At 48.5% G+C, this 144,179-nt stretch overlaps 1 long non-coding RNA gene across 1 annotated transcript; it reads right to left on the bottom strand.

Moving 5' to 3' along the window:
- Positions 1-24,393: 24,393 nt before the first annotated feature.
- Positions 24,394-143,368, bottom strand: LOC113875516. The gene is made up of 6 exons (XR_003506265.1): positions 143,284-143,368; positions 142,256-142,334; positions 140,139-140,262; positions 128,742-128,856; positions 66,362-66,473; positions 24,394-27,839 (listed from the first exon to the last, which is right to left on the bottom strand). It is a non-coding gene; the product is annotated as an uncharacterized LOC113875516 (long non-coding RNA).
- Between the last annotated feature and the right edge of the window lie 811 nt (positions 143,369-144,179).

The following is a 144,179-nucleotide window of genomic DNA, read 5'->3' as shown; positions in this document are numbered from 1 at the left end:
AATCCTTTTAACAGTCTTTAGTGAGCAGGGCAAGTAAATCACAAATCACTGTTAGCAGATTCATGGAAGAAAATTAATCGAATCAGACGAGATAATCTGATAAGGGTAAAATTGCTGAGGAAACAGTCTTGCCTCATATTGGAGAATGTAAGACAACAGTCTGATTACTAGGAGTCGTTATGAATAGGTGAATTATGTGCTAAATAATCATCAGAGTAAATCAGCATTTATTAATTCTTTTCTCTTTAAGCAATTCACAGTTGTAAGTTAAAGCCGCTCTCTCTTTGAAGACACATCTTTTATAATTTTTATTAGAGGTAATTTATTATTTGCATTACCTGTATTTACTTCATAATTGAACATTTTGCATTCAAATTTATGTAATGCATTATGCTTGAGAATATATTTCTGCCTGATTAGCATAAATAGTCACTTACCTCATGAATTACTAACAAAGTTTATCTTAAAATATAGGTTTTTTTTATTAAGTGGAACACAAACATATGTATAATAAATTCTGATTTTCCAGTGCAGTTAGAGAATGGCTCACATTTGGTTTCAGGGAAGCCAGGCTTTAAGGGGAGGGGAGTAATCATGAGGAGAGAGCAAAAAATAGACAAATCAGATTTGGAGGTTTCTCTGGGGGGGTACCATGTTGATGGGGGGTTGTGCCTGGTTGGGGGCAGAGGGGAAAGGGCAGAAGAAGGGTCTGGGGTCTTCATACACTGTTCAGATTGCTTACTGGAAAGTGGATTCTGAAAACAAAACCCCTGCAACTCGTCATCTGTGCCTTTGTGAAAGACCATGGTTGCAAGTGTATCTCATTGCCAGCGTTTGGGGTTTGTTTATGTTGTTTGTTTTGTTTATTTGTATCAGGCTCCCAAAGGGCTCTACCTTAGAACACAGTACACATCATTTAGGCAGGTTCTTGTTTGTTTTGCACCAGAGATGTGGGAGAGCCAGATGTTTTCTCTAGTGAGAATTCCTAGGACGGCCTCCCCAGATTTACTCCAGCTCCTGTCCTTTCCTCACCCAACCAAGACACCCAGTGAGGCCTGGTGGACGGGAGGGGATTACTAAACAGCTCTGTGCATACACCAGCATCTGATCGGGATTAATCAACAGCTCTGTACATACACCAGCATTTGAGCGAAAGGACTGCTTTGGCGTTTAGGCACCACAGAGAGATTCAAAATTAGAGGCCTCTTCCTATTCTCGCCATTCCAAATCAACAGATTCCCATGCTTGTCTCTTTATCTCTTTTCTTTTTTCCTTCTTTCCTTTTTTTCCAGAACATAGATACCTCCCTTAGCTTTTTTTTTTCCCTTTATCTAGGAACCACTTGCAATTCAACATTCCATCGTTATACCCTTTTTGATCCTATTCACAGAGCTACACCACGGAGGGAATTTGTCCCGAAAGCATTCAGCCCTTCGAAGATTTATCATGCTGAAGTCAGAACTGATTTTTTACAAAAAGCAGGAATATAGAAACGGACATGATACTGGGACAGTGTTGGTTCAGGCTATGTCTTCCGTGCAGGAGACGTCAGGGGACAGACTCCGTAGAGTTTCGGTCACTTTCCTTCCTCCCCCTGGGTCTGGGGTGATTCTTAGGTCCCGGTCCAGTGGCATTTAGCAGCCATGTGCCCTGGGAGCTGGAACCTTGAGTCCTAGAAAACACAAAACCAGGCTTAAATGCGTCCATGTTGACCGGAGGACTCTGCTGAGGCAGAGGGTTTCTGAATCTCTGTTTGTGAGTTTGTTTGGCTGGACGGGAGAGGAGAGATCCCTCGTGGCCGGTGTAATATCTCTGTTGTTGGTTACATCGAGGCTTTTGCTGAGCTTTCGCACATGTTGTTCTGTGCACTGAAAACACCAAACCTGCCCAGGAACACCCTCACGGCCTCATCCGTTGTGAAGGTGTTCCTGGGCCGAACAGGCGTTCTCTGTTCTGGAGAACAGAGAATTGGGCGGGACAACCCCTCCCACCCCTAATAAAAATGAAAGTCACATTTATAGATCCTTTTGCCAGTATTCTTATTTAGTTGTTTTATAAACTATTATCCATGTTATTGGTTAAATAGAAACGTTTGAACCAGACCGAAAGGAGAGGACATCAAACAAAGGAACCACTATTCCTCATCTCCACCCTGGCCCCCTAATTATGGTCTCAGGCGTTACCATCTGTGATAATTGGGGTCCGGGTGTATACTCTCTGCAGAGTGGAACTGTAGCAGGCACACCGTTCTTCACCCTAACAATCTCAGAAAGCAGCTTGGGGCATACCCCCGTTCTTTGGGGAGAACCTCAGACAAGGGAGCATGTAGAAGTCTGACCTTAACACTCTCCCTCCAATGTACAATCAATGGGACTCTGCTTTGCGGCACCGGCCTGCAAATGGTCAGCACGCAGGGCTTGTTTCGGCACAGCAGCCCATGAGACCATCAGGGGCCCAGGAGGACATCTGCATTTCTTCTAAAGTCAGAGTTAAAGAAATGAAAATCATCAAGCATGGATTACATCTGTCATTGTACCGACACAGCTATACAATGTAATCAAGTTTCCTTACGGAAGGAGTCCGTGGCAACCGAAGTGAGTAGCACCCACACAAGTCTGCGTGGGGCCCTGATAGCATGTACTTGATTACCTCCAGTGACCGGGTGCTCACTGCTCCCTGTTTCACCTTCCACCCAGTCCGTCTGTCTTCCCACAGTCCTGAGACTTGTCAGGAAAAGCTTTTTGTCTGTCGAGTATAGAGTCATACCCCTTTCTTCTGTACATGAGTCTAGATTTTATACACTTGAAAGGATGTAATGAGCCCTTACACCCCTCGGGGTGTCCCAGGAGTAGAAGACAGCCACTCTGACACTTTTTCCCTGCCATTCATTCCTTTTCACTTCTGGACATGGCCTTTAGCACTTTCACAAATGCCTGAATTTCAAGTGCCCCTGCCTCACGGCTGCCGCCCTGCTCTTAGGGTTCAGATTCCAGAGCTGAACCCAGATCCCCAGGTGTGAGCATCTTACCACACCAGGCACCGCCCTCCACCTCCGGGAGCCGCAGTCTGTCTGCTCTCGTGCACCGAGTAACTTCCCGGGTCTCCCCAGCAGACACAGGACGCCGGTGACTCGCCAAGGCTGGCCCCAGGCCCCTTCTCATTGTGCTCCCCGTCCTCTGTTTTGCGGGCTTGTGTTTTTGAACCTGAGCATGGAAACATAAAATGATTTCCAGTAGGATCCACCTGTCTCCTGTCGAGCCGGGTCCCTGCCTGTCTAAATCTCTCTTTGGATCTAGAATGTGCCATCAACTAGGTTTAGTCTGCTTTCCACCTCTGTGGCAGCTGCCAATGAAACGAGCATGCTTTTTCTGTGACTTCACCTCTCGGAAACAGGACCCTCCCCTGCAAAATGGGTGCTGGTCAGGGTCAGAGATTGTGCCTGTGAAGTGTCTGCTACCGCGGGAGGACACAGGGCAGCTCCCTAAGTGGCTGGAGCCCTTCCGCGCTTCCAGCTCTCCCTGAGTTGTTGATGACAGTATCACAGGGGACCAAGCCTCGACAGTCCCACTCAGCCCCTCATCATTACACAAAATGACTCACTGGGTTATTCGAGTCCCCTAGTGGACATTCTAAATCAAATGGGCCTAAAACATCACCAAATCAGCAGGGAAATGCAAGTCAAAACTGTGAGGTATTACCCCCCACACCTGTTAGGATAGCTATATCAAAAAGACAAAAGATAACAAGAGCTGGCAAGGATGTGGCAAAAAAGGGAACCCTTGTGCACTGTTGGCAGGAAGTCAATTGGTGCAGCCACTGTGGAAAACAGTATGGAGGTGGCTCAGAAAATTAAAAACAGAACTACCATATGGTCCAGCAACTCCCCTTATGGGTATGTATCCAAGGGAAATGAAGTCAGTATCTCCAAGAGCTATCTGGAGTCCCATGTTTATCACAGCATTACTTATAATAGCCAGGATATGGAAACAGCCTAAGCAACCATCCGTAGGTGAAGGGATAAAGAGAATCTGATGCATGATGTACAAGGGAATATTATGCAGCCTTAAAAAAGAAAGCGATCCTGCCATTTGTGACCATGTGGATGAACCTGGAGGACGCTGTACTAAGTGAAATAAGCCAGACACAGAAAGACAAATACCACATGATCGCATTTATATGTGGAATCTGAAAAGGTCACACTTACAGAATCGAGATTAGAACGGTGGTGATGGGGGAGTCAAGGGTGGAGGAAAATGGGGAGAAGCTGAGCCAAGGGTAGAAAGTGTCGTTACGCAGGATGTGTTCATTTTACAGCATACTGGACATGTCTGATGAATCGCACCTATTGAGCAGCACGCTGGAGGGCGGCTTTACAGCATGTTGGCTGTAGTGACCAGTACTGCGTTGCACACTGTGTGCTGTAATTTGCCAAGAGAGTAGATCTTAAGTGCTCTTAACACACACACACACACACACACACACACGGAAGACAGCAACTGTGATATAATGGATGTATTAAGTAGCAGGGTTGTGGTGGTTATTTCACAATGTATGTGCATACCAAAACATGACATCGTATACCTGAAACATGCACAATTTATATTTGTCAATTTTGACCCAATAAAGTGGAAACAATGGAACTGGCCTATTTGGTAATTGGGGATGTCGTACACCTACCCTTCTAATCAATTCTAAAAGAACTTTATTTTTATTGTCTAGACACAGCTCTCTGTCGAGGATGGCAGGTAACTGAGATAACTGTTTAAAGTTTCACCTGCTCTGACCTCTGTAAACCTCTGCCCTGTCAAAGTACACAGTAGTTGTCCAAAGCTGGGACCTCAGAGACTGATAAAAATAGATGTAACCTAGAAAACCTAAGCAGAAGAGCTCTGTGTGTGTATAAAAGACTCTTTGCGGTCTGTTCCTTCCCCCTGGCTGCTTCTCTCGTTTCCACCACCACCTTCCCTGCCATTTCCCAATGCCAGTTTTGAGGCCGCGAAGCTCTGAGGCACTTTCTTGAAGAGTTCAGAGTTGCCAGGGTCCACCTTTCAGCCGCCACTGGGTCCCCCTGGTCTCTATCGAAAGGAGCTCAACGTGCAGACTTTTGCAGACTCTGCCCTTTGTGGCTCCCTTTGCTTCTCCTTGCAGAGAAAGCTGAGCGTGAAGGCAGGAGGGAGCTGGTGAGCATTTATGACCGGCTGTCCAGGGTCTGTGTCCTGCTTCAGAGCCTGGGGCCAGCTGTCACAGCGGACCAGGCCGGGGTCATCATCGGGGCCTGGAAGAAGGATGGGGACTCTTGGGTGAGTGTCGCCGTGGGCTCCAGGCTCCACAAAGAGCTGCTGATCTGGGCTGATCATGTAGGTGCTGGCAGGTCGGGGAAGCACGGGTCGGCGTGGAGACAGGGTGCTGATTCACCCTCTGACCTCAGCAAAGCTTTGCTGTCTTCGCCAGCCCATTTCTCTAGCTGAAAATGGTCTGGACTGCATGAAGAGGTTAAAAAAAAACAAACAAAAAAAAACCTGCATTGCACAGAGGTAACATTCTCAGCCCTTTGATGCTGAATACAGGGTAGGTAAGCTCAGACCAGACAACATATAGACAGGGCTGATGTGCTGGGGTGTTGCAAAGCACTGGTGGGTCGTGATGACAAAGTCAGAATATCTTTGGGGTCAAAACGACAGAGCCAGTGCAGTGGGGGCAGAATGGGGGGGCCAAAGCCTCCCGCGTCTCCAGGCCAGAGCACGCTGGGGTTGAAGGTCAGCGCTATTCACAGCCTTTGCGGGGCAGAGAAGCAAGGGTGAACCGCAGATTTCTGGGGGGCTGAGCCAGGGGGTGCTGCTGTTTGGTGCCAGGCCACCACGAGGCCTGAATCCTGCTCCGTCCCAGGTGTGAGGCCTGGGCAAGTCAGTGGACCCAGTCTCTGGGCCAGAGTCTCCTCCCGGGTCAAAGGTGGGAGGGTTTTCGTCACCAAAGTGAGCATGTGTACCCAGGGCCTGCACACGTCAGCCGGCTGCTGCTAAGTGTTCAAAAGAACGGACCTGTTAGTACGAGCCGAGGGCTGTGCCGACGTCCTGCGTGCGCCGTTTCCATCCACAGCGCCTCATGCACACGAGGCTCTCGGGAAGTGTCCCCCCTTCTGTCTTCTCTGCTTCTGCTTTCAGGTTGTAGTCACCTCGGGACCTGGCAGAGTTCCTCTCTTTCCCTTTCTCCTGAATCTCAAAAGTCAGCACGCTTTTGCCCACCGGAGCGCCTCCTTCCCCGCGTGCCCTCCGTCCTGTCTCCTGGCTCATCCTGATTCCTTTCCAGGTCTGGGGTGGGCTCGCTGTCCCACCCCTGTGCCCACTGCCTCTGAGTCCTCCTGGTGCCACCTCAGTTCCTCACCTGCCCTGGCAGCACAGTGAAGCCGGGAGCACACCTCTCACCTCTCTATCGTCTCTACCTGTTGCAACGCTCGGCACACAGTAGGTGTTCAAAGAATGTTTATCAAACGAAAGTGGCATCCTAGGTGGTGCTAGTGGTGAAGAAGCCGCCTGCCAATGCCGGAGACACAAGAGATGGGGCTTCGGACCCTGGGTCGGGAAGATCCCCTGGAGGAGGGCATGGCAACCCACTCCAGTATTCTTGCCTGGAGAATGCCATGGACAGAGGAGCCTGGTGGGCTACAGTCCATGGGGTTGCACAGAGTCAGACATGACTGAGCACGATCATATATAAATATATATATACACACGGGCACTCTGGCTCCTTGCGTCATTTTCTGAAGTGCTAAGGCACCCAGAATGTCCTGCCAAGTGTCCCAGAAAACGTGCCTGTGAGGGGGTGGCTGGCTGCTGTGTTGCAAGGAGGCAGCTCCTACACTCCCCTCTCACGCATCTCACGGGCCCCTCCTCAGTTACCAGAAAGCTTATCTCATGCACTGATGCGCCCGTGTCCTCCTGAGCCAGACCGGGCTGGAGACACGCGGGCCCCGGAAGCGAGGCGGATGCCGGCAGAGCCTGCCGGGACGGGACTCTGGACGAGCACTGAAACGCCCGGGTGCACTGAGGTGTGTCGTCTGGATTCCAGTGCTGGCCGCCGCCATGGGCCTCCTTCCAGCCTTGAGTCACGGCTGCCTCCCCCGGGGCCTCAAGGCACACGGACACTCTTTTGTAATCTTCAAGTGTAAGAAAGCCAGCCTGTCCCGGTTTCCACATGCCCACACGCCGCACTCCTTCCCCCAGCACGGCTCCTGTGCGAGACTGTGCCAAGCTCCGGGGATGGGGGCTGACGTCGGACAGGCATTTAATAAAGCTTAGGCGTCAGTGCAATCGCTGCTGCTCCCAGAAGCCCTCCCTACTCTGCCTTTTACTCACCCTATTTATACACGCACGGGTGTATCCTGACCTCTCTTTCAAGGCCTCTGGGGCTTTGGGAGCACACGGTGTGGTGGCTGCTGCTACTTCTTCCCTGTGTCATCTCTGAGTCCTTGACGTGCTCTCTGAGTCTTGGTCTTTGGCGTTCGATGGGGCCTCAACTGCTGGCCCTGTCTGAGTTCTAGTGGAGAAAGTTTGACCGGAACTGACATAAGCAAAAAGCAAACTTATGGGCCCATGGGCCCAAACGGTGCAGGGACAGGGCTGGCTGCAGGCTGGGGCAGGAGCCCCACAATGCCCCTGAGTCCTGCTTCCTCCCACCTGTCCTTCCTGGATTCCCGGCCAGGTCTCCAGGGGGCTCCAGCTCCCATAGGTCCCATGGGGGTCGGTCTGAAGTCCCAGTTGGGCAAATCAAAGCCATGGCTGGGGTCAAATCATTTGACTAGTTATCCACTCACCCTGCTCCAATCTTTATAGCTGCTGCTGCTGCTAAGTTGCTTCAGTCGTGTCCGACTCTGTGCAACCCCATAGACGGCAGCCCACCAGGCTCCCCTGTCCCTGGGATTCTCCAGGCAAGAACACTGGAGTGGGTTGCCATTTCCTTCTCCAATGCATGAAAGTGAAAAGTGAAAGTGATGTCACTCAGTCGTGTCCGACTCTTAGCGACCTCATGGACTGCAGCCTACCAGGCTCCTCCATCCATGGGATTCTCCAGGCAAAAGCACTGGAGTGGGGTGCCATTGCCCTCTCCATCTTTATAGCAAAGAGATGAAATATGTTGATTGACCCTTCTCTGGCGGCTCACACAGTAAAGAACCTGCCTCCAATGTGGGAGATCTGGCTTCGATCCCTGGGTCGGGAAGATCCCCTGGAGGAGAGAACGGCAACCCACTCCAGTATTCTTGCCTGGAGAATCCCATGGACCGAGGAGAGGAGCGTGCTACATGCAGAGAGTTGAACACAACTGAGCAACTAACACTTTCATGTTAGGCTCAGAAAGAGGTGGGCAGGGACACGGGGAATTGCTGAGTGTGAGGGAGGTGCCGTGCTCCATGGCACGGGGCCCGCCACCAAAGGACAATGCGACTGACCGCCAGAATGTGGGAGTTACTCACCCAGGGCTTGCCCTTGGCTTTAACGCCCTGGCTTTTCACAGTAGCCCACGGAGACACATGCTGCTCTTTCTGTTTAGCTCAGAAGGAAGCTAAGGCGTGGAAACATTACGGAGAGTCTCCAAGGTCTCTCAGCTGGTGAGTGGTTCAAGGCGTGGCGGCAAAGTTCACGCTCCGACTGTCTTATTACCTAGTGTGAGGGGGAGACACACAAGAAACAGAGTGGCAAGTAATACATCCTATAATATACTCTGTAACGTAACATGGCATAGCATAATTTAATACAGCATTATATCATACCTCATTGTATATAAAATCACATCATGCATCATGTCATGGAAGGCATTGGGAAGTGGTCCTTTTTTTTTTTGCCATTGCCTCGTGGCTTGTGAGATCTTAATTCCCCTGACCAGGGATCAAACCTGGGCCCTTGGCAATGAAAGCTTGGAGCCCTAATCACTGGACCACCAGGGATTTCCCAAGGAAGTCGTCCATCCTGAGAACACCTGCCCCCAGCATGGAGCATCAGGGGTCCTGGGTAAGTGCTGACCAGCTGACAGAGTGAGTCACTCTGTGTGAACCGTGACCATCCTTTAGTTGAAGAACCCTGTTTCTGCCATGGCAACAGCATTATTATTATTACATTCATATGTTCGCTTCTGTCATCCGAGATATACAAAGAATCAAAAGAAGAAATTTTGAGGAAAGATCAAATGAACTGAAATTTCTACAGCCCTCTGGCTTCCACTGCTGGTGGGTGTTTATAGATGTCAGGCTGACCCTGTGTCCCTAAGACTGTCTTACTGGACCCTTCCAGTGGATAAGACCCCAGGAGATCTGTTTACTGGCAGGTAGAAAAGGAGTTAAGGGTCAACAGTAAATGATACCGAGCTTTTGTGTTCAACACTTAATCTTTCTCTCTTCTTTAAAAAAAAAAAATCCTCTCTCACTTTTTAAATTTCTGTTGCTATCCCTGAATTGGGTGTTTGCCAAGCTACCCACTCTAATATTTTTGCCTGGAGAATTCCATGGAGAGGAGCCTGGTAGGATATAGTCCATGGGGCTGCAAACAGTTGGACATGACTGAGCAGCTAACACACACACGTACACGCACGCACACACACACACACACACACACGATATGCTGTGGTCTGTTCGTGGGTTGTTTTGGAGTGCTCAGGTGCACAGGCTGAGCTGAAGAGTGAAGATTTTGTTTTAAGGATGAAGTATATCCCTTTTCCTGGCCTTCTCAGAGCATAGGCTTTTCAGGCAAATAGCTTAGCTTGGGCTTCCTCACTTCACCCCTGCCTCTCATCTGGTAGCCTAGTAAACAGTATGTGAGGCATTTCATCCAAGCATCAGAGCAATTATGAAAATACTCCTGAGATTAAGCTCACATCTGCAGCCTAAACTGCAAACATCTCACCTCCCTCCACCGTCCCGGTGTCATCTGATCTCAGTTCCCTCAAGGTGACTAAGAGTCTAGTCATTAATATAACACCCACCCGCTTTATTGGGGCTTACCGTCAGAAAGGTCTGTTTCCAGAAACTGCCTGCTCTGAGGGCAGCTGCAGGGCTGGCCCTGCTTGGCCATTGCACAAGTCCGTGCATTGTCTTTGTACCAGAATCACTTTCCCAACCTGAGTGCCAACGGCAGATTGCGGTCCTTGTTCTACGTGGCAGGGAGGAAAGGCTTGGTTTTAAGTTACATGATGGGGGAATTAGACTTCGAGAAGCTAGCACTCGATCGTCCACACTCCCACCTTTCCAACAATGCTGGGACCATGGGGTAGAAACGTGATGACGGTGAGCCTGACAATGGTGCCACACTACTGCTATCATGAAACACAGAGGAGAGAGAAATGAGCCCCACGGAGAAGCATTCATTCACACCCGGAATATGGGTAATTCCGTAGGACGAGTGCTCCAGTTTCTTCAACAGCCAAATGACCTGTGAGAGGTGGGGAGAAAGGGAGGCTGTTACAGACATTCTTTTAGGGCTAAAAGAGGTGGCTCAAACCCAGAGAGGCAGCAATGACAGGTGGGGGAGTCGGCCAGGGGTCAGGGGTCAGGGGTCACTGTCTACACTGACTGCCTTTCCCAGGTCCTGCATTTACCTGTGCTGAGGTCCCCTTCCGTGGGAGACCTTCTTTGGCTGCTTCTCCCTAATCCAAGTGAGATGGTGTATTTCCACTCAGTGCTCCGATACTGGCATGAGGTCTGTAACTGCGTGTGGAAATTATCCATATCTGTTTGACTTTTTAAAAAATTCAAGGCAACCGCAGATCCACATGCAACTGGAAGAAATCAAATGCAATGTTATTACACGCATAGGTTTATGGGTTTCAGGATGCAGACCATTTTTGTCACCAGGATCCTGTCCCTCCTCGAGTCTTTTGTAATTGCCCTGTGACTCTCTGTTTTCCCTCGTGATTCTGACAGCATCTTGACCCAGGGGGTCTTATGTTTCACCTCTGTTTCCTGGTTCAAGCAAACTCCTCCAACCAGCACCTGACTTCCAGTGCTCCTGCGGGAAAGCTTGTGGAATAGACTCAAATTGGACCACAGTGAGAGAGTAGCAAAGGCAGCATACTTTTCAGAAAGGCTTTGGCCAAGAGGGACAGAACTGTCTCCAGGTACACAGAGCTAGTGACACAGTCTGTGGGCTCTTTTCCTCTAGAGGACGGCGGCGATCTCAGTGGCAACCCCGGCAATCGCCTTGCCTTAAACTATCGTCTTCTCGGTTGATTCAAACAGAAACCTGCACTAAGGGAAGGACAGATCTCTCTGCAAAATGAACACGTGCACACCTGACTTGTTTTTTAGTTCTAATCCTGTCTCTTTTGTGTCATCTTTCCACGAATATGGGGGCTCTGAGGTTAATGCGCTTGAAAATGAGGGACTTGTGGTGATTCTGGCCACGGGGACACCTCCCCTGCTGGGGACAGCTGAGCCAGGAATGGGGAGGTCGTCAGCAAGAGTGCTGGGGTTTTTCTTTAGACTTCCTTGTGAGCCTTGGAAGAAGGCCTGCTTTCCTTCACTGGCCTCCAGCCCACTCTAGGTTTTCATCCTACCAATGGCAGGATTTTCAGAAACCATCTTGAGGAGCGGGGACCCTGAAATTACCCCCAAGGACTTGCTCATATGCCTCAGTGTGGCATGAAGACACAGATGACGCATCTGAGTCCCTGGGTCTTGATGAAGGAAGGAATACCCCAGTATGTAAGGGGACCCTGAGTTTCCCCAAGTCTTGAAAGGGAGTGACCAGTTGACCCTGACTGAAATCATTAAGTGTCAGATCTTTACTCACTGAAAGCTTGTCCCGTGTCAGGCTTTGTGTTACCTGGGTAGTGTGCTCAGTTGCTCAGTCACGTCCGACCCTTTGGGACCCCATGGACTGTGGCCCGCTACGTTTCATTCCATCTGCCTGTTCATTCATCCATCTGTCTGTCCATCCTCCCATTTTTATGCACAAGCTGCAACTCTCTTTCAGTAGCTCCAGGGGACACACGAAAGGCCACTGAAGCAGTAGCTTTTTGAGCTTCTTTGCAGTATCTTCCAGGCACAAGCACACCGTTGCCTCTTAGATACAATAAGAACGTAAGCCCCTCTGAATATACGTAAAACAGCTTATTGGTGACCAAAAGAACTCCTGTTACTTTCCTCCTGTTCTAAGAAAACACCCTGAAGAATCCGACAGAAAAGTAACGCTCTTACTTGGATACGCGCCTCGCAGCTGCCAGCCCTGAGTGTACTTTGTGTTTTGGTTTTCCAGAATTGCAAATCTCACCGAGTATTATTTATTCATTTTCCCCCTCACTGGTATCTATTCACCTCTCTGGGGGAATCTACTTCCTGTGGAGTTCCCTGTGATTACCCCACTCCACTTGAGGAAGAAGAGAATTTCTCCCAAACAGCCTCACCCAGCCTTCCTGAAGCTCCGTCATGATGGGCACGCCTCACAGACAGAAGTGTACCTCGACTGGCTCATTGTCACTGATGTCCCGCCGTTCCGTGAGAACCGACGGTTTGGGATGGAATGGGATGTTTTCCTGAAGGTTTATAGCTGTGTCTTCTGAGCCCAGTTTAGGGTTCTCTGGCACCACCGGATGAACGCACCCATCGTTCTGCACCTTGCGGATTTTTTCCAGCCATTAGAACTGAAATCCAACTCTCTGGTCACCTAATTTCTCCAAATACAGTGACACAGTCTCATTGCAAGCACCCTTATTGCCAAATCCTTGTCTATAGAGGTCTGGCACCAATTCTGATGTTATGCAACAGGAATTGGGAAGAGAATACACACACTAAACCAATGGAAGGAGAAAAGACACAGGGGAAAAAATAATAAAGCCGGGGCTTGACACTGTGCTCACGTTGTCGTGCGGGCACAGAGAATGGAGACATTCGGTGGGAGTGAGAAAGAACGGCAGGGCCGGGTCAGCCCTGGGCTGTTCTGAAGTTAAAGCCACGGACCCTTATAGAACTTACAGGGTTGGGGGGTCACTACAGAGGACATCCTCGGGGCGGGGCTTTTCCATTGTTCTAAGGGAGTAGGTACTGACACTTTGTCTTAACTCATCTTTCTGCATGAGATGTTCAGGGATCGTTCCTCTCTGTAAAATGTCAGAGCTATATCAGAGGATCACAGGCCTGCATCTTAGAAGTCTATAACCCTGTATGTGGAGCCCATCAAAGCTGCTTCTGTTTCAGAGCAGGTGGGAGGACCCCCACACGGCGCTTGACGCGTGGCTGCTGAAAATTGGTTCCCTTCTTATTTCCAACTTGGGAGGCACTGGGAGGAGTCAGTGTATCTGCTGGAGGTACCACTCCCATTGTAGAAACACTTTATTTCAATCGGTCATCCACCAACCTGGGACCTATCATGACAGCTAAGAACCCTCTGGCCCAGAGCTTTCAGTTTCCCATTCACAGAGCAAGCCCTGCCTGAGCCACAGCGGGGCGGTGGGGCTGGGAGAAGACCATGACCTTCCTGAGCCCTGGTCTATACTCTTTGCAAGAGATGAATGACCCCCTCCTCTTCCTTGTCCCCACTGAGATGGTGACTTAGCTGAGACGGGAGCTCCCCTCTTCCCCGGGAGGCTCCCTTCCAGGTGAGATCTGTGATGAGTCTGACGCTCGTGTTTAGTGTTATTACTGATCATTGGCTTTCTGAGCGAATTCATAGAAATGTGTGACTCGGCTTGTTTTCGCTTCTGAGAACGGAAGGTTGAGTGCCTGTTCCTTGGAGGAAGTTCTGTGGCTGAGAGAGAAAGAAAATCATGTACCAGAGAGACCTCCTCCCCAGCTGCTGTTTGGTTGCACGGCGCTAATGAGCCAGGTTCCAGTTGGCCTGGAGTCTGGGAGTTAACAGGAAAAGTCACTCTGTGGAGGTGAGATGGTCCACGGGTTTCCCTGGTCAGCCTCCTGGGGACTTCTGCACCACGTGGGCTCAGCCTGCTGGTAACAAGGTGATGGTTACCAGCCTGTTGGTTTTCTCAGAGGCGATTGCTGGGCAGCTCCATCTGGGCGCCTGAGCTGGTAACCAGGAAGTTGGAGGGGCAGACCACAGCCCCGCTTCTGCCCCTGCCTGTGCCCAGGAGGAAGAAACAGGTCACGGCCCCACTGTCGGTCAACCACAGTGGGCCACCTGCCAGGGTGGGGTGGGCGATGGGGCCTGGGAACAGAGGGCATGCGTGAGGCCACAGCCTGGGCACTGCAGCCTCCCCGGGCGCCGGGTCACCCAGCGGGGCACGGGGCAGCCTCTCGGGGCCGTGCTAGCATCCTGCTCAGACCAGCGTGAGGTGCGCAGCCTCCCACATGGGCAGCTGGCATGACTGTGGGCGAGGGCAGGCACGCAGGGCACCAGGAAGAGGTGGAGGCTGGGGAAACAACAGCCGCCTCCTCTCTGCCTCCCCTGATGGGAAGTCAGGGCGGGGCGGAGGAGGAGGGGGGATCTGGTTGAGGGCAGGGAGCCACCAAACCACTTGGCCTTTGAAAGATGGGACTTGAGGGCTAACCGAAGCCTTGAGAAATCCCAGGAGAGCACCCAGGTCCCTGGGCTCCAGTGCAGACTTCAGATGAGGTTTGAATGGAAGAAAAGAAAATAATGATCCAAGGCCCTTATTTCCCTTCCCCATACCCCCAGCACATGGTTTATAGGGGCCCCCATTAAAGGCCTGCCTGGTGGCTCAGTAGGAAAGAATCCATCGACCATGCAGGAGACTCGGGTTTGATCCCTGGGTCTGGAAGATCCCCTGGAGGAGAGCATGGCAACCCACTCCAGTATTCTTGCCTCAAGAACCCCATGGACAGAGGAACCTGGTGGGCTATGGTCCATGGGGTTGCAAGGAGTCAGACATGACTGAGCGACTAAACAGCAGCAATAACGATAAAGGCCAGCAGCATCTTAATCACGCGCTCACCCGGGTCACTCACGTGCAGCACGAACCCACCCAAGCATCAACGGACGCTTCTCGAATCACCCTCTGAATACATCTGTTATGGTTCATCACTGACTATTTATCTCCATACACCTGTCAGCTCTTGGAGGGCAGGGAGGAGGGAATCTCATCTTTATCCCCTTTAGCTCCAAAGGAACATGGCTTATCACATGAATGAAAAGTCGGTCACTCTGGAAATGAGCAATCGCTGTGGATGTTAAGCCAGTCTTACTGGGGTGCTCTCTGGGGCCAGAGGGCATCTCCTTGTCTCAGGGTCCAATGAGGAAAGCCATGTTCTGCCCCAGTCTCGAACAGCCCTGGAAGGACAAAAGTGCATTCATTATCTGTCAGCATAATTCAAACCAGATTAAAACGCACCCTTCCTCCCCAAATGACATAACTTGATGCCTAATGTTAATGAATTATGTGTTCCTGGGTGTTGTTTTTTTTTTATTCTATCTTCATTTCTCATCAGCACAAAAGAATGTTCTTTCTCTTTCTGACTTTACCAGAAATGACACTTAACTTGAGCACGAAAAGCTAAGATAAGTTTCTAAGTAAAGGAAGAACCATCATTTTCTCGCTGTACGTTGACGGCGAACTGGGGAAAGCCATCTGCAATCAGAATGTACCACATCCTTCCCATGAAAAACCCGCGGCATTTGTGATGCTCTGTTGTCCCAAGCCTGTTCCCCCAGCATCCCTGGGGTCAAAGGTCAAGTTCTTCCAGCAACCAAGAATGAAGAGGTCACCAAGAAGACGGTTTCCTGATTCATCTAAAAACAGCAAAGGCCCTTCCTCAAAGTGTCCCCCCACCCCAGCTCACACTCCAGTAAGAAGAAAGAGGGAGATGTGGGGGAGAACCGTCAGGAAGGTCCTGGCTATGAACACATGTGAGGAAGAGGCCAGAGCAGCAGCATCAAGTGGGAGACCAGGCGACAGCCTCTGTTGCTGGCTTTCCTGCCCCACACATGTCATCAGGAGCCAAAGTCTGTGGATCCCACCCTGGGTCCACCCCCACCCATCATTGTGCACTGACCACATTAAAAAAAAAAAAAGCAGCTCTATTGAGATAAAATTCAGATACCATACATTTAAAGTGTAGTGCACAATTCAGGTTTTTTTTTTTTTCTTTAAATATATATGCACAAAGTTGCACAACCCTTCATCCCTATCTAATTCCAGAGCATTTTCATCACCTCCCCCTAAACCAGTCATCCATCACTTTCCAATTCTCCTTCTTCCCAGTGATCACCAATCCACTTTCTGCCTCTATAGATTTGCCAGTTCTGGACATTTCATATAAACAGAGTCATACAAAAGGGAGTTCTCTGCATCTGACTTCTTTTACTCAGCTTAATGCTTTCAAATTTCATCTGAGTTGTAGCACGCGTGTGTGTCCTTCATTCCTTTTCATGGCCAAGTAATAGTCCATCAGACACCATGCTCTGCTGAGCCATCCACTAGTTGATGAGCGTCTGGGTTGTTTCCACCCTTGGTCATTGTGAATAAAATTGCTGTGAACAGGTGCTGTGTACCAGGTGTTGGGTGGACACATGTTTTCATTTCTCTCTGGTCAGTACCTGGGAGTGGGATTACCGGGTCATATGAGGACATAATGTCTGAGGAACGGCCCCACTGTTCTCTGTCCTCTGCATCTTCTTTTTCTGGGACCACACTGTGGCCTCATGAGTGGTCTCTTTGGTCCCAGTGTCGTCCCCTCCCTCTGGTCAGGTCTCCTGACCCCAGCAGTCGGGAGCAGAGTCTCTCGCCCGACAGACACCTTTAGAGCCTGTACAGGAATCCAGAGGGATGGAGTCCTGTCCATCAGCTGACGTTGAAGCATCAGCTGGGGCATGGCTCTCACTGCTGCAGCAGCTCATTACACTCGGGAAGAAGCAGAGCTTTGGTCCCGAAGGTTCAGAGGTGTCTTCCCTGATCTTCCTCCCCGCCCCCATTGATTATTCTCCAGTCACTGTGGCCTTCCTTGGTCACCAGCTCTTTCCTGCCTTGAGCCTCTGCAGACACCATTTATTTATTTTTTAAAATTTATTTTTAGTTAGGGGATAATTGCTTTAAAATATTGTGCTGGCTTCTGCCATACCACGTGAATCAGCTGTAAGTATACATACATCCCCTCCTCTTTGAACCTCCCTCCCAGTGACCCCATCCCTGCCCTCTAGGTTGTCACAGAGTGCCGAGATGAGCTCCCTGTGCATAGAGCAACTTCCCACAGCTATTTTACATATGGTAATATGCTACTCTCTCAATTCGTCCCACCCTCCCCTTCCCCCCGCTATGTCCAAAAATCTGTTCTGTGTCTGCGTCTCTATTCCTGCCCTGCAAATATGTTCATCAGTACCTTTTCTAGATTCTGTATTTATGTGTTAATAGATGATACTTGTTTTTCTCTTTCTGACTTACTTCACTCTCACACCATTTATTTTGCTTTCTCTGCTTAGATTAGAACATGCCATTCTTCACAAAGCCAGCCAGACGAATGAGTAAATAAATTGAATTCAGTATATTTAATATATTAACTTGCTCAAGGCCACACAGCTGGTTGATGGCAGACTCCCCACCGGATTCTTGTATCAAAGGCTTTCTCTTGTTTGTTTGTTTTAAACCTCTCCTCCTTCTAGGTGATCACCTAATATATCAACCTGTATTACAGACCTTTCTATTAACCTCTGGATCAAGCCTTCTTGACCTCCGCACTGTGGATATTTGGGGTTGGATAATTCTTGGTGGAGGAGTTTCTGGATTCCTAGCTTCCATGCGCTAGATGCCAGTGGCAACCCCTGCCCCCCCAAACCTCCCAGCTGTAACAACCCAAAATACCTCTGGCCATTGCCGAAGCGCTGCAGGGTACAAAGCCGTCCAGTAGAGAACCACTGCCCTATAGCTGTTGTCTTCTTCAGTGAATGTTGGAGCTGAGACTAGTCAAGGGCCTTTTCCAACCCCTACTTACCAGATAGAATTCTACCCAATTCCCCTCCTTTTTTAAAAAAACAATTACATACTTATTTGGGGATTTTTAACTGCAGCATGTGAACTCTTAGCTGCGGCATATGGGATCTAGCTCCCTGATCAGGGATCAGACTCGGGCCTCCTGCATCGGGAGCGTGGAATCTCAGCCACCGGACCACTAGGGGAGTCCCAATCCCCTTTAATAAGGCAAGAAATGAGCCCTTCTATGAATTTTAGAAGAAATGTGAACAAGGCTGAAAATCGAGAGAGTCTGCAATTGAGCCACAGTAAATGAGAATCTGATATGCCAGATTCCTCATTCTTCCAGAATTTTGGTCCATTAACACCAGCTTGGTGGGCTCCTAACCCTCCTGGATCAGGCAGGCAGGGTGATCTTGGCCCTTGAGCCATTTCCTCACTGTACTTTTCTGGGCAGTCTGGATCATCCTTTTCAGAGATCAGAACTTCAGAGTCACAGGAAGGGACTGAAGAGATGAACAGAAGGAGACGCCGTGACAAAGGGGTCCATTTCAAGAGCTCATGTTCATGTTCAACAGCCTGTGCCTCCCTGCATCCTCAGTCTGAGGACTGAGTCTGAGAAGCTGAAATGAACACGACTGCTCCAAGCTGGTGACTTTGCAAACCAGGATGCTCCCCGCTCCTGCACTGCTATTCAAACTTGGATGGAACTAGGGGCTCCATTAGTAACCACCGGGAAAATAGGAGTCTTCCTAGCTGGCGATGACCAAATAACAAGAGTCATCTTTTTCCCCCTGGTAGAATCAATAAATTTGCATGATGCATATTAAATGTTTAATTAAAAACCCAATGCAAAAGCATTTTCAGGAAGTTATAAAAGGCCTTTGGAGGAGGTCGGAAGCCAGGGGTTCTTGGAAGGTTATCAAGCGTGCCGCTTCCCATCAGACACCAGGTTTCATCTTTGTTTTGTTTCTCTCTGGAAACAAAGAGAGATGTTGTTTTGCTGAGGACTGCTAACACGACAAAGGGCTGAGACTTCAAGGGTCGAACCACCAAACTCCCTCCAGCCAGAGTCCATCTCCTTGCCTCGCCTGCAGGGGGAAAGGAGTTGGGCACTGAGAGCGCAGAGCTCGTGTTGGAGAAACATCAAGATCCCAAGAGCAATTTGAAGCTGAAGGGGAAAGTGCTTAGAGCCAGAATTCTGCTCCTTTGGCTGTAATTGCCAGCAAGATTTCCTGGGGCCTCGGAGCCGAGCAGAGAAGCCGGGCTCAGATGACGCACCCCAGGTACTCTGACACTGCAGGATGAAGCCTTATTTAGTAGCTGTATTAATTGAATCCTCACTTCGCATGGATGGATGGAATTCATATCAGGATGGCCCCTCACTGCTGGAGATGTCCCTTGCTGCTTGTCTCTGCCCTCCAAAATAGGAACTCACTTCATCGCTGATTTTTTTCACCATTTACTCATTCACTCCTGCATTTGTTCACGTGCTCACTTCTTCCATTAAAGCCAATTTGGAACCTTCTGTATGTGTCCTAAAGTCAACCCTGATCTCCTAAACACTAGGCACTGTTCTAAGCGATTTACATGCACCATCATCTCTAACCTCCAGGAGTCTTTTGAAAGCAGAGGGTTTTCTCCAGCCGGAAGCAGGAGGTGAAGTTGGAAAGATGCAGTGCCCAAGAAGGATTTGACCTGCTGTCATTGACCTGAAGATATCAGTGGGGCAGGGGAGGGGCGTGTGAGAAGGAAGGTGGGTGCTCCCCAGCCGCATCGTGGTTCCTCCCTGACAGTCAGGCCTCATTCCCACCGCTACAGAGAAATTCATTCTGCCAACAAGCTGAGCGAGCTTGAAAGCAGATTCTTCCCCAGGGCCTCCAGTGAAGCACTTGGCACCCTGACTCTGGGCTTGGACGAGCCCCTGCACGGCTGAGCCCACTCGGACTCCAGACCAGCGGAACCGTGGGGTCACTGCTGGGCGCCGTCTCCAGCTGCGAAGCCTGCCGTCTTCACTGTGCAGCATTCATGGTTACCGTGGCTGATGGACTCGTTTCAGTCTCACAATGGGCCGCCAAGCTGAATATCGTTGTCTCTTGCTTATAGGTGAAGACACTGGTGTTCAGAGGACTTAAGCCCACACAGATTGTGGTCAGGGCGGGAGGGAGAGATTCAAACCGCATGGTCTGCCGACTACATTTCCGAGGTTTCTCAACCCGTCCATTCAACGGGCCTCACAGAGGTCCATGGTGGGTGGACGAGTGGCCATCCTCTCTGTGTGACCCTCTGGCATTGGCAGTGAGAGACCCCAGGGGTTGGAAGGATGCAGGATGGATGTCCCATATAGCCCCTGGGTGTGAGCAGAAGCAGCCTGGTGGGCTGGAGCCGGATGGCACAGAGGTGGGGGCCTCAGGGAAGAGGGGAGCAGGTGGCAACAGAGGTTCCAGCAAAGGAGAGAAAATGGAGACTGCAGTGAGGCCGGGGTGCAGCAGCCTCTCCCATGGTCAAGAGCATGCACTCCAAAGGCCCAGAGTGGCAGCAGGCTCTGTGACGGGGCACACCCCAGTCCTGGGGAGGGGAACCAGCCCCCCACGCCGACCTCTGACGGCTGTCATTCAAGGCTGTCGCGGTTCCTGCCGGCCACATTCAAGGCTGTCGCGGTCCCTGCCGGCCACAGCCGCTTGGCTGGCTTCCACACTGCTCTATCCTGGGGGTCAGAGGTCACACATCAAAGTGCTTTGTCCTGGCCCGCGTGCTCCGTGGCTCACCTGATGCTTACCTTCCGGGAGCGGGCCAGCTGTGTTCTGGAGAAAGATGAAGCCGAAGCACAAGGAGCAGGGTTCTAAGGCTTGACCTCTTGAGCAACTTTAGAAATCATAGTCATCCTTTCCTTTCCTGATTATGACAGTGTTTTCTGCTCCTTACAGAAACGTTGGAAAGTACAAAAAAGGAGAAAGAATAAAGGGAAGAGAACCACTTATAAGCAGTGATTGCTAATAGGGTTTTCCTCCAAATTATTTTTTTGAGTAATGAACATACAAAATGTATACACAAGTAAGCAGGGGTAAGATGAAAGGGTAGGATTGGCCTGGGCACTGAGTACACTTTGAGAGTATATCTCAATCGGCCACCTAACACTTAATCATGTGATCATGAAAGAATTTATTTCCTTTATCGAGGGTCTTTAAAATACTTTCTAATTTTTTCTGTAATATACACAGAGCTTTGATTTCCACCCTTGTCCATAATTTCTGAATATCTGATCATCTCCATAAGATAGAGAGAGAGAAAACGGGTTACCAGGCTGTGATGGTTAATTTCGTATGTCAGCTTGAGTGACCCTAGCTTACCCAGAGGAAACATTATTTCGGGGGGTGTGAGAATGTTTCTGGAGGAGCTTATTAGCATTTGAATGTGTGGACCCAGTAAAGTAGATGCCCTTCCCAGTGTGGGTGGGCATGGGGGGGATCTGTTGAGGGGCTGAGTAGAACAAAAGGCAGAGGAAGGTGGAATTCACCGCCCCGCACACCCAACCTGCTCCTCTTCTGAGCTGGTTTATCTCTCCTCACCTCTCCCTTCGGACTGGGATCTACACAGTCGGTTCCCGGGGTGCTCAGACTGAATGATACCTCTCGTTTTCCCGGGTCTCCAGCTTGCAGATTTTTGGAGAGACAGATAGGTATCCAATAAGATATACATACCTACTCTATGGGGTCTCTTTCTCTGAAGAACCCTGACTAATATCTAGGCTAACAGGTATACATATTTTGAGGTGTTGATATGACAAAGTATTTTCTACAAAACGTGTATCTGTCTTCCCATGCAGAAATGTAATGTGTCGCTAACATAATGTGTGTCGTCATTTTTAAATATCAACATCCATTTGAATGACAGCATTTCCTGGTTCAAGAGGGAGGGGGCATATGTATACCTATGGCTGATTCATGTTGATGTTTGACCGAAAATAAAATTCTGCAAAGCAATTATCCTTTAATTAAAAAATAAAGTAATTAAAAAATAATAAATGCACGCCAAAAGCCTGCCCTGAATCATTTCCTTTGATGACTCCTCCACATACTTGCTGCACACCAACCTACACCAACCCTGTAGCCCAACCAGGAACAGCCCTCAAGTGTCTCCAAATTTAAAAAAATAAATAAACAAAAGGATTAACTGGGCAACTCTCTCTTTATGTATCTACATTGTTTACAAAGATATCTATGTTCACCTAATTACAGAGGACATAATTCAAATGAAGATCAAACGCCAAATAAACATTACTTCAAAATACAGGGCATTTTTTGAGAGCTATGCTTAAATCTCTGTCCGTACACTTTTCCAGTTAACTTTTTGTCCATAAGCTCCTACTCCTGGTTCACAGCTCAAGAACAGCAGGATCACTTAGCTGAATCTCTTTGGCGAACAGAAGGAGAGAACGAAGTTGACTGATTGTATACCTTGCATGCAATACTCTGCACCAGGCTCCACTGTGGATGTGCTTTTTTTTTTTCCTTAGGTCAAATGAGGTACTCTTTTCTACATTTCTGCACACAGGGAAATCAAGGTCAAAGTTCAGATGTTTGCCAAGGCCAGAGACCAGGATTGCCCTGAGGAGAGAAAAGACCTGAACAGAAGCCTGTCTGCTCCCAGGCACTCTGTCCCTTGGCCAACTACCCTAGAGACAGGTCCTGAAGCGGGTCACCGCCCACAGAAGCATCCGCAGCACTCAGGTAAGGTCCTCCCTCCCCTCCGGTTCAGAGCCCCCTCCCCTCCTGCCTTTTCAGGTCGGCTCCCAGATGGACCTCCTGAACCCAGGCACCCACTGCGGCCTTGGCTGTTGGTGAGGGGGAATGGGGGATGTCTCCAAACAGAGACGTCTACCCAGAGGACCTGAGCCCTGGAATAAGCCGGGGGAACAGGGCATCTCTCGGGTGCTGCTCCTCCTTTCCTGCTCCACTCTTTGCGTCCCCAGAGGGGACTGACTGCGTGAGCCCTGCCGTGCAAAAACTCTCCGGGGAGCGACACCTGCCCCAGAGGTCTCGCCTCCCTTCCAGCTGGGCCTACGCACGACCACGAGTGAGTCACAAGTGAAAGATGGAAGCGTCTCCCCCGGCTGCGGGCCCTGGGTCCCCAAACCACATCTCTGTTTTCATATATGTGTTGGGATGATTCAGCGGAAACTTCTGGTCAAACGGATCACCATAGCAACTTTCAGTAGACATCCAGCATGCAAATGAGACGGTGGAAAAGGCCGCTTTCTCCAAAGCCCCAGACCGTCCTCCTCGGAACCTGCCGGGGATTGAATTCTAGACCCTTTGAAGGTTTCACTCAGAGTCTGTGTCAAGGCTGGTCGGCACCTGGCTAGGTCTGCTGATGTCTTCAGATGCTGAGGTGAGAAAAACAAAGTCCCCGCGGTGGTTTCCACGCTCTGAACTGTTCGTCTCACAGGGAAGACGTCTATGGGGGAGCTAGGGGTTCACATTTTCTCTGTGTCATTTATAAGCTTCAGGATCCAGGCCAAACTATGCAAACTCTTTGAGCGTCAGGATTTTCATCTGTAAAATGGGGCTACAGATACTTTATGATGTGTCTGAAATGGGGACTGGAAAACGTTTGCATGTATTAGTCCCTCAATAAGTGGTAGTTACTGTACCGCCCTCTCTGGACCTTATGAAGCTTATTTTCTTTCTTCAGGGCCCATCTTTAATCCAATGCCAGTTACATGAAAACTGTGGTGTTGATCCCTAGGGATGTAAATGTCACGTGGCATCTGCTCTCAAGGGGCTCAAGAGCTGCTAAGAAGAGGGTGAAAGGGGGTCACGGGCATTTGGCAGGGTGGTGGGTCAAACAGGCTTGAATTAATCCTGAACGAACCCTCTCACTTAGAAAACTGCCCTATGCAGATTTCAACGTGAAAAGCCAATGAGGTGTTGGAGAAAGAGAAGTAATTTTATTTTATCAACACATTTTTGACTGTACCAGATAGGGCTATCTTTGGCTACAAGAAACAGAATAATTAATTAATGGGGATTTAGTCTTCTCCTCCATCCATGGGATTTTCCAGGCAAGAGTACTGGAAAATCCCACGGACGGAGAAGCCTGGTGGGCTGCAGTCCATGGGGTCGCTAAGAGTCGGGCACAACTGAGCGATTTCACTTTCACTTTTCACTTTCCTGCACTGGAGAAGGAAATGGCAACCCACTCCAGTGTTCTTGCCTGGAGAATCCCAGGGATGGGGGAGCCTGGTGGGCTGCCGTCTATGGGGTCACACAGAGTCGGACATGACTGAAGCGACTTAGCAGCAGCAGCAGCAGCAAGCTTCCCTGATGGCCCATCAGTAAAGAATTTGCCTGCCAATGCAGGAGACTCAAGTTTGATCCCTGGGTCAGGAAGATCCCCTGGAGAAGGAAACAGCAACCCACTCCAGTATTCTGGGAGATCCCGTGGACAGGGGAGCCTGGGGGGCTACAGTCCATGGGATCACAAAAGAGTTGGTCACGACTGAGCTGCTAAACAACAATAAAGAAAGGTTAATGTTCTGTCTCACACACACACACACACACACACACACACAAATGCACAAACAATTCTGGAGGTAGTTGATTGATCTCAGTAGTTCAGTGGCTTACAAGTAGTTCTCTCTCTCTCTCTCACACACACACACACACACAAATGCACAAACAATTCTGGAGGTAGCTGATTGATCTCAGTAGTTCAGTGGCTTACAAGTATCAAGGTCAACACCTCACTGTCTCTGCAATTCTCATCTTTCCCTCCTTGCTATCGCCTCCTCTTCCCAAGGTTTGTGCTGAAGTTCCAGCCATCATGTTTGCATTCCAAGATGGTAAAAACAAAAGGGAAATTGACGGTACCATTGGAATGTTTATTTTACTTTTGAGAAATGAGTCACAAAGCCATTCCTAGCCCTAAGAATACTGAATGAGCAAAGTGACTTTTTTTTTTTTTTTTTTTTTGCATAATCAGCTTCTATAGCGGAAACAGATAAAATTGAAGGAGCGGAGACAGTCAACCTATACTACCTGATGTATTCCCTTCAGAGTCATTTATGTTAGGACTATCCATTTAAATATGATTTGTACAGAATTTGTGATATAATTCTAGAATTAGGCAAAGTAATGGCCTCTACTTTTAAGAGTTTAGACATGGGTAGGTACTCTTTGCCTTCCTCTAGGAAGTCCCAGAAGACTGTCTTGCCTTCCTTCAAAAATCACAAGCTGAATAGTCGCTGTGGAGCAGGCATCATTTCCCAAGCTCTTGGGTGCACGTATGGCACGAGGGCAGACCCTGCAGAGGGGCAGCAAACTACACAAAAGCCACCTTCCTGACCCAAGACCTCCCCGCCTAGTTGGGAGGCTGCCGCTACACCAGCCAGATGGGCGCACGTCCACTGGGTTACTGCATGACGACTTTCAAGGTGCTTTCATACAGCCTCCTCAGCCTTCGAGAGCCTGATGAGAGCTAACACTGGGTAGCCGCCTCATCACTTAACCTGATGAAATGTTGCGTCATCCGCCTTGACTGGGGACCCCAGGAGGAAGCATGTTGTAACCCACAGGGTCTGCACTCTGCCCCTTCACGTAGCTCAGCTCTCATTCGGGGGTCCGGAGTTTGTGGGGTGGCTGGGGAAGGCAGTGAGGTCCTGGTGAGGTATGGCAAAGGAGGCCCTGCTCCGGGGGTGGGGGACCTCCGGGCACCTGGGAGAAGCACAGCCATGTGACTCTATCTGACCCACAACTCTGTGTCTCTTGGGTCCTGGCAAGAAGGAGTGGACCTGGGGAACCAAGAGGAGTTTTGAGAAAGGGAATGCTGACAAGGCACAGGAACACAGGGTACAGAGGAGCCTGAAGGCCAAGTGTAGCTTCCTGGGGCTTCCACCCCCAGGGAGCCAGGACCACTTCCTGCTGCCGGGAAATGCAAGGGAAGGGCATGTGATTCCAAGACTCAGAGAAGAAGGGGGAGGAGAGGGAGAAAGAGATGGGGACAGACAAGGAGATACAGGCAGAGAGGAGAAGGGAGGAGTGGGGGGAAGGGAGAAGGCTGATTGACAGGGCAGCCTGACTCTGACTCTAGCCCTAACCTTCAGTCAAGAACACAAGTGATCCCGAGGGGAGGGAGACAGGCGCACACACACACCCCACCCCCCACCCAGTGTTACTCAGAGGCCTGACCCACATGGAACCCAGCGGGCTTGGGGAGCTCGCCCACATGCTCATCTCTGCCTCCTGGAGCCTAGACGCAAGAAGAGAGAAGCAGAGCATGGACCTGGCGGGGATAGAGCAGGGGTGGGAGAGGAGGTGGAGCTCAACAGGGACACAAAACTGAATCGGGAAAGAAGCTGCTGACACCCCTCCCCTGGCCCCTTGTGTGCCCACAGTGATCTCCACCAGCGAATGTTCCAGAAGCTTCTGCGGACCCCTTGAGGATGGGGCTCCTGTGTAGAATACGGCCCCTTGGCTGCGGTGAGCTCTGCCTTCATACTCGGCGCCTGACTGCCCACCCATCCTCACCATCCGGCCCAGGCATTGAATGTCCTGACGGAAGATGAGAAATAGTCTCAGTCGTGCCTCCTCTTAAACCCCTCCCCGCAGAGTTACCCTCTGCAGACGAACACGCAGAGCCAGTTTTCTCACTGTGCCTTTTTCATTAATAAAGTATATGATCCAGGGACTTGCCTGGTGGCCCAGTGCCTAAGACTCTGCGCTCCCAACGCAGGGGGCCCCGGGTTCGGTTCCTGCTCGGGGAGCCAGATCCCGCGTGCCGAGACTAAGAGGTCACACACCGCAACTAAAGATTCCAAGTGCCACAACCACAGCCCTGCGCAGCCAAATAAATCCAAATAAATAAATATTAGAAAAGACAATGCATGGAAAAGTAACTTACATGATCTAAACCATAGGAATATACGTCTCCTTAAAGGGATTCGGGTGGAACGAACGGTGTGTCAGAGGGAGATGTTTATATGTGTTTCTTTAAATCACTCCATGTCTCAATAATAGTGCATGGAGGAGTGGCATGGTCGGCAGGCGGTCAGTGATATTTAAAACAAAGGGTGAGTGGCAAAAGACAGGGAAAAGCATGCAAACACATCAATTATAAGTGAATATGTTACGTGCATATTCATTTAACGATGTGTTTGCACTGGGGGCCAATTGATTCAGTCTCAGTAGAGGCTACACCCAGTAGCCACATCTGCAGGTTAATGTGTTTGTTTCAAGATAACAGAATGAAAGTGATTCTGGAAGATTCTGGGCCATTCTCCCAAGCTGCTCCTACCCCGAAGACGAGGTGCAGCTTCCTGGCACTTGGGAAAAGAGCTTCTGGGAGTGGCCAGGTGTGTTCTGGTGCCTGAACTGGAGGCCCGGCCTCTTGGAGGATCACCAACAATCCCAACATCAAGTTTCAGGTTTGGCAAGAGGCACATAAAAATGTTCCCAAGGTGCAGAGTTCAAGAAAAAACCGCCTCAGCCACACAGGCGTCAAGGGAGATGGGCTCTGCCTCTCTCAGAAGGGTGGGACGCGGGCTGGGATTCTTTGGGAGCGGGTGTTGCCTCTGGCATGAGATGTGGGCCACCAGATAGCATCTCCCGGGATATTAACATGGCAGCAGAGAGCTCATGGGGTGTTCACTGGGGCCCGACGGAAAGATGGAAACAGATCAAATAATTTTGACGGAGCAGGTTTCAATCCTCCACCTCTCCCTCCTTGTTAGCACCATTCCGAGAGAAACAGAGAGACAGACAGAGACAGACAGAAAAAGACAAAGGCAGAGATGGAGAGAGTGGGAGACAGACAGAGAGAGGGGGATGGAGAGAGACCCCAGCGTGCGAGAACAGTCGTTTGTAGGCTGGGACACGCCGGCGGGTGGAGAGGACCTCGGAAGCGAGCACGTTTGCTCATCCCGTGGACGTGTCTTGAGCATCTTCATCTCAGCACCGAGCCCTGTCCTCCCAGAGATTTCCAGGCTGTGGACAGACAGACAAGCAAGTCTGAGCTTAGGACAGGAATAACACGTGTCCTGTGACATGTAAGCTGGAACGCCCCAGGCCCGGCGCCAAGCCGAATCTCAGTCAGGGCACGGGCCCTGGGTGTCAGCAAAGCAGGTCGCCCACCCACCCCCCGACCCCAGCGTTATTTTGCATTGACGGCAAATCAGTTGTTATCATGGGAACAGCTGAACTTTGCTCATTCACTTCCAGTCTGACAGTGCTGCCATTCCTAATCACTTGCAGGGGTCATCTTTCATCTCCTAGTTCTCAGAGTCTCTAAAAGGTTGCATGTGGTCATGTATGGAAACACAGATCCCCCAAACCTGGGGGTTTGGGGGGATATTTCGAAGAGAGGGTGATGCCTGAAAGGAGCTACTTATGCTTTACAACAAAACAGAGACTGAGTGGAAGAAATAGCACACCGAGCAGCCTGGAGGCTGGCATCCTGGCTTCATCCTCCCAGGGTTTCCAAGCCATCTCTTCCCATCCTCCATCCAAGTTTTTGTTGGGATGGGAGGGGACAGCTGGTGGTGGCCCAGAGGGTGTCAACGTTAGACAGCCCTGGACTGCACACGGCACAGAGTCTGGCCTTGACCGAGGGCTCCAGAAATGTTAGGCCTGTCGCTGCCCCTGCAGTTCATTTATTATTAGAGACACTTGTCTCTTGGAGACGCAGACTGTTGATATTCCTGCTGCACAGTCTAGGAGGAGGCCACGTGGGGCAGCCAGGATTCACAGAGCCACACCCATTCATGTACCCGGCAGTCACCAAACACCTGCTTTGTGGAAGGTGCGGAGCCCCAGAGGAGAGGCTGCAGTGGGCCTCATCTGACCTTGAGCCTCCTGCCTGCAGAGTTACCCCCGAGGCAGAACAGGCTGGGGTTACTTCTGACATGGACGGGAAAGCCCTCGGAGAACGAACGTGCACAGGGGCATGGTATTGGAGACCCAGAGCTCACGCAGAGAATGACCCTCGAAGCCATTCAGCTCCCCCAAAACAGAAGCTCCTTCTGCGAAACTCTCCCAAATGAATCTCACGCTGAAGCCAGAGCATCACTTTTTTGCTCTTTGCAAACATCTCCATCAGGAGCCTTCAGGCTGTTGCCAATGGTATGTTAGGAAATAGTGAGCTGCCAGAATAGAAAAGAGCCAGGCACTGAGTGTCTACTAGGTGCCAAGTCCTGGCATTTCAGAGGCATGACCTGCTCTTGTCTTCTTAATTCTGGGTAGTTGGTGGAATTACCTCCCCAAATTATGGATGCAAAAATGGATGCCAACAGAGGTTAATTTTCTTCCTGGACATCCCAGAGCAGATGAGGGCTTTGTGAGAACTTCGCTCTGCGTGGCTTTATCCAGACGTTTCCTTCTCCTCCTGCTTACTGCAAAATTGGGCCAGGACAGTTACCCTGGACTTCAGCCAAAGGACCGCTACAAAACCACAGAAGGGAATGGCACCCAAGCTGTCTGCACACACTGACTCCTTTCCGTGGCCTTTCAGCGGAACCTGTGCTGTCCTGGGGAGAATCCCAAGCAGACTCGTGCCCAGAGAGGTCTCAACCTTGGCCCTTGCAGGTCTGGAGTTTGCAGAAAGAACAGGCTGCTTGGGATGAGGGAAGGTGATTACAACAGCGAGGTGGAGGAGGCCAGAAAGCAGCGGAGCCAAGGAAATGTTTGCTAGGGCAAAAGGTGTCTGAGGACTCCTTAGAAGGTTCCAGTGGTCTCAGAGCTGTGGGATACATGCCCATTACATCATTACCCTATTTCTGGACACCACAGACCCAGCTCGATAGCCTGAGAAGGAAACCAGCCTGTGTTCAGAGTAAATAGTTAACACTTCTGGGCTGGAAGAGATGATTATTCAAAAGTTGGTCCCCACATACAAATGCAAATGACATCCAAAGACACATGAATGCTAATTTCTCCAACGAAGTCTGTAGACAAATGCTAGTCATTAGAAACATTTCCGCGCATTTATATTAGGCCGTCCTCTAAAAGACTTTTCAGACAAATATGTCATCAAGATATTCAAAACCATGTAATCTTATCCAAAGTTTCATCTATCAACAGTACAGTTTTCATCTCTTGCAGCTGTGTGTCAGAACGCTGGGGGAGATTACTCAGCTGATACGGCCGAGCCGGGAGGGGCCAAAGAGAAGTCTTGGGGGTCCGCAGAGCGCCCCGACAGGAAGAACTGGGTTTTCAGAGTGCGTTAGGTCTCTTGGCGACAGGTGAGAGATCCAAGGCAGATGAGGAATGACCTCTAACAGGTCAGAGAGGAAGCACTCAGGGGTGTCTCTCTCCACCTTCCTGCCTTCTTCACACACGAGCATTACCGAGATGACAGATTAACTTAGAAGCAGAGTGACTGGGAGCTCAAGATCCTGTCTGCACCACCTTCTTCTGCAAGAGAAAACCTCAGGCCTGAACACTGTTCCTGGGGAAGCACGCGTGAGGGCAGAGGCTTAGGGTGAAGCAACAGGATGGCTCGGCGTTGAGCCGTTTCTCTGAGCCTGTGGGCACGTGTGCACTCCTACCATCGCTCCTCTCCTTCCTCTCTCATCCCCACTTCCCTGCCCTCTTCTTTTTGGGAAGGGTATTTGGTAAAAAGAGTGCCCACAGGGAGGCTTCATGCCATCCCTAGGCCTACAAAAGTTGCTGTCAGTTGATTGTTTCCTGGGGGACCATTTGTGGTTGGGTGACTGTATTTATTGTGTGGCTGCTGGTGGTTTTTGGCAGTGATGGAAGGACATTTCTTTGTAATTACACATGTATTAAATGAATCCGTTAAATAACTTATTTATCTGTCAATCCACTTATTCATCAGCAGGAATATCCATCCATCCATCCATCCATTTGCTACTCATCGATAACAAAGTCTGAAGAACCCCCCATAGGGTACTACCATTAATCCCAGTTCTGTGGTCAGGGAAACAAGGAGGAGAGAGGTTACAAAATCAGACCAAGATCCCCAAGCTAATAGAGGAAATGCTGAGACAGATTCATGTACTGCCTGGTTCATTCCATTCAATCCACGGCCAACCATTCTTGACTGCCTGCCTTGTCCCAGATACCAAGTCCAGGTACAACAGGAAGGTAAAGATGTTTCTAATTGGCCCCTGCCCTCAAGGAGCTCACATTCTTAGATGAACACCAGACGCTATGAGCCTGGCATGAGCCGTGTGCCCTGAAATAGTAAGCGGTAAGCTGGTGCAAAAATCCATCAGCTGCAGTGCCAGGGACACTGCTGGGGGGTGACTGAGGTCATGGGTCTCAACCATCCAGCTTCCATGGGGGTCCTGTCTGAAGGATACCTTGGCGCTGTAAATCCCATGCTAACAGCTGCTGCTTTGAAGGAGGCTCAGGAAAGGACAGGCAGGGGAAGGCCCAGCCGCTCTGTGGATGGCTTGTGATGGCTGCACTGGTCCTCCAGACAACACTTCGTACAGCTGGGGGGTAATCTGCGATGGGTGCTGCCTGCTAACTGAGGGCATGGAGGTTCCTATAAAGAATCACTAAACTGTGCAGAGTATTCTCAGGGGGAGAAACAGTGTGAGCAAGGACACCCAGGCATGAATGGCGAGGGGCTGGTAGAGCAGGGTGGCTACACTGCTGAAGAACAGGTGCCATGCCATGGGGTGACTCTGGAGGAACTGGGGAGATATATGAACAGTCAGCACAAGAGCTCATGGTGGGGGATCCCCTGGAGGCCCAGGGGTTAAGACTTTGCCTTCCAGTGTAGGGAGTCGGGGTTTGGGCCCTGGATGGGGAGCTGAGATCTCACATGACTCACGGCCAAAAAAAAAAAAAACAAAACATAAAAAAAAGAAAAAAACAGAAGCAATACAGCAGCAAGTTAACTTTGAAAATGATTCACATTAAAAAAAAAATGAACTCATGGAGACTGGTCTCATATGCCAGCTGAAGAGTCTGGACCTTAGGGGAGTCACAAAGTGGACAAGGAAGATGCATATCCAGGTTTGCAGTTCAGGAAAGAATACTTGGCAGTGAGTTGGCAGGCCTGGAGGCAGGAGCACTGGTTAGTTGGTTCTTGCAGTTGTTTAAAAGGAGACCTATCTTAGACTCAGGGAGTGGGACATGAGAGCTCACAGCCAACTCTTAAAGTATCTGAAAAGTAGAATGGAAAAGACGTATGATCAGTTAGCGTATTCAATGAAGGAGAGAGAAGAGCTAAGCTCAGCTCTCAGGCTTCAAACTTGAAATCTGTGTAAACAGTTATTTTTCAGCCTCACTAGCTTCACTCATGAGAGAAGAAGCCAGCTTTGGGAAGTCTGAGAGGCCAATGGGATACCCCAGTGGAGACAAGGTATCTCAGTGGCAGTTGAAAATCTGGACTTGGAGCTCAGAAGATAAAGTACTGGTTGGCAATGGAAACTGAAAGGCACATAGACAGGATGGGAAACAGGTAGCATATGTGCCACCAACAGCCACTTCTGCACCCAGAGCAGGCATCACCAATCGAGCAGTATTTTTCCCCATTGAGCCTGGCTGCTCGAAGCACTGTGATTCAGGCAGACATGAGCAACAGATTGAAGCTGGGATGGAAATTGAAACATTCTTGATGACTGTCACAGACATGATGACTGAAGCCACGGAGGGGGTGGGAGTGCCCTCGGGTAGAAAGTGAACAGCTAGTGAGACACACTGGTATTAAGCAGTGCTGACTGTGATGGATGATTCAAGTCCCCTTGTCACCACTTACTGGTGGGTGAATGTTGAAGATCTGCCTTAACTCCCTAGGTCATAATTATTGATCCGTACAACATGGTTAACAACAGCACCTCATTGCATTCTGGGTAACATTACCGTCACATAAAGTATTTAGAACAAACAGATACATACATGACGCTCAAACAATTATTAGTGATTATAAGTGTTATTTGGGGGTAATAGGAAGAACAGAGGAACCTATAGAAATCAAGAGGAGTTCCCCAGAGCCTACGCAGCCCAGCGGACATCTTACCACCTCGAGTCACAGGAGATCCGCTGACGTTTGGGAAGAATTCTAAACTTCGCTCATTTCTCAGATTTGCCCTCTGTATTCCGTAAGCACCCTGGTTCCTCCTTCAACTCAAATACACTTTGGGGTTGGAATTGCTGCATCAATAATACTGCCTCCAAATTTTTAACAGTTCCTCTATGTAGATTTTGGAAAAAGAGGTGGATGCTTTGATTTAGCCTAGTGGCCACCAGGTCTAAACTTCCTCTGAATGGACAGACGTTCAGTCACAGCCCAGGAGGAGAGGAAGCAGAGTCCCATTCTCTCCCAGCAAGAGGTCCCTTTCTAGTTTAGGTTGCCACGTGTGTGTTACCTGAGAGAGGCCTTGCGGCCTGTCTAGCAGAGCATGTTAAAAATAAGTACATACATAAAATTTATTTGCCTGCTTTGCTCTGTCCCAATCACTGTCCTCAATCGGAAAGGCAGTTGCGGCCTTTTGGGTATAGTATAGCATATAAAGTGTTTAGCAGAGTGCCCTCAAGTTTATGTAGCAAGCATCATATTCACCTGGGTAAATAAAAGATTACGTTTTCTGAACTGCCTCTCTGCCTGCCCCTGCCAGCCTCTCCTAGTTTTTGCCAAGAGACGAGAACTGCTTTCTATGGGCTTCAGAACCACAGAGTTGGTGTGGGTGTGTCATTTATGCAGTTACTTTGGTGGGGGGCAGAGGAGGTGGTTTTCTCACATTCTTTTTCTCTATAAATGTGGCGGTAAAGGGTAGTACCCCAATGCAAAGGGTCACACGGTTTCTCGGCGGAACACAGAACTTGCGGCACCCTCCGACCGTGAGAGAGCGATGCTCACCGAGGCACTCAGAGGCCAGCTGGTTTCTGGTATGATCTGCAAGCCCGCGACCTGCTGTTGGGCTCGGGATGGCTGATGTTCTCAGAACACGGAGTCAGGGACGTGTTTTGGTCTCTGCTTCTGATTCCCTGCTGGCGCGTTGCGGTGGGGATGTGTGTCTGTCTGTGGGAGGGGGTCTGTATCTGCTTCTGACCTTGAGCATGCATGCGTATGTTTTGGTTCCGAAGGGGAGAGAGCAAAAGCCAGGAGATGAACGGAGAGAAGTAAGAGAGGGTCAGGGTAAGAGGACCAGAAGTCGCAGTGGTCTCACAGGCGGAAGATGATCCGGATGATTCATCCTGCCATTTGCCCTCTGGCGTCTGTGTCTGGCGTGGTTTGAGGTTCTGGCATCTTATTGTCACTGGCCGGACAGAGAGCCTGGTCTCACAGATGTTACTGCTTAATGGGGGGACACTGATAATAAACCAGTGATGAAATCAGGTAATTTCGGAGAAACTGCCTGATCCAATTGCTGATGGAAATACTGCTGTCCTACTCAGTAGGGCAGACTGTCTCGCTTCTCTCATCTCTGAAGATTCCTCCCCGAGGTCATCTCTGGAACACCTATGTTTCTCTCTGGGCAGACAGACAGGCTTCTACTTTGACTCAGATCACTCCATCTCGCTTTCAGGTTGTTTCCGTAAATTCCAAGTCAGTGGTTGTCAGCATGGGATGACCTCCCCTGCCCCCCACCCCGCCCCCAGCGCTGGGTACAGCCAGCAATGTCTGGAGCATTTCAGGCTGTGAAATGTCGGGGATGCTACTAGAATCTACAGACGGCCAAGGAAGCTGTTAAGCACCGTACAAAGCACGGAGCAGCCCCTAAAACAAAGCGCCATCAAGTCCCAAAGGCCAGTAGTGCTCTGACTCTGATTTACAAGTTTATTCTCCATCCCCTCCGCAGTGACAAGGTATATTTTGTTCTTTACCGTATCCGAATACTGACATCTTGTAGGTGTTCGATGAGTACTTGCTGGCTGGCAGTGCCCATGCACAATAGGTGGTATCAAGGGGTTGCTACGTGAATATCTGATACACTCTATCGCTTAGCAGACACCTGACTTTGAGAAGCCACCTGACTTTTCTAAATGTCAATAGTTCCCCTGACAAAGAATGATCTGACCTAAAAGCCAACAGGGTTAAGGCTGAGAAACACTGACTCTCATGAAGCTGGGGTCTGAGCTGACACCCACAGGGCCGGGGCTTGTGAGCCTGTGCTTAGGCGGGCATGGTGGCAGGATCTGCCTCGAAGCCTGGCATGGCCCCTTGGGGAGGAGACCTCCCCACAACCCCGTGGCTCTTCCCCAGTAAATTTGCCCCCAGCCTAGACAGTGAGCTGGAAACCAGCAGAGCCTTCGCTGGGGGCTGCCAGGATGGGCTTTCTGCAGAATGGCTCGTGAGAATCCAGGGGCTGGGGCCAACATCCTTACCATCCTTACCATGTTGGGCCTCATCCTGGGGAGATGTGTCCCCAGAAAACCTTAGCCGCCCAGCCACTCCCTGCTCAAGAGCATTTGTTAAACAACAGATCTCCTAACCACGCACAGAAGCAGCCTGAAATGTACTCTGCCTGTCAGTTCTGCCCTGAAACCACTTTGCAATAAAGGGAATCCACTTGTGACCCCCCAGCAGAACTGCACGAGGCTCGAACCTGAATGGGCCGATTTCAGTGCTGTCTGAAGCAAGGGTCTGGGGGAAGGAAAAGAGAAATAAAATATCTGGAAAATCGGAGACATTGTTTTAAGACAACGGTTTTTTTAGGGTGTCTGATTTACTATTCAACTGTGCGCAGCTGCTGTTCGGAAAACGGGACGCGCGCCAAGACGAGGGCTGGTGGGGAGGGTCGAGTGGGAGCCGGGACAAAGGGATCGATCCGCAGCGGTGTTTGCACACTTCATGTGTTGACTCGACCTCAAAAACAACACGCCCGAGCCGCTGACCCCTCCTGAGAAGCCGATGGCTGGCGTTCCTCGAGTTGCCATCTATCTGCTGAACGGTGGCTTCCCCCCTACGTAGCTCTTGCCTTCTTTGTCTTCATTAAAGAGATCGAGGAGACCGCCTTGCCCTCACAGTGCACATTTTTTAAATCAGCGCTTCAGCATCTGTTGCCTCCTTTTTCTTCTGTCTTCATGCTGGCGTCGAGAGGCCAAAAGGTTGGTGCGAAAGACTTTTTTTTAATTCAGGTAAAACTGCTATAACCTAAACATAACCACTTTTCAGTGTACAAGTCTGTGGCATTCTGAGCACTCACGACGCTGTGCGGCCATTACCTCTTTCTAGACCCAGAACATTTTCAACCCCCCAAAGAAACCCCGTATCCTCATTTCACTCTCTCCCAAGGCCCCTGGAAACCACAGGCACATTTTCTGACATTATGGATTCACTCATTCTAAATATTTCCTATAAATGGAATCACACAAGATGTGACCTTCTGTGTCTGGCCACGCTGCTGCCCGCGCCCACACTCTTCCTTTTCAGGGCTGAATACTATTCCATTTTACGCATATACCACATGTCACACTTTGTCTATCCATCCATCCGTCCATGGACATTGGGCTCCTTCCACCTTTTGGCTGGAGTAAATGGTGCTCCAGCAATAGTCACGTGTAAGTCTTCATTAGACCTGTTTTCCATTCTTTGTGGGTAATACATCTAGAAATAGAATTTCTGGTCCATATAATGTTTAACTTTTCGAGGAATTGGAAAGATTTTTTAAGGCCCTCATTTCCCAACCATCCTTGGTATCTGATCAGCTAGTAAGTCCTCCACCCAGGAGGAGTCCAGGGCTAAGCCTAACGCACCGCCTGAGACGAACTGGCTCTGCCCGGGAAGGAGAAGGCTGAAGAGGCAGAGGCCCCGGGGGCGCCCCTCTTTTCTAGGTCACCACAATAGTTAACTACCCACTCGACATGACACTGGGTGCTCAGTCCCATGAGAACCCCATGGAGGAGGCATGACCTTATCAGTCTTCTAAAATGAAGAAACAGGGATTCAGAGAGATGAAACCAGTCACCCAAGGATACACAGCCAAGACATAAAGAGCCTTCTTAGGTCTAAAGGCATAAACAAAGCCTAAAGGCCTATTTAGACCATTTCACCAGGCTCAAAAGGCTGCCTAAAGCAAGGCCCTTCCGGAAGAACTGCCCTCAGTTCAAGAGGAAACCCCTTCCCTTTTGTGGGGAGTCTGATCCAAACACTGAACCCAGGCAAAGGGAGGTTTCCTTCAGCCCAGGTGACAAAGGAAATTAGGGACTGGCTTTTTCTGAACGACCATTCGGTGACCTCTGTTACAGGCAATGAACTCTTCTCCAACAGCCACACATTCCTTGCCCCAATCCAGTTTTACCCTAAGGGGGAAACAGCTACTTTTATCTTGCCTTCTCATGGGCTATTCATTTTAGAGAGGAATAAAAAGGAGCAGAAAGCACCATGTCTTTCTAAGTACTCACCTTTCCTAGCATGGGCTAAGTTCTTATGATCCACTAACATGAGTCTTCCAATGGCTCTGTGAGTTTGGTGGGGGTGTTGCTTTTCTTGGGATGAGAAGTTGGCATTCAGAAAGGTTGAGACACCTGCACAGAATCTCCAGGCAACAGGTGGAGGAGACAAGATTAAAAGTGAGACTCTTCAGAATCTAAATTCCACGGAAGGCAGGCACTCTGCGAGGTCCACTCCTGATCAATCACCTCCTATTACTGGGTGTCCCAGGCCACTGGGCTGAGGGCTTTCACACACAGCCTTGTTGAAACCGCACAAACTTCTAGATTAAGGCTTGCCCACGGTCTCACAGCCAATGTCAGCCAAAGACACTTTCATGGCGCTACTTGATGCCAAAGCCCGGTGGAGTCTCCCTTACTGTTCCATGTCCTTGGCCAACACGGCGCTGAGCTCATCCCAGGATCAGGGTCCAGGAGGGACAGCCGCCAAGGACTCCTGCTCGGCTGCAGCATAAACTTCTGACAGCCCCTTCGCACTCTGACTCCAGTCAACCGTTTGCTGTGGAGCGAGTGGCTGGTCCCCACGTCAGGATGGAGCTCTCAGAGAGAGATGGTTTTTGGAACTGCTTGTGGTTAGTGATTTTCCTATGATGAATTAGAAGGGAAACTGTTTTGAAGCGGGGTTTGCCTTGGCAGGAGCAGAGGTGTCTTGTCTCTGGGTTAGGACATGTGGGCCAGCAGGTGTGAAGACGGACGTGCATGTCCTTGCTCAGGCACATGTGTGCAGCCGAGTGGGCACAAGTCACATGGACGTGATCGTCTTATTTGCGAGGGTGGCGGGTCTGTCAGCGTGAACTGCTCTGAGTGCGTAAGTGTACTTCTAGTACACATGTAGCGGGTGGGCTATAAGGAGAAGATGGAGTGGAAGACTCCAGATGGAGGGTCCCCGCTAGGACTGATTCCTGAGGACCTCGGGCTAGAAGAGTCATCTCAGGTTCTCTTCGGGGTGGGGGGTGGTGAGGTGAGTCTCCGTGCATCCACAGGGATCTTCTGGCTGTAGGAAGACAACCCTCTCCCGGTTGGCAACCTGGCTCCCCGGGAAGGGTTTCCATCTGGCCTCAGTCACTCCCTGCCTTGTTTGTCTCTTGTGACCTCCAGCCCCTCGTTGTGTGGAGTTCTAGTCTTCCCCCATAGCCCCAGAGTGAAGATCTCCAAGTTCAGGCTGGTAGGGCTTCCCCTCTGGCAGGCAGAGTCCCTGCCTCCACTTCTGGATTCTGACTCAGAAGGTTTGGGTTGGGGTTCAAAAATCTGCCCGTTAACCAGCTCCCAAGTTGGTTCTGATGAGATGTCACGGATGGTGCTGGGGGACTCTATGGCTTGGAGAACACTCAGGGGTTGACCGTTCGACACGTCTAGCTCCAAGAAGATGTTTCCACCAGGCTCTGTGATTTCACTGGGGGAGCATGCTGCCTTGAACCCACAGCATCCTGTCCCGAGACTGATCTGCATTCAACTCGGAATTCAGATTCTGCTTCTGTTTTCCCCTGAGCAACTCCAGACACAGTCTCAAATGATCATTTTGTGAACTCGCACCATTCGATGAGGAGATAAGCAAATGGTCTACCTGCATGCTTCTTCTCTGAAACCAGTTACACAACAAAGAACAAGAAATCATGTGCTTCAGACCAGACTCGGCAAACCCCTCTTTCCTGGAGTCCACAGAGTCTCCTGAATCTAAATACATTTTCAAAGTTAAAGTTCCATCTTGCTAAATGCACAGAGTAGTCTTTCGGAGTGAGGATTTATAATAACAGTGATGGTCTTCTTCCCCACTGGAAGTGACTTTCTCAACTTTCCACATAGAACTGTAATGTCAATTGGAAGGCTCTTCTTCTTCTTTTTTTTTTTTACTTTTTATCCTTTTAACCTCTCTAAATAGATGAAGGTAGGCTGGCTTGCAAAAACTATTTGGCAATCCATTTCTTCATCCTCATCAACCAAATTCTGATTTCATATGACATTGGAATGCAGCCTACAGACCCTAAAAAAGGTGTGTGTAGGAGGGGGAGGGGAGACTTATTTGACAGTGTTACAAGGAGACAAGCTGGAAGCAAACATTTGACACTCCAGCCCTGGAATGCTGTAAAAATTTAATTAGGTGGATCCATTAGTCATGCCCACATGGAGGTTTCATACGGGACTTACAAAAATGCAGGCTACTGAAGGGAACGTTCAGCCCTTCCTGTAAGTTCCATTTCCCTCATTATTGGGAAATGTGGTCTTGGTGGGACCACCGAACCAGGTTTTATATTTACAAAATATGGTTAGGACAAGATTAACAGTGTGGACTGAGGGGGTTTTCAAACCCAGGTAAGGAATCACTTTTTAGAAAAGAGTTTGGGGCTGAGAAACAATGCTGGAGCCCACGGCCTCTCATGATCCCCTGACATGGATTTTTATGTTTAAAGGTACTTGGAATGACGTGACGTGGTTGACTTTGATGGGACAAGTGTGCATCTATTTTTAAGTTGAAAATACATAGGCAATCTTTCTAGTTCTAAAGGAATAGTTCGTGGCTGAATTCAGAAATCAAACTTTGGGGTTTTAAGTCCTGGGCTACTGACACCTGGATTTGCAAGCAGATGTTTTCAGTTTACAAACGGTATTATTTTGAACTTAAGTCTCTGCTTGGTCACTGTGGTTGAAAACAGTAGATGAAGAAGATACTTTATGCAGTTAATCATATGGTGATATTTTAAAAGACGCTGAAACGTAACTGAATAACGTAACGTTATTCAGTCTGAATCACATGAGATTGCCCACATGACCATGGGCGCTGTTTTTTCAGAACCATGTGATTGAGTCTAAGAGGGTCTAAAGACTCAACTGAAAAGGAAAGGGTTTGGTGTGGTATAATATTATGGTTCTGGGGCCACGGTCCCCTAGAGATTGACTGTGGATTGACTTGTCTTTCTTCATCTGTACACATCCACTTCTTTACTCACGTTATTATGTCAGTCAGTCAGTCAGTTCAGTTGCTCAGTCGTGTCCGACTCTTTGTGACCCCATGAACCGCAGCACACCAGGCCTCCCTATTATGTCAACAAATATGTATATCTATATATTCTGGATTGAGACATAAAGTGTAATAAGACACAGTCCTTGCCCTAGAGGAGGCCACTGTCTAATGGGAAAGACTGACTTATAAACAAGTAACTACAGTACAGTAATAATAATTCCATTACTCTTCACTGAGTGCCTAGGACCAAAACATTTACATACATTAGTTCATGCATCTTTAAAAGTAACTCAGCAAGACAAGATTTTCATTAAAAAAAAAATAGACAAAGAAACTGAGACCCAGACAAATCTAAGAGCTTTCTAGACACACGGTTGAGATTGGAATCTGGGACAGTCTAAGTCCCTTAAGCCATATTGCCTCAAGAGCCTCTGGTCAGTGTGATGAATGACTCAGGTCAAGGGTTAGAATGAAACAGTGCGCGGAGAACTCTTTAGAGAATTTCGGGGACACACAAATCAGGAAGGACAAGTTTTGGTATTGGGGAGGGGAGGTTCTTACCGCATTGTTACTATTATTTTCTGGCCATTGCTACTTTTAAATAAACCTTAGTTTGAAAAAAGAAACTACTCTGTCTCTAAAAGCCCTTTGGTCTGATAACATTTTTGTAGTCTTCTGTTTTTTCCTAAACTTGCACATATAAAGATTTCAGGCATCAGCCATGGACCTACCTAATTGCTGGCTGGATTTGGGGTCCACTTAGGTATATGTGAGCAGACAAAGTACATGACTTTAGGGAGACTGAACGCCAGTGACGGGAAGTCAGTGGGTACATGAGGTGAGTAAGTGGCACCAAGAAAGAATGCCTGTGAGTGAAGGATGCAGGCATTCAGATGAAATGCACAACCTGTTTGTGTTTTGGACGTTCAGGGATCTGAACAAAATAGACTTTGAGTCTTTCAAGATTTTTTACATCTTTGACCCCAGAGATCAATCACCATCTTGGCTGAAGAGTCACTGGGAGGGGGAAAGAGAACAGACTATATAACCTCGTTGACGCAGTTTTCACGCTTCTCAATCTCCTGGGAATGTGTATGTTTAGATTTATTCTGTAATCTTCCTCACTCTGATCTCAGTCTGTCACTTAAATTCAGCCGCACGTGGCAAGACTTTTCAAAAAATATTTACTTATGTACTTGGCTGAGTCGGGTCTTAGTTGGGGCATTCGAGATGAACTTCTTTGCAGCACATGGGCTGAGTTGCCCCCTGGATTGTGGGATGTTAGTTTCCCCGCCAGGGATCCCCCCCACCCCACGTGTCCTGCATTGGAAGGCATAGACTCGTAAGCCCTGGACCAGCTGGGAAGTTCTAGGGCAAGACTTCTTAAAGCAGACAGGTCAAAAGGAAAGCCAGATTCCCACTGTGACCCAAACACAGAATTCATGTCTTAAATTGAGCTCCTCATCTATGAAATTCTAAGCAGTGTCTAATAGTAAAGAGACAGTGGACCTTTTCCAAAGACAGTTTTCACCATACAGGACAAAGTGATCCCCTGGCCTCTATGGTGAACGCCCACCTCAGGGGGATATCGGGTATTTGTGCTTGTCAAACCCTTCCCCTTCCTCTGGGGATCCCATCCCTCAAGCCTGTTCTTATGGTTCACACAGGGCTGGTTCCCTTGGGTCCTGCTTCTGGAGATGGCAGCCTTGACCAGATCCACAATACTGGTATTCTGGAACAAGTGATCCACCACCAGTCCAAGTGCAGAAGCCTCAGATCTAGGACCTTTTAGAGCTATTTGAAAAAAGAAGCTGATTCTACACGAGGCACTTCCCAGCTGGCTCAGTAGGTAAAGAATCCGCCTGCAATGCAGGAGTCTCGGATTCGATCCCTGGGTCGGGGAGATCCCCTGGAGGAAGGAATGGCAACCCGCTCCAGTATTCTTTTGGGGAAAATTCCACAGACAGAGGAGCCTGGCAGGCTACAGTCCACAGGATTGCAATGAGCCCAACAAGACTGAGGGACTGCACACACACACACACACACACACACACACACACACACACCACCTACAGGGAATGCTCGCTGTAAGGATGACTGAAGTCTGGAGTTTCTGAGGCCATATTTCTACCTAAGGGGACCCAGGCAAAGAATGAAGGCAGCACAGAAACAAGTTCCCAGGGACACGACTGATACATCTGGATCCCGCCACGCCAGAAGCCAGTGTCACCACTGGCCTTCTCAAAACAGGAGCTAAGCCATGATTCTGGCATGTTCTTAAGTTGGGTTGAATTGAGTCTCCTGTCACTTAGGAGCAAGACTCCTGATGCCGTCTCTATTTAGGGTGCCCCAGCAGCAGCAGCAGGCTGCTTCCAGATAACTGAAAACATTAGGACATTCTCAAAAATATATATAAAAACTTATAATAATGAGTTCATTAGAACGTAAACTAGGAATGTATGAGTGGGATATGAATGTCATTAAAGCCAAAGACATGGTAATAGGGCAGAGCAGTTGATTAGAATTAGGAGTCATTGACGCCACAGTGATAGACACGATTCACTAGAGCTTGACTGTCCAGGACGGGAGCCCTGAGCCACACACGCCAGCAGCGCGCCTGAGATTGGCTGTTCCGGGGGAAACACGCTGTTCAAGTGTACAGCAAAGATTCTAGACTCAGAAGCCTCAACGCAAACCAAAGTATGCAAAGTCTCTCATTAACTGCTTTTATACTGATGACATGTCAAAGCTGAAAATATCTGGGAAACAGGAGGTTAAAAAGTACTATTAAAATTAATCTCACCTGTTTCTTCTTTACTTTTCACTTGTTATACTCTGGCTGCTGGGCGATTTAAAAGGACATCTATGGCTTACATTCTACTGCTAAGGGACCTTGTTGCGTGACAGTTGTAAGTGCTGCAAGGTCCTGCTTCATGGTGAACGAAAACCCCAGTCCCTGAGCCTCTCACCCTGGTTTTCCTTATCTTTAATGTGCTTGATACTGGGGGATTAAAAAAAAAAGAATCAAAACCATTATTTGCAGTCCAGCCCCTCAGCTATTTGAAGCAGCTCCAAGATTTTTCCCACAGCTTCTCTCTTCTGGACCGAACGCCCACATCCTTCAACCACTTTTCATATAACCTAACTTCTGCACTTTCCTATGGAACCTTCTAGTTCCCCTTAAAATAAGGTGTTCGGGGTTCTTCCTGGCTCACCTGCTGTCATCCAAGCACGGACACTCTCTTCTCCTTGTAGGAGACACCAGCTTTCTATTAATCTGGGCCTGGTGTCATTTACATCTTTGGAAACGGAGGCATTTACTCAATGATTCTCAAAGGCTAATCCTCAGGCCAGCAGCGTCAGCACCGCTTGAGAAACTACCCTGAAATGAGAACTCTCTGGCTTCACCCAAGACCTCCTGAGTCGCAGACTCTGGGGCTGGGACCCAACAAGTGGTGCTTTAGGAGGCCTTCCCGAGATTCTCAGGTGCAAATGAGTGTGAGAAGGGCTCCTCCCCAAGGCCTTCTCACACCCCTTTCAGCCAGGTTTCTCCGAATGGTCGGAGGGCTCACCCATCATGCAGCAGTGCACCTTGGACTTCTCGTGACCCTGATTGTGGCGCCTTCTGCAACACAGAAGCTGTCACTTCTCACTGCCTTGTGTCAACTGCACACGTAACACTTCTGCTTTCCTCTTAATCCAGAGCTCTGATCTGAACGTTGACTGACACAGACTCCAAATCAGGACCACACTTCCCTGCATGCCTTGGGTCTTGCTGTTGCCTGGACCTCTGAGATGCTCTCAAAGCCCATCTCCCTCGCTCTGCGACTGCTTTTCCTGGCTACTCCACCAGGGCCTGCACCTCCACTGACGTGTCATCTCTACCCAGAAAACCAGGTTTAGGGCTTGTCGCCTGAACCCCCATGCTGACAGCTGTCAGTGTTTGATTGATGATTCCCTTCCTCTGTGAAACACTGGTGCCTGAGTGGGGTGGTTCTGCTCCAGGAGAACATTTGGCGATGTCTAGACACATCTCTGGGGGGCTTCCCAAGTGGTGCTAGTGGTAAGAACCTGCCTGCCAATGCAGGAGATAAAAGAGACATGGGTTTGATCCCTGGGTTGGGAAGATCCCCTGGAGGAGGGCATAGCAACCCACTCCAGAACCCCATGGACAGAGAAGCCTGGCAGGCTACAGTCCACAGGGTCCCAAAGGGTTGGATATGACTGACCAACGTGGCACAGCACAGCAGAGCATGCCATCTAGTAGGTCAAAGTCAAGGATGCTGTTAAACATTTCAGAGGCACAGGGCAGACTCCCCCAACAAAGAATGATTTGGCTCCAAATGTCAACAGCACTGAGGTTGACAAACCTGCCCCAGATTGCAAATCCACGTCCCGTTGGTCACTGGCTTTGTTTCTAGCCCTAACAGAAAGCATAGCCTAAAGGAGATGCTGAGTAAATGTTCGTTGAAAGAATAAGGGACATCTCCCTTACTAGGAGGAAACAGAAAAACCAATCAAGATCACCTGTAGGTTTATACTTCCTGTTTTAGGAAAGAACTTGCCTGGGGAATAATATGGTGGAGGACACGGAAACTGTGTTTAATGAATAAACTAGCTTTATAATTAGCATACCCATGGCTAATTAATACATGAGCTTCTAAGATAGCTACAAAGTACTAAGAATTTGGGGGTTTCTAAGGTGGCCAAGCACCCTTTTACATCTTATTGCCCCACTTATTTGGTGAGTAACATGATGTTTATTAGGGGCTTCCTTGGTGGCTCAGATGGTAAAGTGTCTGCCTGCAACGCCAGAGACCCGGGTTCGATCCCTGGGTTGGGAAGATCCCCTGGAGAAGGAAATGGCAACCCACTCCAGTATTCTTGCCTGGGAAATCCCATGGATGGAGGAACCTGGTGAGCTACAGTCCATGGATAGGGTTGTAAACAGTCGGAGACGACTGAGTGACTTCACTTTCACTTTTCATGATGTTTATTAACTGAGTGAACTCAGGCAACTGAATCTCTCCGGGCATCAGTTTCCTCAAAGCGGGTATACAGATGTTCCCCAAAGCAGGTGTCCAGATGCCGGCACTTGGAGCCCTGTGATGGATGGCGGGGGTGAAGTCAGACGGTGTCTGTAAGGGACTCGGTGCAGTGCACCACTTGGCCTAGAGTAATTACCCTGCCTCGGGAGTTACTATTTCCTCTTTCAGTTCTTATAGCTATCACGCAGGGCCAGTAGTAAGTCTTCGTGTAATAGATGACAGCTTCGGCTGAATCTCCATCAGGCCAGCTGGCTGAAATTGTATCCATTTTTCGTCCATGAAGAGATCTTACTACTGACCATGATGGATCCAAAGAGATTTCTCTCATCAACAAAGAAGCCTTTCTGGAAAGCTCCTAAAATACTGAAAAGGGTGTTTTTCAAACAGTCCGGCATGAGGACCCACACTGGCGCACAAAAGCGCAGACGTCCTTCTCAGAGGTTTCCCGTGGAGGGGCTCCTGGAGGAGCACGGGCACCCGCTTGAAGCGATGGTGTCTGAGCTCTTGCAGGAAGCCAGCACACGCGGACAGAAGAGTCCCACCCTGGGGCAAGGCCCGGGGGCTCAGTGGGGCGCCCTCCCAGGGCGGTATTTCCACCCACGCTCGCCTGGTTGAGCCCACGTGGGCCGCGGGCCTGGTCTGCGGGAAGAAGGGCCCTGGCTGAGCGTCTCCCAGAGCGCGGTCAGGCCTGGGAGCCAGTGAGTCATTCGGCCTTGGCACAGAGTCCCCGGGGCTCCCGGGGGAACAAACAGACTTTGTTGAAAGGAAGCCCTCCGGTGTCGGAGTGGCTCCCAGTCTCCTCTTGCAGGAGGCTGGTAACCGCCCCGGGCCCTCTCCTCCTCTTGGCCTGAAGAAACTATAGTGACCCGGGGGCGGGGTGGCTGTCTGGAGTTCAGGCCTTTCTTGTCAGCCTGGAACAAAGACCCTGACTCCGGCTGGAAATTTCCTGGGGCCTCATCAGGGGTGCCGGCTTCTGACTCAAATTTTAGCCGACTCGCCGCTGCCTGGGGAAACAAGGGTCAGACTGGACGCCCAGATTCCAGTCATCTCACTTTCTCCACCTTGGGGGTTGTCAGGCTTCTCCCTAATATCAGAAGCTCTCTCACTTTGGGGGCTCACTTTGGTGGCGTTTGTTCTTCTTTGTTGGAGGAATTTCTCTTATGAACACACAGCTTCATGACGCAGTGTTACCAGGAGTGTTATCTTTTCTTGGCAGCTGTTGTGAGAATGTCTTATGGGCAGACACCCGCTCTCAGGAGAGAAGAATATTCGAAAAGGTGGGCTAGGAGATGGTAGGAACTGATTTTTCTGGGCCTGAATGTGAGCAGGCAGATGAAGACAGGGAGGGACTTGTGTGTTACTCCAGAGAGGGCTGGAAGAGGAAGTGAGCATGGGACTAAAGCTGGTGGGGCCACCGGCCATCTGCTGCCATGATGCCCCCATTTCCTGTGACCACTGCCCTCAGAAGGCTTCTGATGAGGGGATTTATTGGGGAAATCCCTTTTAAACATGGGCCTCTTGTTCAAGCTGATGAGGGAGGTATTGGAAGCCACGTGCGGGTGCTTGTGAGCTCAGGTGTGCTTGCTTAGTTGCTCAATCATGTCCAACTCTTTGGGACCCCGTGGACTGTAGACTGCCAGGCTCCTCTGTCCATGGGATTTTCCAGGAAAGAGTACTGGAGTGGGTTGCTGTTCCCTCCTCCAGGGGATCTTCCCAACCCAGGGATCGAACCCAGATCTCCCGCTTTGCAGGGAGATTCTTTACTGTGTGAGCCACCAGGGAAGCCGGGAGAAATATAAAGACATGGTTGTTGGGGGAATTCACAGCAAAGGTGAGGGCAACCCTGGATTCTCAGCTATCTGTCGGTTCGGGTTTAGGACTGATTCACACTAACTTCCTAGATGCGAGGGCTGTGGATAATATCTGAGTTCCATCCTTGAGGTCCCTCTGCGAGCCTGTACGAATGTGGCCACTGCTTTGGGCTTGGGCACTGTGTGCTGATGCTCACTCTGATTGAGGGTACTGGGTGGTCCCCAAGGAGGAGGCCTTGCACTCAGTGCGAGGCATGATCTGGTTCATCAGCTCTCGGAGTGGGGCAAGTGAACTGGGATGGGGGTGGCAGGCCCGGGTGAGTCTTCCACTTGTTAACCCACAAAGAGGACGCAGCCCCGTGTTGGCTGCCACCAGGAAACTACAACTTGTCAGAACTTCAGGCGAAGGCACAAGGTTCCAGCTCACTGGGACCCAATTTGCGGAGCAGCACGGGAGTTGGGGGGAGCTGTGTTTGGCCCCGGAGAGACCTGGCAGATGCTGAGCAGGACTCCTCTCTGCAGAGCTCAAGAGCTGGCTGGCTCATCACCCAAACAGGGCCCCGGGGAGTGCAGCTGATGAGGGCGCCCACGGTGCTGGGAGGTGCTGCGCTCTGCCCCCCACCCCCCGGGGGCCTGGCCCCCTGCCAGCTCCGTGTGGAGGGGAGGGCCGGGTGGGGAGTCACACGTGGGGAACTCTTGCAAAAGACCCAGCAGTGCTTTTGGAAGACGTCCCGCTGTCACAAGCTGCAGAGGCTTCAGGGGGCTGGGGTGGCAGCAAGATGGGATCTGGGGTTCGCCCCAGTGTTTTTTTTCTGCTGCGCCCTCACTCCCGGCAGTGGGGGAGAGAGGTGCGTGTAAACCGTGTAATCCGAAACAGGTCTCGGAGCTGCTCTGCCTGCCGGGGCTGGGAGGGTATTCAGAGCCTCCCTCAGGCCAAGCAAGGGCTGCCTGCCTTGGAACCCAGACACATTCCAGAAAGAAATGAAGGGTCTGCGTGTGCGCAGTCAAAATGTGTCTGTGTGTTTAAACAGTGCGTGTCTACGTTCAGTATGTGTGTGTATTTGTTTTGAGCGCGTGCTTGTGTGCTCAGTCACTTCAGTCGTGTCTGATTCTTTGCAACCCCATGGACTGTAGCCCACCAGGCTCCTCTGTCCATGGAATTCTCCAGGCAAGAATACTGGAATGGGTTGCCATTTCCTTCTCCAGGGGATCTTCCCAACCCAAGGACCGAACCTGCATTTCCTGCAGGTCCTGAATTGGCAGGCAGATTCCTCACCACTGAGCCACCTGGGAAGCCTGTTTTGAGCACAGACCTATTTAATAAGTGTGTGGGAGGCCGTGCAAGGCCAGCGTCCTAGGTGAACACACGGTTAGGGAGTGTGCCTTCTTCATGTGCCCGTGTGTGTGGCCAGTGTGTGCATGTGGCCATGCAGGCTGCCACGTGTGTCCTCTGAGTGCATGTGCATTGGGCCGCATGATCTGTGGTGCATTTTGGGGGCCTGTGTCCTGTATGTGCATGGACTGAGAGTGTGCTGGTCCACAAGCCGTGGGCCCCGAATGCATCCACCCTCCCAGTATGTGTGTCGTTTGTGCATCCAGTGAGTGTGTGAAGCGGGTGTGCCTGCATCCTTTGTGTGACCACTGTGTGCGTTTCTAATATGCGTGTCCCTGTGGGTGAGTGGATGAGAGAGAAAGCACGGGATTGTAGCGGTGAGTGTATGAGTGCCAATCCCAGCCTAGCCACGGCCAGCTCAAGACGTCAGAACATAGCACGGCACGCAGGGCCTGCCGGCTCACAAGTCCCCCAACCCCACCCCTGTGTCAGCCCCCTCGCCAGCCTGGTACCCCCCTTCCCTCCCCCACCACTCATCACCCGCAGCTCCCTGCACAGGCCAGGAGCTCCGGCCTCTGACCTTGGCCCATGCTGGTCCCTCTCCTGGAACGCCTCTCCCCGCTCCCACCTTTCTGACGTCTCCCCATTGGATCAGATTCCGCCCAAGTGTTCACATATCTGTGAAACCTCCTGGAGGTGGCCCTTAGAACCGACCATTTCCTACTCTGTCTCCTGGGAGTGGTGAGAGTCTAGTCAAGGCTATGGTTTTTCCAGTAATCATGTATAGATGTGAGAGTTGGACTATAAAGAAAGCTGAGTGCTGAAGAATTGATGCTTTTGAGCTGTGGTGTTGGAGAAGACTCTTGAGAGTCCCTTGGACTGCAAGGAGATCCATCCAGTCCATTCTAAAGGAGATCAGTCCTGAATATTCATTGAAAGGACTGATGCTGAAGCTAAAACTCCAATACTCTGGCCACCTGATGTAAGAATTGACTCACTGGAAAAGACCCTGATGCTGGGAAAGATTGAAGGCAGGAGGAGAAGGGGACAACAGAAGATGAGATGGTTGGATGGCATCACTGACTCAATGGGCATGAGTTTGAGTGAATTCTGGGAGCTGGTGATGGACAGGGAGGCCTGGCGTGCTGCAGTTCATGGGGTCGCAAAGAGTCAGACTCGACTGAGCGACTGAACTGCACTGAACTGAACTCTGTATCCCAAACAGGAGTGCAAACACATCCCCCTACCTCTCCTCTAATATTTGAGGTGCTTACTCGCCTCCATGACTGTTTTCCGAGATGGTGACGGCTAGGGTAATGAAGACAGCATTGGCCTCAGCTCTTTCAGCATTTTTACGGCCCAGGCCATTGACTAAACACGGTCTCATCCTCACAGCAGCCCGGTTAGAATGGGGTCTGTATCCTCACTTTAGAGATGGAGGTCTCCAGAGACTCTTAAGTATCAAAGCAAGAAATGAACCCTGGATCTGACTTCAGGGCCCAGGCATTACGTCGTTACGCCATTCCTGGGGTAGGACTCACTCTTCTGATTGATTTTTTTCCAAGAATCATTTGAGTGCTTCCAATACACCAAGTGCTCTAAGCACTCAGAAATACTGCCCCAAATTGTCCTCACAGAGCTTGGATTCTAGTTCTGGTCCATCCCAGAAGGCTGGGGTGGATGGTGTGTGTATGCGTGTACATGGGTGTTTGAGTGTGTTTGAGCTATGAGCAGGAAAGTTCCAGAATCCAAGATGATCACACAAGGATGCTACCTGTGAGGTGAGTTGCATAAGCACCAAGCGGAGGGGGTGAGACACAGACCATCAGAACAAGAACAATAGTAGGCAGACAATGGCCCCCAAAGAAGTCCTGCTCCCCAGAATCTGTGCTTGTTAGATTACACAGCAAAGGCCAATTAAAGTTGCGTGTGGAATTAAGGTTGCTAATTAGCTGATGTTAAGATAGGGAGAGTACCCTGGATAATAAGGGTGGGTCCCCCGTAATCACCTGTGTTCTTAAAAGTGCAAGGGAAGGCAAAAGAGGGATGAGGTGAGGTGATGGAAGAAGGACTCGGCACGCCACTCCTGGCTGGCACGTGGGGAGCTTCGAGCAGCTGGAAAAGCCAAGACCCAGCTTCTCTCCTAGCGCTTCCAGGAGGAACGCAGCCCTGCCAACACCTTGTCAGTAGCCTAGCAAGACTCTTGACGCAAATTCTGGCCTCCAGAGCTGTTACAGACAAGATGTGAGCTGCTTTGAGCCCCTACGTTCAGGGCGAACTGTTAGGGCAGTCACAGGAAATGGACAGTGGAGCCAAGTTCTCAGGTGGGGAGAAACTGGTTCTTGTGCTTAAATGGGATCTGCATGGCAGCTTAAGGGGCTAAAGGCATGATAAAGGGTAGAGGAGGTTGGCCAAGAGGCACCAATGTGCCAGTTCCAACTGGATACCCTCAAGGTGATGGTCACCACCCAGTGTCTGGCTGATGGTGACAATGGTCAGCGACAGGAGCATTTCACCAAGCCATGCACCCTGTTTAAGGGACGTGCATGGGCTATTACTCCTGCTGCTAACCAGAGTAAAAGGGAGACCTACCGGGGACCAATGCTGCCACCTCCCATGCAACGTGAACTTGACCCCAAACCAAGGCTTCCAGAAGTGCTGTAGGCAGGACTCTGGTGATGGTGAAGCTCAGATCCTGTCCCAAGAGAAGCTCATCCTGACTCCAGATAGACCCACTCTACTTGGACAGCGTCCTCGCTGTCCAAGAGCCATGGCTACTCGGCGTCGGCTGCATCAATAGCGATAAAATGAATAATTACACGTTTCCCATTTATGCTCATTGTTGGGGCCAAGAGGAAGATCCGCAAATAGGGCTGCTACCGAGGAAGCGTGTGAGGGAAAAGTGGACCCAAGCGCAGTGACGACTCTGGGTGGGCTCCGTGACTGCAATTAGCGCCCTGCGTAAACAGCACTCAAGGGCTCTATCCGGGAGCTTGTGGTCCTCCATCTGAAATAGACAACTATTTTACGCAGAGAGGCATGCGCCACACTATTTCCAAGTCAATTTAATAGTCTAGTCTGCAAACAATCCTCTCCCTCCGTGTCCCAGGCGCTCCCCTTCTCTCCCCTTCTTGGCTCTGAGCCGGGTCCCCTCTCCGCAGCTGTGCTCACTTGAATGGTAAATCAAGCACCCTAAAAACCTGGCGGGTGGAAGGCTTTTCAGCACCGCCCGGGCCCTGTTTATCCCAGGGTGGCAGAGTTCGGCTCGTTTCTTCTTTCTCCTGTAGAGACGCCCGGAGTATTATTTGTCCTTTCCTCTGAAGGGCTGATGCTGAAGCTGAAGCTCCAAGACTTTGGCCACCTGATACAAAGAGTCGACTCATTGGAAAAAGACCCTGATACTGGGAAAGACTGAGGGCAGGAGGAAGAGGGGGTGGCAGAGGATGAGATAGTTGGAAGGCATCACCGACTCAGTGGACCCAAGTTTGAACAAATTCTGGGAGACAGCACAGGACAGGGAGGCCTGGCATACTGCAGTCCATGCAGGTCACCAAGAGTCGGATACAAGTTAGTGACCGAACAACCACCGCCACTTTCTTGTGTTGCATATACAAGGGGTTAAGAGAGTCTTGTACTCTGCAGAGTGAAGGTGTTTTTGCCAGGAGTTAAGAGGCTCCAGGATATCCCTACTCAGACCTTCCTGATTTTTCTCACCCTTGCAAGGGGTCTGCCAGGTATGTTTCTCTCTCTCTCTCGCCAGAGTCCTGGCGGACTCTACCATTTTGTCATCCGACTGGACTCTGGGTAAAGCCATTCTGCTCAGGGCTGAAGAAATTCCAATTACTAGGCTTTAGAAACTGAAATACTTTATACTTTTTTAAGCAACCTATTCTTGCCCCCCTCCTGCTCCCCGTTTTGGCTCTTGGGAAGGAAATGGCCAAAAATGGTCCTGAAGACACGTTAACTAGATTTTAAAAAAAGAACGTTGACTGTAGGAATATGGCAAGGACGTGGTTTCCCTGTTCTGTCCCCCACTTCTCTCTGTACTTTGGGGTTATCCACATTTTCTTTATAAAGATTATGAAACTTTGAAAACAAAATCCTGAATTTTGACTGATTGTTAGCAACCCAAAGGATTTTTCTGTAGTGTCATGCCACATAGAGGCTGGTAAAGATGGTACTTGTGACAATTAAACATGTCCCGGAACAGTGTCGAATGTCTCTAGCGTGGGGGATAGGCAGCACATTGTTCTCTTCAACAAGTGCGTTTTTACAGCAATTCTACGTGTTTGAGGTTTCAGCTCAGAGAGGCAAAATGTCTTGTCTGAGACCAAGCATGCCTCCAGGGTCTGGGTTCCGCCTCAGGTCTCAGGCCCCTTCCACAGCTCTGCGGCCACCCCACAGATTGTTTCAGAAAATTCCAGGCGGCCTGAGCGGGGACAGGCCATTCTGGGTTGTGTGTGCTGGGCACTGCAGAGGAGAGCCTCTTTCTCAGAGGGTTTCTGGATCTGGCTGCAAAAAAAGAACAACACAGTCTCTGGTTTGAAGAAACACGCAGCTTTCAAAAAAAAAAAAAAGTCAGGACACATCTGATTCATCAGGATGACTCATACCTGGGCTCACTTCGCCTCCACTCGGGGCCTGTCCCGGCTTGTGAAGGGCTATGGGACTGCGAGAGAGAAAACTCCCCTCTCCAAGGCCGGGGACGGATCCGCCCGTTTGGGTGCAGAGAAGGCTCGGCGTGGCCATCGAGATAACTTTATTAGGAATGTGGAATCAGGTTGCAGAAAATCCAGGCGTGCGGCCTTTGGAAGGTCCTTAGAAGTTTCCAAACCGGTCCTGGCCAGCTCCCTGAGCCATCCGAGAATAGCTCAGGAACCTGGGAGCAGTGGCCAGCCCCCCGTGGGAGCAGAGGAAGGCATTCAATAGTTGCTGAGCAGGGCCAGGGCTGGAGGGGAGACGTGTCTTCAGGAGGGAACACCTCAAGCTGCCTCTACAGACAATCCCGTCACCACCTTGGTTGCACCAGGCCTCTGGGAAGCCCCAGCACGGCCCTCTAGTATCTGTTGATAGATGACTTTGTAATCGCACTCACGTGGTTTTCCTGAGGACAAGAGGGGGCGGTCTTCTTGCTTCGAGGGGCTCATGTTTCTCAGTGCACAGTGAATCCCCCACCCGGCTCGCTGAGGGATGGGGTTGGCAGAGGAGCGGGTGAATTTCCACCAGCCCCATTAGGGGTCTTTGTGCCCCTTGAGCAGACAGTTGCCCAAATTTCACCCATTAGAGAAAAGAATGGGCTAATTAAGCCTGCCAGCCTAATTCTGCGCTTTCTAATTTTGCCCTTTAAATGCATCATAATTATCAGATGCAAAATACATTTTCAAATGCAGAGCCACTGATGGGTGTATTTTTAAATGTGCAGGGCTAAGACGGGAGTGTGCACAGAGGCAGGCTATATTTTTAACTTGCATGGGGCAGGAGAAGGCCACTGCCTCGCTGGTTCCTGCCGCTGTATTTGGAATGGAAACAGCACTTACTCATGTATCACTGTAATGGGGGCTACTGTATTCCTGTTCCTGGTGATGCTGCTGGCTGACATGCCCCCCGGGACATACTGGGACAAGGGAGAGATGTGGTCACACCCCTGGCACTCCTGGCTTCACACTCATGACGGGGGTACAAGCCTCCTTGGAGTCAGGGCTGGTCTTAGAGTCAGGGTTGGTAGACCCAAATGGGACCTCGAGATGCAGTCCCCTCCTTATCGTGTGGAAGGTTTTCAATAGATTTTCTTTGTTATTGACAAGAGCAGGTATCCATGGCTTTTGGTTATGGGAGCTTTGGGGTGGAACTGTTTTTCTTTCCTCCAACTGATCCTCAAAAGCATGATTCTATTCAGAGAGTATGTTGAAAACATTCCGTTATAAATAATTACATACCATATTACATTTAAAAGGTAACTGTATTCTGTTCAGCGGATGCAATCCATCTAACCTGCACACCATAAATCAGTACAGCATGGTGTATTTCAGGGGGTCCAGTGGAAAAACATAACCACAACAGCACATTAGCTTGGAGTTGCTCCGTCTTCTTGTATCGGCATCCCCATTTGTGAAGAGCTTCCTCTAAAGATGGGGAAACTGAGGCCCAGGAGGGGAAGGCATGGCATGTGGGGGAGACACATGGTAGAGACAACTGCTCGGGGATCTCCTCCCGCCCCCGTCAGGACAGGGAACACTGCAGGCCCTCCAGGGGGCCTGCTGACCCTTGACGCTGATGGTTCGTTTCTGGGGGGTCTCAGCATCTCACTGGAGAGCCATGGCTGTGAGAACAGCAACTTCCCTGCAGGGTTCTGCAAACAGGGTTCTGGAAGCTACTGGGTCCTGTCTGGCTGTCCTTTCTAATTTAGGCACGAGGAAACAGAGGACATGAATGTCCATGGAAGGGTCCTTCATAATCGTCTAAAGGTGGACGCAACCCATACGCCTATATAATGTCCACAAGAAGGAATATTATTCAGCCATGAAGAAAAGAATGAAGTCCTGATGCAAGCTATGATGTGGATGAGTCGTGAAAACATCATGTTGAATGAAGGATGTCACATTTGCAACGACTGCATTTATATCCTGTAAAATGTCCAGAATCAGCAAATTCATGGTGCGGTGGTTTAGTCGCTAAGTCTTTTCTGACTCTTGGGGCCCCATGGACTATAGGCCACCAGGCTCCTCTGTCCACGGGATTTCCCAGGTAAGAATCCTGCTGTGGGTTACCATTTCCTTCTCCAGGGCAAATTCGCAGAGAGAGAGAAAACAGGCTAGTGGTTCTGGGGCTGGGGTGGGGGGAAGGGGAAGTGACTGCTTCCAGGTACGGAACTTCTTCTGAGGGATGATGAAGACTTCCTAAACCAGTCAGTGGTGACAGTTGTACAGCCTTGAGAATATACTAGAAGCCACTGCGTGGCACATTTTAAAAGATTTGCGCATTTTATGAATTGTATCTCTATAAAGAGTATTGGGTCACATTATAAAATTAAAATAAAAGACTGATTATCTCTGTATTTTCCCTCAGAAACAGAAACCGAGTCTGTTTCGATTTAGCGGTTTAGCAGTTTCTGAGGTCCTTTCTGAGCACTGTCCGTGGGCCCGCCGCTGCGATGTCCACTTGAGCTGAGAGCACCCAAGAGCGGAGACGATGGTCTGTCCCGAGAAAGGCAAGGGCCTCGCCGGGATCACTGATGCCAGTGCGAGAAAATCAATCGGAGCAGAAATGTGTTAACCCCTGGAGCAGATGGCCTGGGTTCAAATCCTGCTTGTGTCTCTTGGAGCTGTGTGATGCCAGGCAGGTTACTTAACCCCTCTGTGCTTGAAAGACCTCAACTGCAAAACGGAGATACTAACAGCACCTACTTTGAGGAATCTTTATGGAGATTAAACAATGAACTATTATTTGCAAATAACTGGAAAGGGGCCTTACACTTTACTTTTTATTAAAGAAAATAATTTTGAAATTGTTTTAGGTTTCTTTTGCCTATACAATCACTAACCACAAACTTAGCAACATTAAAACAACACAAACTTATTATCCTCCAGATCTAGAGGCCAGAAGTTCAAAATGGGTCTCAGTGGGGCAGGGGTGGGGGGCTAAAATCAAGGTGCTGGCCGGGCTGTGTGGGTTCCAAGGGCACCTGGGGAGAACCCAGTCCTCCTTTATCCGGTTGCTAGAGGCTGCTGCACTTCATGGCTTGCTCCTCTGCCTCCTCTGTCCCGTCTTCTTTGTCCCTCCCCTGGAAGGACCCTGGTGGTTATGACAGCCCCACCTGCATAATCCCTGATAATCTCCCTGCGCAGACCCTTAACATTACCACATCGGCAAAGTCTCTTTTGCTATGTAGGATACCATGCTCCCAAGGACTTGGTATAGAATGTGCCCACCTTTGGGGGGCCTCTGTTCTCACTACCACAGGAATATACTAATTTATGGCATAGACGGTTAGAGCTATGGGCAGTGGGTTGGGGGTTAGGAAACACTGGACACACGGAGATTTCTATTAATTCAGATACACCAGTGGGTCAGGGTCCACCTGGGGCGGAAACCTCAGTTGCTCCCGTCTTCTGCACATGCCTGGTGGGGGCCGGGGAGGCACTGCCCCTCCTGCAGGCCTCCTATCACCCAGGGTCCTGGCGCTCTGTTCCCCTCACCTGGACACCCTTCCCGCAGGCTTCCGCCGCCCGTGGACGCAAAGGTCACCTTCTCCTCGGGGCTTCCCCTGCCCATCCTCTGCACCTGCCCTCTGCCCCCGTGTCTCCCACTCACCCCTCCGATTTCTCTCCACCTTCCTGTCTAGTGCTCCACGTTTATTCAGTTTACTGTTTATTCCTCCAGGATGTGGAGGGATTTTGTGGGTGTTGTTCGCAGCACCTAACACACTGCAAAGAGTCAGACCTGACTCAGCGACTGCTCAGCAACAGTCACACTGTAGATGAGGGTCCTCTGCTTCCCGCGCTAGACTGCGAGCTCCTGGAGGGCAGCACCAGGGCTGAGTCCTGTCTCGAGAGCACTCCGCATAGTGGGGCAATTCCCACCCCTCACTCCATCAGCATGCTAGCACCCAGGGCTTCCCACATTCCCAGGTCGAGCAGCTCCCTGGGGTGGGGGTCTCCTCCAGGAGACAGTCTATCCCATGACCCACTTGGATGGCAAAGAACCTGGCCCAGCCCTTGCCTCCCCAGGGAGCTCCGCCATCCAGGAAATTCACTGTGTTGACAAATTACTAAATGTGTTTTAAGCTGGATGAAAGACATTAGTAGGTCATACTCGAACATGACATTAAGGTATCTGCAACACAGAGGCATCCAGTTCACACAAAGGGCAGAGACGCCCAGCATCCGGAAAGTGCGCCGTCTCCCCCGTTTACCTAGCCAGCGTCGCAATTTCCCATCTAACGTATTCTGTTCAACACAATCACTCAGCATACGCTTGGAGACAACCAACGAATCCCTGCGTGCGTGCCTGCATGTCGTGTCCGACTCTTTGCAATCCCATGGACTGTAGCCCACCAGGCTCCTCTGTCTATGGGATTCTCCAGGCAAGAATACTGGAGTAGGTTGCCATGCCCTCCTGCAGGGGATCTTCATGACCCAGGGATCGAACCCACATCTCTTACATCTTCTGCATTTTCAGGCGGGTTCTTTACCACCAGAGCCACCTGGGAAGCCCCTAAAGCATCCATGTGAGAACTAACCTAACCAGGGTGACCAGCTTCTCTGTGCCTCTCCCATGGATGCCTTCACACCAGGCGACGGGTGGGGCGGCAGTGAGTTCACCCATCTTCCCTCCCGAAAGCCATCTAAAGAGTGCATTTCAAAGGCTGCCCTAACCTAGGGCATTTTTCTCAGGAGACACCTTCAAGAGCCCCTGGAAGCAAGCCAGAGAGGAAGAGCCCCGGTGAGGTTCTTTTCATCTTAAATTTATGCAAAAAAATTCATGTCCTCCTAACATTAGAGATTATCTCGGTTTCCTTTCTGCAGCTGATTGAGAGATTGGAAGCGAGCGGAGAAGTCGTGACCCCACCTGCACTCTGCCTCTGAGCCCATTTGTTCCTCTCAAACCTTGGCACCATGACCCCACCATCCCAACCAATGAACCAGCCTGAAGGTCGCCATCTATTCTGTTCCTCGCAGGGTCCTGAGAACATCTTCCCACCCTCTTCCCAGACTCCTGATCGTCTCTGCACGAAAATTAACGTCCATTCATCGACAGACATTCTTGGAGCTAAAAGGCAGAGACCGCTCTCCTTCACCCTCTGGAGAATGAGGTACAGAGCTAATCACCTGGGTCCTTCTGCAGACAGTGAGGATATTAACACTTGCGAGGTCTGGGTGAACACCGAGTCTGACTTTTCCAACTGAGGCCAGAGCGAGGAAAGGATTTGCCTACGATGTGCTGGCTGGTTGCTAAAAAGGTGATGTATCTGGAGGGCAGCAGACACACAAGGGTTGGCTCCCTCCACCCAGCTGGGGTTTGTACAGAAACGAGTGGAGCCGGCGTTCTCAGGCACTTCGTCAATGTTATCTCTATCTCTGTGAAAGAGTCTAAGCTGAGTGGTTTCTTGCTTTTCTTTTTTTTTTTTTTTTAAGTAGTCACTGACCTAGTTAAAGAATCTGATGAAATCTAAAACTCTTCTCTTCATAAAAATACATATGTGCCCCAAAATGACATTCAATTTTAAGGACTCCTTAAGGAGCCCTGGGCTCCAGGCTAAAAAACCCCTGCTTTAAATATTATTCTTTTCCCCACATATTAATAGAACTTGAGTAAGCTGAGGCTCAGACAAGTTCCGTACCACGTCCAAGCGCATCACAGCAAAGCGACTCAAAACCTTCAATAGCAGACTGAGTGGGTCCCGAAGCTCCAGCTGGTTCCTCCCTCCAGGATACGTGGAGATGAGAAGCCGCAGATTTCAGAAAGCAAACGTTCACTCATTCTTTACCCAATCGGTATGTCCGTTTGTTTGTTTTTAAAGCATCTACGGAGTACCTGGTATTGAAATAAGAGATGGCCCCTAAAAGGCTGCAGAGAAGTTTTGCAAGGCTGTTAGCTAGCTCTCCTGTCTCCAAGAGAGAGAACCTTTAGCTGGTGATTCACGGCCACCTTCCATGATTGCCATGTCTGGTAACAGTGGATGGACAGAGGTCCTTGGAGAAGATGCCCTGCTGAGGACGCCCGGGCTGAACAAGGAGCAGTTGAGGAGCAACGTCAGCCAGCTGCCAGAGGCCTTCCGTCTAAGTTGATATGCAGTGTAGCCAGATTCTGCAGCGAGCATCCTGTCCTGGTGTGTTTAAGACTCAGGATTCAGGTTTCGTCTCAGGGTTGTGCTGTGGTTTGGTAAGGCCCCTTCTCTGTCTTCTTCAGGAGGGATGGGTTTGGAGACCACGTACCCTCATGGACCCTCTCCGCTGTCCTCCCGGGAATCCAAGTGATGCCTGGTTACAGTAAAGGGCAGAGAGCCAGCGGTGGAAGTGGAGGGCACCAGCAGGCTCCTGAGTCTGGCGAGTGAGGAGGACCTCCAGCCCGGTGTGCGGGGGCCACACAGGGTAACCGGGGGGCTCACTCCTCACTCCCTCTTCTCCTTGACTCAATGACCTCTGTCTGTAGACGTGTGGATTTCTCCTGAATCTGACCCAAGGATATTTTTCCTGATTCCTGGCTGTTAGTTTCCTCTGCCTGTCCTCTGAACTGTTGAATCTCTTTTAGAGATGCTCCAACCACCTAAGAAGGACAGAGAAACCAGAGTTCCTATATTCAGAGACAATGCAACTCTGGTTTTTCCTATTAATAGCTAGCCTCGCTCCACACTGGCCTTCATGGAGACAGGGCCTCGGAAATCATCCACCTAGGTGAAGGACTGTCAGAAAGGCTGTGAAGGGGCCCAGGGCAGATGGGTAAGCTAGGCTGACCGGAGTTCAGGGCCCAATTAACTGATCATTTAAACCCAGGAGAGTGCAGGGCAGACGTGATTGTCAACATTCCCAGGAAATAGCTCCAACTCTCCTGCCAGGAAGAGTCTTGTGTTCTTGTCCTGCTTCTGCTACGAAGTCTCAGTGACTGTGAGCACATCACTCTCCTTTGGGGCTTTCCATCTACACGAGGGGTGGGACCACATGACTTCCCCAGGCTGCTTTCTGCTCCCCAACTCGAGGCTTTCCTTTGTCTAAGACTTGACAAACAATGCATCCCAAATGATTTTCTGCAGCTGAATTATAAGTTCACACACAGCAACATGCTCTTCAGCGCACTGGTGGCTGTGCTGTGAAGAAAACACGTGCTTGTGTGACCTCGCTACCTCTAACCAGGACGCACAATGTTCCCATCACCACAGAAAGGCCCCTTGCGCCACCTTCCAGTCGATTCTTCACCTCAGAAGCAGCCTCCGGTCTGATTCCCACCACCGTAGCATGGTTCTGCATATTCTAGAATTTCAAGCAAGAAGAACCGTATGTACAGTTTGGGCTTTTGCGTCTGACTTCTTTGGCTCAGTGTATTATTTCCCTGACTCATCCGTGCTTCTGTGTATTTTGCAGTTTACCTTTCTCTCTCTCTTTTTTTTTTTTTGCTGAATAATATTCAATTTCAAATATATCAGTTCGTTTATCCATTTTTCCTATCAGTGGACGTCCCATCATTTTCCAGTCGGCGGCTCTCATGAGTAAAGTCGCTATGAATCTTCTCAGACAAGGTTCTTCGTAGATTCATGCCTTCATTTCTCTTCATTAAATGTCTAGGTGTAGACTTTCTGGGTCATTAGGTAGATGTGTGTTTAGCTTCTTTGAGAAGCTGTTAAACAGTTTTCTGCAGTTTTATTCTGCCTCCAACGACGTGCGGGAGTTCAGGGTGCTTCATGCCCACTCCGCCACTTGACGCTGTCCTTCTCTTTCTCCTCGGCCACTCTAGGGAGTACACCGTGGTTCACGGAGATTCTGACGTACTTCTTCATTTCTTATGCTTCCATTTACCCAAAGCAGATGATTATCGAGACCAACTGAAGGAATCAAAGATACTTTAAATGCTTGTTAAATAGCTACATTCTTTTGCAGATGGCTGGTAGGCTGGATCACGCCTCATTTAATGAATCTATTCATTCCAGATCGTTTCATCCCATTTCTTTTCATAAATATGTACCAACTGCCAAATACGCGTAAGCCTCTGGTGCTAGATTCCTATCAGTATGGTGATGAAAAGACCTGGCTTGCGACCTCAAGGGCCTTACAGGGGAGGCAGAACCCAGTCCCCAAACTGTTACATTGTCGCCGTGATGTAACCTGGGGGATTACATCCCAAAAGAAGAGCCAAGTGTTCCCAGGATCCTGGATAGCAAACAGTCATTCCCACCACATCCATTGAGAAAGGAGACAGACGTGTTTTTGACAATCTGTATGTAAGGCAGTATCAGATGCAGTAGGAGAGGAAGGCGTGGGGAGGTAAAAACCTTATTCTGCCTGTTTCCCAAATTGGCAGGAGGTGGCCTCTTGGAGACATGGGCACACAGACTCCTTAGTGGAGCCCTGGGGGTCTAAGGACTGCACCAACAAGTGGCCAGCTGGGCAGCCTAAGATGGGCCGTTGGGTCATAGGAGTTGAGTGCAAGGCATGAAGAAAGAGGAGGCTGGGCTTTTTCTCAAGTCTTGACCTAGAAAGCACACTTGGGAGTCTAGGGGATTGATTGATGCCTGGCTCTTCTCTGAGAAAATGCCTCCATCTCCTAGTTTGAGCTCCATCTCCTCTGCGACATCAGTGTTCTCCTAAGTCCTAGGAGAGCGTGGTTCTGGAAACACAGTGAGGGGCCCATCCTGGCTGGGGAGGTGCTGGAGAAGCATCTCTTCCAGTTCTGGCTGCAGTTACCCCAGTGGAAAGACCCCATAGGGTGGGCCTGTCAGAGGCCCCTGTATTTGCCCTCTGGTTTCATGCTGACTGAGCCATCTCCCATTCCTTGTTACAACATCTGACATTTATGGTGTACCTTCTGAATGCAGTATACTAGGAAAACTGCTGGGGATGCAGAGATGAAAGTTGTGACTCCATAAGTTTAAAGTCTGGTCATGGAAAGAGGAGGAAGAACTCAAAGAATGAGCAGTATGAACTGCTGCTGGGTTAGGGCCTGAGCGGGAGGGTGCTCTGGTTAGGAGTTCAGGCCCCCTGTTTTGGAGCTGACCCCCAAGCCAGTTCTCGTTCCAGAGGGTGAGTGGAAAGAGCCCCCTGGACTGAAAAAGTGGAGGGTCCTCAGAGCCTACAAAGAGCAGGGGCTTGAACCATAAATTCCAAAATCCCAAGGAAATCCTGTGCTAAAGAAGTGTTCTCTCCATTCAGGGTAAGCAGGAGTCATCTCTAGTGGTTAGTGTGTCATGGGTTGGGGAGGGTAAGAGAGCCCAAAGGAAACTTCTACACATTGTTATGAATGACAAGGCAGAATCTCAATACCCCAGGTTAAAGGTAACTGATTAAATAAGAGCTTTGTCACAGCTACAGAAGTACAGGAAAAGGCACAGTGTATGCAGGGTTCTGCACCATCCACGGTGCCAGGCACCACTGGGGCTCTTGGAACGTATTCCAAGAGATAGCGGGGAGGCGGGGGATTGCTCTAAATAGTCCAACTCTTGGTACTATCATTATTTTAAACAGCAGAACTCCCTCTTCAGATTTACTACTGGGCATTTTCACTCCTGTGTTTAGCCTTGATTTTCTTGATGACATTTCTTCATCTTGATACCATGGGGCTATGGGAGACAGGCTGATTCACATACAATACTCTCTCTTCTTCATCATCAAATAAAAAGCTGCAAGCCTCCCTGAGATCCTATCCATATCTATCACCATGAATGAGTGTGGCTGATGGCAGGAATTTTGAGGGTGTGCTTGGGGACCAGTGGAAGGCAATCAGAGCAAAAGGCTCACACACTCTGAAAGTGCAAAATATATCTTATGACGGTTTCCCAGATGGCACAGTGGTAAAGAACCCACCTGCCAATGCACGAGACTCCAGTTGGGTCCCTAGGTCAGCAAGATACCCTGGAGTAGGAAATGGCAACCCACTCCAGTATTTTTTCCTGAAAAACCGCATGGAGAGGAGCCTGGTGCGCTAAAGTCCATGGGGTCATGACACAATTGAGCGCGCACACACACACACAGGTATTGTGACCACGAGCTTGCTCTTCTGAATGTGTTAGATGGAAGCTGAAAGCCTGGCTTTGGTTTCCTGCCTACAGCAGCTACCAAACAGGGGCTATGAGCTCATCATCTAGTCTTGCAGCCTCAGTAAGAAACCTCATTCCTCAATTCAGTGAAATCCAAGAAATCATGTCTAAGAATCTAGGGAAGGTCTCATTCTCTTTGCACTTATTACTGCATCCAGAGCAAACACAACAATGCCTGTTCACACTCAAAGGGTCGACTTGTGTGGGGTCCTTGGAAACCCAGAAGTTAACATTGGCAGTTTCTATCAAGGCTGACTCCACTAGAACTGTCAGGAGGGGTTGAAAGATTTACCCAACTTAAATCCTTTCCGTGACCTTCTGGTCTACCATTGTTCTCTGACCTACCACAGACCAAAATAAGCATTCTGTTTGTCAAATTCACGGCTAGCCATTGTGCAAGAGTCCTGCTGTACTCAGGAAAGATCTTCAGGAACGATTATGGCAAATCCCCTGTTACTGTTGGTTGTCTCTTGTTTTTGCTCAGAACCTTGCTCAACTCTCAGTCCTGTCTGTCTTTCCTTTTAAGTCTTCTCAGTGTCCTTTTTGAAATAAGGTGAGTGATTCTGGATTTACAAAATGATATATGGGATTGGTATCATTTTTTAACAGAGAGAGAATGATTACGGGATTCGCCTTGTTCCAGAGACTGCAAGATACAAGAGTAGAGGGATCTCACGCTGTCATCATGATGACCTGCCAAATGTTATGTCCACAAGGAAACTGAGATTCAGAGAAGTCACTTCACTTGTCCCAGGCTGCACAAACAGCAAACAGTGGAGATGAAATTTAAAACTTTTCAGAGCTTAACCCCAATCTACTCATTGAATCACTTTTTTTTTTTTTTTTTTTTAATAAACACCTGTGGGGTTTTGTTTGCTGGCCACAGCTCTGAGTGAGTTTTTCCATGGTGGCAGAAAGTCAGGGACAGTCATAGCACTAATCCAGCAGGAAGGAGAAAGAGCTCCGTGCCTCTTTAGGGGTTGAGAAGACAGATTGATGGGCCAGAAATTAGAAAATACCTGCTCATCAGAGAGGAGACTTTATGACAGAGTTGTAGTAAAATCAGCCTGCAGAGATTTCCTTCTGGTGGGAAAAGTTAATGTTCTTTATCTTAAAAATATAAAATCAATTCCATTACATTACATCACTGAAGGTAGAATTTCTTTTTAGATGTACCCAGAGATGGTCGTTTGCATCTCTGAAAAGTGAAAAACTATGCTAAAATCACCAAGCCCTGGCATTCTGGAAGATACTGAGCTTTCCAAATACTCCTATTCACAACACATCTTCTACTGGAAACATGAAGGGTCTCCCTTGAATCCTAGAGTTTGCTCTCGCCAAATCTGAGTCCCTCCAACCCAGCAGAGACTGCTCCCAGTCGTATCCTCTTTAGCCAACAAGAATTGCTGAGAGATTTGTTAATTTCCAGAATCTGGAGTAGCTACATATTAATTGCATTTAATTACCCAAGACTAGAGACGATCAAATATCTTGTAGGTACTTTGAGTTACGTTTAAGTACCGATATATAATTTGAAGTCTAAATAATGCAAATTTCCCTTCTGGAAAGCTTAACGAGTCCACGGTCCTATCTAATGGGGGCTATTCCTTTGCTGCTGTGAAAGGAAGTTTTCCTATCGGCACTGGAGTGTCAGGTAACCAAATAATCCTTCTTGCCCCAGCAGACAGCTTTTGGCCCTAAGCAATCTGTGAATAATTAAGCAATGAGTCCAGCTGCAAGTTCTAAAATATTCAACATTTAATACAGGTTAAGTAACATTTCTTCCTCCCATTGGAGAAGGGTGGACCAGACAAACTCATTGTCTAGACCTGGTGCCTCTTTTCTCAAACTCATCTGATGCTTCATATCAATCATATACTGATTACCTTGCTCACATACCAATGCTTAAGAACTGCTCCCCACTCCCAAATGTAAGTTGGTGCAGCCACTATGGAAAACAGTGTGAAGTTTCCTCAGAAAACTAAAAATGTAACGTCATATGAGCCAACAATCCCATTCCTAGGCATATATACCTGGACGAAACTACAATTCAAAAAGACACACGCACCCCAGTGTTCACTGCAGCACTGTTCACAACAGCAAGACGTGGAAGCAACCTGAGTGTCCACTGAGAGAGGAATGGATAAAGAGGATGTGGGACAGACATACGACGGAACACTACTCAGCCATAAAAAGAACAAAATGATGCCATCTGCAGCCACACGGACACAACTAGAGACCATCACTCTAAGTGAAGGAAGTTAGAGAAAGACAAGTCCCATGCGACATCACTTACTTGTGGAATATAAACTGTGGCAGAAATGAACCTGTTTATGAAGCAGACTCACAAACATAGACAACACATGTGTGGTTGCTAAGGGGGAGGCATGGGGGGCGGGGTGGAGTGGGAGTTTGGGGTTAGCAAAAGCAAACTATTATTCGCAGAGTGGATAAACAAGGTCCTACTGTGTAGCACAGGGAACTAGTGTAATATCCTGGGACAAACCATAATGAAAAATATTTAAAAGAATATGTATATGCTTTATAGGTTTGGTTCTTTAAGCAATTATGTATAAGAGATGAGCTCAAAAATACCCTCCTCAAGTAAGAACTGCCTCTCCCTTGACCAACGAAGGCCACAGGCTCAGGAAAACTTTATGATGGCAAAATCCCCCCATCTGCTGAGACAACAGAGGAGCTGAACAAGTTTGGTTAGAGGGTTTGATCCTGGTTTACTGGAAGACTCCAGGTTCTGTCCTCATTTGCCCAGCATTTGCTGGGGGCCTTGGGTGGCTCCTGGCATAGCCCTAAGGCTCATGCAGTTCCCCTGTAACATAAGAGGACTGGGCCATCTGACGTCTAAGACGCTTGCAGACCTCAGGGTCTATGTATTCGCGACAAAGTACAGAAAAACCTGAAACTGTTCTCAATCATAATGGGAACAGAGCAAACGAGAACCAGCACAAGAGATTGAAGAGGTGGTGAAGAGCCAACCCTGGTGGTGAAGAGCCAGAGTTCAAGTTCTGCCTCTACTACTTACAGCTTATATAACCACAAGGTACTCCCCCTCTCTTAACTTCCCGTTCTTTTTTTGTAAAAAAATATTCAGTAATACTCCATGACTTATAGGATGGAGGTCAGCATTAACTCTCATAAATCTGAAGCATTTGGTAGAGTTCTGAGATCATTAGAATGAGCTCTCAATTGCAGACTCCAAATAAAAATGAAAAAAGCATCTGGCACACACCTGTATCTCAGGTGTCTGCTGCCGTGGGCTGTTTTCTTTGGTCTGTCCATCCTCTTCTTGACAGGCTCCTTAACTTTTTCTCCTGTAAGCCTCTCAGATCTCCATCTTCTGTCTGAAAAGCAATGCCAGTATATTTGTTAATTGTTCAAAGTACGGCTATCGAAGATTTTTCTGTAGTCTACAGAACTCAGAGCAGGTCTTTCACTGGACATCAGTGAAGGCATTTGTCTATGCTGTATATGTGCTGACCTCAAACTGGTCTCCCCACAGCTTTTACATATACTCCCCAGGCTATTCTACACACTGTACCCAACTATTGCATCCGTCTAAAGTGCAACTCTCTTTAATAGCTTCCCTGATTTTATTTATTGATAAATCAGAGATTCTTAACACAGTCCTGCTTGTTCCAAACCTTGTCAATTTCACTAGACTCACTCTGTGTCTCTACTTTTCCCAAGGATAAACTTTCTCTTGGAACCTTGAAAACATCATGCTCTTTTGTGTATCAGGACCATTGACACAATACTTCAGTCACCTGAAACTTCAGCTCACTCCATGTAAACTCTTGTACTTCACTGGTAGCCCAGCTCGAAATCTTCTTCCTCCAGGAAGTCCTCCTTATCTTACTTAATTGAAATATAATTGGTTTACAATGTTGTGTTAATTTCAGGTGTACAGCACATTCAGTTATATATATATATGTATATGTGTGTGTTTCTGTGTGTATATATATGAATGTGTGTGTGCTCCATCACTTCAGTCATGTCCTACTCTCTGCGACCCTATGGACTGTAGCCCTTCAGGGTCTTCTGTCCATGGGATTCTCCAGGCAAGAATACTGGAGTGGGTTGCTTCTCGACCCAGGGATTGAATTCATGCCTCCTGTGTCTCCTGCATTGCAATCAGATTCTTTACCACTGAGCCACCAGGAAGCCCTATTAGATATGGATATATACAGATATATAGATAGATAGATAGATAGATATACAGAGGATGAGATGGTTGGATGACATCACCAACTCAATGGACATGAATTTGAGCAAGCTCCGGGAATTGGTGATGGACAGGGAGGCCTGGCGTGCTGCAGTCCACGGGGTCATAAAGAGTCGCACACAACTGAGCAACTGAACTGAACTGATACATACACACACACACACACACACATACACACATTCTTCTTCAGATTATTTTCCCTTATAGCTTATTATAAGATATTGAGTATAGTTCCCTGTGCTATACAATAGGCTCTGTTGGTTATCAACTTCACATATCAGTTCAGTTCAGTTGCTACAAAACAGCGACCATCAGTGATGGTCGAACTACAGGATGGTGCAGTAGAAGGACGTGTGCTCATCTTCTGCGAGAACTCCAAAATTACAACTCTGCTGAACAACCATCAACAAGAGAATGTTAGCTCCCACCAAAAAAAGATACTCCATATCTAAGGGCAAAGGAGAAGCCCCAGCAAGATGGTGGGAGGGGTGAAATCGCGTTTAGAATCACACCCCACACCTGCCAGAGACACTTGTAGGGATCATACAAAACCTTGTGTGTGCCAGGAGACCCTACAGAGACTGAGCCAGACCTGCCTTTGAGTGTTTGAGTGTCTCCTGTGAACATACGGGTCAGCAGTGGCCTGCTGCAGGGACAGGGGTTCTGGGTGCAGCAGACCTGGGTATGGCATAAGCCCTCTTTGAGGAGGTCGTCATTAACCCCACCATAGAGCCTCCAGAACTTCCCCAGGACTGGGAAACAGACTCCTGGAGGACACCAACAAAACCTCGTGCACCAGGACCCGGGAGAAAGGAGCAGTGACCCCACAAGAGACTGTCCCAGACTTGCCGGTGAATGTCCAGGAGTCTCTGGCAGAGGTGGGGGTCAGCGGTGGCCTGCTGCAGGGTCAGGGGCGCTGAGTGCGCAGTGCATCATGGAACCTTCTGAAGGAGGTCGCCATTATCTTCATTACCTCCACCATAGTTTGGTCTCAGGTCAAACAGCAGGGAGGGAACACAGCCCTGCCCATCAACGGAAAATTGGATTAAAGATTTACTGAGCATGGCCCCGCCCATCAGAACAAGACCCAGTTTCCCCCTCAGTCAGTCTCTCCAATCAGGAACTTTACATATAGTTGTGTGTATATGTTAATTCAAACTCCTAATTTATTCTCCATCTATCCAAGACAAGATGAAGACTTTGTAAATGTGCTCATAAGAGGCCTGCACTGTTTAACTCCCTTTTTTAAGAAAGCAGTCATGCACTTCCCCAGCGGTCCAGTGGTAAAGAATCCATCTGTCAGTGCAGGGTACATGGGTTCAATACCTGGTCTGCGAAGATTCCATCTGCCACGAGGCAACTAAGCCCGTGTGTCACAACTACTGAGTCCGTGCTCTCAAACAAGAGAGTCACGGCAATAAGCCCAGCACCACGATGAGACAAAGCCCACATACAGCAGAGAAGCCCTAGTGCAGCCAAAAATAATGTTTTAAAAAAGCAATCATTACAAGTGAAATGTATGGTGCAATCTGTAACCTGATGTCTCTCCTTTCCCCTCCCCATGTAAGTTTCAGGTTCAGACTGGGCATTCCCACAGCTGCATTCACACTGCCCAATCCAGTGCCAGCACACAGTAGGTATTCAGTAATGTTTTGAACAAATGACCAACTATTTGAATGAAGATACACACATACCAAAAGGAGGCCCTGCAGACTGTAGTGCGAGATGCGGAGTTGGCTGCCCATAAATTATTCACAGGGTTAGACATTTGACAGGAACAAAACGATCCTGAGATCCTGAGAGGCTCCAGGATGTACAGTTGTTGAAATGTCACCTTTAAGACGTGGGTATTGATTTACAGTTTGCATTCTTAAGTACAGAGGATTCTGTACAAGCAGGGGGAAAAAAATCCAATTTCTGCATCTCAGTGAAGGAGACGGCTAAGTCACGTTCGGTATCATCTGTCAGAAGGTTGTGGGGTGTGTGTGTGTGTGTGTGCCCATTTAAGAGTTTTACACTGACTGGCTTTCTTGGAGGTAATACGAAAAAAGCTTTAGACGTATTTTTTTTCAGCAGAGATTAGTTTTTCCTGCTTCAATACTTCAACTGAATGGACGCACACAGCAGTGTGCTTGTATTTAGCTTCTTCTGCTCAGCATAATGTTTTGAGAGTTCATCCAGGTTGCAATGTGTTAGTAGTCCTTACCTCTGGAGTATGGCTGTATCACAGTTTATCTGTTTCATGCTGATGAACATCTGGGCTCTCTGCACGGTTATTTACTGATGACGTGTGTGTAAATATTCTCTTGCTGTGTATATATGCTTTCATTTCTTTGGGTTAACATCTAAGAGGGATATTTCTGGGTCGTGGGGTGGGTGTAGGCTTACTTTCATGATATTGCTGGACTGATTTTCAAGGTGATTTGTACCATTTTGCACTCCCACTGGGTCCACATCAACATCTGGCATGGCCAATCTCTTTTATTTTACCATTCTAGTGGGTGTGTAACATTATATCATGGTTTTAATTTGTATTTTCTTGATGACTAATCTTGAACATTTCTTCATGTGCTTCATTTGATATTTTTCTTTGTTACATTCTTATTAGAGTTTTAGATTTTAAATGGTGTCATTTATCTTTTAAATACTGAGTTTCAGCAGTTGTATATATGTGTATATAACTTGAATATGAATCCTAAGGCAGGTGTATGTATTAAAACTATTTTCTCCAAGTCTGAGTCTTGCTTATTTACTTTTTAAAGGAAGTTATCTTTTGAAGCTAATTGCTTAATTAAGTTGAAGTCCATTTTTACCATTGCTTCTCTTATGATTAGTACTTCCTGTGTTCTACGAAACCTTTGCTCACTTAAATGTTGTGAAGATATTCTCCTAGTTTCTTTACAGAAACTTTATAGTTTTAGCTTTTATGTTTAGGCCAGTGAAGCTTTCGCCAATTGATTTTTGTCTATGGTGTAAGATATGAGTCAGAGTTCTTTTTTCTTTTTTTTTTTCTTCATCAGATCAGATCAGATCAGTCACTCAGTCGTGTCCGACTCTTTGTGACCCCATGAATTGCAGCACGCCAGGCCTCCCTGTCCATGACCAACTCCTGGAGTTCACTCAGACTCATGTCCATCGAGTCAGTGACGCCATCCAGCCATCTCATCCTCTGTCGTCCCCTTCTCCTCTTGCCCCCAATCCCTCCCAGCATCAGAGTCTTTTCCAATGAGTCAACTCTTCGCATGAGGTGGCCAAAGTACTGGAGTTTCAGCTTTAGCATCATTCCTTTCAAAGAAATCCCAGGGCTGATCTCCTTCAGAATGGACTGGTTGGATCTCCTTGCAGTCCAAGGCACTCTCAAGAGTCTTCTCCAACACCACAGTTCAAAAGCATCAATTCTTTGGTGCTTAGCTTTCTTTATGGTCCAACTCTCACATCCATACATAGCCACAGGAAAAACCACAGCCTTGACTAGACGAACCTTTGTTGGCAAAGTAATGTCTCTGCTTTTCAATATGCTATCTAGGTTGGTCATAACTTTCCTTCGAAGGAGTAAGTGTCTTTTATTTTCATGGCTGCAGTCACCATCTGCAGTGATTTTGGAGCCCAGAAAAATAAAGTCTGACACTATTTCCACTGTTTTCCCATCTATTTCCCATGAAGTGGTGGGACCGGATGCCATGATCTTCGTTTTCTGAATGTTGAGCTTTAAGCCCACTTTTTCACTCTCCACTTTCACTTTCATCAAGAGGCTTTTGAGTTCCTCTTCACTTTCTGCCATAAGGGTGGTGTCATCTGCATATTGAGGTTATTGATATTTCTCCCGGCAATCTTGATTCCAGCTTGTGTTTCTTCCAGTCCAGCGTTTCTCATGATGTACTCTGCATATAAGTTAAATAAACAGGGTGACAATATACAGCCTTGACGAACTCCTTTTCCTATTTGGAAGCAGTCTGTTGTTCCATGTCCAGTTCTAACTGTTGCTTCCTGACCTGCATACAAATTTCTCAAGAGGCAGGTCAGGTTTTCTGGTATTCCCATCTCTTTCAGAATTTTCCACAGTTTATTGTGATCCACACAGTCAAAGACTTTGGCATAGTCAATAAAGCAGAAATAGATGTTTTTCTGGAACTCTCTTGCTTTTTCCATGATCCAGCAATTCCATGTTGGCAATTTGATCTCTGGTTCCTCTGCCTTTTCTAAAACCAGCTTGAACATTAGGAAGTTCACGGTTCACATATTGCTGAAGCCTGACTTGGAGAATTTTGAGCATTACTTTACTAGCGTGTGAGATGAGTGCAACTGTGTGGTAGTTTGAGCACTCTTTGGCATTGCCTTTCTTTCTTTCTTTTTTTTTTTCTTCATACAGACAAACTTTTTCACCACTGAAATGCATTGCTGAAAACTTGTTGAAAATTGACCATTCCTAATTATTTTACATTTGACTATTTTGTTTAGATTATTTACACCCATTGTATGTGTATGGTAAAAATATCACATAATGATGTGCTACTGTATATCTCTTCTCAACTTTGTGTTCACTGATGTCAAACCGGTAGCTTGAAATCAGCCACGTTGGGAGTATTTCCACCATGAAAAGAGGCAAACACTACTAATCATGGCTCAATTTACTGTGATTTTGTTTCTCCAGACATATGAAAATGCTGGAAACAATGTTAATAATACAGATTAACCTTCGAATCATGTCTCAAACTGTGACTGTGAATGGTACAAAAATTTGACTGACATTCTTCCCATATTCGAAAGCTACTATTTGAGTCAGCAAGATAGTCACACGTATCATTAAAGAATCAGTAAACTTCTAGCAAACATCCTTCACCTTCATCTTTTCATTAACATACATGAAAATACCAAGCCACATTCTCACCGTGGGAACTCCCCTCACTTTCTTGTTTCAGCAGGAGGTACGCCACGGATAGCCGGGCAAGAATACCAAGAGAAAGGTTTATACACTGCGGGCTGCTGTGTGGACTTGATTATCAAGATGATGTTCAAGGCGCTGGTCAGTTTGGAGAAATATGAGGAAAAAAAAAACTTCCTGGGGGAGGGGGGCCTCTGCTGGCTTTGAAGGAGGAGGCCAGCGGCCAGTGTCCCAGGAGCACAGCCCGCTGAAGGCCCCTCGAGAAGAAGCACACAGCTGCGGAGGCGGTCCTGGAAAGGTCCTCCCTCCAGAGGGAACAGGGCTTGGCAGGGCAAGGCTAACGGCAGGGAGCGAAGCAGAGAGAGCTGGACTGAAGTAATTCTGCGAATTCCAAACTGTGGAGTTTGTACCTGTATCAGAAGGCTGCAGGGAGCCCGCGAAGAGCAAGGGACTCACATGGCTAGAGCTGCATTTTCTGGCAGTCAACCTGGTGGTGTGGGTACAACTGACTGGAGAAGAAAGACTCGAGTTAGGAGAAGCCAGAAGATAATTAGGGTACGGGCAGAAACAGGTGACAGAGGCCCAGACTGAGCCAGCGGCCATCAGAACAGAAAGGAGATGAGTAACGGAAGAAATATCTCCTGGGTAGAAGGAACCGCACTTGGAAGAATAATTCTACTTTAAATGTTTTTATTTTTTAAATTTTATTTAATCAATAATTTTTATTTTTTGTGGCACTTTGAGGGACTTGGGAGGTGTCAGTGAATCGGAAACGTGTAAAATAAGGAGACTGAGGGATAGTGCTATGGAATCTATACATAAATCCTAATTTTTCTTCATCTGCAGGATTTGGGGTGATTGAGAGTGTTTTTCACTCCAGTGATTACTTATATATTTTAGTTAATATATATCTTAACACTTATTTACCACTTCCTTTCTAGGGCGTTGCTATTTAATAAAAGGAATAATATAAAGGCTGTTTTTTTTTTTTTTTTTAAGGCAGAAATATTCAAAGAAGGCTCTCTGTTTGCCTTTGAGTACATCTGGCGAGGTGGCTCTAGGCCATGAAGACTTGAGCAAGCCTGGGGTCCTGTCCTGTCACTGAGCTTTCAGGTTTTGTCTTGTTTACTTGGAATACAGGGCAAGTATTATAGAGACCACTTCATCCTCAGGAGCCGTTGGAAACCAGGCAAGCACAGTTCTCAAAAACAGAGGAGATTATTTTAAACATGATCTCTTTTTAGAAAGTATGTATATTAGGATACTCTAGAAGTCTTAGAAGTTTGCTTAGGGGAAAAACCCTAGGGCTCCCCTGATGGCTCAGTGGGTAAAGAATCTGCCTGCAATGCAGGGAGACACAGGAGAAGTGGGTTCGATTCCTGGGTCAGAAGATCTGCTGGAGGAGGGCATGGCAACCTACTCCAATATTCTTGCCTGGAGAATCTCATGGACAAAGGAGCCTGGCGGGCTACAGTCCAAAGGGTTGCAAAGAGTTGGACATGACTGAAAGACTATACATGTTCACAGGCAATAGAAATTACCCCCTGGGGTTGGTGTGATAGTCAAGTGAGAGGACAGGGGTAAAGCATTTAAGAACAGTATCTGCTCTATGAGAGTGAGTAGTAGCTCAGTGATGATGATCATGATGATTCCTGTTTATAATAGCCCCTTAATGCATGATAAAATTTTAATTAGCACCAGTCATACAATAAATGCTCAATAAATTATAACCTTTCTAAGTACATAAGGTGAAAATCTTTCTGCTTCAGCCTTCAGAGATAATCATAATAAACATCACAGTCAATATGTATACATGTATATGTGGATATATAAGCTTATGCTAACAAAGAGGAATGAGACCACACTACACATATTGTTCTGTGACTTCGCTGCTTCACTTAAATTTTAAAAACTGTTTACCATACAAATATGCCCGACTGATTTCTGACAAAGTTGCAGAAGCAGTTCAATGGATGTAAAGACAAGTGGGGGCGGAGCTTTTGTTGAAAAGATAAAAGCCTTTCAACAAACGGGGCTGGAGCCACGGCACATCCAGGGGCAAAGAAAAGAATTCTGACCTCAACTTCAGAACTTATACAAAAATTAACTTCCAGTGGATCAGGGTTGCAGGTGGAAAACTTATAAGTGTAGAACTTTAAAGAAAATAATATGAGAAAATTAGGGTCTAGGTGCATCAAGGAGAGCCAAAGAGATTTGATACCAAAAGTTTGGTCCACAAAACGAACAACTGATACATTGGATCCCAGCAAAATTAAGACCTTTTTGTTTGTGAGAGATCCCACTTAACGGATTAAAAGGAAAGCTATGGCTTGAGAGAAGAGAGTCTGTCACATATCCAACAGAAGATTAGTTTCTAGAATATATAGAACCTTCAAAACTCAATAGTAAAAAAAAAGCATTCAAATTTTAAAAAATAGATGGAAGTCATGAATACTGATTTTTCCAGTAGTCATATAAAGAGAGATGTGAGAGTTGGACCATAAGGAAGGCTGAGCACTGAAGAATTGGTGCTTTCAAATGGTGATGCTGGAGAAAACCCTTAAGAGTCCCTTCGACATCAAGGAGATCAAACCAGTCAATTCTAGAGGAAATCAACCCTGAGTATTCAATGGAAGGACTGATGCTAAAGCTGAAGCTCGAATACTTTGGTCACCTGATGCTAAGAGCCAACTCACTGGAGACCCTGATGCTGGGAAAGATTGAGGGCAAGAGGAGAAGGGGACGACAGAGGATGAGATGACACCACTGAATCAATGGACATGAGTTTGAGCAAACTCCAGGAGATGGTGAAAGACAGGGAAACCTGGTATGCTGCAGTCCATGGGGTCACAGAGAGTCAGACACGACTGAACAACAGCGACATGCTGGACATGCCACTGAGGAGGAGATACAGACGGCAGATAAACACGTGAAAAGACGTGCAGCTTTACTAGTCATTGAGTATGCTGAGTCAGTGCAATTTAAAACCACAATGCGATATTGCCACACACCTACCAGAATGGCCAAAGTAACAAATAGTAACACCACCAAATGCTAGTGAGGGTGGAGAGAAATGGAACGCTCAGACACCATCAGCAGGGATGGGAAATGATATAACCACTCAAGATTGGTTTGCCCCCTTCTACACAACTAAATATGCAATTGTCATATGACCCAGTCATTACATTCCTGGATATTTATCCAGAAAAATGAAAATGGATGTTCACACGAAAACCCGCACATGAATATTCAGAGCAACTTTATTCATCATAGCTCCAACCTGGAAGCAACCTAATTCACCTTCAGGAGGTGGTTAGACAAACCAGATCATCCACACCATGGAATGTTACTCAGCGGTAAAGAATGAAGAATTGATTCATCCACCAGCCTGGATGAATCCAGGTAATTACGCTGAGTGAAAGCTAAGTGAACAAAGCCAGCGCCAAGAGGTCATATACTGTATGATTCCATTTGTACAGCATTCTTTTTCTCTCTCTTTATAAAATTTATTTTTAATTGATAGACAATTGATTTACAATATTGGTTTGATTTCTGCCATACATCAACATGAATTAGGTATACATATGCCCCCTCTCCAGAGCCTCCCTCCCATCTCCCACCCCTTCCCACCCCTCTAGGTTGTCACAGAGCCCCGGGTTGAGTTTCCTGAGTCATACAGCAAATTTCCATTGGCTATCTATTTTACATATGGTGGTATGCATGTTATTCTCTCTATTTGTCTCGCCCTCTCCATCCTCCCCATCTCCTTTGTCCATTAGTCTTATACAGCATTCTTGAAGAGAGGAACATACAGAATCAGAGGGTGGGTGAGTTGCTGCCAAGGGCCAGGCATGAGACAGAGAGGGGAGATTGTGAAAGGGCAGGTCAGGGGGACCTTGTGGTCGTGGCGTTGTTCTGAATCTTGACTGTGGTGTTGGATACAGGACTCCCCTCATGCAACAGGACTGCATAGAACCCATGAGTAAAACTGGGGATGTTTGAGAATCAGCGGACTATAGCAACATCAGTATCCTGGTTGTGAGATTACACTGTAATTTTGCAAGGTGCTATCAATGAGGGAAACAGGGTAACATCTAATGGGCTCTCACTGCATTCCTTCCTGCAACTACCTGATAAGTTACAGTTTTCTCAAAATAAAATGTTTAATTGGGAAAAAAGGGAATATCATAAGCAGTTAGCCAAACAAAACAAAAACGAATGGTTTCGCTAAGGGTCTGACCATTTTGACTGTGTGCCCTTTCTTTTTCTTTTAGGCACTCATTAGTCAATCATGGGAGAAGGCAATGGCACCCCACTCCAGTACTCTTGCCTGGAAAATCCCACGGACAGAGGAGCCTGGTGGGCTGCAGTCTATGGGGTCACTAGGAGTCGGAGACGACTGAGTGACTTCACTTTCACTTTTCACTTTCACGCATTGGAGAAGGAAATGGCAACCCACTCCAGTGTTCTTGCCTGGAGAATCCCAGGGACAGGAGCCTGGTGGGCTGCCATCTCTGGGGTCGCACAGAGTTGGACACGACTGAAGTGACTTAGCAGCAGCAGCAGTCAATCATGAATTGGCCAGACTCTACCTATTATTATAAATGATTCCAACAAGTCCTGTGGGGACATTGCAGCCTGAACGCTGTGGATGGGAATGGTCTTTGAAGAAACTGGGTTAAAGATCTGGAACCAGAGTTGTGCTCTTAACAAGTCCATTGAGTGGGGACCTCATTGCACGTCCCCTGGGAAGGGTAATGAAACATGAAGATGAAGGTGACCAGTACCTTCCTCAGGAAGGCCCCTCTGGGTCATGGACGTCCTTCACCAGGAGAGTCAAGACTGGAGCAGCCCCCCTCTCATTGGGAAATTCAAGCCCATTATCTCTTACTGGGGAGGCAGTAATGACCGTCACGGAAGGAGACCTCAATTTAAGCAAACAGCTGTTTTTCCTTGACAACAGAAGGGTAAACAGGGCTCAAGTTGGTTCTTAGCGAAGTGATCCATGGAAAGATCATTTAAACAGAGTCTCTCATTGAGCACAGCGAGGAAATCATGCAACCTCCCTCCCTAGCCCTGCCCCGGTGATGCCCTGTCAAAGAAACCTGCCTCTCTGGGGGCCTCGCAAAGTCACGGGACTCCATCCTTGGCCGCCCTGGTTTCCAGGCCTGTGGACCAGCCGCCGATCCTGGACCTGGGCTCTCCCTTAGGAGAGCGATTTGGAGCCCCAGAGCCTGTGTGGTTTGTCTGGAGGGAGTCTCTTCGTCCTACCCTTCCCCGATTATCTAGCACTTAACAGGTGACCCTGCAGTCAATGGCACCGTGAAGGGTCTAAGTATTAACATTCTTCAATGTGCTCCTGGCCCTTGCAGGGGAGAGGACTTGTCTACAGCACTGGAGGGCTGTGCAAAGCCTCAGCGCTGTTGACAGTCAGCTGTGATTTTCCATCAGCTGCATCTCATTATCCCTTCAGGGCTCCCTCTGCCTATCCACGGGAAACAATGTGTAATCACTTGCAACTGATTGCAAATCACTCTGCCCGGCTTGTGTGAGCAAGCCTCGGCCCCGCCACGTGGTCCAGACTGCCACGCGGGTCCCTGCACCCTGGGGCCCCTCACTGCCCCCAGAGTGGGGCTCCGGGGCACCTGGAGCACAATGGCCCCTCTTTCTCCCCGGGATGGAGGTGGGGAGGAAGGGGGCTGGATAGATCAGGACACTGGCTAATCACGAACCCCAAGAAATGACAGACTCAGGTTCAGAATGGTTATTTTGTGGATCAGTTTTCAGAGATAGAAAGGCAGCCATGCCTGTTCCCTTCATGGAGAATTAGACAGATTTGAGGATTCTAGAATGAATAACTGGGTGGAAGTATGGGCCACAGTTTCAAAATAGAGGCAGTAGATCATATTTACCATAGAACTCAGACATCTAAGGTGCTCAGATCCAATTCAAGTCCTGATTCTGACAGTTACTACCTGTGTGACATTGGACAAGTCACCTAATCCCTTTCAGTCTCAGTTTCTCATCTGTAAAATGGGAATAATAGCAATACCAAGCTCAGGGTATATACAGGGAAGGTACACAGGGAAGAAGTGTCTGCTTGTAATCTGTTCACCGTGACCATGATCTATATCTTTGCATATTGAGATTTTCTTCTATGATTTAAGATGACATTTTCTATTTTTTATCATAGAATTATGTATACTTTTGTTAGATTTTTCCCCGAAGTATTTATTATTTAGTTGCCATTGTAAATCATACCAATTTAATAATGCATTTGGTAATTATGTTCAATAAGAATTGTACAATTGATTTGTGTGTACTGGACTTGAGTCTAGCAACTTTGGTGAACTCTCTTATTAGTTTCCATACTTTATGTCTGAAATGCTTTTAAACATGAGTGAGTTGAGGGGTGAGGGAGGGAAGGATTGGGAGTTTGGGTTTAGCGGATGCTAACTATTATATTTATATATAGGATGGATAAACGGAAAGGTCCTACTGTGTAGCATAGGGAGCTATTGATATATTCAATATCCTGTGATAAACCATAATGGAAAATAATAATATGAAAAAGTATAACCGAATCACTTTACTGTACAGCAGAAATCAACATTGTAAACCAACTATATTTTAGTAAAACTTATATATATATATTATGAAAGTGGGGTTGGGGAAAGCCAAAATGTCAAACTACTTACATCTAGATGGAAGGACTACCGGTGAGCTCTTTTCTACTTTTCTACTTCTGTATACCCTTCAATACTTAAAATTTTTGTACAATAGGTATCTCCTCCTTAACAACTGAAAATTATTAAATTACAGCAGTACTGATAACAGTCCCCTTTTGACGAACACCTATACTCAGCAACCATATGCTAAGTGCTTCATATACATAAGTTAATTTCATCTTGACAACAACCTAGCATAGAAGGAATTTCTTGTCACATTCCAAACAAGAAAACTGAGGCATAGATCACCCTGTGGAAATCATTACGTACCTACTAAATACTTGAGCTGGGTTTTATGGGACTCTTATTTTCCTAGACGAACTCAGAAGGACATTTTCTTGTGGAAGATTTCGCTTCACTGATCTCAAGCTACAGAGGGTTACATGGGTTAGTTTGTCATTGACATGGCTGTTTGCCCTTCTTGCTAGGCAGAGCCTCAAGGAATTGAGAGAAACAAGCTTTAGAAAGACCCCTGGGGGGATGGGCTCCAGCTCTGGGTGGGGGATGGGGTCTGCAGAGGATGAAGCCAGGCCTGGAAGCCAGCTACCTGGATTCTGATCTTAAAAATGAAAAGCTGTGTAGGCTGAGTGACGCCTTGGGAAGGTCAGACTGCTCTAATTTCCTCAAGGAGCGATGGCTCCTTATTCAGGAGACCAAGAGCCAGGCCCAACGATTTCAATATGAGAAGAAGGAAGCTTATTCCTTGAGGGTGAAGATTTGACCTTTGTCTTTGGTCTTCCCTAAAGGTCAATAATCACAAAGACGACTCGAAAGGTTTAAAGTGATCTAAACCCACCAGTGTGTTACAGAACAGGGGATGGAGACATGGGGTGATTGGAAGTCATTTATGGCCTTTGTAAATCTTTTTCTAGTGGATTAATGATCACTGGAATGTTAAAATACAACTTTTGGTAATTGCATCCAAGTCACGAGCAAGGCCCTCTAACTAGATAAAGCCCTAAGAGTCACCTCTTGAAGAACCTTTTACAACTGCCACCACCACGCTCAAGACCCCACAGTTGCAGCATATGCACCTCTGTCTCTCTCTGCCGGCTTTGTCCTCACCCAGCCCTCTCTGCCCCCCAGCACCCTTCTCTCCTTCCTGCGACTGTGTTATGATTTTGCAGCGAGGACCTCAGCACTTGTGCTTCGATTACAAAAAAAATTATATAACTGTATTGGAGTAAAGATGAATATAATCCTGACAGGATCCAGTATTATATATTTGTATTTATTTTTTTCTTCGATTTTAAAAGAAAGTATAATTAAAATTAATTAAAGGAAATTAAAATTAATTTAATAAAAATTAATGTTTAGAAATATTAAGTGAATGGACTGTGAGTCCTGACATAAGCTGTCCTGGGCCTGATGGCAAAGTCCGCCTTGCTCTTCCCTCCCTCTCTCCATCCATCCTTCGTCCCTTTCTCACTTCCTCCCTTTCTTCCTTATTTCTCTGTCTCTCTCTTTCTATTTTCTCTCCTTTCCTGCCTAGCCTTGGCATACTAAGGAAAATAAGTTTTCAGCTTCTCCTGTATCTTGCTTGCAATCATTTCTGTTTTATGAGGAAACAAAACGTTTCCTTCATTTTCCCTTAAAAAAAAAAACAAAACTGAAATCTAACTGTGAATCTAAATTTTTCCTGGAATCAGACAGGCTCTCCCACCCTTTCATAAGCATTTTACATTGTTGAGGTTTTTCTTCTTTGCAGCTCTACCGAGACACTACAAAAATTTATGATGAGCCTGGAAACATCCTTGAGCAATTATTCCTAACACCGGGTGCATCCAGCTTTCTTTGAGTTGAGGTATTCAGAGCCTCTGCTGGCAGCGTGGATGACATGGGGATACGAGAAATGAGGGCTGCGTGCCCTGTCTTGTCAGGAACACAAGGAACCCTGAGACGCCAGCTACTTCAGGGAGCCCATGAAGGCACCACGGTCTCCCTCTTGCTTCTCCGAGAAGCAGCTAGAATTTTGCAGCTGTTTTCCATTGCTCTTCGAAGAGCGTACATGCGTTCAGAAACAGCCCTTAGGAGTCAAGGGGGGTTCTTCTTCTTTGCTTTTCTTAAACATAACTTTCCCAGTATAGCACTGGACTCAACAGGAGGAAGTCAAAGTTACAAACTCGGCCCAAGGAATGGGGGGAGGCCTGGGGTCTGCTGAATTGCAGGACTGGATCTTTTGAGACTGGTGGGGCGCAGGGGTGGGGCGAGGAGGGTCACAGCTTGGCTGTTCTTGGCCTGGGGTTGGTGATTTATAATCTCAGAAAGTGCTCCAGGTTGGATGGAACAGACCATTTAATACTGTGTCTACACGAGGCCTGCCCCCAGGATGCCTCCTTCCACCGTCACGACGTAGGGACGATGGGCTCCCCGTGGTGGGGCTGCTTCTGAAGCGTGTACAGCCCACATGACCATGGACACAGGTTCCTACAGAACAGGAGCTAGAAATGAACCATGGTCAGAGATGTAAGAGCTTCCGTTATTCACATAACCCAGTGTCACCCTCCATTTCATACAGTTTCACCTCACGAGGGGGACTACGGAAGGAAATCCACACAGTCGTTGGTATAAGTTCCAGTGGATGTGGCCATTGAGTGAATAATCTGCGGAAAATGTGCACCACGTTTCTTGACTCAGTCTCCTGCCTTTGGCCCTTGTAGTAACAGAGACTCTTTATAAAGCCATGACAAGGAGCCAGCCAGTGTGACAAGTCAGGTCTGTGCAGATACTGCCCTGTAGAGACCTGTCAACGGCACTCAGGAGGAGGTATCATTGTCTCCTGTTCACTGCAAAAAAGTGAGTCTTAGAAGAGAAATGCGGGAGGGGGACATCCAGCCATTTTCCAATCTTAAGTCTTTGAGATTACTTGATTTCTAAATGGAACACTTAAGGATGAAAAAACAAAACACATTTCCACTTCCTGGAGGTACCTCAGTAATCATCCTCTCTTTCCCTACATGAGGATCTTCCTTCATAGCACTGCTAAAATGAACGTGTTTCCCCTTCACTAACAGCAAAGTGCCCTGGACTTGGACTTGGGATTTCAGGAGTGGGAAAATTTCTCCTCGCTACCTGCCGGCAGCTGGAAGAAGAGCAAAGGCAGAGGGCAACACTTCTTCCCAGGACAGAGCAAGGCTGCCTGGTTTTGTCCGTTCCAGGGACAAAAAAAAAAAAAAAAAAAAAAAAAACCCTGGAAGGCCCGTCCACCCTGGAAGGTTGGTAACAGTATTATCCACTTAATGAATGGCGATTTGGGGCTTAAAAGGGCTGAGCAACTTCCCCAGGTTCACAGTGGTCAGGAGAAAGGGGGCGGGGTTTGCCAAGAGCCAACTCTGTCCATGTCTGGTCTCTGCGCTTTCCTGTCTGCTTCCTTGTCTGCTACCAGGGACTTGGCGAGGCTCCCCTTCTTCATCCGTGACACAGGGATTGACATCTTCCTTGTGCCCCTGTTGTGCTGTCGTGTGTTTTAAATACAGTATTATACACAATTACACCCGATGCATCACTTGACACACGGCTGGAAAGCAGTACGTGCCAACGGCTATGAAGTCAGAATGTCACATCCAAGGTGCCTGAAGATCTTTTATCTCCAGCACTGCTTCCTGCATCAAATGGGGACTTAAAGAAAACCTGACTACATTTTGATTGGCTGCTTTAAAAAGAGACACGGCCATGATGCACCTTGGCCAAGTGGAGCCAAATCTTGCTGTGTGCGACTCCGATTCAAGTTTAACTGTGTTGGTCCAAAGGAAATGCTGCTTTCTACTGTTGTTCAGTCGCTCAGTCATGTCTGACTCTTTGTGACCCCATGGATGCAGCACGCCAGGCTTCCCTGTCCTTCTCTATCTCCCAGAGTTTGCTCAAACTCATGCCCATTGAGTCAATGATGCCATCCAACCATCTCATCCGCTGTCCTCCCCTTCTCCTCCTGCCTTCAATCTTTCCCAGCATCAGGGTCTTTTCCAATGAGCTGGCTCTTTGCATCAGGTGGCCAAAGTACTGGAGCCTCAGCTTTAGCATCAATCCTTCCAATGAACATTCAGGGTCGATTTCCTTTAGGATTGGCTAGTTTGATCTCACTGCTGTCCAAGGAACTCTCCAGAGTCTTCTCTGTGGAATACAGAACCACAGTTCTATATTCCATGGATCTGATTTCCTTAAACTGACACTTAGGATGACATCGCCATTATGAAAACAGCAATGAGCTATTCCTGGCCTCTCTTCACTGAACACTTTTGATCTGTGCTCACATGGACTTATCTCTCTGTTCCCTACCTCTGGGCAACCTCTAACCCCTGTCCCACTCAGCAATAACTGGGGAGGTTTTAGGGAAAACAAACAAACCAGCAAGATGGTTGCCTGGCCCTAAGTCGAGAACTTTGGAATCGTATTGGTTTAAATAATTCTCGAAAACAACACATTTTTGAGTTCTCTAGGTAATGTACAGCCAAGAATAAGAAACACCATTTGGCCAAACTGAACATTTTCAGCTGTGCAACACTGCCCTTCCTCCTCAGGGCCCTTGCACATGCCGTTCCCTCCTCCTAGAACTCTGTTCCAACCAGGCTTCACTTGACTGGGTCACATTCATCCATCGGGTCTCAGTGGGAAACACCTTCCCCGGCTGTGGTGAGCAGACCCTAGGGAGGACCCTCCCGATTCCCACTGTCATCAATCCCTTTTTTTTTGAGTGTAGGCAGAACTGGTGGCTTGTCCCTGGCCAACAGAATACATGTCAAAAGTGAAGGGCTTCTGAAGATATAATACGGTCCCAAGTCCGATGACTTTGAAGAACTTACAGCAAGTCCCCTACATACCAATGAGTTCTGTTCCAGGAGTGCGCTTGTAAGTCCAATTAAAAAAAATTTATCTGGCTGCACTGGGTCTTGGTTGTGGCACACAGGCTCTTCAACTTTCAGTGTGGCGTTGCAGGATCTTCAGTTGCGGCATTTGGGATCTAGCTCCCAAACCAAACCAGGTCCCCTGCATGGGGAGCATTAGGTCTTGGCTACTGGAGCATGAGGGAAGTCCCAGTCCAATACATTAAGTCCAACAAAGTCAGCCTTGGTACACAACTGGCGATATACTGCTGCTTTTACACTTGCTTCTGGACATCCTGGGCTTGAAATAAAGATACTGTGCTCTGTACAGGACTGTACAGTAAAGTACACAAAAGCACAGGCACTTGTAGAGGAACAGGCATGTGACAACACATGCCAGACGCATGATCTAAATTACTCATCGGACATTCGAACACATGTTTGCATCTTCAAAAGTTTGCAACTTGAAGGTTCCTATGTAGGGGACTTACTGTATCTGGCTCTCCAGGGCTTGGCTCAATCAGGTAAAAGCCTTTAAGAGAGGGGTGGGGCCACAGGCAGCTCCACTAATTTTTAAGTCTCCTGCCCTAATAGCCACAAGCTAACAAGGGCCAGCGTGGCCTGTATGGCTCCTTTGCTAGCCCTTGGCTGGAGCTGAGCAGGCATCCTGCAGAGGCCTCATGGCCTGGCTCAGGGCCTCAGGAAAGAAGCCTGCCTGCCCGGCCTTGGCCCCTGCCTTCCCAGAGATAGAACTCCACCAGAGTTTCTCAAAGTGTAGTCCGGACCGCCTGCATCCCATGACCCAGGAGACTCTATTAACCTCTAGGCTCCTCCCCCCATGGACCAACTGTTTCAAATCGGTTAGAGTGACATCAGACCAGCCCAGGGCTCAACAAACGTCCTCTCTAAAGGGCCGGATGGTAAACCCTCTAGGCTCCGTGGGCCCCGTGGTTTCTGATGCAGTGGTTGTCTGGCATGTGAGCAGGTGTGGCCAGGTGTGGCCCTGGGCAGTACTTTGCTGACCTCTGGTCCGGACCTTTCAGTCAACCCAAAGAACCTTGTGTAAGTCAATCTCCTTTATTCTCATTTGATGACTGGAGACTCTGGATGAGAGGCTGGGTGACAGGCTGGGAGGTCGGGGTGGGCGGCCAGCTTTGCCCTCATCACACCGCAGGATCGCCAAGTCCCTTCATCATGCGAGGTGGCCTCCCTGTTTTTTACCAGTGGTCCCCTGGCCCCCACCAGCCTCCCTGGCCTGCCTCTTCCCTTTCCCCTGCTGCCTGGCCTAGCCTCCGTGCGGGGAGGAGAGGGCGGAGCGGGCTGGCCTGGCCCAGGCCTCACTTCCCAGCAGCTTTTCTAGCGGCTCTGGGCTTCTCGGCACAGGCTGGCACTCCGAGGGCCAAGAGTGAGTCAGAGGGTGGGTGCCGGGACTTGCTCCGCGCACACCCTCTCTGCGGGTGATGCCCTCCACGGAGCAGGCGGGAGGCCCTGGCAGCACAGGAGGGAGGGGAACCCCCCCACCCCACCCCGAGGTCCCACCCTTGAGCCACCTTGATGGCCGTCAATGGGCAGTTCTGAGCCTCTTCTCCAGCCTCACCTGCCCATCCTGCTCCCGGACAAACATCCAGCAGCCCGGACAAACGCCCCCTGGGACTTCAGGGTCTCTGTTCTCTTTCCCACGCCTTCCCTCTGCCTGGAAATATGTGGGCCTCCTTGTCCATTGGACAGACTCCTGATTATTCCTGGTGTGCCACTCACTGCCCCCGAGAAGCCCTCCCAGATCCTGAGGAGGCTTGCTTCAGTCCTCCTGGGTGCCCAGCCACCCTTGCATACACCTTCTCTTGACTGCCGCTCAGCACGCCCGGCAACGAAGGCTTCCAGGAGGGGGACTGTCTGTTAGGAATCTCTATACCCTTGGCCACGGGGCAAGTCTTTGTCTATACTGGGAGCTTAATCAGTGCGTGTCCAATACGTTTCAGAAAGGTCCATTCCTTTCTGTGCTCGGAAGAGAGTGAAACAGGGCTTTCTATGCCAGGCAGCAAACTGATGGAGACCTTTATCCCCAGGGGGTGAAATAAACAACACCGTGGACTGACTGGGGAAACCGAGGCACGTGACCCCTAAGGAGCTCCCGATGGACTGTGGCTTTTTACAACCAATTTTGCTTTGGGTTCATTTCTATGCCTCCCTTCCCCACTCCTGGTCTCTTTGTGGTGGGCACTGTCCACATTTGGATCTGAAGTCTTCCTGTCATTGCATTTCTTGGTCTTTAGAATTAGGGTCCTGGAGCTTGAGAAAACCTCAGAATCTCTGAGGCAGCTTGGTTAATGCTCAGATTTCACCGAGACGGTGGGGATGGGTGGGATGGGCGGGGCTTGGGTGGGCTCCAGGAGATGGCGTTTCTCACAAGCTCCTGAGGGGAGCTGTGGGTGGTCCTTGGCCTGGGCTAGGGCACCGTGCTCCACGCTGCCCATCTTGGCTAACTGACCTCTTCCAAGACCTTCAGCTGCTGCCTTGGTACAAATCTCTCCCAGCTATATATATACACACACACATACACACACACACACACACACACACACACACACACACTTATTTAACAAGGATATTCTGAGTGCTGACTCTGTGCCAGGTATTGCTCCAGGCCCTGAAAATGAGATGGAGACCCTAAGAATGGTCCTTCCCTCATGAGGGACACATTCAACCTTTCGCCCCAGTCTTCCAAGACAAGAACGTCTAGAATGTCACTCCTCACCCCTCCTCTTCCTGGCACCCCCCCACCCCACCCCCACCGACCTTCCCGCCTCCACCCTGGTGCCAGCATTCTCAGCTCAGTCGCCCAACTCCTGTGTGTCCTGTGCTCTGTCTACTCCGTCTTCGCAGGCATCGAGTCTTGATTCTTCATCCACATTTGTCTCTTCCCGTGTCTCTCGTCACCACAGATAAGATGCTCAGAGGTTCATGCTAGAAATTGCAGAAGACTCTTACTCTGCCACTTTGCTGGTGATCTCAGTGCATTTTAATTCACTGAGATTGATCTTCTAGAGCAGTGTCTCTCAAACTAGAACGTGCATCAGAATGACCTGGGAATCCTGGGAAAATGAGACTCCAGTTCAGCAGTTGTGGGGAACGGCCTGAGACTCTGCCATCTGAGCCACTCCCAGGTGACGCTGTGTGCTGGGCTGTGGCTGCCACTTGGAGAAGCAGGGTCCTAGAGCAGCGTGCTTTCTCTTTGGCACTATCCACTTAAGAATTCTACACTGTCACCCACTAGGTTAAAGCCCTACACTTAGACAGACATTCAGGCCCTGAATCTTTCGGTAGTCTTTGTATTCGTGCTTCATCTCCCACGGCATAAATTACTTCCTCCCTCCCGACCCAGTCCCCATCCTTGTTTATGTGCCTTTCGCACCAAGAATGCCACCATCTCTCTCTTCCTTCTTATAATCCTTACTTATCCAACGCTTACTCCTTGGAAGGAAAGTTATGACCAACCTAGACAGCATATTAAAAAGCAGAGACATTACTTTGTCAACAAAGGTCCATCTAGTCAAGGCTATTGTTTTCCCAGTAGTCATGTATGGATGTGAGAGTTGGACTATAAAGAAAGCTGAGTGCCAAAGAATTGATGCTTTTGAACTGTGGTGTTGGAGAAGACTCTTGAGAGTCCCTTGGACTGTGAGAAGATCAAACCAGTCCATCCTAAAGGAGATCAATCCTGGGTGTTCATTGGAAGGACTGATGTTGAAGCTGAACTCCAATACTTTGGCCACCTGATGCGAAGAGCTGACTCACTTGAAAAGACCCTGATGCTGGGAAAGATTGAGGGCAGGAGGAAAAGGGGAGGATAGAGGATGAGATGGTTGGATGGCATCACCGACTCAATGGACATGGGTTTGGGTGGACCCTGGGAGTTGGTGATGGACAGGGAGGCCTGGCGTGCTGCAGTTCATGCGACCTGCGTGCTGGGTCACAAAGAGTAGGACAAGACTCAGAGACTGAACTGACTGATCCTTCAGGTTAAACTCAAGTTCTGTGTCCTCTGCTTTTCTGCTTCACAGGCCCCAGGCCAGTCTCTGATGTCCCAAGATAAATGCTTTTGACTTTTTGCCTTTGTCTTTATCTCGTGCTTTGTCCTGCGGTGACTTTACAGTTCCTTCCACTAAAAGAGGGGCATGAATTTCCCTGCCCTTGACTTTCTGTTCAGCCATGCATCTTACTTTGCCAATAAAATGACAGGACAACCAGTTTCAAGCCCAGGCCTTACAATATCCCATGCTTTCCTCTCTGCTCTTGTGTGTTTCTGCCATGACCATGAAAGAAAGCTCATGACCGGATGTGCCTACAAATCTCCCAGGAGGAGGAGGACAGACAAGCGGTGCAATCAAGCTGACACTACAGGTGACCCCAGAAGTGTGAGTGAGCCCAGGCATGGTCAGCAGGGCCCCTCCTGCCACTCAGCCTTAATCGGCCCATTCTAGCCAACCCACACTTCCTGTGAGTCAAACGAATGCTTATTTTTGCAACAAAAATTGAGATTTTTGTGGTTATTTATTATGCAATATAGCTAACCAGAGGCAGGTATGTTTTTAAACTGCTATTTTTAAAAAATTGAAGTATAGCTGATTTACAATATAGTGTTAGTTTCAGGTATATAGCACAGTGATTCAGTTTTACATTTATATATAAATAAATACAGGCCTTCCCTGGTGGTCCAGTGGTTGAGAATCTGCCTGCCAATGCAGGGGACACTGGTTCAATCGTGGATCTGGGAAGATCCCGCATGTCACGGGGCAGCAAAGCCCGTGCACCACGACTCCTGAGCTTGCGCTCTAGCGCTGTGCTCTGCAGCTACTGAGCCCAAGTACTGCAGGTACTGAAGCCCACGGGGCCTAGAGCCTGTGCTCTGCAACCAGAGAACCCGCAGTGACGAGAAGCCCACACACCGCAACTAAGTGGAGCCTCCACTCGCCACAGCTAGAGAGAAGCCCGAGCAGCAGCAAAGACCCAGCACAGACAAAACTAAACAGATAAATATCAAACTGGGTATATATACATATTATATATATATGTAAAATATGTATATTGCTTTCCTGCTGGCTCAGATGGTAAAGAATCCGCCTGCAATGTGGGAGACCCAGGTTCAATCCCTGGGTCGGGAAGATCCCCTGGAGGAGGGAACGGCAACCCACTCCAGTATTGTTGCCTGGAGAATCCCACAGACAGAGAAGCCTGGTGGCTATAGTCTGCGGGCTCACAAAGAGTTGGATAAGACTGAGCGACTAATACTTTCACTTTAAATACGTGTATCATACACAGCAAAGAAGCAAAGAAGAGAAATGCTATATATATATATAGGTTATATATATAGGCTCCCCCCACCCTGGACTTAGCCTGCAAAGCGGGAGGCACAGGAGATGCAGGTTCAGCCCCTGGGTTGGGCAGATCCCCTGGAGGAGGGCATGGCAACCCACATCACTATGTTTGCCTGGAGAATCCCATAGAAAGAGGAGCCTGGAGGGCCTATGGTCCACAGGTTTGCAAAGAGTCAGACACGACTGAAGAGACTTAGCACACGTGTGTGTATATATATATACACATATGTATATTCCTTTCCAGATTCTTCTCTTGCAGGTTATAACGAAACAGTTACCTGTGCTACACAGTCCTCACCGGTAATCTATCTTATATATAGTCGTGTGTGCATGTTGATCCCAATCTCCTACTTTACCCCTCCTCCCCCACTCCCTTTTCCCTTTGGTAACCATAGGCTTGTTTTCTATGTCTGCGTCAAATTACTAATTTTTGAGCAACACTTGTGGGCACCGTTCTAAGGAGTTCACCTACTGTGAGCTCACACACTCCTCTCCTCGTGACAATGCTGTGAGGTGGATACTGACCTTATTCCAATATGACAGAGGAAGAAATCGAGTTGCAGGGTCATTAAGTGAGCTGAGCTGTTTGGGTAGGTGGTTCTCAAACAAATGCTCACTCTGAGGCTCGTCTTCCCAATGACTATCCTGCCCTCTGAGGGATGTTTCTATGTTTGGATCCACAAGAAAATATTTGGATTTGGTTAGGAAAGAGGGGGCTTGGATATTTTCACAGCAGGCAGGAAGAATCACAACATCTTTAAAGACCGCTCCATTTCCACCTTAACCGCCTCAACTGACAATTTTTAGGACCTCCATCCCAAGAAGTCAGTTGTGGTCATGCTGATATCTTTAAAATATTGCTCAAACCAGGGGGATGGGTTTGCTGTTACTGCCTGTCTGCTTCTGAGGACTTGAACCCACACTTGGCTGGGGAGAATCCAAAGGTCCAGGAACTTTGTTTGTGTTCCCTCCCCAGCAGGGCAGCCAGCCAGAACCCGCGTGTTCGTTACCCATTTGTACCTCTGGGTTTGCAATGGCAGTGGAAACCAGGGGGAAGTAACAATGATAGGAATGCTAAGCTGTGCTGGGCTCTTCAGCCAGAGTGAGCTTTCAGGATGCACAGAGGATGGTACAATGCCCGTCAAGTCAAAGCACAAATCCTTCACATGACCCACAGTGACCCCGATCTCTGTCTTGTTCTCTGTGCTTCTAGCGTCACCACACTTGCCATGGGCTTCCCTGGTGGCTCAGCTGCTAAGGAATCCACCTGCAATGCAGGAGACCTGGGTTTGATCCCTGGGTTGGGAAGATCCCCTGGAGAAGGGAAAGGCTACCCACTCCAGTATGCTGGCCTGGAGAATTCCATGAAATGTACAGTCCATGGGGTCACGAAGAGTCGGACACGACTGAGCCACTTTTACTTCACAGTTGCCTTGACTCTCTGAATGTATCACACCTTCTTCACTTCTGAGTCTTTATGCTGTCTCCCTGGTGTTCAAACTGTTTCTTTTCCCTTTGATGGTTAATCTCTATTTATCCTCCAGGTATAGACAAGAGTCTGTTACTCACTGAAGCCCTTCCTAACCTCTGGGCAAGTTCAAGTCCTTCCACAGTGCCCGAGTTCAGCATCGACCCTAGACAGTGAACTTGGGCCCACTACTGTGCCCATACTAGTTAAAATTCTGAACTACTTTTGTAGTTGTTTATGCTTCACTATGGCTCTGAGCCCCCAGTGCCACGCTCTGGCCAACTTGGCCATCTCTGGACCACTGCCCCTGCCCACTCTCTACTTCTACATAATTGAGCAACTCAAGGTTTCTTGCCTGGCGCTGCAGAGGACTTCCAGAGCTGGAATGGGTTTCCAGCAGCTCTGATTAGAATCAGCCAATTCTGATCAGTCTGTCCATCCCATGCTCATACTTTCCCTTATGATTATTTGTCTAATAATTCTGTAGTTTGACAGTGAGTATTTCTCTTCTTTGCTATAGTTGAATTTCATAAAAGCAGGGACAAGTTTTGGAGTGTAGAGAGACTGGCGCCTGGGAGATCCCAAATCCGTACGTGTTAGCTTTTCTTGCCGTTAATCCTCACACCAGCCTGTGGCTGTAAGAGTGATTCTGTGTGTATTAGTCACAAGTCGTGTCCGACTCTTTGCGACCCCATGGACTGTAGCCTGCCAGGCTCCTCTGTCCAGGGAATTCTGCAGGCAAGAATACTGGAGTGGGTTGCCACTTCCTTTTCCAAGAGATCTTCCTGACCCAGGGATCGAGCCTGGGTTTCCTGCATTGTGGGCAGATTCTTTACCACCTGAGCCACCAGGGAAGCTCTAAGAGAGCTCGTGACCCCCGTTCCACTAGCAAAGCTCCGAAAGAAAAATCCGAAGTGCATGCTGACAAGAAGGGAGATGGAGAAAACCCCAGACGCTGAGGCAGGGGGCTGTGTCACCCGAACTAGACGCTGAGGCAGGGGCTGTGTCACCTGAACTCTACCATCTCGGGACAGCCTGGGAGCTGCCAGCTGTCTTGATGGCTCCTCTTTGAAGACGCTGCCGTGAAACGGCTGAGGAAGGGCCGCTGTGGCTGGGTCCCACCAGCCTGCCCCTGTCAACGTAGCAGAAGTTGCTAATGCAGCAGTGTGTGAGGTTCCCCGGCCGGGTCAGGAGCTGAGACTCTCTGGAACCAGCCACGTTATGCTGGGACACAGCTGAGGCTCAGGTCCACACCCATTCTGGTCTCTAGCCAGGTGGTTAGCAGCCCCCAGCGTGCTCCCCAGTGACCCCTGCCTCTTGATAGCTCATGTCCTTGTGCCATTCACTCCCATGAGCGTGGGCTGGACCTACCAGCCGACTCCTAACTAACAGGTTCAGGAGCGGGGATGGATAGATACTACTTTCGAGGTGAGGTTGTGGGACTTCTTTGGTGGTTCAGTGGTTAAGAATCCACCTGCCAATACAGGGGACATGGGTCCAATCCCTGACCACGTGTTGGAGCGCAACTAAGCCCACACACCACAACTCCTGAACCCGGGCCCCAGAGCCTATGTTCCGCAACAAGAGAAGCCACCTCAATGAGGTCTGTGGCCCGCAGCTAGAGAGAGTAGCCCCCTTTCGCTGCAACTAGAGAAAGCCTGTGCACAGCAGTGAAGACCCAGCACAGCTAAATAAATAGTGCATTTTGTAAAAAGACGAGGCTGTGAAGATGATGCGCTTCTGCCTGGCTCACTCTCTCTTACTCTCTGCCTCTCCAGGGGAAGTCGGCTGCCGCTTTCTGCACTGCCCTAGGAACATGCCCACGTGCCAAGAAGTCGGAGTGCCCCCTAGCCAACAGCCAGCAAGGAACTGAGGCCCCAAGTGCAGCAGCCTGCAAGGGCTGAGCGGTGTCAAAGCCATGCAGTTGAACTTGGAAGAGCTCCCTTCATTGGAACTTTCAGACCAAACTACAGGAACATCTGCACTGAGGCCTCAGGAGGCGCCTTAGAGCAAAGGCGCCCAGCGAAGCCACACTTGAGCTCCTAACCCACAGCAACTGCGAGATAACAGGTGTTGACTGTTGTCAACCACCAGATTTGAGGGGGGGAAATTTGTTACCCAGCAATAGAAGATTAATACAGTTAGGTAAGGTGGTATTCCAATCTTTTTTTTTTTTTTTAAACTGCAGGATAAAATTAACCCCTTTGCACAAACACTCAAATCTCTATGCTACAGACTAAGTTTGGACTTGCTTGGGTGTGTGCTCAGCCACTTCAGTCATGTCTGACTCCTTGAGACGCTATGAACTGTAGCCCACCAGGTTCTTCTGTCCATGGGATTCTCCAGGCAAGAAAACTGGAGTGAATTGCCACGCCCTCCTCCAGGGCATCTTCCCCACCCAGGGATCAAACCCGTGTCTCTTACGTCTCCTGCATTGGCAGCTGAATCCTTCACCACTAGCGCCAACTGGGATTTAGCTATTCCCCAATCTACACATAAATATTCAGATTCGCTCCACAGTGAATGGAGTCCAATCACGGGCTGGACTGTGGACTGCGGATTCCTGGAAACGAAGGCATGGTCTCACTCATCTTTGCGCCGCAGGACCTAGCACAAGGCTATTCCACAACAGCAATTCGATAGCTGCGTGCTAAGTTAAATTATCTCATCACTGGTCAGCCACTATGACCCACATCTTACTGGGAGAGGCGACTGGAGTTTAAATCAATCCCAGAAGGTTACTTAAGTGGAGTTGGTCCTTCACTCAAATCTAAGGCTGCCACCCCAGAACTTCGAGAGCGGGTAAACCAGCCCACTACAATCTTGAATGGTCTTGCTTCCCCTCCTCCCTAAAATACCAGCTCAAAAGAAGCAGGTGGCTTAAAAAGTGCTTTTATTAAAGGACTTTATTATTTTTTTTAATCTTTGCCATCCTTTCCTTTCCCCCTTAAGTACAGTGAAAGGGCCTTTACCATATTTTAAATACATTCCTGGGATAAAGTTCCTCAATGATAACATGTTGGAAGTAAGTAACAATTAGGTTATTTTAGTCTCACTAGAAATGTTCATGGAGCAATTGGTGTTGCTCTCTGAGTTAATAAAAAACATTTGCAGCAAAAGCATGAGACTGCAGATAAAGCCACTGGCAAGAAATGGTCTGTTTAAATACCAGAAAACAGCCCCATATCCAAACAGGTGTGCGATAAAACAGTATAAATAAACTGCTCTGTATGCAGTTTAGCCCAAGCAAAATTGTATAAGAAACTTTCCTTCTATTCTGAAAAAAAGAAAAAAAAATATATGTACGTGTGTGTGTGTGTGTGTGTGTGTGTGTGTATACACACATATATCCAAACCAGACCTCTCCTAGCCTCCTCAGACTATACAGCTGGAAAAACAGTTCTTATACAGAGAGCCAAAAGTAAAAGTTGTTTAAAAAAGTTTTTTTTTTTAATGGCCAGATAAACAAAATCTTGCTAGGGCATGATTATACTTTTGCAAACGTGGCCTTGAGCTAGAATCTTGTGAAAGACTCGCCTCTTTTCAACCTTTAAGAAATACGTCTGCCTCTTTGAATTAGCGACGGTCACTTCATGTGGTGCTGTGATATTTTTGAAGAATGTTTTTGTTGGTGCAGCTTTCTCAACCACGTTGGTGCCTGACTCGGGGCGCTGGGAATCGACAGGCCTGAGAAACCTGTTTGGTTTCCATTAAGGCCTGCTAAGTGCACAGGAAACATGGTTTAGAGCCGAAAGAGGTTACAAAAACTGCCCTTCATTTCATGCCGTTTCCTCCTGGCCAGGAACAAAGGTGGAGCAAGGAATTCGTCCATGCCAGAGCGACTGGAAGTATGTGGGTTACATATTCCCCATGGGGCTGTCTGTGGTGTTTGGGATCCTTTATTCTTTGCCAACCTGTGTCTCCGTGGGGTAGAGGGTGGGGGCAGCTCAAACACTGCAGTCCTGGAGGCCCCAGTGCTTGGCGGGTCTCCGTGTGAGGAGGAAAAGCAGGGGCTCCTCTGCTTACAGGAGTGCAAAATCCCGCCCGGCCCCCAGCCAGCACCCTACTTTAACCATTGTCTCTGCCCGCCTCAAGAAGGTTTTTTCCCCCCGGGGAACACATTTCTCCCCTCAAAACACACGTCCCTCCATCCTCCTCTCTGCCTCTTGGAAAAGCTTCTCCTAGGCATCGTGTGCAGAGGCCAAGGGAGTCGGGGAGGAAACGGTTGTACGGCGATCACGTGGTGTGGCCCTCAAGACTGTGAATTCTGAACTCAGGCCTGCTTCAAATTCTAACCTGTTTTTTTTCTCTAGCCAGGTGATCTTTTTGAGCCTCAATGTCCTCACCTGTAAAACGGGGATAACAGCAGCCTTGCCGAGCCGCCCTCTTGAAGGGCAGAGTGCAGATGTTGGCGGGCCCCTCACGTGCTTTCTTTGTGTGTCTGGGGAACCACACAGGCCGTAGTATTTTCTCATGCTATCTTCCAGACAGACAGAGCTTCCGCCCTGGCTCTCCTAATTCTAGTAACCCTTCCAGGAGGGTCCCAGCCTGGAAATAACCACTTCAGAGCCAGAAATCACTGGTTCATATTTCAGACCCTCTGAACAGACCTCTGACTTGGGCCAGACTGAGTGGTTCTGGACCCAGGTCTGGCTGTGTTCGAGAATGAGACAGAAAGCCAGCATTTCTTTCTGGAACAGAAGATTCTCTAAGAAATGATCAGGGAACAGCTAATCAGGGTAAGTCTTCCTTTCTGCTGCCGCTGAGGGGCTGGTGCAGGGGTGGTGGCCCCCGGGCACACGGGGCCTGCGGTACCTTTCGTGGCGTTTTGTGATGGTCCTCGCTCCTGCTCTTGTGTTTTCGCTTCCCCCCTTGCCCCCCGTGGCAAGTATTATAAATAGGCCTCCTTCTTATCTGATCCTCCTCTAAATGTTTTTCATTTGAAAACCACAGTTAATTTCAGATAATTGTCCGAGATAATCTCAATTTGTGTGTAATATAGGCCTGAGTTCTAAGAAAAACATGACATTTCTGGAGGACCTGGGTTTGGTCCCTCCAACCGAATTCCCACCCTTTATCGGAGACAGGCTGTGCCGCGGGCCTGCGGGCTCCCTTTTCCAGAAGCGGAGAAACGGTCTTCGCCCACAGGGCTCCTCTCGAACTCAAGGGCTTCCTGGGTATGACTGTTTTAAAACTGGAGAAAGGGGCTCAGGGCGGCGAGGCATGAGACCCCAACCCTGCCGCTGGGATCAAGTCTGCGTGTCCTCCACCCTCTGACTCTCGCCTGCCCAGCCCCCCAGATAACTGCAGTTGTAAATGTTGTGCAAAGGCTGCTGTGCAGCTCTGGTAAATAACAGGCTGCTTTTCAGGGCCTGGGCCACCCTTGTCCTGGCCCGAGTTAAGAGGTAAAGAACATTCCAGTTGTGGGTTTGGATGGAAAAAAATATTTTTGAAGTTTTTTCCTGCTAACAAGGTAGGCAGAAGACTCAAATTCCAGTAAACGAAGGTTAAAGACGGGCTGGTTTGCAGAGTACAGTCATCTCCCTCCCTCCTTCATTTTTCCATAAAGTGCCATAAAAAACCATTACACTAACAAACATTTGGGGAAGGGAACAGGCTCCCAGCCAAGAAGCCGCAAACTTCAACGGGGTGGGGGGGAGCTTGGGGGGGTGCGGCGGGGAATCTGAGCCCTGAGGCATGGTTTCCTGAGCAGTCAGGATTCTAGAAGAGATCAGGCATTAACAACACTGCCCAGACCAGCTCTGTGGCCACCCGGACTCCCTCCCGGGGCACGCAGGTCAAGGGAGAGCCACCTCCTCCAGCCCAGTCCTGCTCTTCAACCTGACCTAAGAAGTGCGGGGCGAGCGCTCCTCTGCGACCCAGCCTCCACACCTGAGAAGCAGACACGTCTCTCTGTTTAAAGGACGGAAAGCAGACCCGATGCGATGCAATTCATAATCAAAACCCCAGCTGCGTTTACTTTTTTCAGGACTTAACTGTTGTGAAACATAGAACTATTATGCAAAAATGGATACAGGAGAGCAGAGCTCCCTGGAAAGCTAGGTCAACCATGGAAAAGAAGAAATGGGAAAGGGCTACAGCCCACAAAATACTGACATACTACAAAACCATAATAATAAAATCAGTGTGGTACTGGCTCAAGAACAGAGACCCACGAACAGCGCCTATTATAAATGAGGACTTGAAATATGATTAACACAGTTTATAAATCATCAGCAATGATTATTTAGTAGACGGGATGGAGGAACTGGCCATATGGGGAAAAATAAAATCTGTATCCCTCTATTATACAAAGGTGGAATCCAGATGAATAAGGGATTAAATGAGAGGCAAAGTGATAAGGTTAACAAAGAAAATTGAGAAGAATATTTTTATGACTTAGCGGTTGAGAAAAATTTCTAAACAAGACCTAAACCCTCAAAGTCTAAGGGGGAAAAAAAAAAAGGATGATTTTGATCATTTAAAAACTGAGGATTTCTTTTTAATAAAGGATAGCAAAGATGATGCTAAAAAAATACAAATATACAAATGACAGCACAATATTCACAATGCCCCGAACGGACTAAGAACCAGCATAGGATGCGTGAAGGAGACTTGTCAGTTAACAGGAAAGGCACCATAACATGCAATACAAATGGGCAAAGGATGTGACGAGCAACTCGCAGAGGCAGAAAGAAATCCCAGTGGCTAGAGCAAGGAGAGGCGTTCCATTCACGAGTCTTCAGAGAAACCAACTCAAACCTAACGAGATCTATCTTTCATCAGATAAGCAAGGAAGAGAAAGCTGGATAATTCCAAGGGTCGCCCAGTGTAATGCCAAGCGAGATGGGGAACTTGGTGAGGCCATCCTAAAGAGAGTTTCCTGAGACTGAGAATCTGTGAGCATTAGCTAGCATCTACAGTTCAACTTTGGGAGTATCTCGAAGAACCCTCACTTGGGTTCATCAGAGAGAACAAAGGGGATGTCCTGGGTACCTGTGGTTCCTGGGCAAGGGAGGCAACTGAGGGATCCACAGTTGAGGAAAGAGGGGTGTATAAGACAGCGGGGTGCATTATGGAGTACTGTATCACCAGCAGTTAGCAAAAATTTGGTGGACTGCCTATTGGCACTAGGTGAAGTCCTTAAAAATGTGGCATTGAGTGAAAAACAAGGAGAGCACAGTCAGGGTTGCTGGGGCTCAGATGGCAATAGAGCACCCCATGCGGCTACTGGCCCAAAGGAAGTATCTGATTCTGTCAACAGGTCGATGGGAAATCAGGAGGCTTAGCCCAGCCCTAACGGGAGAGTAGGGGGTGGTATCTGGAACTATTCCGAATGGAGTCTGTGGACTGTCAGCCACTCAGTTTTCCTTCCCTTGTCCTTTCTCTCCCACTTGGTAGCTGAACTGGGGATTCTGCCCGGAGGAAAACCCTGAACATGAAGCGTTACTAGACTGGCAGGCAGTCTGCCTGTCCTAACGTGAGTGGGGAGACTCCTGGGTCGCCCTAAGCCAGGCGCTAGGTTTGCCAAAGTGATTCTGGCGTGTTCAGTTCTGCGGGTCGCCACTCGTCATCGGCCTCCCTTGCCCTCGCGCGTGCAGTCCGTGTTCCACCATCACAGAGGGACCTGCTGAGCTTCACGGAGCACGTGGAGCCGATTTCAGACGGGCTATGGGGGAACCAACCATGACTGGATGGAATGAGGGCTTATTTCCCCTTCTTCCTCTGACCAGGCATATACTGAATATTTTTAAGCGTGGACCTATGAACGTGCACTATTGATCTGCCAGGGCATGGCAGCTCTAGAAGTGGAGGAGGGCCGTGGACGAGCTCGCCTAACACTCTTGTTCTGGGGAGCCTGGGAGGATAGATTCCATTCTGCAAGCAGGAGGCCGGGGAGTTCGCTCATGGTGCAGGAGACAGCAGGTCATTTACACTGTGTTTGCGATCAGGGGTCACAGAGAGGGGCCAGGAGTTGAATTCCAAGAATGGCACAGAATCCAGCTCTCTGCGAAGGAAATTCAGGGTTTGGACAACTCCCAAAGAGCAATAATTCAACCGGACTAACCCGATGAACTGTTTTTAAATGAGTTTGGAGAAATATAGTCAAACATTGAACAGCTTCCTAGAACTGAAGCGCCTGGGCAAAGGTAACCTTTTATTAGACCTTAGCGGTATGGCCAGGGAACTGGTCAGAGTGTAGGGCTCGGCCACCCCAGGAGGACGGAGAGGAAGACTCCGTCTTATCCTGCCCATTGGGAAGCTGTGGCGTGCAAGGCATATTTTCCACTTCCTGATAATTCCTTCTTAGAAGCTAAAGTATCAGGCAAACAAAGTCAACTCTGTGTATTGAATGCCTCCTCTATGCCTGGGGATCTGGTGGGGTTTCCCCTATCTTATCTCATGTAATCTGCTTGCAAGCCTTCAAGGAAGAAATGATCTTTCTCCATTTTTTCCAGAAGAGTCAGGGAGTCTCTGGGAGGTTAGAGAGATCCTCAAGGTCAGATGGTGTTTACAAAGAAGGTGCAGATTCAAACCCAAATGGCTGATTCCACCCTGGAACTTACCCAGACCTGTATTTTTAAGGGATATCAGGCAGCCTACAGGGCCTGGTGATAACAGGGATGAAGGGATAAACGGTCGCCTCCCCATCCATCTTCAAGCAGGGGTGCTGGAGGAGAAGCTGTGCACTGAAAGGAAGCCGGGCAGAGTGATGATCATAGTCATGACAGTGACCTTCCATGAAGTTCCCATGTGCCAGACACAGAAAATGGTCTGCAGGGGCCACAGTCCTAGGAGCTGGTTAGATGACTATCTCGGTTTTTCCCTTTGGCAAAACTGAGTTTCCAACTTCAACTAAGCATCCAAACTCACATATATAGTACTTCATGGCAGAGATCCTAAATATGTCTGACTTTCAGACCAGCGCTTTAAAAAAAGACAAAACACTACCCGAAGCTGCTTTCCTAGGAAACGGGAGTGAGGGCGGCGGCGGCGGCAGCCGTGGTGGTGCTGTTCTGGCAACTGCAGCAGGATGGTGGTGGGGACGGAGGTGGTAAAGCGCTGGTGGTGGTGCTGCAGCTGAGGTGGTGTTTGTGGCGATAACAGAGCTGGTGATGATTGTAGAGGTGGTGGTAGTTGTGGTGACAACAGCAGTGGCAGTTACGGGGACCCTGCTGGTGGTGATGGAGACAGTGGTCATAGAGGTGGAGATGGTGGTGGAGGTGATGGGGGCGATGGTGGTGGTGGTGGTGGAGGTGATGGTGGTGATGGGGGTGGAGATGGTGGTGGAGGTGATGGTGGTGATGGGGGTGGAGATGGTGGTGGAGGTGATGGGGGTGATGGGGGTGGAGATGGTGGTGGAGGTGATGGGGGCGATGGTGGTGGTGGAGGTGGAGGTGATGGTGGTGATGGGGGCGATGGTGGTGGTGGAGGTGATGGGGGCGATGGTGGTGGAGGTGATGGTGGTGATGGGGGTGATGGTGGTGGTGGAGGTGATGGTGGTGATGGGGGTGATGGTGGAGGTGATACTGGTAGTGGTGATGGTGGTGGTGGTGGTGATGGAGGCGATGGTGGTGGTGGTGGTGATGGGGGCGATGGTGATGGTGGAGGTGATGGTGGTGATGGGGGCGATGGTGGTGGTGGAGGTGATGGTGGTGATGGGGGCGATGGTGGTGGTGGAGGTGATGGTGGTGATGGGGGTGATGGTGATGGTGGAGGTGATGCTGGTAGTGGTGATGGTGGTGGTGGTGGTGATGGGGGCGATGGTGGTGGTGATGGGGGTGATGGAGGTGGTGGGGGCGATGGTGGTGGTGGAGGTGATGCTGGTAGTGGTGATGGTACAGGTGATGGGGGTGATGTGATGATGATGATGGAGGGGGTGGTCACCTTGCCGGTGATGATGATGGTGAAGGGGGACTGGTCCTGATGGCGGCACAGGCTGTGGTGGTGGTGGTCACAGTATTAGTGAGCACGGCGGCTCTAGGTGGTGGTAGATGCGAGGGTGCTGGTGGTTGCTGTCCATACACCCTCCTCTGGAAGCGCTTCTGAGGTCTCCTCTGCAGAGGCTCTGAGAGTGAGAGGCTTCGATTTTCTGTATGTCTGCAAGTGTTACTTAGCTTTTTCTCCACAGGCTGCCCCTGAATTCCTCTGCTTCTATTCGCTTCCATGCTGTGGACAAGGCTGTAGACGTCCAGGACCAGTCAGGGAGAGATGGACCCCGTGACCGCTTCCCTGAAAGTGGCCTTTGACTGCTCTGGAACACATGAGCCCCTGCCTCGCCCCTGGCACCTGAACTAGGTGACTACTTGCCAGGGCCCAACCCAGTCCAAAGGGATTTGGGATTCAGTGTCCCAAAGAGGCACTGATTAGCTGGCAAGCAGGCAGCGATTAGCAGGCCGGGTCACCTGCAGTTCAGTGCCCATTGTTCCCTGCAAAGTCCTGGGATGTTTGCCATGAGGTCGCAGAGTGCGAACATCTGAGGATCCCGGGGCCTGCGGCTCTGCTGTGCTGAGCGGTGATGAGGAAAAAAAAAGACCCTGTTCCGCTGAGCCCACCCCCCAGGAGGCAGTGCCAAGAAGCCCCTCTGTGTATTCACCCATGAAGCCAGCTTGAGAGCCCAGCACTGATGGGGAGAAGAGGCCCCGAGGATACACTGAAGAACCAGAAGCAATGAGCGAACTCTTCTTCACACCTGATGTGGAGAATGCGAGCAGTGAAGCTGGGCAGAACTGGGCCTGGACTGGGATTCTGCTGCGGCCTTGATATGTGACCTTGGACAAGATACTTAACCTCTGAGTGCTGCTTTACCTCGGTTTTTAAGAAGGTCAATAATAACGCTTGTTGATTATGATTGTTTGGGGTTTAAGTGAAAAGAAACAGTGAAGCAGTTACTGTCGCCTCTAGGACAGAGAAAGCATCCAGAAGTGCTATCACCATTACCATACTGTGTAGCAGAAATGTCATCATTTGAAACGCTGTAATCGTCCCTTCTTCACAGACCACCATAGGATGGGAGGGATGACTCTTGTAAAGCATTCAACACGGCTGGGCACATAAGGAGGAGCCCCCGACGCGAGACAGAACTAACAACGAGAACTATTGTTACTATTTGCTCAAAGATGGTTGCAAAAGAGTATTTTTGCAGCATGTTTCACCACACTGCAGCATATAATCACGAACACTTAGACGGAGCCTACTTTTGAATTAGAAGGGGATTAATGAAATGATTCACGGTACATTCACCCCATCAAGTCCCATTCGGCCAGGTAATCCCCACACCCTCAGATGACTGGAGGTCTTGCTAAAACGCACATTCTCGTTTACTGGATCTGGGGTGAGGCCCACGAGCCAGCATTTCTAATGAATTCTCAAGTGATTCCAGAACTAGGGTTCGTGGACCATACACACTTTCATAAGAAAGAGATGTATGTGTTTATGTATTTCTATAGCAGTAGAGAAAAAATTCCTAGACTCCATTAAAGAAGAGTCATTTCCAAATGAGGGTGTAGGAGTGCTTTTCTTTCCCCCTTCCCTAAAATGTTCTATTTCCCGCCCCGCCCCCCCCAAATTCAATAATGAACATGTAAAGGAAACGTTAAAAAACACCACACATTTTATCGCAATAGGATAGAAAGCCCCTCCCTTCCCCTAAACCCTGTCTCGCAGCTGGCTCTCCCAGCACACACGCCTTCCTGGTCAGAGGCCTGAGGCCGGACCTTGTCCTACAGCAACACGGTGCCAGGACCACAAGGACATCGCGTCAGTGTCCGTGGGCCCTGTCGGCGTCGGCTCTCCCAGGAACAGGGGACCCAGCTCAGAGCCGGCAGCTGGCCAGGGCTCGGGGCCCAGAGGTGTGCACGCGGCCTGGTGAGAGACGGGCAGCTGTGAGCCCCGAGGATTCTGAAGGTGGTTCAGGGTGCACGTGGAGAGGACTTTCAGCAAACGAGGCAGGGCGGTCTCCAGAGAAGCAAAGAGCTTGAGAAAGTCCACCCCGCTGGCTAGGGTGAGGGAGGCACCCTGGGGACCACCCCCCTCTTCCTTACGAGTCCCCTCAAGACAACAGGGTACATGAGCCCCATGTCTCAGCCTCACCAGACTGTTCTTGTCGCTGAGAGGCTGGTCTGCATGGGCAGAGATGGAGGCACACAGGCAAGTGAAGTGAAATTCACTCAGTTGTGTCCGATTCTTTGCGCCTCCATGGATACAGTCCACGGAATTCTCTAGGGCAGAATACTGGAATGGGTAGCCTTTGCCTTCTCCAGGGGATCTTCCCAACCCAGGGATCAAACTGGGTCAAACTCTGACCTGTCATTTAACAGCTAGATCGCCTTAGACCTGCGCTGAGGCCCCGCATCTCCCGTGAGGAATGGGGTGAGCACTGCTCTGCCCTGGTCTCCTCCGGTCAGGCACCCAGCAGGCCTGCAGACGATGACGCCGATAATGACCACGGGTTTGGTTACTGTCCTCCTCACCTCAAAGCTCCCCTTGTACTTGCCTAGAAGAACCACCAGCCCCCAACCACTGGGAAGTCCCTCGTCCTGGCCCCCACCAGCCCTGCAGTTGGAGGAGCAGATGCGCGCTCGAACTGGGTACCACAAGACGGAGGGACTTGTCACTGAGATGTGGGACCATGTGGGGCCCCAGGGTTGGTCACAGAGGCGGGAACAGGAGCTGAGAAGGGGCCTTACCCCCCAGCTTGAAGGGTAAGGGGAGGGGCAGTACAAGGACCCCGAGAAGGTAGCTGTGTGGAGAGGGGCTGTGTGCCTGATAGGGGCTCCGGTCTTTATTAAGGGAGAAGCCACCTCACCAAGAAAGTGGTGGCCAGCGAATAAAGAGCCGCTCCCTCTCTCACTGCCTGCGGACAGGCTGCTTGTGCTTTTACCAAGACTGGGGTGTCCCCCTGGCTTCCCCTTGGTACCTCCTGGTCGTGTTGGTGGCTTTCTGTGCGCACTGGTGCAGGTGCGAGAGATGGAGGCGACCGTTCCAAAGAGGATTGTTGTTGCTGCTGTTCAGTCGTTTAGGTGTGTCTGACTCTTTGCAACCCCACAGACTGCAGCACACCAGGCTCCTCTGTCTTTCACTATCTCCCAGAGTTTGCTCAAACTCATGTCCATTGAGTCGGTGATGCCATCCAACCATCTCGTCCTCTGTCGTCCCCTTCTCTTCCCGCCTTCAGTCTTTCCCAGACTCAGGGTCTTTCTAATGAGTCAGCTCTTTGCATCCGGTGGCCAAAGTCCTGGAGTTTCAGCTCCAGTCCTACTAATGTATGTGCTGTGGAAGTCGCTTCAGTCATGTCCAACCCTGTGTGATCCCACGGACTGTAGCCCACCAGGCTCCTCTGTCCAGGGGATTCTCCAGGCAAGAATACTGGAGTGGGCTGCCATGCCCTCCTTAGGGGATCTTCCTGACCCAGGGATCGAACATGGGTGTCCTGCACTGCAGGTTGATTCTTTACCACTGAGCCACCAGGGAAGCCTTACTAATGAGTATTCAGGGTTGATTTCCTTTAGGATTGACTGGTTTGACCTCCCTGCTGACTAAGGGACTCTCAAGAGTCTTCTCCAGGACCATATTTCAAAAACATCAATTCTTTAGTGCTCAGCCTTTTTTATGGTCCAACTCTCACATTCATACACGACTACTGAAAAAAACCATAGCTTTGAGTCATTTATAGACTCCATCAAATTAGTACTCTAAAGTGCCAACTTGCTTGTAATCACTGACATCAAAATGTGGTCACAACTGTTCATGCCAAAGGGCCAGCCAGGTAATCCAGAACAGGCTCTTATCCATTTTATTTCATGGCTCATGTTTAGAATGAAAACACAGAGTTTGAGAATGCTAGCAGGGAAGGTGGTTTCCCTGGCCCCCAGCTGGGACGTGGCACCTGGCAGGGGCACCTTCAGTCTCAACCTTCAGTCTTGGGGGAGATGGGTATGGCCCCTTCCATTTTATGTGCGAGGATCTGGAGGCTCAGGGGGCTCAGCCACTCACCCAGCTCTACCCACCTCGCAGGTGGCAGGGTGAGGCAGACCTCGGGCTGTGTGTGTATCTCTACATTCAGTCCTGTGGTTAGACTGGGCTAATCTCAGAGCACCGCCGAGTGGTCAACGCTATGATACATATTAGAGATGAGGGATTGTGGGGGTGGTGCTGGAGAAATACAAAGGGAAAGGGGAACAAAACGTGCTTGGCCAGAGACGGCGGTGTAGACACAGGCCACTGGGCTCAAGGACGCGTGGTGGTTGGTTTGGGGCCAGAGAGGAACTGGGAAGCCACGGATGAGGCACCGTCCCTGGGGCTCCAGGTGGGGCCACTCCAGGAGCCTCCACAGCTGGCAGAAAGGTAACCAATCCACGAAGGACTGAGGGGCATGAAGAGAAAGTTCTAGATTGCTGCTCGTTGTCTGACCCTCACTCCTAGTTCTAGGCATGTGCTATTTCCTGCTTTGACTCTGAAGCTGGAGGTCCCTCCCCAGACCCTTTTGTGTCTTCAAAGAATCATGGGAAGAGTCACCCTCAGCTCGTATCCACAAAGCTGGGGCCCTCTCTGCCTCCAGGGCTGGAAAGAGTGTCGTTTGCCAGTGTCAACAGTGAACGTCGTCTTCACTGTGGAAAAGCCAAAGGAAGCTGCTGCCTGTCCCTTCAAGACTAAGTGTTGAGAATTCAGGAGGCTAAGAGATGGAGGCAAGATGGGATAAACGGGCAGATGAGATAAACACTTCGATCCAACACTCAATACAACTTTTGCAGGGCTTGCATTTCCTGAAAATACAAATTAAATTTGCTGATAAAGAAAAAAAAAATCCCCTTCCTGTGGCAAAGTTACTTTTCTATTATTTTGGGGAGGACAAAGTGAGTCATGTGAAATTTCAGGAATATCACACACATGCACACCCACAGCAGGTAAAGCCATAACAAAAGTCCTTTTTGCTTTCCATGTATCTCGAGGACAATGAAGCCATTCAATCAGTGCCCAGAAGGATAATTATCTTTTTGGACACATGACCTCACAGTCCCATTCTATTAAGCACACGAAATCTGAAAATGAGTGGTATTAGTGATTCTATTGAAATGGATACAAGGGAACTGAAACAAAATAAAGCCAGCTTTAGCTGTGTAATCCCCGAAGGAATAAGTGCTAAGAAGATGGTGGCTTAGGACACTCAGGAAGAAAGTGTACAGGGAAATGACCTGGTGCGTGCTTGCAGGGTTTTACTCACTAGACGCCTGACCTTCTCGGCTTTGGGTCACATGGGCTTTGGTGCAGGTGACTGAGGGTGGGGGTCGACTTGGGTGAGGGTAACAACTGTGATGATCGACGATTCCACGTAAATGACTGGATCCCCAACTGCCCCTCAGTTATTGCTGCTTCTTTTTTTTTAATTAGGATGCTAAAATAGCCATGACTTGGGGCTACTGGAGCCAGTCCACAGAAGGGTTAGTTACAGAAGCTTGTGGCAGTTTCGCCTTCATTCTCGGGGCACTTTCGTCCAGGTTTGTGGGCCCTCCCTTCTCTCCAGACGTGCGTGCAAGCCGCAGCAAGCTGGGGTGTGCTGGACGGTGTGTGACTGCGCTGCTCTCACAAGCTGATCTGCTGAAAGAGACCCGCTGGTGATGGGGAGACTGCGGGCAGCTAGCGTGCCCTCGGTATAAGGCCCACTTCCTGCTTTCTGGAATGCTTTCCTTACAGAGAAGGGGCTGAGCTACCTGCTCTTAATAGGGATCTTAATTTCTGTGTCCTGAACCCCACCAAGTGTGGTCCCAAATTTATTCTTATTACTCCTCCTGGAAGGCCTAGGAGTGGGTGTTCAGGCCCATGGAAGCCTTGGGGAGGGGGATGAAGGTCTCAGGTGGGAATGCTGACCCACTGTCTCCATGGCCCGCCCTTTCACCCCTCTTCTGTCCCCCGCTCCAGCCCCCAGGGAGACCCACAGGAAAAATGCTTCAGAGCAGGAAAAGCAGGAAACCTGGCTGATGGATTAATCAATCAACCAACAAGTACTTATTGAAAGGACCTAATTTTTACTCAACAAATGCTGACAGGAGGGGATGGTGCAGGGACAGTTAATGGAGGACTCTTCAAAGTCAAATAGAGGACTTGCGACGGATAAGCAACTCACCATGGATTCATTCAACAGGCGGTGACTGAACACCCATGCGTGAACTGTGCTGCATTCTGGGAAACGGGGGTAAGGAAGACAGCTTAGACCCACATCCCATGGAGTTTATAGTCTATCAGGGCCGTGGGTCATGCTTTTTTTTTAAAGCATTTAAAATAAAGGTAGTCTGTATTATAATTGGAAAATAGCCCACTTAGGCAGCTTATAGTAGCTACAGAAATGAGGACATTTCTCAGCTGGTAAAGAATCTGTCTGCAATGCAGGAGACGCAGGTTCGATCCCTGGGTTGGGAAGATCCCCTGGAGAAGGAAATGGCAACCCACTCCAGTATTCTTTCTTGGAGAATCCCATGGACAGAGGAGCCTCAGCGGGGAGTTGGGGAGCTACAGTCCAAGGGTTCAGAAAGAGTTGACAGGACTGAGTGGCTAGCGCACACAAAGCTGCTTTAGGTTTTGGAGCCCTGAAAGGATGGAACCAAGCGGCTTTTGGGAATCCGATGATGGTGGTGGCAGACAAGATGGACTGAGGATGAGGACGATGTACTGGGTTGAGTGGCGTGCCCCCCACGTCCATATCTACCTCGAACCTCACGATGTGCTGTGATTGCACCACTATAGCGTCTTTGTAGGTGTAATTAGTTAAAATAAGGTCATATGTTTTAGGGCAGGCCCTACATCCAGTGGCAGGGGTCCTGAGAAGCAGGTCTTGTGAAGACATAGATTTCCAGAAAAAAAAAGGCAAGTGAGCATGGAGGCAGAGACTGGAGTCACGCAGCTAAAAGTCAGGGAACACCAAGGATTACTGGCCGTCACCAGGAGCCAGGAGGGAAGTACGGGACAGATTCCTTCCAGAGCTTTTAGAGGGAGCAGGGCCCTGCTGACAGGCTGACTTCAGACTTCAACTGCCGGAATGATGAGAGAATAAACTCCTGCCCACAGGGAACTCCAAGAGCTCATCGGCTTCAGGATAAGAGGATTGAAACCAAGGGGATACAGGGCAAGACGGAAGGAGGCTGAAAGGGATGCGAACAACGCTGAGGAGAAAAACATGGGCTGTCCCTGTCGAGGGCGGTCAGGGTTTCTTCACTGAGAAGATGACAGCTTCAGTTCAGTTCAGTTGCTCAGTCGTGTCCAACTCTTTGCGACCCCATGAATCGCAGCACACCAGGCCTCCCTGTCCATCACCAACTCCCGGAGTTCACTGAGACTCACATCCGTCGAGTCAGTGATGCCATCCAGCCATCTCATCCTCTGTCGTCCCCTTCTCCTCCTGCCCCCAATCCCTCCCAGCATCAGAGTCTTTTCCAATGAGTCAACTCTTCACATGAGGTGGCCAAAGTACTGGAGTTTCAGCTTTAGCATCATTCCTTCCAAAGAAATCCCAGGGCTGATCTCCTTTAGAATGGACTGGTTGGATCTCCTTGCTGTCCAAGGGACTCTCAAGAGTCTTCTCCAATACCACAGTTCAAAAGCATTAAAAGGAATACATTTGAATCAGTTCTAATGAGGTGGATGGAACTGGAGCCTATTATACAGAGTGAAGTAAGCCAGAAAGAAAAACACCAATACAGTATACTAACACATATATATGGAATTTAGAAAGATGGTAACAATAACCCTGTATACGAGACCGCAAAAGAGACACTGATGTATAGAACAGCCTTTTGGACTCTGTGGGAGAGGGAGAGGGTGGGATGATTTGGGAGAATGGCATTGAAACACGTATAATATCATATATGAAATGAGTCATCAGTCCAGGTTTGATGCACGATACTGGATGCTTGGGGCTGGTGCACTGGGACGACTCAGAGGGATGGTATGGGGAGGGAGGAGGGAGGAGGGTTCAGGATGGGGAACACATGTATACCTGTGGTGGATTCATTTCGATATTTGGCAAAACCAATACAATATTGTAAAGTTTAAAAATAAAATAAAATTTAAAAACAAAAGCATCAATTCTTTAGCGCTCAGCTTTCTTCACAGTCCAACTCTCATATCCATACATGACTACTGGAAAAACCATAGCCTTGACTAGATGGACCTTTGTTGGCAAAGTAATGTCTCTGCTTTTGAATATGCTATCTAGGTTGGTCATAACTTTCCTTCCAAGGAGTAAGCGTCTTTTAAAATTTCATGGCTGCAATCACCATCTGCAGTGATTTTGGAGCCCAGAAAAATAAAGTCTGACACTGTTTCCCCATTTATTTCCCATGAAGTGATGGGACCAGATGCCACGATCATAGTTTGCTAAATGTTGAGCTTTAAGCCAACTTTTTCACTCTCTACTTTCACTTTCATCAAGAGGCTTTTGAGTTCCTCTTCACTTTCTGCCATAAGGGTGGTGTTATCTGCATATCTGAGGTTATTGATATTTCTCCCAGCAATCTTGAGTCCAGCTTGTGCTTCTTCCAGCCCAGCGTTTCTCATGATGTACTCTGCATATAAGTTAAATAAGCAGGGTGACAGTATACAGCCTTGACGTACTCCTTTTCCTATTTGGAACCAGTCTGTTGTTCCATGTCCAGTTCTAACTGTTGCTTCCTGACCTGCATACAGGTTTCTCAAGAGACAGGTCAGGTGGTCTGGTATTCCCATCTCTTTCAGAATTTTCCACAGTTTATTGTGATCCACACAGCCAAAGACTTTGGCATAGTCAATAAAGCAGATGTTTTTCTGGAACTCTCTTGCTTTTTCCATGATCCAGCAGATGTTGGCAATTTGATCTCTGGTTCCTCTGCCTTTTCTAAAACCAGCTTGAACATCTGGAAGTTCACGGTTCACGTATTGCTGAAGCCTGGCTTGGAGAATTTTGAGCATTACTTTACTAGTGTGTGAGATGAGTGCAATTGTGCGGTAATTTGAGCATTCTTTGGCATTGCCTTTCTTTGGGATTGGAATGAAAACTGACCTTTTCCAGTCCTGTGGCCACTGCTAAGTCTTCCAAATTTGCTGCCATATTGAGTGCAGCACTTTCACAGCACCATCTTTCAGGATTTGAAATAGTTCAACTGGAACTATCCACTAGATTTGTTTGTAGTGATGCTTTCTAAGGCCCACTTGACTTCACATTCCAGGATGTCTGGCTCTAGGTGAGTGATCATGATTATCTTGGTCATGAAGCTCTTTTTTGTACAGTTCTTCTGTGTATTCTTGCCACCTTTTCTTAATATCTTCTGCTTCTGTTAGGTCCATACCATTTCTGTCCTTTATCGAGCCCATCTTTGCATGAAATGTTCCCTTGGTATCTCTAATTTTCTTGAAGAGATCTCTAGTCTTTCCCATTCTGTTGTTTTTCTCTATTTCTTTGCATTGATCGCTGAGGAAGGCTTTCTTATCTCTTCTTGCTATTCTCTGGAACTCTGCATTCAGATGCTTATATCTTTCCTTTTCTCCTTTAACAGGGGTTAAAAGAACAGATGAGGGTGGGCCAGCCAGTGAGGGGAGAGGAGGGGGGAGAGGACCAGAACCGCAGAAGTGGAGAGAGATCCGAGCTCCAGAGAAGCAAGATGGAGCTCCTAGGCGTTAAGAGGAGAAAGAGTGATAGGGGAGGAATTAATTCTTTAACTAAAGGTTTAAGTCACTTGGTAGAAAAAAGAAAAAATACTGAAGCAGGTTTCAATACAGAGTGTTGGAGGAAAAGACAGAGGTTGAAGGCAGAGAAGAAGGGACTTTGAAGATACCAGGGACTTGCATTCCCTTAGGTGGGAAGGATGAGAGACGAATCAACCAACATTTACTGAGCACCTTGGACATGGCAGACACTGTAGCCATTTTCAAATACACTTTCTCTGCATCTGAAATCCAGACTCCTATGAAATGTTAGCTTCAGAAAGAAGAAAGAGGTTTTCCTCTAATGATGGGAGGCGGAAGGGCAGACAGATGACTCTTTAAGGAAGCGGGGTGAACAGGGTCTCCCCTCAATCATCAAATATCCACTGGGAATTTCCTTTCTGCTTGACACTCTGCCAAGGGTGTCAGATCCGTTACTTAATGGGAGCCTCACAGCAACTCTAGAATGTTCTATCGTGGTCCTCTTCTTGGAGATAAGGAAACTGAAGCTCTGTGAAACCTTTGCCAAATTATTTCTACATGCAGGCAGTTACTAGTGAAACCAGGATTCAAAATCCGAGTGTGCCTGGACAAACAACTATTTATTTCTCTGCCATAGCGCCTTCATCTGCGCAATTACCTGCAGGGCTATGGTGAAGTTGAGTCATGGGGGTGATCCACAGGGAACGTTCCTGTTCTCACTCTCACTTGCCTTCTTTAGAATGAGGCCATCGGGTCCTCACTAGACCCTCAATCCTCTGCAAGACTTTCCATCACTTTCTGGAGTCACAGACTTCCTGAAGATCCCTCTCCTCCCCAAACCACCCCCCACCCCACCGCCGCCACACACACACACACACACACACACACACACACACACACACACACAGAGGTGCCACAAGCATTAGAAACTGAAATCCACCTGCTACCTCGGCCGCAGATGTCTGCTCCTTGCCCCCAGAAAAGAAGCCATGTTTAGGATGCACACTAAATACAGAACACGACCAAAAAGCAAAGGGGTGTCTCCAAAAGGGATAATGCAAACTGAGACAATAGCTTCACAGATCAATAGGAAACCTTTAAAGGCCACTGATGAGCTAGACTGCAGGGACGCTCCTGTTCTGTAAAAGGAAAATAAAATGGATCAATAAGAGACGAAAACTGATATGAAATGGCTGAGATGGACTCCTGCTCCCAGGCATTCTTCACCAACCTGGTTCTTCGGTCAGACTGTTCTTTGCATTCCTCCCCACTGTGATGAGACCCTAAGGCCCTGGCGTCACAGCAATTGAAATTGAAATCCCCTTGAAAGAGGGCAGCAGAAAAGCCACAGTTCGGGCCCGTCCCACCACTCTGGGCACAGGTTCCCACAATGCAGGGAATCTGCCTGAATGCACCAACCTGGGGATAGGAGGAAAACGTGTATGCCTAGACTCAACCCTTCACCCGCACCCTCCAGTCCCCATTTGTGCGGTGTTTCAGCAGCAAGGTACATTCTAAAGGGCTCCCTGGTGCCTTTAAAGGATTCGTCTACTGACTACGTGATCTTGGGCAAAATTTTGTAACCTCTCTTAGCCTCAACTTCCTTTCCTCTAACCTTGTGAGCGTTGCTGTGATGGAACAGGACAAATGATCGTTGTCACCTTCTTCGTCACCACCACTGGTCCAAGGATTAAGTGGGTGGATGTGGCTGAATGCTGCATGTGCCTCTGTCGGGGGAGGGTTGAGAGTCAGATGGACCATTAGCTGGGCGGTCTTGAGCAAGTTGTGAATCTTCTCTGACTTTCATGTAATCCATCGTGGACCCAGGTCAAGAAAAATCTCTGCTGGCTGCTGTGAGGACTGGAGGAGGCAGGTAAAGTGCTCAGCACATGCTGGGCATATACCAAGTGGTCAGTAAGGGTCCTTTCTCTTTGCCCCCTGACTCCATCCATGACTGGTCCCCAGCAGAGAGCCTTAAGCTGAAATCCTAGTGAGTCCAGGTTGGTAATCTGGAGTCCAGCTCAAAAAAAAGACAGGAGGGTTCATCCTGGGGAGAGAGAGAGGTGGAAGCCTTCATGGTCTAGACTGAAGGAGGTCCTGGCAGACTCGGTGCCCTTGGGGAGAAAGCATCCCACCTCCACGCCGCCGATCCTCACATCTCCGGAGCCTACAGCTTCACTCCAAGCTGCTCGGGCGCCTGCACAGATCAAAGGGACATGGAACGTCTCTGCTGGGCCCCTGGCCATCCTTCTCCAGATCTCTGCCCTGGAGCGCTTGGGGCTTTCCTGTTTCCCCACCGGGTGCCCACCACCTCACTTTGCTTCTAGGCCTCTGGGCTCCACTGGTGGTCCAGGACAGGCAGGCGTCCAGGGGGATCAAGACGGCCACTCTCCTGCCGTAGGTGCAGGTTCATTCAACGCTGCTGCCTGAGCCCCTGCTGCATAAAGGGCGCTGTGTCGGGCAGCAAGCACCACGAGATGAACCAAGCAGAGTCCTCACCCCTCAGGCCACCCTGTGCTGGTCCGTAACCACAGACATCTTGAGCTCTGCCCCACACCGAGACCATTTTGCCTTGAAGAGAAATCAGAGAATGTACGATTCTCTCCCATGTTTTTTGAGCAACTCCTTTAACACCGCCTCCTGCGCAACTGACAAGCCTAGAAAGTCACCCTGAGGCCCCCATGCCCTCCCCCTCCTCCCACGCCGCTGGATCCAGTGTCCCCTCCCCCACGCTGCCCTCCTGGCTTCTGCCTCTGCTATGTCCTCTCTCCTGTTACACTTGGGTGCTTCCTCCCCATTTTGTCTCTGCTGCTTGTTGGCTGACTGCTCCCAGTGGAGGGTGGGGACCTGCTCTTTCTCTGTCTCTCTTGCTCTGACTCTGAATAAGTGAATATGTAAGCGTCCTGGTGTCCAACTCTTATGCGCCCCCCCAGAAGGCATTCTAACTTGCCAGACAGACTATTGTCCTGGCTGTGTGTGGCCTACAGTGTGTCTGGGTGAGGCCTACGCAGCTTGTCCCCCCCACCTCCCGGCAAAAAAAAAAGGCGTGACCGGGAAGCCAACCCTTTCCTTTCTGCTATCTCACTGCTCCTTGGAAGAAAAGCCATGACAAACCTAGACAGAGTAAGCAGAGACATCACTTTGCCAGCAAAGGTCCCTCTAGTCAAAGCTATGGTTTTTCCAGTAGTCATGTGTGGATGTGAGAGTTGGACCATAAAGAAGGCTGAGCGCTGAAGAATTGTTGCTTTTGAACTGTGGTGTTGGAGAGACTCTTGGGAGTCCCTTGGACTGCAAGGAGATGAAATAGTGAAACCTGAAGGAAATCAACCCTGAGTATTCACTGGAAGGACTGATGCTGAAGCTGAGGCTCCAATACTTTAGCTATCTGATGTGAAAAACCAACTCACTGGAAAAGCCCCTGATGCTGAGAAAGATTAAGGGGAGGAGGTGAAGGGGGCGACAGAAGATGAGATGGTGGGATGGCATCACCGACTCAATGGACATGAGTTTGAGCAAGCTCCAGGAGATAGTGAAGGACAAGGAGGCCTGGTGTGCTGTAGTCCACGGGGCTGCAAAGAGTCGGACACGACTGAAGTGACTTAGCAGCAGAACAATACAATCTCACTAATAAGGAGTTCTTCCACTATAAGATTTCTTCTGCCATTCTGTTGTTCTTAGCACACACATCACCTGGTTCCTCTGAGTTCTCCTGTATCATTTTGAATTCCATTTTAGCAACGAACTCTATCCTACAAGACCTTCCTTATTGAACATAAAGAAAACCTCTGCAGGTCACTTTCTTTCTTCTCTCTTCCACCTTCCTTGGGAGGAGAGGGACTGACTTTTTTGGTACCTCCACATTTCTCGATGTCATAAAATAAGTGCTCGGGTACACCTCACCCAGGAGTGATTAGCTTCTTTCCAACAGGGAGAAAACTGAGGCTCAGAGAGCGGAAGCCGCGTGTTGTAGCTCACACCACATGACGTGACAGGTCTCTACGACTCCTCGCTATCTGTCATTTGAAATACACACACATGGGTGACACATGTGAACACGTTTGGACCCCTGTTGGTTGGGGCCGTGTGACATTCATTATAGAAAACGTTTATCTGATTATATCTCATTCCTGAGTCCTGCTGCGGGGCTTGGTGCAGGCTTTGGAATGACTGTCTTCTAAGTGATTCTGTGTTCAAAGTTGTGCAGTGCAAAGGATAGAAGTTTGTGCAAATCGGGGGGCAGGGAGAAGAGCGGAATTTCTGAGTTCAAATCCCAGCCCCTTCTGTCCCCATGACCTCAGGCGACGGGTTGAGGTCATCCCCGGAGGGTTGTTATGGGTCTTTCCCCTTTGGATTGCCTCCTCCTGGGGCTCAGGGTGGAGGTCACACGGTCACACGTGGTGATACGGACTCTTGTCTGGCACATGTGCACCCATGAGCTCTTTCTCTGCAGGGGAGCTGGACCTACAACTCGTTAGCTGTGAGACTCTTGGATAAATCTCTTGACATGGCCAAGCTTCATTTTTTCTGGTTAATAAAACAGAGGTAATACTCCCAGTGGTGAAACTTTGCTAGGAGCCTCTGATGAGCTGTTTTCTTGCTAAATGCATGCCCGTTTTTCTTTCCCTTTGCTAGAGACAGCTCACAGGGCTATGTATCAATCCTGGGGGTGGATGGAAGAAACAAGGAGGAGGAAATGAAGAGACACAGACGGGCTGGGGCTGGCTGAGGCTCAGCTTCACGGGGACGATCAGAGACCCTCCTCTCCTCTGTTCCCACCAAGGAGGTCTGGCCTGAACACTCCACTGGAGTCCGTCCCACCCCTTCCCCAGGTGGTCCCCCAAACTTCTTGGGGAGCGGCCCTGCCGACGTGGCTCCCCCAAGGGTGATGGTGGTGACATGCAAGATGATTCATGCCTGCATTGGGCTCTTTCTGAGTCACTGCAGAGCCCAGTGGTGACTGGAAAAAAACACCCCTGATCAATACCACATTTCCAGTTTTCATTAGAGTTTTTAATAGCTCAATGCTCTTTTGGAAGGCAGAATCGGGCATGTGTAAACTTTTTGGAGACAGATATGTTTCAAGGTCACCCTTTGAGCTTGGACTCGAGGACACCCTGGGTCCTCTGGGAGGTTTCTCTCCTTCCAGAAGCTGCGTGTAGTTGCCTCGACATGGGACGGATCCCCCCGTCCTGCCTCGAGGTGGGTCTCCCTGTTCGCCTACGCAGCCAGGCTTTCCCTGACATCTTGAGCTTGGCGCCTGGGTCATTCCCCAAATTCTACTCTTCTCCCCCTCATCACCACTTAGTTCCAACAACAGTGTCACTCAAATATTGACTTTTTATTTATTGTTACGTCTAAAGCCCAAGCCAACTCCTTGGAGAGACCAACTGCCGTGATCGCCAGACCTCTGGGCACCCAGAGTGAGCTGTTCAAGGTGTTAGTTGCTCAGCCATGTCTGACTCTCTGCAGCCCCATGGACTGTAGCCTGCCAGGCTCTTCTGTCCAGGGAATTCTCCGGCAAGCATCTTGGCTTCTGGGTCTGCCCCCCACACCCGGGGCCTCCCTGACAGGCTCATCTAAGGCACTGCTATTCCAATTGCCATCATGGCTAGTTATTTCCCCTTATCTCTTCCCATAAGTTGAGCTGATGAACGACTTATCTGGGTGTTTTAGTATCTTTTCCATGTGACTGAAAGCTCCCTGGGCACTGGGGGACTTGGTCAGCGCTTGTACTCCACACTGTGCCTGGCATCCCACAGGCCCAGGGTAAATGAGTGTTGAGGGAATGAATGAGTGTTGAGCGACACACGGCGGGTCGCTAGGGAGGCTGGGAGGTCTCTGCCGTGTTCCCGTGGGGATTAGGCTGGGTGTGTGCACCCACGTGTGTGTGGGCACGTGAATGGAGGAAGAACCTTCTGGGGCTTGGACTGCTCCCTGCTAGAACCCTTCGGCGGCTCCCGCTGGCCCTGGATGGAGCCCCGATCCGGCTGAGCTTGTGAGGCTCCCAGTGAACTGCCAGCCCCTCCCCCTGCAACCTCCCTCCCACACGGGCTCCGGGCATACCCACTGGCTCGGCCCTTTCTGCTCTGAGTTCCATTTCCCACCTGGGCCCCTGCCATCTATCTCCAGGGAGCCTTTTTGGAACCTGGGTTCCATCTCTGGGTCTGTGATGTGCTTCCTGCACTGCTGCCTAGCACCGGGGCCTCCAAAGCTGGGAAATGCAGAGCCTTCTTTTGGGCAACTGTGCAGTGGATTAGCACATTAATCTTTTAATTCCAACCTTCGTATGCCTGATGACGTGTATAAAATATTAGCATACCGGTGCCCACTGGTTAATGTTAAAGGATGAAATATAAATGTGTACAGGAAGTATGATCAAGAAGTTTATAATAAGGGTGCATAGTCAAAAAAGGTCGGGGACCATGATAACATAACACTCTTCACACATTCCTGTATTTGCTGCTTTTCGAATTATTCATTCATTTGGCTGTGCTGGGTCGTAGTTGCGGCACATGGGATCTTCTCTGAAGCAGGCAAACTTTTATTTGTAGTATGTGGGGTCTAGTTCCCCGGTCAGGGATCAAACCTGGGTCCCCTGCCCTGGGAGTGCAGTCTTAGCCACTGGGCCACCAGGGAAGTCCCTGTATTGGCTGCTTCTTGTCTGTTTCTTCCAAGACCACTTTTAAAGGAACTCATGAGGAACCACACAGAGTAGTGTTTCCCAAAGGTGGTACAGGAGCTGGTTTTACATAGTACATCAAAGAAAGGCGCTGAAAAACACTGACACCTCTTGAGTGCTCATTGCCCTTTTCAATCCTCTTCCATTCTTACTCATTCACATAGGAGAAAGTCTCAGCCAGGGGGTCAGGATGTTTCTAACACCTTTGGGTTAACACTTGCTGGCTACCCTCTTCAGAGAAGGTGATGGCACCCCACTCCAGTACTCTTGCCTGGAAAATCCCATGGACGGAGGAGCCTGGTAGGCTGCAGTCCATGGGGTCGCGAAGAGTCGGACACGACTGAGCAACTTCCCTTTCACTTTTCACTTTCATGCACTGGAGGAGGAAATGGCAACCCACTCCAGTGTTCTTGCCTGGAGAATCCCAGGGACAGGGGAGCCTGGTGGGCTGCCATCTATGGGGTCACACAGAGTTGGACACAACTGAAGCGACTTAGCAGCAGCAGCAGCAGCTGCCCCTTTTAACAGAGTGATCAGGCTGCAGGTTCAAGACCTTGGAGAGGGCCTCGTATGCAGCCAGACACCAACAGTGGGGCTTTATTTTCATTTATCCCTTCTATTTGGGACAAGCCATGTTGGTTTTTCTCTGCTAAGCTTGCAAAATTTATTAAAACAGATTTATCTAAAGAGTAAATAAATTTGTAAAATACTGACTAAGTTGTAATATATGTATAATTGAATATGGCAACTCATTTACATTTGGGAAACACTAGGGTAGGATAATGAATGTCATCTTTGAAATGTGAAGGCGCTGTTAAGATTTCTAGCTCCGGCAATGGCTGAACATGTGGTCACTGTCGAGTTATTGTCTGAAACTGACTGTAAAATGAGGGCCAAAATATTTAGCTCTCAGTGGCTTTTTGAAGTGTTCTTAAAGACATTCCCCAATGCATACACCTGATTGGTTTGTGCAATGAATGGAAGGAGAGAGAGAAGGAAATAAATTTGAATCAATGAAGCCGTGAACCTGGCTCTTCCATGAAAGCTCCGCCCCTCTTCTCTGTGTCAGGCTGGCAGGGTTTCCTTCTCTCTCTCCCTAGGGTCGCATTCAAGACCCAGCTGACATTTACCCAGGAGACTTGGACAAACTCAAGAACCCTCCCAGCCCCTCACCTTTCTCCTTTGAGGTGATGACTGTGAGAGGAGCAGGGAACGTGAGTGAAACCTGGACTTGTTTGTGGCTGCGTTGGAATCCTGTTAGGACTTTGGAGAACATAAGAGTCTCTAAATATAATTCCTGCCTGGGCAGTGGGTGAGCTCCCCATGCAAAGACGTGCCTGAGACCAAAGCAGGTGACCACTGTCGGAAACAGGTCCCGTCTTATCTTCTCTCTAAGAAACAACATGTTCACCATCCTGAAAACAGAGACACTTTGAAGGCATCACGAACCAGGTCTAGAAAGAGCATTTCTGGAATCCACAGGTATTCTCTACAGATCTGACATTAAAGGTCAACATTCAGCCATCCCCTCATGCAACACTCACAAACACAGCTCCTCCATTTACACTGCAAAACGAGAGCTATGTTTTTTAAGAAGTCAAATCACCTACACTTTCTTTTTAGACAACAAACAAATGAACCTTCCCTCTCCATGTCTTCTCCCATTTTTCAGTAGTTTGGCCCAATCTTCTTGACATGATATTTGGGTCAGGAAACGGTAGATGTGGCAGCTCCCAGACTCCTTAAGGTGCAGTCTCACTCCGTCAACACAAGGCAAGACAGCTGCATTCGAGGGAAGAGGCCTCCTCCTCTCGGCAGAAGCAGTGGCACATGTGCACAGGCAGGGGAGGAACTGTTGGGTCCATGTCTGTGTGGACAGTCTCACGCAAGCACACACACGTGCACACACTCCAAGTCACGAGTTGCAGCACTCACTTCTGCTAACACAAGGCTCGAGATGAGCATCAGCTTCTGCTGCGGGACCTCCCTGTGGAGCCTCCACTGGATCCCCAAGAAGGATGCCCTCAGGTCCCTCCGCTGTGCTTTCAGCTTCTTTCCCACCAGAGGGAAATGTGAGAGAAAAGGGCAAGAGGTCAAACAGCAAACAAGCTTCTGTCTGTGGGACCACTCCGGCAGGGAGCTGAAGGGTGTTCCAGATGCTGCACTGTCCTGCGATGACCTGCACTCCGTCCACCCTTTCCTGCCACTCAGCCTTTGCCCAGACCACCCCTCACGCAAGACTGCCCTGCCTTGGGCACAATACCATGCCTTTTCTCTCCTCTAATTAGGGGATCAAGGTCCACTCACTTGTTGACCCTCGACATGATTCTCCTGATGAGAACAAGTCAAAGGGTCTTCTTTATTTTGAGACATGCTAGAGCACGGACTGGAGTTGCCTAGATGGGAGGGCAGACCATGAAGGCAGAGGAGACAGACCACGCGAAGTCAGATGTAGAAAAGAGACTGGCTTCATGGCTATCTGGCAGGATTTCTTTTCTAGCTTCACCTGAGTGAGACTTCTGTGGGCTTATGGGGTGAGAGGAGACAAGGAGCCTTATAAGGAAAAAGGATGTAAACACACATCCTCTGTCTGTGGAGGAGAGACGGTGAGAAGGCATTTGAGAATAAGGTAACAGATAGAGGAAATGTTTACATTCGGAGATTTGTGTTTGGTTGAAGTTGCTTTCGGCAAAGAGGGTAAGGCCTACAGTGACTGTAACAGATTTCAGTGCCCTCAGGGATGATTTTCCCTTATTACCATCCCAAGCCTGCTGCATCTGTCAGAATGTAGCCAACCCTCTTTCACTAAACGGAGAGGATTTTCTGTTTAAGTCAATACTTATGTAACTTCATTCATCAAATGAAAACAGAGCCATCATTTTAAAAACACTGCACCCTGAAGAGAATAGTACCTCTATGCTTGCAGAAACCAGTATGAACTCCCCACAACGAGAAGCAGTTATCACGAAGTGAAAAACTTCTCTTCAAAAACAAACTCTGATCAATGAAACCAAAAGTTGTTTCTTTGAAAAGATCAACAAAATTTACATACCTTTAGCTAGACTAATCAAGAAAGAGAGAAGCCTCAAATTACTCAAAATCAGAAACAAAAGCACTACCAACTTTTCAGAAATAAACGGGCTTGTAAGACAATACTATGAACAGTCATATGCCAATAAATTAGATAACCTAGATGAAATGAACAAATTCCTGGAAACGCACAAACTACCAAGACTCAAGCAGAAAAAGAAAGATTCAGAGTCAGTAATTAAACAAAATAAACTTCCAGCACAGAAAACCCAGGACCACATGGCTTTATTAGTGAAGTCTTCCAAATATTAAAAGAATTAACACCAATCTTTCTCAAACTTTTTCAAAAAGAAAAACAGGGAACACTTTCTAATGCCAAACAAAATCACAAGGGAAAAAAAAACAAACTATAGCCAAATTCAGACTTAAACTGAAGAAAGTAGGAAAAACCACTAGACCATTCAGGTATGACCTAAATCAAATCCCTTATGATTATACAGTGGAAGTGAGAAATAGATTTAAGGGCCTAGATCTGATAGATAGAGTGCCTGATGAACTATGGAATGAGGTTCGTGACATTGTACAGGAGACAGGGATCAAGACCATCCCCATGGAAAAGAAATGCAAAAAAGCAAAATGGCTGTCTGGGGAGGCCTTACAAATAGCTGTGAAAAGAAGAGAAGCGAAAAGCAAAGGAGAAAAGGAAAGATATAAACATCTGAATGCAGAGTTCCAAAGAATAGCAAGAAGAGATAAGAAAGCCTTCTTCAGCGATCAATGCAAAGAAATAGAGGAAAACAACAGAATGGAAAAGACTAGGGATCTCTTCAAGAAAATCAGAGATACCAAAGGAACATTTCATGCAAAGATGAGCTCAATGAAGGACAGAAATGGTATGGACCTAACAGAAGCAGAAGATACTAAGAAGAGATGGCAAGAATACACAGAAGAACTGTACAAAAAAGAGCTTCACGACCCAGATATTCACGATGGTGTGATCACTCACCTAGAGCCAGACATCCTGGAATGTGAAGTCAAGTGGGCCTTAGAAAGCATCACTACGAACAAAGCTAGTGGAGATGATAGAATTCCAGTTGAGCTATTCCAAATCCTGAAAGATGATGCTGTGAAAGTGCTGCACTCAATATGCCAGCAAATTTGGAAGACTTAGCAGTGGCCACAGGACTGGAAAAGGTCAGTTTTCATTCCAATCCCAAAGGAAGGCAATGCCAAAGAATGATCAAACTACCGCACAACTGCACTCATCTTACACACTAGTAAAGTAATGCTCAAAATTCTCAAAGCCAGGCTTCAGCAATATGTGAACCGTGAACTTCCTGATGTTCAAACTGGTTTTAGAAAAGGAAGAAGAACCAGAGATCAAATTACCAACACCCGCTGGATCATCGAAAAAGCAAGAGAGTTCCAGAAAAACATCTATTTCTGCTTTATTGACTATGCCAAAGTCTTTGACTGTGTGGATCACAATAAACTGTGGAAAATTCTGAAAGAGATGGGAATACCAGAACACCTGATCTGCCTCTTGAGAAATTTGTATGCAGGTCAGGAAGCAACAGTTAGAACTGGACATGGAACAACAGACTGGTTCCAAATAGGAAAAGGAGTTCGTCAAGGCTGTATATTGTCACCCTGTTTATTTAACTTATATGCAGAGTACATCATGAGAAACGCTGGACTGGAAGAAACACAAAGCTGGAATCAAGATTGCCGGGAGAAGTATCAATAACCTCAGATATGCGGATGACACCACCCTTATGGCAGAAAGTGAAGAGGAACTCAAAAGCCTCTTGATGAAAGTGAAAGTGGAAAGTGAAAAAGTTGGCTTAAAGCTCAACATTCAGAAAACGAAGATCACGGCATCCGGTCCCACCACTTCATGGGAAATAGATGGGGAAACAGTGGAAACAGTGTCAGACTTTATTTTTCTGGGCTCCAAAATCACTACAGATGGTGACTGCAGCCATGAAATTAAAAGACGCTTACTCCTTGGAAGGAAAGTTATGACCAATCTAGGTAGCATATTCAAAAGCAGAGACATTACTTTGCCAACAAAGGTCCATCTAGTCAAGGCTATGGTTTTTCCTGTGGTCATGTGTGGATGTGAGAGTTGTACTGTGAAGAAGGCTGAGCGCCGAAGAATTGATGCTTTTGAACTGTGGTGTTGGAGAAGACTCTTGAGAGTGCCTTGGACTGCAAGGAGATCCAACCAGTCCATTCTGAAGGAGATCAGCCCTGGGATTTCTTTGGAAGGAATGATGCTAAAGCTGAAACTGCATTACTTTGGCCACCTCATGTGAAGAGTTGACTCATTAGAAAAGACTCTAATGCTGGGAGGGATTGGGGGCAGGAGGAGAAGGGGACGACAGAGGATGAGATGGCTGGATGGCATCACTGACTCGATGGACGTGAGTCTCAGTGAACTTCGGGAGTTGGTGATGGACAGGGAGGCCTGGCGTGCTGCGATTCATGGGGTCGCAAAGAGTCGGACACGACTGAGCGACTGATCTGATCTGATCTGATCTGATAGTATCTCTTATGAATATAGATGCAAAAATTCTCAACAAAATACTAGTAAACTGAACCTAGCAATATAATTAAAGGATTATACATCGATACCAAGTGGTAGTCATCCAAGGGAGGCAAGGTTGGTCAGAATAAATCAAGGTAATATACCATATTAACAGAATAAAGGGGAGAAAGCCACATGATCATATTAAGAAATGCAGAAAGAGAATCTGACAAAACCCATCATCTTCCATGATAAAAACATACAACAAACTAGGGACAGAAATTAACTTCCTCAACCTGATAAGGAGAATATATGAAGAACTTACAGCTAACAAACTCACTCAGTCGTGAAAGACTGGACACTTTCTTTCTTTCTAAGATTAGGAACAAGACAGAAACGTCTATTCTCACCACTTCTATCCAACAATGTACTGGAATACTTAGGAACAGATTTAACCAAGAAAGTGTAAGATGTGCACCCTGAAAACTCTGAAACTTTGCTGAGAGAAATCAAGGAAAACCTAAGTAAATGAAAAATGATACCTATGGTTATCCATGACCATAGATAAAAAGCCTTAATGTTGTTAAAATGGTAATAGCTCCCCAATGAATCAATACAACTCTATCAAAATCATAACTGTCTTTTTTTATTTTTACTTTTCAAAGAAATGGACAACCTGATGCTAAATTTCATAAGGAAATGCAAGGTATGTGAATAGTCAAAATCTTGAAAAACAAAGAAGACATACTCCTGATATCAAAACTTATTGAAAAACAATAAAAATCAAACTGTGTGATACTGGCATCAAGACAGACATACAGATCGATGGAACAGAACTCAGAGTACAAAAATAAACCTATACATCTATGGTCAATTGATTTTCAACAAGGTTACCAAGACCATTCGATGTGAAAGAACAGTCTTCTGCACTAACAGTGCAGTGGCAACTGGATATCCCAGTGCAGAAGAATTAAGTCAGGTCCCCTACCTTATACCATATGTGTATTTCAGTCGCTCAGTTGTGTCCAACTCTGAGACCCTATGGACTGCAGCTCACCAGGATCCTCTGTCCATGGGATTTGCCAGGCAAAAATACTAGAGTGGGTAGCCATTTCCTCCTCCAGGGGATCTTCCCAACCCAGGGATCGGATCGAATCCTCGTCACCTACATTGACAGATGGATTCTTTACCACTGAGCCACCTGGGAAGCCCTCACTTTATACCATATTCAGCAAGTTAACTCAAAGTAGATCAAAAATCTAAATGTAAGAGCTAAAACTATAAGAGGAAAAAAAAAAGGAATAAATCCCTATGACTTGGATTAGGCTGTGGTTTCTTAAATGTGACACTAAGAGCACAAGCAACAAAAGAAAAAAAAAAAAACTAGATAAGCTGTATTTCAACAAAATTTAAAAATCTGTGCTTCAAACGATGCACCTTTGAAACACCATCAAGAAAATGAAAAATGTAAGTCTTATGTACTGAAGGTGTGTGTCCTGAAATTCATATGTTGAAACTCCACCCACTAAATACTGAGGCACTTGGAGGGGGGCCTTTGAGAAGTAATCAGGGTTAGATGCGGCCACTAGGGTGGATCCATCACAAATGGGATTTGTGCCCTCTGGGGGTCTGAAAGGGCACACAGGATGCAATGAGAAGGTGGCCGTCTGTGATCGTGAAGCGTGTTCTCACCAGAACCCAACAGGCCAGAACCCTGATCTCACAGCTTCCAGCCAGAGCTACACAATACAAATCTCTGTTGTTTGTAAACCACCCAGTTAGCGGTGCTTTATTACAGCAGCCTGAACCAACTAAGACAATGACCCAGAGAATCACAGTAAGTGTTTGAAAATCATACATCTGACAAAAGTCTAGAATTCAGAATCTATGAAGTAATCTCACAAAGCAATAAAATGACAGATCACCCAATTAGAATATATGCAAAAAGCCGGAGCAGACGTTCATCTAAGGAAAATAAACCAACGGCCGACAAACACGTGAGAAGATGTTCATCATCGCTATTCATTAGGAATATGTAAATCAAAATCATAATCTGATGATTTCACTTCACACCTACCAGGATGGCCATAATTTAAAAATGAGAAATACAAGTGTTGGTGTAGGCATGGAGATATTGGAAGCCTCGTTCATTGCTGATGGGAATATAATATGGTGTAAACACTGTGAGAAACATTTTGGCAGTTCCTTAAAAGCTGAAACACAGAATTACCCTATGACTCAGAATTTCACTCCTAGGTATATACCGAAAACAGACAGAAGCATATATCCACAGAAAAGCTTGCAGAAAAATGTCCAGAGCAGCATGACTCACACCACCCAACAGGTAGAAACAATCCACATGTCCATCAGCTAAAGAACTGACAGAATAAATATGGAATATACAAACGCTGGAGCATCATTCAGTCATATAAGGGAACAGAACGCTGACACGTGCTCCAACACAGACAAATCCTGAAAGCGTAGTGCGAAGCGAACGAAGTCAAATGCAATTGGCCATATAGCGTATGAGTCGATTTATAGCAGTAAATGCACAGAATGGGCAAATCCATGGAGACATGAGGTAGTGCACTGGTTGCCAGTGGATAGGGGCATGGGGAAAATTGGGATGGAAGTGATTTCTTTTTGGGGTGATGGAAATATTTTAGAATGACTGCAGAACACTACAAATATACCATAAACCACTGGATCGTATATTTCAAAAGGCCTAAAATGTTTTCTTCTATAAAATTATTTCGAAAACAATAGCAAACTTTGATCTGGGAAGATGAACTGTCAACACGACCCCTCTGCCGTTTTGCTCTGGGTTATTCCTTTTCCTTTCGTCAGCTGCTCCCTATGCCACTTCCCATCACCTGCGTCCCACCAGCCTCTGTTGCTCCCACACTGGCCTCTCCTTTTCCCAGCACACCAGGTGAATCCCACCCTACAGGTCCTTCTGCACTGGCGACTGGGGTCTCCTGCCAAGAACCTCCTGCTCCTGGTCTGGGCATCAGTGGTTTCTTTTCCTTTTGTGGTCACAGTTCAAATGTCCCCCTTAGGAGAGACCTTCCTTGAAAACTAAAATCGATCCCATTGCACCAGGAGGTGCTGGAAGGTTTGAGTTTGCCCCTCTGGGTCCCATCCACCCCTCCCCTTCTTCTGTGCTAAAGAAGGCTGATCTTTACGGGCAACAGTGGGCTCCTGGGACCTCAGGCTACAGGCTGGATCTGGCCACTGGATGTGCTCACAGGCAGTCGAGGGAAGGAGGGGTGTGGGTCAGAGTATTGATGCCCCATGCCATCCCTGCTGGGGGTCTCCGGTTCACCCTGAACCTGCCCACACCTACATAAATAGTCCTTTACAGAATTCTCCTTAATTATTCAATTTGTGCTGTCTGTCTTCTGGTATATGTGTGTTGATGTATGTGTGTGTTCTGTTATATATTCTTGACAATAATTTTAAATATCTACATTTTTATCACGCTCTCCCTCTAGGAGAGTAAACCTCAAGAGGGGAGCCAGCCTGCCTGCCTTTTTCGCAACCATAGCCTGGGTGCCTGAAGCTGTGCTGAGCAGAAAATACGTGCCTATGAATATATTTGAATACTTAATATATTGTTGTTACTGTCGCTCAGTCACTCAGTCGTGTCTGACTCTTTGTGACCCCATCGACTGCAGTGCGCCAGGCTTCCCTGTCCTTCCCTGTCTCCTGAACTTTGCTCAAACTCATGTCAATGATGCCATCCAACCATCTCACTTTCTGTCACCCCCTTCTCATCATTTGCAATTATTTTATCAAGGGAAACCTACATATTGCTAATGGATCAGGTCCCCTACATTTCTTCAACTGACTTAAGCTCCCAGGCAGCAAAGTTTCTGAGTTCATGCTCATTTTCCTTAACCCCTTTGGCTCTAGAGAGCTGCAACACAGGGTTACAAATGAGTTACTCTCTGGAATGGATTTAGCTGTAAACCCCTTCTGTTACAGGTTAATAAAATCTAGGAAATTACCTCTGAACAGCCAGAAATACATTGTGGGCAAATGAGGAGACAGCTGAGAAATAAGGATTTGAGTTTTCAACGTTTATGTTTGCTTTCACTCCTAATAAATATTTAAGTTAGATTGAATTTAACTTAACTTGATGACTATTTAAGTTTAATAGTCATCTGTTTATAGCAGTACTTTCTGCAAATTTTTAGTTAAGAATCTTTGGCTCTTAACCAAAAGGCATTTAAAAAAAAAACCACCTTTCTCCTACCATAAATTTGTAATTCCACATTCACTTATGTAATTGTTGTATGAAATCAATTTCAGTTGTATTTCTTTTGCAGAAGCACAGATGGGAAAGGACTCATTTGCATTTGGAATTTACTTGGTACAGTTGACAGCCAAAATGAGAAATTGTGATAGTCAGAATAACGACCTCCCTTCCCCCCACAAAAAAACGGTCCAGTCCTAATGCCGAGAACATGTGACTCTATTACTTGGCATGGGAAATGGGAATGAAGGTTGCAGATGGAATTAAGACTGCTAATCAGCCGACCCTAAAATAGGTGATCTCGGACGACCTGGATGGGCTCAGTGTAAACACAAAAGGTCCTTCAAGGTGGAAGAGGGAGGTGGAATCAGGGGGTTGTGAGGTGAGGAGGAATCCGCCCACCATTGCTGGCTCTGAAGACGGAGGAAGGGCCACAAGCCAAAGGGCACAGTGACCTCTAGAAGCTAAAAAAGGCAAGGAAATTAGTTTTCTAATTCTCTCCTAGAGCTGCCAAAGGAACACAACTATGCTGATTTTAGCCTAGGGAGATCCATGTCAAACTTCTGAAGTCCAGAAGAGTAAGATAACTAATTCGTGTTGTTTCAAGCCAAGCTGGTGACAGTGTGTTACTGCAACAAGAGAAAGTCAGTGTAGACATAACCGTATTCTCCGTTTTAGAGGGGCAGCCTGTGCCCCTCCTCTAAACTAGGTATTATTATTTTTTGTGGGACATTTCGATCGTGCAAACATGAGTACAGAGTCATTTGGGTAGACTTTTGGCTTTTTTTTTTTTTTTTACAAGTCTATAATACATTCCAAATATTCCCATCAAAATGGGAGGTGCCCCTAAGTTAAGTTGGGTTAATCTTCCAATTCCCAGCTCTTTTGCAAGAAGCAAAGGAGAAAACAAAAATCTCCAAGCACCCCAAAGCGTACAGCAACAATGCAGACTGTGTGGCCTTTGCTCTTCCCGCCCAGCACAGTGGTGAGCTGCAAGAAAAGGGGTTAATACGCACGAGGAAGGTAAGACCTGAGTTGTGAGGGAAGAGCAGCTCCCTAGAGCAGTGCGTTATTTGCAAAGTACATTTTCCTGCTTCCACGGTGTGCAGGGAACCTGGGCTTCCTGACATGTTGCAGCTAGCTCAGACGCTCCGACAGAGCCAAATGACTCAGTCCCTGGACCACTACCAATGTTTTCGGGATTGAATCCTGCACTTATTTTCTGAGGAACAATGTTGAACTGGTCTCTGTGGCACTGTGTCAACTGACATCACCCTTTAATTGCAGATATGTCACGGCAGACTACCACCAATACCGAGTGAAGGATCCCAGGACGAGTTAAACGGTGCAGTGGAAGCTGTGGTGCGTTTCCCATATTCTTGGCCTGGCAGAAGGTCCAGGCCGTGAAGATGTGGGCTATTCAAGCCTGCTCACTCTGACCTCGAAAATGCTCAAACAGGTTGAACCACATTTATCTACCAAGTACAAAGCAAGTCGGTGTGACAGTCTCTCTGAAGGGCACCTTACTCTGCTCTCATCTATTTTAAGTAACTCCCACGAATCAAATAGTGCTTGAAACACACACAAGCTAGGTTCACACCAAAAGCATTTTTATGTCCCCCTGTGGACGACTAATGTATATGCCATGAATTATGGGACTCAGGATAAGCTACTGCTAAGGGATTGTGAAAGTGAATATCTACGTGGAGGGTGAAATCTTGAGCCCAGTGGCCTTTGAATGTAACATCCTGTGAAGGAGACCGTGCCCATACTTGTTTTCAATACCGGAAGATCAGGAGTGGATACAAAGAGAACTGACCTTTGTATGAGTCCTTTACACACTGTCCATCCAGATGTGACCTCACACATAGTCATCAGCTGGTTTTTAATAAGACACTTGACATAAAGAACAAGAGCTGCCTTTATGAACTTGCAAAGGCCAAAGTCAGTCATCTCTTTCATACCTGTGAGAACTGAGGTTGAGGACTCCCTGGATGAATGGTCCTCATGAAGTTCTTACAAGGCTCTTTAGTTCCAGGGGAACGAAGCTGATGGACCTGCAGCAGCTTTGATGAAGGTCTGGAGAAGAAAGCAAATGGAAAAATTCACAACGCTATGTGGGCCTTTGCATTTTCCTGGAGAGAGAATATAGTCCTCTGCTGATGGGCACAGGTCTCCCCTTTTTATGCGTGCACGTGTAGACTATGGGGCAGTGGGCATGCATGCTAGGTCACTGCAGTAGAGTCCTACTCTTCGTTACCCTATGCACTGTAGCCGGCCAGGCTCTTCCAGCCATGGAATTCTCCAGGCAAGAATACTGGAGTCAGTAGCCATGCCCTACTCCAGGGTATCTTTCCAACCCAGGGATCAAACCCAGGTCTCCTGAGTCTCCTGCATTGGCAGGTGGGTTCTTTACCACTAGTGCCAACCTGAAGTGGGTACTCTCCTCAGAGATGAGACACTGATTAAGTACCAAGGATATCACATGCCAGGGAATTCGCCAACCTATGTCCTCAACAGATAAATCAGAGTCCCCTTTTATTATAACAACACTGTGTTCTAAGCAAAGTACTAGACACTTTCCATGTATTATTTCATGACCACTTCTCTGCCATGTTCTCTTTCTAAAGTGTCCACCCAAAGCCCCAGGAATTTGGCCAACACTGCGTTGGATGGCCTGATAGTGTCTATGTCTGCAGGGCTACTATATTAAGGCTAATGTGTATACTGTTTAAGTTAAGGTTGGGTTTGAAAAAGAACCTGGATCATCTGATGCTTGTGTTCGATACTGTGCCACTTGAGATGACTTCAGATTCTTAGGCTAAAATAAGATATCAAGGCTGGCAGAATGATGTCTGCACAGTTCAAATAAATTGATGAAAAGAAACATAAACATAATCCTCCCCAATTCTGCTGTGTTTAGTTTATAAAATCTTACTATCTGCCTTAAGCTTAGGCATTTCCTAGAAGAGTTTTCAAAGTGTGCTCCTTATGGAACTTACCAGGTCAAGGTCTTTGGCAGGGTGGTGAGGCTTCACAAGTCTAAACTGCTGACAACCCCCAGGGGAACACCCATTCACAGGACAGCTTTAAAACCACTGTTCGGGAGGCTACAGTCAATCTCAAGCTCTGATATCTAGGGTCCCTCCCTCTCCCCCTTCTGCCCTCCCTCCCCTCTTTGTTTCTCCGTCTGTCTCTCATTCTGTCCCATGATTTTCAATTCTTTAACGCTTTAGTCTCTTCTTTTCTCCCATATTTTTCTGTCGAAGTTCACTTTTGTCTGTGTGCCAGTGAGAATTGAGAGGACAATTAAATGAAATGTAGGTAGGTGGACAGGTAGATTTAATTACGTGAAGAATAAAATATATTCTTCAGACTTTTTTTTCCATGAAGAGCAAGCTATTTCTTTAGAAAACTTCCTTGGCAAGCTGGAGGGAGAGAAGCCAAGGCCCTCAGGGGCCTCAATTTGAACAGCAAGGCTCTGCAGGGGGCAGAGAGAGGAATGTGTTTATTGCTCCTGAGCAGAGGAGAGGAGATAAGGGAGGATGAGGGGCAGGAGGAAGGGAGCCAGTACGACTGGGGGTGGGGGTCGGGGGCGGTGCTCACAAACGAGTCTGTCCTCTCCCAGCACTTGCACCAAATGTAAATAAATGTTGGTGGAGTCTGAGTCAACATGGTGCTGAATCAACAATGAAGGCCGAATTCTACATTTCGGTGGATGCCTGAGAGAACCAATCTAGGGAGCCGCAGAGAAGCACGAGGCATTGCAGCCCAGATACTCAGACACTTCTGTAAATCTAAGGGAGGGCCTGAGATTGGCAGGCACAAGTCAGGACCTGAGGGTCTGAATCAAGTTTAAAGATCTCTTAAGAAGAGAGTTAACTGGGAGTTATCAGAAGATGGGGACACTTCTGAGAGTTAGAGGGAGCATCTGAAAGATGCAAAGACAGAAGCCATATTCCAGGAAACAACCAAAGAGGCCTCGGGTATCTTGAGTTCACGGGAAAGCGAGTAAATGCCATGGAGCTGGCTCAGAAGGTCCCCCTAAACTATGCTAAGGCAGCTGGGGGACAGAGAAGAAGGGGAAAGAGACGCGACTGCATCTGGAGGAAAAGCTCCAGAAACGTGAGCCTTCACATCTGTGAGAAGATCAATACTGGTGGCCTTAGGTAACAGACGAAGATAGATTCAGTTTTATAGTAGATTCAGATGAATAACCAACACTGGGTTCACAGGAATTTTTTAAAAACGAATAAAGGAAAGAAGCCAGGAAAAAGGATGCGAGGGAGGGAGGAAGCGAAGGAGGAAAGAAGGAAGGAGCGAGGAGTTGGTTTGGAGCCGCCTGTTTTCTGCTGCCTTCCTCAATGACTGAGGGTAGAATTCAAAACGCTGGGACTGAGCCGTGTGTGAGGTCCCCTGGAAGGAGGAACTCCCCTCCCTGCAGACAGAGGTTGAGGCCAGGCAAGGCCAGGCTGTCCTGGGCAGCCCTGGGCCTTTGGCTGTAAGTAAGGTCACGCAGGAGCCTGGTGGGCTGCAATACATGGGGACGCTAGGAGTCGGACACAACTGAGCGACTTCACTTTCACTTTCCCCTTTCATGCACTGGAGAAAGAAATGGCAACCCACTCCAGTGTTCTTGCCTGGAGAATCCCAGGGACAGGGAAGCCTGGTGGGCTGTCATCTCTGGGGTCGCACAGAGTCGGACATGACTGAAGCGACTTAGCAGCAGCAGCAGGGTCATGCAGTTACAACTGATCTTGTTTCATTTTCTTTACAGCAAAAACCAGAGTCGAAACTTCCACAGAACAAAGTGAAAGCGAGCAACAGCCACAATGGTAACAACGTTCTCCCATTGTGGAGAGGAGACTCTGAATGGAGGTGGGGGACAGCACCGTGAATTTGACCCCACAGGCCAGCCTTGTGTGTAGCACTACACAGTCTGCCTGAGGAGAGTGAGCTGAGGTCTGGAGACGCACAAGGGAAAGGAGCTGAAGCCAAGGCGGACGCTGCAGGCTTGGGTATCGCCCTCTGCTGATACACTGAAGAAGAGAGAGGCCAGGCCGGGGCGACACCCGCTCATGTCCCCCCAGCTTAGAGATCTCCTCCAGATTTCTGTTAGTGAAGCTAAGGCAACAGACAACCTCACAATGATGATGACACTATCCAACAACGCTACCATAGCAGTGACTGCCTTCTTTAAAAGCCCCAAAGCCCCAAAAGACAAGTTGGTCTTCATATCTCGAACGATTGCAAAATGCCTCTCCCCCTCCCCTCTGTCATCTTTCTGAGATGACTGTTCCCTCTGAATGAGTCATTCCAATAGGAATGCTAATGCCTTTGACATGTGTCAACATCACCCTGAAGAAAAGCTGTTGGATGGTTTTACTGGCACATGCAGCGCGGGGCACCGATGACGTGCGCTTGCCTCAGCCTGACACTCACACGGCATATTCAAAGCCGATCGCTTGTGGGATCCTGACACTGGTCCAGTGAAGTAGTCCTGCTCACCATGCTCACCAATTACGTTCCTGCCACCCTTTCTTTTAGCGAAAGGAGGGCCTTTCCTTTCTTGAATCAGAAATTTGTACAGAGACTGTCCTCCACGCAGATACCAGCGGTATGAAAATAAAGCATTTGGAATAACATGCCAAACTGGGAGTACAGGGCGAGACACAATACTGGATGTGAAGATGCAGGGGTTTGCACTCAGATAATCGTGGCTTTCTGATTTTTCAGTTTGCTCTTATGTAACAAGTGCAAAAACGACATAGTGTGGCCTCAGTCAATGTGGGCACTGCTCATATATTAACTTGCTACGAGACCCACTCCCTAGGGACGTTGTCCCCTGGGAACTGGCTTCTGGTTGCCCCAGTCATGGGAGGCACTGGCTGGAGTCTGGTGGCTGGGAGGTGAAGCCCTGCCAGAGGGATTCTTGCCCGCTCTGTGCTGTGCTCGACGTCTCAAGCAAGGCTTGTCCCTCCTTCACCATTCCCGCCCCACCCAAGGAGCCTCCACCACCCAATTTGCCGTCGTACAGCCGGGCTTCTGAGTCCGGATGAGATCTCGTCCTGCCTTTCTTCCTGCAGCCCCAGAGGTGGCAGGAGACCCCAGCTGTCACCCATGCCTGCTTACCTTATGTTGACACCTTCAGACCCTGTAAATCTATGTCCCATAGTAAATTTTTGCTATTGGGCCCCCGGCTCTTGTTTCTGACAGGCTGGAGTGTGACTGGTCCAGAACATTCCACAGGGCCACATGAATGCAGGGTTGGAATGTCAGCGTGCTGTTATCTGATTTGCGTCTTTTCAGTTCGTTTCCTGTTGGCCCGAAGAATGTTCTCAAAATTACGTGGACTCTCAGATGGTGTTCCATTCAAACTTTCAGGGCATGCAGGTTTTATTAACATTGTTGGCATATGATTATCCCTAGGAATGAAAAAATGCCTAAGACCCTGAGGGATTTATAGTCTGGGGTGGGGGGAGTAGTTGAGGAGACATTTTCAGACGATTCTGAACTCGGGTGGGGAGACACTTCTCCAAACCAGAAAGGGCGGCACGTCTTGGTAAAGTAACCACTCCTCTCCCGGGTGGCCCTGGGCGCTCCGTCTGCTGGGGTACTGTGTGTCTTTCACAAGACGGGCTCTGCTTCACTCCCAGTTGACATGGGAGCTTGGCAGGATGCTTGGATTAGGTGTTCCCTTGTTCTGAGACTTGTTACATTCGAGAGAGAATTCAGTCCCAGCCTGGAGGACTTTGCTCCGGGGAAGGTGAGGCCCAGCTTTTCTGGAACTGCGAGACAAGCTGTACCAAGGGAGAAACGGCTCCCAGGTCTCAGTGTGATCGTGCCGTGAGCTCCAACACGTACCCGTGGACGGCAGCTTTTGGAGGTGCGGCGAGGTCAAAGCACACCAAGCTCCACGGTCGGCACCTGGGTCTCCCAGGTGCCAACAGAAGCATATCCACAAGGCCACCTAAACACTTGGCCAAGAAAGTTAGTGATGGGCGTACCTCACAAAACATTTAAGTTTGGGCTCATTTCAATTAAGCCTCTCAGAGCCTCAGGTGCCCGTCCAAAGCTTACCTGAGCCTGAACTCTTGGAACCAAGCAAGTTTGCCGAGACCTGCACAAACACGCTTTCCCATGAGAAGTCTGGCAGGAGGAATCCCCTCATCTCCACCCCAGTCTAAAAAGGTCCCAGCTGAGAACTACAAAAAGTACCTCCCAAACATTTCTAAACTCTGAAAAGTCTGGATTTCAGTTTAACCAGCAATGCCCAATATCTGCTCTTTATTGAGGGGTGGGGTGGGGTGGGGTGGGGACGGTGAGAGCTCAAAAAGTATCTTTCTGTCCCAGATGAATATGTCATATAACGTGGAGGCAGAATGTCTCCATGAGGCAGATAACCAGTGAAGGGCACGGTGCAAAATGTGGTTCTTTCTTTCCTATTCTGAGTTGAAAACCGTGGGTTGCATTCAGTTAGATTGGGGGGTGAGTTCAGGCCAGAGTGGGTTGGCTTCCTCTTACTTCCTACCGTCATTAAAAGCCTTTATCTAATATATTTAATGACAGTGATAGTAACAATATAATAACTGACATTAATGGAACTCAGATCAACCCTGTGCTGAGCACTTTATAAGTGATTATCTTATTTTATCCTCATAGCTACTCTATGGGCTGGGTGCTGACTACCTACACTGTAACAGACAAGAGAAACAGGCCATGTGAGGCCACATTACTTGTCTGAATTCACCACTGTTAAGAGGCAGGAACTGAATTTGGGTCTCTCCAGTTATAGAGTATGAACTCCTAAACATTTTGCTGGTTGGCTCTCCCCTCAGATGCTTTATTGCAACCAAGAACAAAGCTATCATCTAAATAAATGAAGCTGGTTCCGCTCATAAGAAAATGGGCATGAAAAAGCTTTGAGAGCAGCGAAGCCTCACAGAAAGGTTAAGAATTAATTACTATAGAGAAAGAAATTCTACGGTGTGGGAGGAATGGCAGAAAAGGGAGAGTGGGGAAGATATTGATCATGAAATGAAAAGAACTGTATCTTGGAAACATATCAATGTAACGATTATGAATATGTAAAATTTAAGCATTCAAGGACTGGAAGGGAGAAATAAGGAGAAGTGAGGGGGGTATTAATTTGTGGGGAGGTGTGAAAATGGGCACAGATCTTTTCTTTCTCTGATTCAGATTTCCATTAGGTCATCTGTGCAAATTAAAAAAGATCCTCGGAATCCTCATCAAGAACCAGGCATTCAGGACTGTTGTGTGGTTAACCACAGCCCTGCACACACAGGCTTGGCATGTCAGGGCTATGTGACTGAACAGCACTTGGAGGGAGTGCGTATTCTACATGGCAAATGTCTGTATTCTTTCGCTGAGCCACGCTCTGAGATGTCATCCTTATGACAAGGAAAACCCTGGAAGAGGAGACAGAACACAAACTTCGTGTCTTGACTTTAAAAAGGCTACAGGCTCTTCTGCGTGTTCTTAGAAACATGAGTTGCATGGGATCTCACATTTGAAAGTGCGTGAGAATCACCTGGCGATCCTTTAAGACCGGAGACTCTCAAAGATTCATACCTAGACGTTTGTGACACAGAAGTCCAGTGGGGACAGGGAATCTGTATTGTTAACCCCTGCCCTAGTTTAACAAACCCTTCAGGAGACCTGGGTTGTTGACCCCTGGGTCAGGAAGATCCTCTGGAAATGGCAATGGCAACCACTTCATTATTCTTGCCTGGGAAACTCCATGGACAGTGGAGCCTGGAGAGCTACAGTCTAAGGGGTTACAAAGAGTCAGATATGACTGAGCACGCACTCACACGCACACAGGTGGTTGGGATGTCAGTGGCCTGCAGACCACGACGGGACAGAGGAAGTCACAGCTCAAGTGAGAGGAAAATTAGGCCCTAATTTTCGTAAGTGTGGAAACTGATGTTTGTTGTGTGTTGTTATAACTGAGCTCATTCTTAGAAAACCAGATTTTTTGCATTGGTGGATGATGTGACTTTGGGGGAAGCCATATATGCTTAGCACTATGTGATCTCAAATCATATACACAGAATACCTTTGTAGAGCAGGATTATTTTGCAGATAAGAGAACTACAGATTAGGAAGGTTTAAGTATTTTGAGTGAGGTCATACAGCTAAAAAGTGTGGGGTCAGGATTCTAAAGCAGTATGTACACTGAGGCCTTTCTAGTCTGCCATGAGCCTTCTAAACCTCTATTCAGGTGAAATGCACGATGCACCCACGACTGAAACAACAGTTATCTGGGAGAAAACGTGGACAGTATAAACAGAACGATCACATTCACAGAGCCCATGCACACTGGCCTTCTCGGGGAATGTCAGCCCTGAGGGCTGGTCCCATGGTTCAAGCCGTCTACTCTAGGGTCACTGCAGGCACCTTCCTACTGGTACGTTGTCTCTGACTACTCTTCCCCATCTGGGACTCAACCAGTGGCTGCTACTGACCAACTGCCACGACAGAGCAGAAGCTTAATACCTCCTGTACCCTGGCTTGATTTTATCACAGTCATGAAAATGGGGGCAGGGAGGAGCATACCCTCTGCAATGAAAACTTCCCTTCCGTATATTTTAATAACATTTCATTTTTTATGATTATCAAAAGAGCATATCAATTTTTTCAGTGGATATTTATGGAATTCTAAGGCTGTGTGCCCGGGAGGGAAGGGGGTTTAGATTTCTGAACAAGGCAAAGCTCTGCCCTTGGGAAGCTTGTATTCAAGAGGATGGAGCACCTGTGACATGTAGGAAAGAAACAACTGAGTACATAAGATGTTGGAAAACGTCAGCGTGGAGAAGAACAAAGCAGAGGAAGAAAGATAAGGAAGGGAGAGTGGTCTGCATGTTAGTTACACGTATTCATACATATTAATGTGTAGGTGAGGAGGGCATGGTAACCCACTCCAGTATCCTTGCCTGGAGAATCGTGGATGGAGGAGCATGGCGGGCAACAGTTTATAGGGTCGCAAAGAGTTGGACATGACTGAGTGACGTAGCACACACGAAGTATAGATACTTTTGAAAACTTTGAACACTCTGAAAAGAATATAAAACACCACCCAGAATCCTACTACACAGAGACAACCACTGCTGACAGTTTGGCCCATTTTCTTTCAGACCTCTTTTCTCTACTGAATTGTGATGACATTCTGCCTGCTTTCTTAGTGTAATCTGCACTTTTTTAACCTAACAGGCCACAGTCATTCTCCCACGTCATTACCATGATTTCACCGTTAAAGGTTTGCTGAGTGCCACTGGAGGAAGGCACTAGAATTGACTTAGCTATTTCCTCCATTGTTGGTCATTTAGATGATTTCGTGTTCTTCCCAGTACAAATAACATGCTGACGGTCTTTCTTACCTCTAAGCCGTAGTGTGGATATCTGAGTGTTTTTCCAGAATACATTTATGTATTTTTGAGTCTGTTTTCTGAGATTCTTGATGGGTGTTGCCAAACTGCCCCCCAGAAACAGGGTGTAGCAAAGCTTTCCTAAACTCTCTCAAGAGTTCTGTTTCGGGCACGCACTTAATTTACCACCCACCCCGCCTTGAGGGTCCAGGCCTTCCAGGTCTCAGGAGACAATATGCATGTGCCACTCCCTGGCGTGGCCCCTGAAAGGACCCTTGCCATCTGCTTGGTGAAGGAGAATGCCTCTGACCACATGGGCCAGGACCTGAAGAGGTGACTTTCCTCCCTTCCCCCAACCTTTGCTTGAGTGAGTCTTAATCTATTCTGGGTCTCTTGGGGCCCCCATCCAGGAGGCTGTAATCACAGCACTAACCTGTGTTCACATTTCCCATTATCGAGCAGAAATCCCCCTGTGCATCAACATAGCCTGGCTGCTTCCTAATGGCCCCAGCTCCCAACTTCTAATGGCCCCATCCTCATTTCTCCCAAGAGCCAGCTCTTTTTCTTAATGTTTTAAGATTCCTGGTCCAGACGAAATTTCCCCCATGATGTCCATCTGGCCAAATTGAAGGTGATGCCAGCAGTGAGACAGAGAGACGCGTATGTCTGTGTCAATAGGACAGAGGAACATCCAGGGCTATCCATCTTCCGTCTCCTCCGGTGACGCCCCCTCGCCCCGCCTTGTCTGAGACGTGGGGCTGAGCGACGATGTCGCTGATTGCCAGTGCCGTGCTGCAGGGAAGGGGCGGACGCTGGGACTCTGCTCAGCCTCCCCTCCAGCCCTGACAGCACAAGAAGACGCTGCTTTTCTGTTTGTGGGTCAAACCCCTCCAGAGTGCGGGTCTTCCCCTTTGCAATTTACTGCATCAGAACTGCAATCTTCAGAGGAGATGTTACCAAGGGCAACAGGGACTCTCTGGACGTTGGTCCTTGCCGGGGTCTGAGCTAGCTGGGCTTCAAAAAGGAGGCCCTTACCCGCTCTTGACCTCAATTGCTTCCTCAAAACGGATAGAATGCCATGCTGATGTAGAGAGTCATGCTCAGAAGTGATTACCAAGCATGCTGCTAGCACAAACATAATGATTATTTTAAAAAAGGAAAATACTATAAGCACTGGACTCTGCCAGCATCTCCATTTTTTTTTTTTTTTTTCCGTTCCTATGAAGCCACCTGGGGATCAAGTTTTGCAATTCCCCCCTTCTTGATCAAGGTGAGAGATTATTCCCATGTGCTTTCCACGACCAACTACCAAGTACACGGTTTCAGGCTAGGCACCCACTTCCGGGAAGACAGAGGCAGGGGAGTAAAGGAAAAATAAAAGTTCTTGCGCGGCAAATTCAAGAACTTAGATTTAACTGTTAAAAGTGTTAGTCGCTCAGTCGTGTCTGACTCATGTGTGGATCCCCAGACTCCTCTGTCCATGGGATTTCCCAGACAAGAATACTGGAGTGGGTAGCCATTCCCTTCTCCAGGGGATCTTTCCGACCAGGGGATTGAACCCTGGTCTCCCACACTGTAGGCAGATTCTTTGCCATCTGAGCCACCAGGGGAATCCATGTTAACTGTTAACCAGTAATTAAATAATGCAAACAAAGAAGAGTCTTCTTACCAAATCCTTAAAGGATTCCTGGGGAGCAGACTGGAGCCTCTTTGAGCGACAAACAGCCACAGGAGCCTCTCTCTCTCTGTGCTTCTAGCATTCTGCCTCACTCAGGTTTCAGGTAAAAGTCGCTCACTGGCCCAACAACTAGGATGGTGCGTCTCATGGTTCCAGGGATTCTGTTGGTGCCAGAGTCTCAGCAGCGAGCAAACTAGAGAAAGCTTCATGGAGCTTCCACTCTAGAGGACTGAAGGCAGGTCAGCCACCAGGAAAGAGCGAAACAAGAGAGGAGCTTCAGGGCAGCGCTCTGCTTGCAGGAAATTCACAAAGGCGGCGACTCAGTGCCAGCGGAGGTAGCAGCTGATGGGCAGCCATGCCTCTCCTCCGTCCGCTGTTCCATTCGCAGGAGCCAGAGAGAATTTCTTGAAGGGAAATCGGATCTTCAGCATAATAACCCTGGGAATCTGACATTTCACTCCCAGTCCTTTACAGTGTCTTCTTCTGTCTACTAGACCGTACACGTCCTGAAAGCAGGCATCAGGCTGCACCGTTAACTTCTTCCTTGCGGTGTAGCCCACAGCAGGGGCTCAGCAAATGTTTGCTGAACGGATGGAAAGATGGATGGATGAACTAAGAAAGGCTCTATTTGAGGAGGCCACTGTCACTGACGCTTAGGAGAAGCTCCAGCTACTTCATATTCATCAGGGAAGCACCCAACTGGAGAGGTAACAAACAAGGGAAGCTGGCTCCATGACCTTGCACCACCAACCCAGGCACAGAGCCTGGAAAGGTGACCCCAGAGCCTTCCTTCCGTGCTATTAGGTCTAGAAGGGTTCCCACAGGGAGATCACCAAGAAGTATGATTGACTCAATTCTTTAACATCATAATTCCAATTCCTAGAAGGTAAGAGAGGTCTTACAGAATGATGGGAATGTAGCCCCTCCAAGGCTCTTAGACACTTAGATTAGGATCTCTATGACGGTACTCTGGGTTCTGCCTTTATCATCTCCAAGTAAGGCGCTGGTAGTACACGTGATTCTTTCTACTCACCAACTCGGTTCAAACCTTCACTGAGGATCTTTGCTAAGAAGGTCAGCCTTTCTGCTTGGGCCAATCGGAGGTCTTGAGGCAGAGGCACTTTTTGAATCAAAGTTAACCTGGCTTTATCTAAAAGGCTGTGAATCCCTTATTAGAGGAGAGACTGAGGTCCAGGCTGGACATGTCAGTGGTGTTACACAGGTTTCTCCCAGAAAGTAGAGCATTCCTCCGAAAACATTTTTAAGTAGAAACACTAGATTGAAGAAGCAATTACCTGTCCTCCTACGAGCAAAAGTCCTCTTCAGATCTCTTCCAGTTAGTGAAAACAGGTATCAGTGCAGGTCATCCTAAACTGAACTTGCAAAATGCATAGGAGTATCTTATCTGTAGATCAAACACTGGATAAGAATTGAAAAGAAGAAAGAAAGTTGCTCTCAAATGCTGTCCACATCTGACCTTTTGTAAGCCTACGACATAAAACCCTCACTCTCTGAGTTCTCAAAGGGGACTTTCTCCTCTTCTGCATCCATGTCACACACTGGGAGTCAGGACCCAAGGGTTTTCTAGGCCTTTTTTAACTCATCTGCAAAGAGAGGTTGAACAGTTCGATCTCCTAGTGTGGTTGTAAGGGTCCCCAGGGGGTCACACTTAGGAAACACCAGGTTCCCACTCAGCATTTCATAAATCGTGGAGGCATCTGAGGGTGAGTACTTTCAGTTCCGGGGCACTGAAATTTTAATATTTCTTAATAATACTAACTACACCGGGCCAAGGCAGAGACTGGTAGGACTCCAGTGCTCCTCCTAGTCCCTGGTTAGGGGAGCGGTGAACAACATGTTGATTTTATCACTTTGGTGACCTGTACCTAGCAAGGTGGTGACCCACCTAGCAAGACCAGGCCTCAGCGTGTAGTCTCAATTTCTCAATTTAGGAGAAAGACCCATATTCTGAGAGAAGCTTATTTTTACGAGTCTCATAAAAAAGTAATTTCCCACCCATGGAGAGTGGACTGGACTGTAAGAGGCCCTGCTAAATGATATAGGGATATCAGACACCACAGAGGACATGTGTCTGTGCTGGTTCTTCTTTCTACCCACCCTCACCCTAGCCTCCACGCTATGTCCATCTATGAAACCTCAGCTCAAACATCACCTCCTCTGTGAAGGCTGCCTTGATTGCTCTAAATGACTAAGTTCTTTTCAACTCTGTGGTGATGTCATGTATGTATGTCTCCCTTGTAACATGATAAAAGTGTAACTTCGGGTTTGTGATGGGGTTTGGGTAACACTGTTTTTCTCACTTGACTGCAAACATGGGGGTGGGAGTCCCCAGTGCCCACCACAGGGGCAGAGCACCCTCCAAGGAAATGCTGGTGGAAGGAGAACAGATCCGCGTGGCTCTTGGCTACAAAGAGCACTGAAAGCAAGCGAGACATAGCACCATGTGGGTCGGTGTCTCACTGCCCTGCGAGGCTTGGGAGGAAGCAGAGGTTGCAACCGGAGGGATTCAGGTTAGCATTCCGGAAGGAAGCAAGCCGCTCGGCAAACATTCTCTCAAATCCTGGGCTGCGGAAAGAGTTACAGTGGGCCACCAGGGCCGAATCAGCCTCTACAAACACAACAATCTGCTCAGCCCCAACCCTGATTTTTATTTTTCCATAGGTTTTACAGAAAAGTTTTCGAAGATAAACTTTACGGTGAAAGATTATGAGCAGGGTTTTGGCGAGGCTTCTTAAGCCAGGGGTATTTAAGGAAGGAGACAGTCCTATCTTTCTGGGACCCAGGGAGTCTCTGGGGCTGGGTGGTGCTGAACCAGCTCTTGGGGGCTGGGTAACACTGGGTAAAGTTCAAACACACCTCCTTTAAGCCATCAGAAGAGAAATACCCCTTGTTGGCTTCTGCTGTGTTAGGGGAAGAGGGGGGCACGGCCGGCGAAGGGAAGAGGGAAGGCTAGTTGGGGCCTTTCTGCTCAGCCTCTTAGGCAACAGCAGACTGAGTACAGACACGCTTCCCCGAGGTGCCAGGCTCAGAACAAGGGCTAGGGTGGTAGGCAGTCTTCTGCCAGGTAGAAATCAGCCTTGCCAGCAGACACTCCTCCACCAGTCAATCCTGCTCCCGGCTGAGGGCCCACTTTCCAGGCAGTTTGCACACACACAAAAACACAGGGCTGAGTGCATTTCTCACCAACATTTTTCTCCTGCATTCTCAATCCTTAAGTTTTGCTGTTGTTTTAAATTCCTAATTCATACGCCATGGCGCCCTTGTCCAGTAGAGAACCTCCTAGCGAGCGGGCCTGGAGAGGAGGGGAAGTCTCCCCGCCAGCCAGGGGTCTGTCAGGGTGTTACTGCGTGACCTTGGCCAGGCACACAGCCTCTCTGCACTCTGTCCTCACCTTCAGTCGGGTTAATTTTGCCTGCTGTGTTGACCACACCAGTGGTGAAGCCGTAAGAAGGAGAACTGGAAGGAAGCCCCTTGAAAACAAAGAGAAAGGAAACTTGGTAAGACAAACACATTTTGTTACCTATGCTGAACTGGAAGGTTCTTCCTAACCCTGGGAACTAGTGACTCCCAGCACGCAGGTGGGTTGATGCAAGCGCAGTCACGTGTCAGAGGAATGCCTTCACAGGCTTGCTCTACCTGGCAGGGGTGGGGCATGCCTAGACTGGGGACCCAGGATCCCCTATACATCAGGGGCTAGCTTAGGGCTGTGCAACAGCTGGAGCCAAGGACACTCTGGGCTTCAAGTCCTGCTTCTGTCTGGCCGCTGGGAGCCAAGGGCTCCGCTGCTGAGTGCCTCAGTTTACCCATCTACACCAAGTTTTAAATCATGGCAACTGCTTAGCAGCAAAAGCACAGAGTCTGCTACAGTGTCTAAGTACGGCAAATGACAGCTATTATTATTTTACTACTGATGTTATTATTAACCCGAAGTATCCGAAGTACCCAGTGCCGTCTACACCTCAATTCTCTTTCCCTATTATCCAGGCAATTTCCCTCCTGAAAAATTTCTAAACTGAGGACCAGCTTTGTGGCAAGGAAACTGTTCAGCAATGCCAAAGTGCTCCTGAACCAGTGTTTGTATGGGGTGCGGGCTGGGGTGGGGAGGACCTTCGGGGTGGGGTGGGGTGGGGTGGGGGGCATTTACCTTTTGGAAGGGACCCAGAGGCCAGTTAGAGATTGGTGGGGGCGGGGGGAGGGGAGGAGGAGGGAGGGCAGGAGAAGCTGCCTGTGCCCTCGCGCAAGTTCGCCGAGTTGATAAAGTTATTAAAACATAAAACTCGCACTGGCTCCGGGAGGGATAAATAAATAAATAAATGCAATAAAACAGCCCACGCACCCCGCGCCGTTGCCCCGGGCGGTGCAAAGGCAGGAGGGCGAGGGAGCTCGGAGAAGAGGAACTAGTCGGACAGGTGAACCAACCTCCCGGGGCGCGGTGCAAGGAGGCGGCAGCCCCACCCGGGTTCGCCCCCAACTCAGCGCCGGGCCCGTCTCTTGGCGGGGGGCGGGCGGGGTGGGGGTGGAAAGGACGGAGGGGTAAAAAGCCAACCCGGGGGAGGGCGGAGCCAGCACGGGCCTCGTGCACCATTGGTCCATCCGCGTAGCAACAGCCGCGTGCCGACCAATGGGAGCCGCGGGCCGCGCTCCAGGAACCTGGTGGGCAGACGGAACCCCGTCCCAGGCAGAAAAACAAACCCAGGCGTTCCTCAGACTTCAGCGCGAACTTTTCCTTCTTTCTCTCCCTCCCTTCCCCCTTTCCCCTTGCAACTCGTCTTCACCTTTAGTCGACGCTTGCCTGAGTACCCCAAACTCGACGCCTTTTCGAAGGTCATCCCTTCCCACTCCCTAGGGAGAAAACCTCATTCGTGGTAAAAAGCGAAGGACCTTGGAAACGGTTGGTCGGGCTTTCAAATCCCACTGGGTCCCCATCACCAGCGGCCCTTGGCAAACTTGAGTTACAATAGCATCGCTTTTAATAGTGTGGTTGTTGTTTGAACAGATCTGCAAGGTCTGTGCCCAAAGGAAGGGCGCTTTGAACATCTTTTGTGTGCCAGGCTTTGTTCTCGCGGTTTTATGTCTTGCTGCTTTTAATGCTCCTTGTAACTCTGGGAAATGAATCGCCCTGTCTCCGTGTGAGAGGTGGGATGTTGAAGTTAAAAATGAACAACGGAAGTGTCCAAGCAGGCACCCTTGGTATGTGGTCTAGCAGGACTCAAACCCAGGCAAAGATCACTCCAGTTCTTTGACATCACACACCTCCAGGAGCATGCATCCGTGTAAGATACCCTAAAGAAAAACGGTACAGGGTGTGGGGAGCT

This window comes from Bos indicus x Bos taurus, chromosome 18 (assembly GCF_003369695.1).
Source record: "Bos indicus x Bos taurus breed Angus x Brahman F1 hybrid chromosome 18, Bos_hybrid_MaternalHap_v2.0, whole genome shotgun sequence".
NCBI lineage: Eukaryota > Metazoa > Chordata > Mammalia > Artiodactyla > Bovidae > Bos > Bos indicus x Bos taurus.
This window is presented reverse-complemented; position numbering and strand designations above follow the sequence as displayed.